The 144179-nt window shown below is 42.2% G+C and overlaps 1 protein-coding gene across 1 annotated transcript; it reads right to left on the minus strand.

Annotated features, from left to right (window-relative positions):
• Window positions 1-27685: 27685 nt before the first annotated feature.
• Window positions 27686-75346, minus strand: LOC137521586 (visinin-like). The gene is made up of 3 exons (XM_068241027.1): window positions 74852-75346; window positions 34881-34992; window positions 27686-31919 (listed from the first exon to the last, which is right to left on the minus strand). The coding sequence occupies exons 1-3, from the start codon at window positions 75230-75232 to the stop codon at window positions 31822-31824; spliced, it is 591 nt and encodes a 196-aa protein (XP_068097128.1). The 5' UTR covers window positions 75233-75346; the 3' UTR covers window positions 27686-31821.
• Window positions 75347-144179: the final 68833 nt, after the last annotated feature.

Raw genomic sequence — 144179 nt, forward strand, 5'->3', positions numbered from 1 at the left:
TATGTGGCAGTAACAGCATGCGATATCACGGTGAAAATTGCGATATCCCATGAACACTTCAGACCCCTGGTGCCTGTGCATTGTAATCTGACTTGTCCAGCTGCCGAGACTCCCGATCTCCTCCACTGTCTCCCCTGAGCACAGCCATGTGGTGGCGCACGGTGTGACGACGGCACTCAGAGGAGAGTGGGAGTGCAGCTGGACAGGTGAGATTTACAATGCACTTGCACCAAAGGGGAGAGGACATTAATATTGGGGGTGGGGCAACCAGGCAAACTCCATTGGCAGCAGCGCTAGGCCTATTCCGGATAGATTTCATGCTGAAATCGACACTAATCAACGCTCATCATCCTTCAAAAGTTGTTCTAGTAATTTATAAATCTCAAACATGAAAATTTACAGTGAAACAAATCAAGAGAAACAGGTAAAACTAAAGATATAAAGGCAAAAAAATGTAAGGCTCAAAAATAGTTTGGATTTTTTTTTTGCTGAAAATGAGTTTGGGGGATTTAATAAAAATTTTTTTCATGGACCCGGCAATCGCCCTGCGGTGTATGGGAAGCTAACAGATCTCTCTCTGATCAGATACAATCAGAGAGATCTGTCTCATGGACGATCTGCCCATACATCTCTGGATGTACTGTATGGGCACCTTTATGCTAGCAGTTATGGTTTTAAGGAGAAAATGTAGAGTAAAGACTTAAAGAGAATCTGTATTGTTAAAATCGCACAAAAGTAAACATACCAGTGCGTTAGGGGACATCTCCTATTCCCCTCTGTCACAATTTCGCCGCTCCCCGCCGCATTAAAAGTGGTTAAAAACAGTTTTAAAAAGTTTGTTTATAAACAAACAAAATGGCCACCAAAACAGGAAGTAGGTTGATGTACAGTATGTCCACACATAGAAAATACATCCATACACACAATCAGGCTGTATACACCCTTCCTTTTGAATCTCAAGAGATCATTTGTGTGTTTCTTTCCCCCTGTTCTCATGCACTGAAGTTTCAGGCTGCTCTTTTCTTCCTGCAAACAGCTTTGCCCTTGTCTGTAATCCTCAGTATGTGAAAGCCCAGCCAGCTCAGAGGACGATTTATCCAGCTTGTAAAAGAGAAGAGAGAAGCTGTCCTAATCTAAATAATACACAGGCAGTGTGCATAGAGGGGCCTGGAAGGGGGAATTCATAGCAGAACCACAACACTGAAGAACTTGGCAGCCTTCCAGACACAGGCCGACAAGTCTGACAGGGGAAAGATACATTGATTTATTACAGAGACTGTCATAGTACAAAGTGCTGCAGTAAGCCAGAACACATTAGAATAGCTTTTGGAACTTGTAGGATGATAAAAAACAGGATGCAATTTTTGTTACGGAGTCTCTTTAAGAGTGATGTGTGGAGAAGGCAAGTTTTGATCACTTCAATTTGTATGGGGAAAAAAATGATATACTTGTAACTCCAGTCACAGCAAAGGGGCAAAATAACGTTGAGTGTCACCAGGCTGAATTCTAATAGTCTGGTATGAAATATAGTTTTTCATTAGATTCTGCAATACTTTTCCAAAACTTGTGGTTTGTGAGACCTCTGTAATGGTCTCTGACCAAAACTTTTTCATATTTTCTGAATAATGGTCAGAGGGATACGTTCCCCCTGTAAAGAACCCAGCTTGCTTACCTCTTGCCTGACCTACCGATGCGCATGAAGTACCAGCAGGTGGGGAAGTGGAATTTTTATACCGCATAGGAGAAGTCAGAATAAGGGGGGCTACATATATGCAGCTTGCTACTACAGTGTGGACATTTTACTAGCAGCCTTATAGAATTATTTTGGAAAGAGGTAGATGGTATTTTGGCTTTAAATTGGTAGAAAATGACAAACCGTATAGCATTAAAGAGTAACTGTCAGGCTGCAGAAGCTAATTTAAACCTCTATTCTCCTGTGTTAAACAGTTTAGACAGAAGCCAAAAGACATTACTAAAGATAAAAATCTCTCTTACATTTAATGTGTGCTTATCACCAAAGCTAAGCTCCTAAGGAGGACGCAAGCCGCATTCCATACTGCAAAGCATTCTGGGGCCCTCCCCTCGGCTGCTAAGGAGAAGACGGGATCAAGTTTCAGCAGCTTCTAAACTCACAGCACAGATCTCCGGGAAGATTACTCTGCAGGAGTCCGCTATTGTTCCTAGCCACATGGCTCATTAATATTCACTGCACACTGTTATTCTGTACGAGCTGTTCTGTGATCAGAAGCAGGCAGGACATGACGACACATTTGGCTTCACAAACATGGAACCTGCCATGAGCTGTCAGGAGCATCATTCTCTGCATATACTATATACAAATTCTGTGAAATCCAAACGTGGACAGTGAAATGCATATGTAATGTAAGTACAGCCAATCTTTAGCTACTGATATATGTGTTTATTTTCTCTGAGACCTTATACCTAACAGCTCCTCTTTAACCTGTTACTGCAATCTGTATGTACTGGTATGTCCAAATTTTGCCTCACAAATACAAACAGGACGTACAGGTATGTCCTGTCAGTAAGCAGGGGGTTTGTGTGTGCGCTGCCGCTGCTTTGTCACGGCATGATTTAACTACCTTTTTTTATTTTATGTTTAAGTCATGAGGGTATATTACTGTTATTTTAGCAACTGAAAACAAATTGAACATAATATTTTTCTAACAAATCTAAACCTTTCTGTAATAAGCGTATATCCTTTCCACTTGTTTCCATGAAGTATGAGCTAACAACCCCTCCGTGACTACTTCATAGATGTGATGGGATAGAGCAGGGGTAGGCAACCCGCGGCTCCAGAGCCGCATGCGGCTCTTTTTCACGTTTGCTGCGGCTCCGGTAGTGTGTGTCGTGTGCTGCCGCTGGCCGGCAGCCTATCAGAGAGGCCTCCAGACCGGTGCAGTGCAGGGCTTCGGGCGGCCATTTTCCCGTAGCCCTGCAGTGTAATGCAGGCAGGACGTGACGTCGGGAAGGAAGAGGATCGTGGGAGTTGCGCGCCACAAGGAGGTCGGGACCGGAGGTCGGGACAGGAGGAGATCGTGACAGGAGGTCTTCTGACTAGGTGAGTAAATGGGTTTTTCTTTTCATATCTGCTGAAGGATTGTGCATATTGGGGTCAGATCTGCTAAAGGATTGTGCATATTGGGGTCAGATCTGCTGAAGGATTGTGCATATTGGGGTCATATCTGCTGAAGGATTGTGCATATTGGGGTCATATCTGCTAACGATTTGTGCATATTGGGGTCATATCTGCTAACGATTTGTGCATATTGGGGTCATATCTGCTAACGATTTGTGCATATTGGGGTCATATCTGCTAGCGATTTGTGCATATTGGGTTCATATCTGCTAACGATGTGTGCATATTGGGGTCATATCTGCTAACGATTTGTGCATATTGGGGTCATATCTGCTAACGATTTGTACATATTGGGGTCATATCTACTAACGATTTGTGCATATTGGGGTCATATCTGCTAACGATTTGTGCATATTGGGGTCATATCTGCTAACGATTTGTGCATATTGGGGTCATATCTGCTAACAATTTGTGCATATTGGGGTCATATCTGCTAACGATGTGTGCATATTGGGGTCATATCTGCTAACGATGTGTGCATATTGGGGTCATATCTGCTAACGATGTGTGCATATTGGGGTCATATCTGCTAACAATTTGTGCATATTGGGGTCATATCTGCTAACGATTTGTGCATATTGGGGTCATATCTGCTAACGATTTGTGCATATTGGGGTCATATCTACTAACGATTTGTGCATATTGGGGTCATATCTGCTAACAATTTGTGCATATTGGGGTCATATCTGCTAACGATGTGTGCATATTGGGGTCATATCTGCTAACGATGTGTGCATATTGGGGTCATATCTGCTAACAATTTGTGCATATTGGGGTCATATCTGCTAACGATGTGTGCATATTGGGGTCATATCTGATCCTGTATATAGCATTAAGGTAAGAAACAATATATGCAGTGTTAGATTTGTTTTATAATGGTTTTGCGGCTCCCAGTTTTTTTCTCTTTTCGGAAACGGGTCCAAGTGGCTCTTTATGTCTTAAAGGTTGCAGACCCCTGGGATAGAGGGAGGTGTTTACACAGCACATGGATTGCCCAGCCAATCCGTGTATAATGTTGGCACAGAAGATGGTACTTGGAATCCTGGCAACCAGCTAATTCAAGAGGAATATATCTAAATGTGTTTTGCAATGCACAAAGCAGCATTTCAACATGCATTAAAATGCCTGAATTAAGGCTTTGAAGAATCAAAAAAATTCAAAATGTCTTAGAGAACCAGCCAAACAACGATTAGTTTCTAGCCTCAGCTGTGTTCTGGGTTCATGATTCCACCCCAAGGAACTTACTATGGCAGAATACTGATGTAAAAACTACTTCTATTCTAAATAAACATTAATTCTGATCTCAAAAAGAACCCTGAATGATCCCCTGCATTTTGGGACAGTAATCTATTGGTAGAAGAGTCAAAAGTGGACGTTTCAGACAACACAGTTCCCACTGTGTGTGTTACTTAGACACTGGCACGTCATGTGCTGTACTGCAAGTAAAAATATTTCATTTGTAGTTTAACAAACTAACTCCTTCAAATATGTTTCATATTAAACTCGTAAATTAACAAAAGAAGTTTGCTGGAGGGGTGGTTGGCAAAGTACCATGGCACGCAAAACTGGATACAATCTACACTGCTTAACAGAGATAATGCTGAGGAAAAGGAGGGTAAAATAGCAAATATTGGGATTTGCGAGAAGAAAATAAAGTTAAGGATGGGACAGGAGAGCCAATAAATGCATTTAATTTGCTGCTGTTTTTATTGTAGAACAACTTTGTTACTTGCGTTGTGCTTTTATTGTCTTAAAGAGAGTCTGAAGCGAGAATAAATCTCGCTTCAGACCTCAGAGTTAGCAGGGTCACGTGTGCCCCTGCTAAACCACCGCTATCCCGCGGCTTAACAGGGGTCCCTGATCACCCAAATCCCCTCCGTAATGCGGGGGAGCGCTTCCTGGTTGGGGCAGGGCTAACCGCCGCAGCCCTGCCCCACGCGCGTCTGTCAGCGCGTATCTCCGCCTCTCCCCCGCCCCTCTCAGTCTTCCTTCACTGAGAGGGGCGGGGGAGAGGCGCCGATGCGCCGCTGATAGACGCGACTGGAGGCAGGGCTGCAGCCGTTAGCCCTGCCTCCAGGAGCGACCAAGTGTCGCAGTGGGGGGTTTGGGGGTCAAGGGACCCCCGTTTAGTGGCGCTATTGCGGCGGTTTAGCAGGGGCACACGTGCCCCTGCTAACTATGAGCTCTGAAGCGAGATTTATTCTCGCTTCAGAGTCTCTTTAAAGACCACCTCCAGCCAAAAAAAGGTCTGAATGGCAATACATATAACTGTGTACAGTTAGATGAACATATAAAGTTTACATCTGGTACATCATAGTGAATAGAACAGACTCACATTTACAGTATATCTGTAAGTAGCACTTCCTTATTCCTCCTGAAGCTGAAGCCTTGCTAAAGTATTGTGTCCTCTTCAGCCAGGTTAACTCCTCTGCCCCTCCCTCCCCTTCTCTTTTCACAGTGTGTAGGAAAAGAAGAGACAGGAAAACTGCTGCAGGCGTCTTTCTGTTTGCTATAATTCTTATTTCAGATGTCAGTCTGTCTGTCTAGAATAGATCACATGGGCATGAGGGGTGGAGTTATGACATCAATCCCCCAGCATCCTTTACACCTATGGTTTAGAAAAAAAAGGCCCGGGCTGAATTTCACACTGAGGGCGGGGATTTCAAGACCATATGTGGAATGGGGAACCTAGGGGTGAGAAAATCACACTTCACCATGTGTGAATTTATATATCTTGGCCAACTTATTAGGTTTAAAGCAAAGTAATTTATAATTTAGGTACTCTAAGCACGGTTTGTATTGTAATGTAGTTAGTGGACAGAAAATCTGGTGCTACCATTATTGTGTTTAATCTTCCACTAGACTTTACATGCTTGCCGAGGATGATGCTTGCATGCCAGGTAGTATGGGCATTTTGCGTGGTGGCACGCTTCTTGCGAGGCTGTTATTGTTTTGGTATTGAACTGAATACGTATAATTGGGTATCATCCTTTTTAAAGTGAAGGATCAAAAACACAAAGTCCTCTTAAGGGCAATCCACCTTGCCCATAAGACCTCAATAATTTTATAGAAAAGGACTTGGGTTCAAAAAACGAGGAAATACAGTGCAATTTTAGCAAAATCTTATAGAAAAACTTTATTGGTACAAAATATCAAAAAATTGTTTAAAAGGCTTCTTCAATTCCTCATGATTTGTCTTCATATAATCAATAATCAACCATAGGACATGGATAATTGAAGCTGATTGGTAGGTATTATATTCTGGCTTGATGCAACTTTGAATAAATATTGTATTTTACAGGCGGCAACGACACATGTTCGTTTCGGGCTCTTTATATCATATGTACGCCCTTCATCAGGCCGTAATGCAAATTTCTGTATGGCACAGTCAATCAGCACAAAGGCCAGAAAACTACATATAGTGGCACAGGCATCCAGGCCTACCAGATGCACAAGAGAATTCTTCCAAGGCGTGAGAGGAAAAGAACGCTGCTAGAGTGGAAGCGTACATATGATATAAAGAGCCCGAAACGAACATGTCGTTGCCGCCTGTAAAATACAATATTTATTCAACGTTGCATCAAGCCAGAATATAATACCTACCAATCAGCTTCAATTATCCATGTCCTATGGTTGATTATTGATTATATGAAGACAAATCATGTGGAATTGAAGAAGCCTTTTAAACAATTTTTTGATATTTTGTACCAATAAAGTTTTTCTATAAGATTTTGCTAAAATTGCACTGTATTTCCTCGTTTTTTGAACCCAAGTCCTTTTCTATAAAATTATTGTTTTGGTATTGTACAGCCCTACTGAAGATGACCCTATATACAGCAAATCAATAATAAATCTAACCTGGATTACTCTAAAGGCACTTGAATTTGACCTGATGAAGCGGTTTGTTACCGCGAAACGTGTTGTCTGATGCGCATAATAAAATGTTATATTTTTATCGAAAACCTTGCATTCATGAATGTGACAACTTTTAAGGTAAGATCCACTGACCTATTTATTAAATTGTTATACCTTGGGTGCCTCCTACATTCCCCTAGAATATATATAGTAACCTCCTGAAGAGGACTGCACTTAGTCTGACCTCACAGCCCTGAGAAGCAAAGACCCCCGTTTTTTTTGGAGCAGCGACCACCTTGACATCTCACAAAGGCCGAGTGAGGATGACGGTACTTCCTCACGCTCTAAATGGTTGCTTTTCTTGCATCCCACCTTTGTCAGTATATTTATACCTTGTATTTATTATCTCTCCTGATCTGACAATAATACACGATATTGGGCTCCCTGTATCTGTCTTTTTCTCGCCTCTACAAGATTGGGGGCACGTCAACGCCGGGGGGAAGTCTAGTAGGAAATGATTTGTGCACATATTATTTGCTGAAGCTAACGCCCTCCATTGCTGTACCTGTTTGAATGCATGTTGTGTAATATGGTCCATTGGAGCTCTGCACTACTCTGCAGCTTAATCAATTCAGGTGCAGCTTTCTGTATTTGGAAGCGCTGCCTACACCTTTTTCTCTATGTAAAATGTTCTAAGTATACTTGTGGTAGCCTGCATCCAATCTGCATTCAAATTTTAGATTAGGGACTAGCACATAAATTAGCACTTACATTTGCATAATTTTGCATCTGATTTGGATTCAAGGCGTGTATTTAGCCCCTGGGGGTCTGTACACGCCCCTTGATGGTTTATAAGCCAGTTGCAGCCTGTGAGCGCTGTCATTTTTGTCTGTCTACAAGATTAGCTGTAGGGAGAGTAGCTGTAATTGACTGTTTGAGCTGCTGTGTGAAGTCTGTTTTTGGGTGTGCAAACGGTTAATCACTTTAGCTGTTAGTCGTCTGACGTGGACCTACAAGTATATATGTGTACAATACACATATACAGTGGAGGAAATAATTATTTGACCCCTCACTGATTTTGTAAGTTTGTCCAATGACAAAGAAATGAAAAGTCTCAGAACAATATCATTTCAATGGTAGATTTATTTTAACAGTGGCAGATAGCACATCAAAAGGAAAATCGAAAAAATAACCTTAAGTAAAAGATAGCAACTGATTTGCATTTCATTGAGTGAAATAAGTTTTTGAACCCTCTAACAATAAAAGACTTAATACTTAGTGGAAAAACCCTTGTTTGCAAGCACAGAGGTCAAACGTTTCTTGTAATTGATGACCAAGTTTGCACACATTTTAGGAGGAATGTTGGTCCACTCCTCTTTGCAGATCATCTCTAAATCCCTAAGGTTTCGAGGCTGTCTCTGTGCAACTCTGAGCTTGAGCTCCCTCCATAGGTTTTCTATTGGATTAAGGTCCGGAGACTGACTAGGCCACTCCATGACCTTAATGTGCTTCTTCTTGAGCCACTCCTTTGTTGCCTTTGCTGTATGTTTTGGGTCATTGTCGTGCTGGAACACCCATCCACGACCCATTTTCAGTTTCCTGGCAGAGGGAAGGAGGTTGTCGTTCAGGATTTCACGATACATGGCTCCGTCCATTTTCCCGTTAATGCGATTAAGTTGTCCTGTGCCCTTAGCAGAAAAACACCCCCAAAGGAAAATGTTTCCACCCCTATGCTTGACGGTGGGGACGGTGTTTTGGGGGTCATAGGCAGCATTTTTCTTCCTCCAAACACAGCGAGTTGAGTTAATGCCAAAGAGCTCTATTTTGGTCTCACCAGACCACAGCACCTTCTCCCAGTCACTCACAGAATCATTCAGGTGTTCATTGGCAAACTTCAGATGGGCCTGCACATGTGCCTTCTTGAGCAGGGGGACCTTGCGAGCCCTGCAGGATTTTAATCCATTGCGGTGCAATGTGTTTCCAATGGTTTTCTTGGTGACTGTGGTCCCTGCTAATTTGAGGTCATTCACTAACTCCTCCCGTGTAGTTCTAGGATGCTTTTTCACCTTTCTCAGAACCATTGACACCCCACGAGGTGAGATCTTGCGTGGAGCCCCAGAGCGAGGTCGATTGATGGTCATTTTGTGCTCCTTCCATTTTCGAACAATCGCACCAACAGTTGTCATCTTCTCTCCCAGCTTCTTGCTAATGGTTTTGTAGCCCATTCCAGCCTTGTGCAGGTCTACAATTTTGTCTCTGACATCCTTGGACAGCTCTTTGGTCTTTCCCATGTTGGAGAGTTTGGAGTCTGCTTGATTGATTGATTCTGTGGACAGGTGTCTTTTATACAGGTGACTAGTTAAGACAGGTGTCCTTAATGAGGGTGACTAATTGAGTAGAAGTGTCTAACCACTCTGTGGGAGCCAGAACTCTTAATGGTTGGTAGGGGTTCAAAAACTTATTTCACTCAATGAAATGCAAATCAGTTGCTATCTTTTATTTAAGGTTATTTTTTCGATTTTCCTTTTGATGTGCTATCTGCCACTGTTAAAATAAATCTACCATTGAAATGATACTGTTCTGAGACTTTTCATTTCTTTGTCATTGGTCAAACTTACAAAATCAGTGAGGGGTCAAATAATTATTTCCTCCACTGTAGATTTAAGGCTAGGGTAATGATAGTAGGAGAAAGTGCTTTCATTTAAAAAAAAAATGGTGCTTGAAATCACAACAACTTGGCTCCGTCACATGGTCTTCTAGTGAAAAATGATGTAGCTGTCTCTGATGTGGTATATGAGATTTCTGCCATGTCTCACCTCTGGTGATCATAAATACTATGAGGAGGTATTGGGGATGAGCTTTTATTCAAAGGGCTGCAACTCGGTCAACAGTTTAATGATTCAAGTAACCAGGAGCAGTGAAGAGCAGATAGCCCTGAAGCAGATACTTATTAATGCAGACTTACACCAGTGGAGAATAAGAGAATACTATCGATAGCCTTGGGGCCAGTTCACACTGAGCGCTTTGGTAGCGGTTTGCTGATCGCCGGCAATCAGCAAAACACTGTTTTTCACTGTACAGGAAAATGATTTTAGAGTGATTGCGTTTTGTGGTTCTTTAACATTGAAATGCAATTTCTCCAAAAATGCTACACACACCATGTTTGAGATTTCAGCAAATCTTTCATCACTGATAATCGCTGCAGTGTGAACATTGACTTTAGCAGCAGCGCTTTGCTGATCACCGGCGATCAGCAAAGCGCTGCCAAAGCTGCCAGTGCGAACTAGCCCTTACTGCGGTTGCAAGTGTGTGCTTTTTTCCTATGGGCAATTTTTCACTTTGCACCCAATGGTTTTCTTTGATGCTGAAGACATACATGAATTTTGCATCATTGTTTTTCTTTTCTTCTTTGTTTTGATAGACCAGACTGGCATGCACATTCTGATCCAATCTATTATATAAAACACAATTGATTAAAAATTTTACTTTAACTTAGTCTTTTAACGCTGTTCCAGTGGAAATCGTTCTTAGGCTCTGTGGTCCAACACTCACCACTTTCTTTGGAATTCCTGTAAACCTGATGTGATCTCTGTGATTTTGAACATGATGTGATAGTTGGTACCAGATCGGCTGGTTAGTGTACACTTTTCTGATTGAGTATGCCTGGTTAAAGGGAAGGTCCGAGGAGTATAAAAATAAAAAAATCCACTTACTTTGGGCTTCCTTCAGCCCCTGGCAGCCGTCCTGTGTCTTCGCCGCAGCTCCAGTGGATCCTGGTCCCCTCTAGTGGAGATACCCTTAAAACCAGCTTGTGTTCCTTTTTAATAATTTTCATTGCAAGCTATAATAAAACAGCACTCTTTCTGTGTAGTTGGAAATAATCAGTGACCGTAAAACCTCTGTGTGGCTGTGCAAACACGATAAAGTTGGAAAGGTCCTAATTTCTCTGTCAGACAGCTGAATGAACAGCAGTCATGTCAGTGTGACATTACACTTGAAATTTAAGAGTTAGGTTTTAATGAGAAAATAAAAATCAGGGACTCCAGGAAGGTTCTATTTACGATTAGTTCTACAGGTGCAATTATATCACATTTGTTTAATTCCACTTCAGGTTTGCTTTAAAGCGGATCCGAGATGAAAAACTATAACAAGTAACTTGTCTATATATCTTATCTAAAGTGTAGATAGTTTACACAGCAAGTCTAGCTGCAAACAGATTCAACAGTTTGATTATTTATTCCTGTGATACAATGAGAGCGGCCATGTTCTGTTTGTCACATTACACACAGGAAAGCTGATCTGTATCTCCAGCCCTCAGCCTGCTCCCTCCTCCCCTCTGCCTCTGAAATCTCTGGCTAGTAACCTCCTCCTCCTCCTGCTGCCCAGACTGAGCTCCCATAAGCCCTTGCTGCATGAGTCTGAGAGTGCCAAGGCCCTCTGGAGAAGCTGTGGGCGAGGTTTGTTTAGTTTATAGGGTATTAAAACAAAAAAAGTATTTAGCTTGAGGAATGCCCTATAAACTATATGAAAAGAACACAATTATGCAATGAGTAAAAGTTTATCTCGGATCCACTTTAATGTCCCTGGCGTTCAATTTCCCCAGTATTTTTGTGCAAAAAGTGATCCAATTTTCATAATCTTTTTTTCTTTAACTTGCCAAAATGTGTCTAGCAAGGCTCTAGTGTACAGTGCAGGAGAGTACTGAAGTCAATACTGTTCACAGCATGTTTTGTATGGATGTGTATAACCGGCTAGGGGGTTTAATTAATAAAATGGCAGAAATCTGTTGTAATTTATATTACGTAGTGCGCACAATAGTATCCTGTCTTGATCATTTTGGTTCCATAATTTGACATTTTAAAATCTGAGGCTCATAGCTTTTGAATTCTAGTTTTGTATTTGTTCAGGCTGTTACGCAGTACTAGACCTGTGACTTTGTAGGTCATTCAATATTAAAGACAAGCTTCTTAAAGCTGTTGTGTTCCTCCCCTTGATAGGAAGATTAAATGCACTAGCTAACAGGATTTTAAAAGCCCAGCTAATTGTGATTTAGAAGCATGTAACCCATTTTAGATCTCAGTCATCCAGTGTCCTAACTGTAATGATTCTCTAAATATGCTCAATTTGTACTTGTCGCAGTGGTACACAATGGGCCTAATTAGCTGAAATATCTCTGGTCCAGAAACTGTACATTATAATTAATTAGGCAAAATTGGTTTGGATTTATTGAAAATTGTCTGTTATAAGATGGCAAAGATTTGCAAGTCTCTTGTAGGTCTTAAGTTTCCAAAAACATCAGTAAATTAGTGCTTATGCTGTTGCACTCTTACATTCACATTACTTTTTGTTTGTTTTACAGTGTATGTTGTATTAGTCTATTTTCTTTACAACCTATATTGCTGTCTATTCTCATATGCTTACAGCAACTACAATTGCACGACTGCTAACTCACTATAGGTGGGCATACACTGGTTGATTTGCCATCAGATCGACCAACAGATAGATCCCTCTCTGACCGAATCTGATCAGAGAGGAATCGTATGGCTGCCTTTACTGCAAACAGATTGTGAATCGATTTCAGCATGAAATCGATTCATTCACCATCTGTGAAGCTGCCACTAACGCCGCCCTCCCAGCCCCCCCCCCCCCCCCCCCCCCCCCCCGCATACATTACCCGATCCGGCCGGCGCGAGTCCCCCGGTCTCCGCTGTTTTTTCTCCACTCTGTGCTACTCCGCTACGCTGTCTTCTTCTCCACGCTCAGCTCCAGCTTCACTTCACTTCCTGTCCGCGGAAGTTTAAACAGTAGAGGGCGCTCTATTGTTTAAACTTCCTGTTGGGACTGGAAGAAGTGAAGCTTGCCGGAACCCCAGTGGAGAAGAAGCAGCGGTTAAAGCGGGGCGGAACAGGTAATGTATTGCTGCTAGCGTCAGTCGTCGGACATTCGAACGCCGCTATCGACGCACTCCCGACCCGCCGGCGATCGAGGGAAATCTTCCGCACGGACGGATCGACGGGAATGATCGATTTCAGATGGAGCGTTTGCGCAACGATTTCACAGCAGATTCAATCATAGTTATCGAATCTGCTGTATATCGGCGGGAAAATTGTTAGGTGTATGGGACCCTTAATGCCTAGTACACACCATATAATTTTCTGTAAGATTTACCTGCCAAATAGATAATTTCCAACATGTTGGAAATTAGCTATCTAACCATCTATCTGCCGGGCAATTAGGGCTCTTTCACATTAGGGCGTTTGCGTTAACCAAGATAAGATGAAAGTCCATAGACTTTCATTTTACCTTTCACACCCGACGCGTTTCGATGCGTTGCGGTTCCGACGCACCCGGGCGCAGTTTTTCGTCCAACGCACCCGCGAGCCGGCGTTTTCTGTCAGGTTTAATTACCAGCTACCGCCGCTGATTGCGTCGCACCGCAGATACCCGACGACACGCCGCAGGCAGACAACGCATGCAGGAGAACGGCTCCTGTACACGTTGTCTAATGTGAAAGAGCCCTAAGGCATTGTTCTACTCAGCAGGAGATAACCAGAAGACAATGCACCAGAGATAATGACCAGTCTCTACCCATACTTTACAGAAAATAATCTAATTCGATTCGGCGTGCGATCTATTAGCCATTCGATTCTCTGCTCGATTCTCTTATCTTCCACTCGTTTTTCTTATCTTTTTTCCATTCACTTCTATGAGAAATCGAGCAGAAAAAGAATCGAGCAGAACATCGGACATGTCGGAATTTTATCATCGAAGGCATCGATCGGAACGATTCTTAGCAAAGAACGTACCGTGTATTCCCAGCATTACAGAAAATCCAACAGATAATTGTATGATGTGTACCTAGCATAAGGGCCATCTCCACTAGATGCAGGAATGCAATAGATGTGACAGCCCTTTTAATCAATGGGCTGGTTCCCATCCAATGCATTTCCACATGTGTAAAACAAAAACAGCTTGCAGCTTGTTTTTTTGTGTGTGCATGCTATGTGTATTTTATTATTATTATTATTTAATATTTATATAGTGCCAACATCTTCCGCAGCGCTGTACAGAGTATATTGCCTTGTCACTTAAAGGAGTCATCAGGCAAACTTAAATACAGCCCATTTACTTACCTGGGGCTTCCTCCAACCCCTCGCAGCTGACTGTCCCACGCAGACAGCTCTGTTCGCAGCCACCAGCCCGGGTCCCCCGCACTGTGCGTCTGCGCAAAGCGCCGCTGTCAATCAAGTCCAAGTCCGCAGTGTACTGCGCAGCTGCCAAAGCTGGGCGCCGTCATAGCAGTAATGCTATGCTGTGCGCCCCCCACGTAATGGTAATTCGGGGCTCTGTAGACAACGTGGGCTTGATTGACTGCAGCGCTTCGCGCAGGCGCAGTAAGGGCGACCTCGAGGTCGTCCTTTGCACAGTGTGGGGGACCCAGGCCGGCGGCTGCTAATGGAGCTGCCTGTGTGGGACAGTCAGCTGCAAGGGGCTGGAGGAAGCCTCAGGTAAGTAAATGGGCTGTATTAAAGTTTGCCTGATGACTCCATTAACTCTCCCTCAGAGGGCTCACAATATAGTCCCTACAATAGTCCATGTGTATGTACAGTATGTATTGTAGTCTAGGGGCAACTTTTAGGTGGTATGCCATTTAACTTATCTGTATGTTTTCAGGATGTGGGTGGAAACCAGAGTACTCGGAGGAAACCCACGCAGAAATGGGTGAACATACAAACTCTGTGCAGATAGTGCCCAGGCTAGTATTTGGACTGGGGACCCAGCGCTGCAAAGCGAGAGTGCTAACCACTACGCCACTGTGCTGTATTTTCTCATGTAAACACAGTGGCCCATATGAAAAAAAATGAATTGCATATGGGCTGATGTTTCTTGAATGATTAGAATATGTGCATGTAGAGTTAAGATGCACATTCAGGTAACTTTATCATTAGAGATTGCATATTGAGAAATAGTATATTTTCTGATTCATACCTTATAAATCCTTTGCTGTTCTTAGAATCAACATACCTAAAATAAATATTTCATGTAATTTGGGTGTCACACGTAACTCAAACTATAACTCATCAAACTCATTTGTAGTCAGGAAGAACCCACTAAAAGTTTGTTGAATTTCATCAGAGACAACTGGGGTTCTATATACAGTATGTTGCAGCAAAGCAGGTTATTTTGGCATGTGGCATTGAGCGCTGAAGCTGAGCGCCGTCATAGCAGCAATGCTATGCTGTGTGCTCTGCATAAGAAGTGAATAAAACGGAGTTAAACAGCTAAAAATGAAAAAATAGAGGTAGCTTACCTCAATAACAACAAATAAAGCAGAGGGATACCAAGAGCCCCAATAGTGTAATGCGTCTTGGGGACAACAAATAAATGAGAAGTTAAAATGATACTTACAAACCAGGGTTACCAATAGGCAACCACTGTATAGGCAGGTGGGGAGAACAATGCTAATTACAACAGAGAGAAAATGTGTGCATCAACCAAGTGAACCTGACAAATCTGGCTTTGCAAATTTGGCCTATTGGCTAATCACGAGACATTGCTCATGCAAATATGCATTTGCTTTCGCATGCCTAAATATGCAGGGTCAAAAACCAAAAACCGCAAAACAATCGCCCTGCGGGAATTAGTTCATGCTACACAGCACTATCCAGGGGCACCACGAGGAGGCTTCCCATTGCTTCCCAAGGGGGCAATGGGAAGCCTCCTCGTGGCGCCCCTGGATAGTGCTATGTAGCATAAACTAATTCCCGCAAGGCAATTGTTTTGCAGTTTTGGTTTTTGACCCTGCATATTTAGGCATGCGAAAGCAAATGCATATTTGCATGAGCAATGTCTCGTGATTAGCCAATAGGCCAAATTTGCAAAGCCAGATTTGTCAGGTTCACTTGGTTGATGCACACATTTCCTCTCTGGTGTAATTAGGTGGGGAGAACAATCCTGACCCCACTCAGGAATAAGAAGTCGCTCTATGTAGACAGGAAAATAGGGTGACAACCCTCCACCCACGGTGGACTCAATATAGTGTACAAGATACAGAGGCGCCAAAAGAATAAAAGGTAATTAAATTAACTTTAAAAAACAACTGGTTAAACAGAGGAGGCAGCGGTGGTCTTACCCCCTCCAAACAGACACAGGCAAGGACTGCGATTCAGACAGTCAACAATTTATTCGGAACTCCAAAAAACAATGCGACGCGTTTAACGGGGCATACATCCCGCTTCCTCAGGCAAAATACAGTAGGAGTCACAGCATCTGTATTATATCAGCGAGCTCGGCGCTGATGAGAAGCAGAAACTCTAAAATGGCTGTCTGAATGTGGCTCTGTAAAATGTATAGGCTACGGACTCACTGTACACTAGTGGTTCTGGATGTGTGCCTGGCTTTTAGGGACATAAACAGATTTGCATGTACAGCAGTGATTATTATTTTGAGTTTAAGTAAAGCTACATTATTTCAAATAGCTTCTGTTTAAGTATGCAAAATTATATTTAGTACTAGCTGATAACCCGGGGTTGCCCGGGCATTTATTTGGCTGCTGCCCACTTTTTGTAACCCTAACACACAAACCCTCAATGACAAACTTTGTGAGCTTTGCAGTCCTTGGTATCAATAATTTGTATTTTCCCATTAAAATGAAACAAATCTGATTGGCTTTTTGTGGCCCGAACCCTTTTCAGAATTTTCCATTAACAGTGTAAGAATGGTAACAATGTATATATTCCCCTTGTAAATCAATAGGTGAATTCTGATTGGCTGTTGTAGGCTCCACCCACATTTCTGAATATTATTCCCAGTCACCCAGAGGCCAACTGTGTCAATTTTGAGAACTCTGCCATTAACAGTGCAAGAATGGTTGCAGTTTATATTTTCCCATGTAAACAATGTAGTTGTTGGCGCTGCCCACTTTTTCTAACCTTGACATACAGTCACTTAATTACCAAATGTATGAGCTTTGGGGCCCTTGGTATCAATCATTTGTATATTCCCATTGAAATTAAACAAATCTGATTGTGGCTCCACCCCCTTTCTGAATTTGAACCCCAGTCACCCGGTGACCAACTGTACCAGGTTTGAGACGTATGCTATTAACAGTGCAATAATGGCAGCAATTTAAATATTCCCCTTAAAAATCAATAGGTGAATTTTGGTGTTTGTAAGCTCCACCCACTATTCTGAATATTTATTACTGTCACCCAGTGACCAACTGTGCAAAGTTTGAGAACCCTGCCATTAACAGTGTAAGAATGGCTGCAGTTTACATTTAGGCCCCGTTCACACTGCACGCGTTTCCAGCCGCGTTTTGGAAACGCGTGCAGGTGGCCGACACGCACGACATCAGACAGTGCATAGAGTGCACTGTCTGATGTTCACACTGCATGCGTTCCGGACCTGTGCGGTCCGGGAACGCATGCTGCACGCATTTTTTGCCAAAAACGCGTGGCTGTCCCATTCACTTTTCAGTGATGGGATCAGCCACGCAACGCACACAAACGTGGATGGCGTGCGTTCGCATGCGTTGCGTTCCGCATGCATGGCCATCCGCGTTTGTGATGTGAATGGGGCCTTACCCACTAAAATTTGTATTTGGCTCCACCCACTGTTTCTAACCTTGACATGCAGTCACTCAATTACCAAGTTTGTGAGTTTTCGGGTTCCTGGCATCAAAATTCTGTAAATGGAAGCAGTTTATCCAGCAAAGAAATCTGATTGGCTGTCTGTAGCTCCACCCCTTTAGTGAATTTGAGCCCCAGTCACTTAATGACCGACTGTAGGAGGTTTGCGGCCTCTGCCATTAACAGTGTAAGAATGGCAGCAGTTTAAATATTCCCCTTGAAAATTAATAGGTGAATTTTGATTGTCTGTTGCAGGCTACACCCACTTTTCTGAATATTAATCCCAGTCACCCAGTGGCCAACTGTGTCAAGTTTGAGAACCCTGCCATTAACAGTGTAAGAATGGCTGCAGTTTATATTTTCCCATATAAAAAGTTAGTAGTTTTTGGCTCCACCAACTGTTTCTAACCTTGACATTCAGTCACTCAATTACCAAGTTTATGAGCCTTGGGGTCCTTGGCATCAATAAGTTGCATTTTTCCACTGAAATTAAACAAATCTGGATGTTTGTAGCTCCATCCCTGTCCAGAATTTGAATCCCAGTCACGCAATGACAGACCGTACCAGGTTTGTGTTCTGCCATTAACAGTGTAAGAATGGCAGCAATGTAAATATTCCCCTTGAAAATCAATAGGTGAATTTTGATTGGCTGTTGTAGGCTCCTAAATATTAATCCTATTCACCCAGTGAACAACTGTCAAGTTTGTGAACCTTGCCATTAACAGTGTAAGAATGGCTGCAGTTTATATTTTTTCATGTAAAAAAATTAGTTGTTGGATCTGCCCACTTTTTCTAACCTTGACATAGTCACTCAATGACCAAGTCTATTAGCATTGGGGTCCTTGGTATCAATAATCTGTATAGTCCAATAAAAATTAAACAAATCTGATTGGCTGTTTGTGGCTCTGCCCCCTTTCCAGAATTTGAACCCCAGTGACCGACTGTACCGGGTTTGAGGCATCTGTTATTAACAGTGTAAAAATGGCAACAATTTGCATATTCCCCTTGAAAATCAACAGGTGAATTTTGATTGGCTGTTGAAGGCTCCACCCATTTTCCTGAATATTAATCTCAATTACTGAGTGAGTAACTGGGCAAAGTTTGAGAACCCTGCCAATAACAGTGTAAGCATGGCTGCAGTTTATATTTACCCAGTACAATTTGTTATTGGCTCTGCCCACTTTTTGTAACCTTGACACACAGTCGCTCAATGACCAAGTTTGTGAGCTTTCAGGTACCTGGCATCAAAAATGTGTGAATGGAAGCAGTTTATCCACCAATCAAATCTGAATGGCTATTTTTGGCTCCGCTCCTTTAGTGATTTTAAACCCTAGTCACCCAATGACCGACTGTAGCAAGTTTGAAGCCTCTGCCATAAACAGTGTAAGAATGGCAGCAGTTTAAATATTCCCCTTGAAAATCAACAGGTTAATTTTGATTGGCTATTAGAGGCTCCACCTATTTCCCTGAATATTAATCTCAGTCACCCAGTGACCAAGTGTGCCAAGTTTGAAAACCCTGTGGTAACAGTGTAAGAATGGCTGCAGTTTACATTTTCCCATTGAAAATGAATGGCTGAAATTTGATTGGCTGTTTAATGCTCCGCCCACTTTTCCTGGATTAGTAACCTCGGTCAGCAAGTGACAAACTGTGCCAAGTGTGGGGACTCTGGCTTGATTACTGTGACAACGGCAGCCTTTTCCATTTTTTCCATTGACATGAATGGGTGAAATGTAATTAGCTGTTTGTAGCTCCGCCCATGTAGTGCAGGGGGGACGCGAGACCCCCAGAACCTATCATCCCAGGTAGTAAGGGATCTGCATACCTAGTTTTGTTCAAATCTCAAATTTTCGAGTGACACGCACGCATGCACGCACACACGCACACACGCACACACACACACACACGCACACACACACACACACTCTTATATATACAGACTAGTAGACTTAAAGTGAACCTACGGACTAAAAATCTACTCAGCAGAACTGAAAAGGCTTGGTGTTTCTTTACAGTTGGAACTGTGTCTCATGCTCCCTGTCACCTCCTTTCAACCAAAAAGATGGCTGCCCTCATGAAATCAAACATTTGCCTGTAGGTCTGTGTTGAAACCCCCTCCCTCTCCTCCCCTTCCTTCCCTCTCATCCTCCCCCGCAGGGCCGCGGCCAAGGCAGAGGGGGCGCATAATTCATTCAGCTGTCATTCCCAATTGTGTTTGAAGCAGAAAGAAATAAGAAAAGGGGATACATGACAGTGACTGCAAGCCAGATAACTAGAGATTAAGGTGTTGGGGGCCCTGGGGCACCTATTAGTCTAATAGCAATCAGTGTGTGAAGGTTGGGGTGGGAGGGATGGAGGGGCGCACTTTGCTGTCTCAGCCTTGGGTGCTGAAGGACCTTGTCCTGCCTCTGCTCCCCCGTGACGACCGCCGCAAAGTCACCGCGTGCGCGCCCACCACGGCACGCCCGCTCCACCTTCTGGCCCCGTCCTACCTCAGCTCTGCTCAGTCTCTGCGTCTCTCCCTGCACATGCGGAGTAGCGCAAAACATGGGACGCACGCACGCACACACACACACACACACACACACACACACAAAGTGCATGCATGGGACACAGAGACAAAGTTTTTACTATAGAGGACTAGCTGACCTAAGCCCGTTTAACAGACTCTAGGTCTGTCACCGCATGTCACTGCGCATGCGCCCCCCCGTGGCGCGCACACCCGCCCGCCCGCCCGTTGGCCCCGTCCACCCCTTGAAGCCGCATGTCACTCCCCCTCAGTGTCTCTGTGCACATGCGCAGTTCGTTATGAGCAGGGACACACGGACGCAGAGACACTTGGATATTATATACTGTAGGATAGCTTTTTTAGAAGGAGAGATTTTGGTCTCTTAAAGGTCCTTATTCTTTCGTAATGGTTCTTGGTCACCATGACGTTTCTTTGTATTCTGCATTATTTATATCAGTGTTAGGGATGTCTCGTGATCCATAGATATGGAAATGGCTGGAGAGGGAAACACATGAGGGTAACTGTAGGGAGGAAATAGCAGGTGCCGGATTGACAAGCTTTAAGTTGTGTAGAGCTACCTTAGTAAATCAACATGCAATGCAGCCTCTGCATCTCTCATCTGTTGGCCAAGTCACCAGCAACTTTATGGCAGATGCCAGCATATGGGTGTCTAATCAGCTGTAGCAAGGGTTTCCTATTTCTGGTTTCCTGGTTTTGTTTGCATAGTTTCCCTGTTCTCTGAGTGTTATCAGATTTTCGCTATCTTGTAGTTTTTTGTGTATGTTGTTGCAGTTTTAAATGCTGTTGATGTGCATGGAAAGCTTTTCCCTTCCTTAGTTATTTTCATGGACGTTTCACATTCACTCACAGGTGACAGGGTGTTTGAATTAGGATGGACTTTCTTTCCTTTCACTGTTCCTTATTGTGAATTATTGTTCTTTATTGTAAATTATCCTCAGAAACTTGTGTTGTGTAGCCAGCACTGCATGTATCTTGTTCTATGTCCCCAACCCAATTATTACACCTCTAAAAGGAGGGAAAATTATATAGAGAAGATCGGAATTTCAGAAATACGTTTGCTTTTGTTTATACACAAAGTAGATGAAACATTCCAATGTTTAAACAGTAATGCCTCCTTCACATGGGAGGCAAAACTGTGCACTTGTCACTTGCACTGACAATTCAGCCTCTCATCCACCAAGTATCTTTAACCACTTGAGGACCATGGGCTTTACCCCCCTTAAAGAAAACCTGAACTGAGAATTAAAACTCAAAATAAGCATACACAAGTCATACTTACCTTCCATGTAGTCTACTCCTCAGTGTCTTTCTCCTGTCCCGCGTCCGGTTTGTTCACTGTGATCAAGGGAATTCTCCGTCCTCCATTTTGAAAATGGCCATTACCCATAACTGCTTTCTGGTCAGCACACAGTTAAACTGTAACATCGCCCACTTGAGCCATAGGGAAACATGGACATTACCTGGTACATCAGTTTTCCTCTCAGCTATAACTGACAGCAACTGATATTTTACTGACAGCAACTGATCTATTTCAGATCTGACAAAATATTGTCAGAACTGGATGGGATTATTGTCAGAAGAAAATGGTGAGCTTCTGAGAGGAACTGATGGCAAGGTAACTATGCAATGTTCATTTGAAGTTACCTCGTGTTTATTTTAAATATTTTTACTCAGTACAGGTTCTCTTTAAGGACCAGAGCCTTTTTCTCCATTCAGACCACTGCAGCTTTCACGGTTTATTGCTCGCTCATACAACCTACCACCTAAATGAATTTTGGCTCCTTTTCTTGTCACTAATAAAGCTTTCTTTTGGTGCTATTTGATTGCTACTGCGATTTTTACTTTTTATTATATTCATCAAAAAAGACATGAATTTTGGCAAAAAAATGATTTTTTTTTAACTTTCTGTGCTGACATTTTTCAAATAAAGTAAAATTTCTGTATACATGCAGCACGAAAAATGTGGCCAAACAACATGTTTTTGATAAAAAAAACTTATTCAGTGTATATTTATTGGTTTGGGTAAAAGTTATAGCGTTTACAAACTATGGTGCAAAAAGTGAATTTTCCCATTTTCCAGCATCTCTGACTTTTCTGACCCCATGTCATGTTTCATGAGGGGCTAGAATTCCAGGATAGTATAAATACCCCCCAAGTGACCCAATTTTGGAAAGAAGACATCCCAAAGTATTCACTGAGAGGCATAGTGAGTTCATAGAATATATTATTTTTTGTCACAAGTAAGCGGAAAATGACACTTTGTGACAAAAAAAAAAAAGTTTCTATTTCTTCTAACTTGCGACAAAAAAAAAATGAAATCTGCCACGGACTCACCATGCCCCTCTCTGAATACCTTGAAGTGTCTACTTTCCAAAATGGGGTCATTTGTGGGGTGTGTTTACTGTCCTGACATTTTGGGGGGTGCTAAATTGTAAGCACCCCTGTAAAGCCTAAAAGTGCTCATTGGACTTTGGGCCCCTTAGCGCAGTTAGGCTGCAAAAAAGTGCCACACATGTGGTATTGCCGTACTCAGGAGAAGTAGTATAGTGTGTTTTGGGGTGTATTTTTACACATACCCATGCTGGGTGGGAGAAATATCTCTGTAAAAGACAATTGTTTGATTTTTTTTTTACACACAATTGTCCATTTACAGAGAGATTTCTCCCACTCAGCATGGGTATGTGTAAAAATACACCCCAAAACACATTATACTACTTCTCCTGAGTACGGCGATACCACATGTGTGGCACTTTTTTGCACCCTAAGTCCAATGAGTACCTTTAGGATTTCACAGGTCATTTTTGTTTCAAGACTACTCCTCACGGTTTAGGGCCCCTGAAATGCCAGGGCAGTATAGGAACCCCACTAATGACCCCATTTTAGAAAGAAGACACCCCAAGGTATTCTGTTAGGAGTATGGTGAGTTCATAGAAGTTTTTATTTTTTTGTCACAAGTTAGCGGAAATTGATTTTAATTGGTTTTTTTCACAAAGTGTCATTTTCCGCTAACTTGTGACAAAAAATAAAATCTTCTATGAACTCACCATACTCCTAACGGAATACCTTGGGGTGTCTTCTTTCTAGAATGGGGTCATTTGTGGGGTTCCTATACTGCCCTGGCATTTTAGGGGCCCTAAACCGTGAGGAGTAGTCTTGAAACCAAATGTCGCAAAATGACCTGTGAAATCCTAAAGGTACTCATTGGACTTTGGGCCCCTTAGCGTACTGAGGGTGTAAAAAAGTGCCACACATGCGGTACCGCCGTACTCAAGAGAAGTAGTATAATGTGTTTGGGGTGTATTTTTACACATACCCATGCTGGGTGGGAGAAATAACTCTGTAAATGATAATTGTTTGATTTTTTTTTACACACAATTGTCCATTTACAGAGAGATTTCTCCCACCCAGCATGGGTATGTGTAAAAATACACCCCAAAACACATTATACTACTTTTCCTGAGTACGGCGGTACCACATGTGTGACACTTTTTTGCAGCCTAGGTGCGCTAAGGGGCCCAACATCCTATTCACAGGTCATTTTGAGGCATTTGTTTTCTAGACTACTCCTCACGGTTCAGGGCCCCTAAAATGCCAGGGCAGTATAGGAAACCCCACAAGTGACCCCATTTTAGAAAGAAGACACCCCAAGGTATTCCGTTAGGTGTATGGCGAGTTCATAGACGATTTTATTTTTTGTCACAAGTTAGTGAAAAATGACACTTTGTGAAAAAAAAACAATAAAAATCAATTTCCGCTAACTTTTGACAAACAATAAAATCTTCTATGAACTCGTCATACACCTAACAGAATACCTTGGGGTGTCTTTTTTCTAAAATGGGGTCACTTGTGGGGTTCCTATACCGCCCTGGCATTTTACGGGCCCAAAACCGTGAGTAGTCTGGAAACCAAATGTCTCAAAATGACTGTTCAGGGGAATAAGCATCTGCAAATTTTGATGACAGGTGGTCTATGAGGGGGCGAATTTTGTGGAACCGGTCATAAGCAGGGTGGCCTTTTAGATGACAGGTTGTATTGGGCCTGATCTGATGGATAGGAGTGCTAGGGGGGTGACAGGAGGTGATTGATGGGTGTCTCAGTGGGTGGTTAGAGGGGAAAATAGATGCAATCAGTGCACTGGGGAGGTGATCAGAAGGGGGTCTGAGGGGTATCTGAGGGTTTGGCCGAGTGATCAGGAGCCCACACGGGGCAAATTAGGGCCTGATCTGATGGGTAAGTGTGCTAGGGGGTGACAGGAGGTGATTGATGGGTGTCTCAAGGTGTGATTAGAGGGGGGAATAGATGAAAGCAATGCACTGGCAAGATGATCAGGGCTGGGGTCTGAGGGTGTGGGCGGGTGATTGAGTGCCCTAGGGGCAGATAGGGGTCTAATCTGATGGGTAGCAGTGACAGGGGGTGAATGATGGGTAATTAGTGGGTGTTTAGGGTAGAGAACAGATGTAAACACGGCACTTGGAAAGTGATCTGACATCGGATCTGTGGACGATCTATTGGTGTGGGTGGGTGATCAGATTGCCCGCAAGGGGCAGGTTAGGGGCTGATTGATGGGTGACAGTGATAGGGGGTGATTGATGGGTGGCAGTGACGGGGTGATTGATATGTGATTGACAAGTGATCAGTGGGTTATTACAGGGAAGCACAGATGTAAATATTGCACTGGCGAATTGATAAGGGGGGGTCTGAGGGCAATCTGAGCGTGTAGGCGGGTGATTGGGTGCCCGCAAGGGGCAGATTAGGGTCTGATCTGATGGGTAACAGTGACAGGTGGTGATAGGGGGTGAATGATGGGTAATTAGTGGGTGTTTAGGGTAGAGAACAGATGTAAACACTGCACTTGGGAGGTGATCTGACGTCGGATCTGCGGTCGATCTATTGGTGTGGGTGGGTGATCAGATTGCCCGCAAGGGGCAGGTTAGGGGCTGATTGATGGGTGGCAGTGACAGGGGGTGATTGATGGGTGATTGACAGGTGATCAGGGGGATAGATGCATACAGTACACAGGGGGGGCGGGTCTGGGGAGAATCTGAGGGGTGGGGGGGGTGATCAGGAGTCCCCAGGGTGCAGTAAGGGACCTAATTAAAAAAATAGCGTTGACAGATAGTGACAGGGAGTGAGTGATGGGTGATTAGGGGGGTGATTGGGTGCAAACAGGGGTCTGGGGGGTGGGCGGGGGGGGGGGGGGGTCTGAGGGGTGCTGTGGGCGATCAAGGGGCAGGGTGGGGAAATCAGTGTGCTTGGGTGCAGACTAGGGTGGCTGCAGCCTTCCCTGGTGGTCCCTCGGACACTGGGACCACCAGGGCAGGAGGCATCCTGTATAATACACTTTGTAAACATTACAAAGTGTATTATACACTTTGTATGCGGCGATCCGGGTGCTAGTAACCCGCCGGCGCTTCCGAACGGCCGGCGGGTTACAGCGCGAGGGGAGCGGAGCCAGTCCCCGGCGACCGATCACGTCACGAATGACGCGATCGCGCCGCCCATGCCCGTAAAAGGACCGCCACCTCTGTGCATGCGGCGGTCCTTGCGGGGTCCACTTCCCGGCCGCCTCTGTGCGTTGGGTGGTCGGGAAGTGGTTAAAGTGTACCAGAGACGAGGGTTGCTAAAAGATTTATACATACCTGGGGCTTCCTCCAGCCCCCTCTGCGCACATCGCTCCCTTGCCGCGGTCTAAAGCTTCCTGGATCATCTGGTATCAGTCCCATTCTCCCCGGGGTATAAATCCTTTAGCAAACCTCATCAAACCTCATCTCTGGTACACTTTAAAGAGGAACTCCAGTGAAAATAATGTAATAAAAAAGTGCTTAATTTTTACAATAATTATGTATAAGTGATTTAGTCAGTGTTTGCCCATTGTAAAAGCTTTCCTCTCCCTGATTTACATTCTGACATTTATCACATGGTGACATTTTTACTGCTGGCAAATGATGTCACTGGAAGAGCTGTAAACAGCTATTTCCCACAATGCAACGAGGTTCACAGACAGGAAACTGCCAGGACCATGGTCCTCACAGTTTCCTGTGGGAGGAGTTTTGCCATAATATCAGCCATACAGATGATCTGTTTGTGAAAAGGAATAGATTTCTCATGTAAAAGGGTGAAGTTCAATTCTTGGTCACGGTTTCTCTTTAAGTTGCAATTTTATGCAGTCAGATGGCAATATTTATAACCCCACTTGTGTCAGCATTTGACATGCGGTGCTGTTACCTAACAGCAAAAAAACCCATAATGTCATGTCTGCTGCTCCAAGATGTGGCCACCTCTTTACGGCCCATGCAGACTGCTAGCAACTGCTAGAATGGTGCATAGGAACAGATGACAGGAAGTGAATTCACCATCCTCGGCCTCCTGTCTAAAAAAAACAAAACCTTAAACGGCCGAGGATGGTGAATTCACTTCCTGTCATCTGTTCCTATGCACCTCCTTCTCCACCAGTTTGCCGGATTCTGTCCCGGCAATATGAAAGGAAGAGAGGGGTTCCTCCAATACATGTAAAATATTTTATATTTGTCATCATGCAGCTGAAAAAAAGGCTGCTATTATTATCATTAGAAAATAGATTTTATTTCTTATATCTTGTATTTTTAATTTGGGTCCACTTTAAGGCAGGGGCCATGATTGCTGAAAATTGTATTTGTGTCAACACGAAAATGCACATAATGCTTCACAATGTTCAGTCGCAGTACAGTGGGAGAAAAGTGTGTTTTCCCGCAGCGGTGATTCCATTGTTCTCCACTAGCTTTCAGCCAACAGTGCAGATTCCAGTTTTAGTGGACTCTACATAGATTGCAGCCTAAGTACCTTTTTAATACTGCAGTTATTCACCAAAAATACACTTTTAGCACTTTTTTTTTCTTAATTGTGCATCCATATTTGGAAAATGGGTAATAGGACAAAACAGAGGAGCCAGGAAGTTTAATATACACTAAAAACTGCTGAAAAATGGGAGGTAGTGGTGGACTTATCTTCCCATTTAAAGAGAATCTGTATTAAAAAAAATATGCCCCTGAGGGTACTCACCTCGGGAGGGAGAAGCCTCCGGATCCTATCGAGGCTTCCCCTGTCCTCCTCTGTCCCGCAGTGGTCTTGCTGCGGGTCCGGGAACGGCGAGCATGTAAATATTTACCTTTAAGACTCCGATTGTCTGTTTCAGGTCGGATATAATTTCCCCACCTGCTTATACAGTGGTTGCTTTAGCGGTAACCCTTCCTTGAGTGAGTAGAGGTGGCAATGCTTAGAAGAACTCGTAGAGAAGCAGCTGATAGATTTGTAAGGCTCTGATTTGCTGGTCATGATCAGGTGTTAAACTAGGAAGTCATCACAGCAAATCAGAACTCTGTGAGTTCTCCTAAGCAATGCCATCCCTACTTGTGAGTAATCATTCACATTGATTTTATTCTCTTTAATGTGACTTTAACATACTACACTATTGTGTACACTATTGTGATTACCTCCTGTTTTGTTTTTACAAATGTTTGAAAAATGACACTGGAGTAGTTTTATAGGTTTTATTTCAAATTCAGAAACACTTGAGTCTTTGAAATATTTGTATACATAAAACATTATTATGTGCCTCTTTTAGCACTGTTTTACCACATGATATCACAGATGTGTTCTAACGGGTTGTCTGAAACATATACATAAGTGTGTGAACATTGCCTAGAAAATGCAAAGTACTGCAGGCATGGAAAATAATTCATAAACAAATGTAAGTTAGTGGTGCTGTTAGCTACATTTATATGTGGAAATATACCTTACAAAGAGCAGACTGGCCAGAAAAACTTTAAAGCGGACCCAAACCAAACATTTTTTTTATTCAAAATATTTAGTTGCACCACTCTGACACATACACATATAAATAAACACTCCTTCAAGCCTATGATCATTTCAGTGCATGCTTTTCACCCTCCTCTTTGCAAAACTAGGGTTATACAGGTGGCAGCCATTAGCAATTCCTCCTTTGCTGGACACCATCTACTCTACCAGTTTGCCGGATTATTTGCCGGCAATATGAAAGGAAGGAAGGGGTTTCTCCAATAAGTGTAAAATATTTTATATTTGTCATCATGCAGCTGAAAAAAGGCTACTATTTATCATTATAATTTAGAAAATAGATTTTATTTCTGAAATCTTGTATTTTTAGTTTGGGTCCACTTTAAGAGAATAAAAATCATTTTTTTATAGACGTTACTCTATTCGTAACTTTACCATTGCACTGTTGTGTTGGATCTTACTATTCATACCTTACTCCTTCCCTTCCTTGTTCTTATATTCCTGAGTGTAACAGCCTTTTCATTGAATGATATTTTGGCTGTGACACCTACAGTATATGCTAGTGTTATAAGCAGATAGTGGTGTCATCTCACCTGACTGTTGTGTGCCTTTGCAGTGTGTGTGGAATATGGAGGATCATATCAGTACAGTTTAACCACTGCAGCTGCCTAACACAGATTGGCGGCTGCAGAGTGGCTCTGTTGTTCCGCGGTCACGCTATATGGCGTCATCTTGCGAGGAGCGAGATTATACGGGTAATTCTCCTCCTGTCAGTTAACAAAGCCGGCGGCAGTGATCAGCCTGCCAGCCCGCGATTGGAGCTGGCAGACTTATTTTTTTATTTACATAAGAAAATATATTTAGCGCTACGATCTCCCGCTGCGCTGTACAGAGGATATCCTTGTCGTTTAACTATCCCTCTTAGGGGCTCACAATCCCTGCCCTAGACCTATGTCTATGTATGTATAGTGTAGTGTATGTAATGTAGTCTAGGGCTAATTTAGGGGGAGGGAGGGAAATTTAAAAAAAAAAAAAGTTTTTTTATAAAAAGGTCTTTCTTGTTCAATTAAAAAAAAAATGCAGCAGCAATCAAACACCAACAAAAGGAAGCAGTATTTGTGAGAAGAAAATGGGGTAAAATTCATTTGGGGGCTAAGTTGTATGACCGAGCAGTAAACCGTTAAAGTTATGAAGTGACGAATTGTAAAAAGTCGCCTGGTCACTAGGGGGTATAAACCTCTGGTCCTCAAGTGGTTAAGTATGCGCTCGTTTCCTAATTAGACTTTCAAAAAAATTAGCTAGTAAAAAATAAATAATATAATCAGATGGTTCTCTAAATCCACTTACATAGTGTGTAAAATTGTCGCCCAAAACAACCATTAGGGATAATCTGGCTGACGGTTTTGAATACGTACTGTAAAAGCCTGCTGCCTTTTTTGTCCTGTAGAGATGGGAGGCAGGAGGATGACCGAGCAGAGCTCCAAAGGTCTCGCCCCAACAATAGAGGTTGTGTTTCACCCTTGTGCACTTTTGAGGAGTGTTTTGGCGCTTTACTGATTACTGGCAATCAGCAAAGCGCTGTGAACAATATATCCTTATGGGACCATTCTTATTGCAGCATTTGCAATTGGTATAAATTGCAAATGCCCTGCATGCAGAATTTTGGCATTGATTGCAATGCAATTCTCATTCAGTTAAATGATAGTCACAAAGCGCAAATGTCAAGAATTCAAACTGCAAAATTGCTTTTTTTGTGTTCCAAGTGTGGACTAAGCCTTATGCATCTAACAACCAGATCACTGCAGGGGAGGATAATGACATCTTAAGACAACTGTACTCTGGATCTTTTCTTGAGATGATCATGAATGATCTTTTTGACCAAATACAAACTAAAGTGTGTATGAACCAACATCTTGAGGTTTTCATTGCGTGGTGAACTAACATTCAGCCTGTCTGGTTTAACAGGATTCACAATGATGTCCATCCATTGCAGAGACAGCCAAGAAGTGCTGCTGGTGAATTGTGACTGTCATTATGTGATAAGCTTTCCACTGAGGTCTTTATGTTGATCAGGACAATGTTTTTCAGTGCCCATACGCAACATTTAAGAAAAAAGGCAAATGTTATATGTTAACCATGAGCATCACTTTGCTTGGAACAGAAGACTTTCACCATCTCAGCGGTCTAAGGTCAATACCTACACTGTCCATGGCAAGAGAATATTATGTGATAGAAATAATATTTGCCATATGGACATAGCAAACTCCATAGACAAATACATTCAACAGCATATTCTTCTACTTATCTTCATATGGAGCTGAAAGCCTAATATGGCAATCTCTGCAGAGGTCATGAGTGTGCAAGCAGGGGCATTTGGAACTACAACAACAAATATGGAAGGTAGAATGTATGGCAAATGCTCTATCGGAGCAGAAGACCATTCATGGAATGCTTTATATCCATGGTAACCTTCATATACTTGGTAAATCATCAAAAATAATTTGTAGTGGGCTTAAGAACACGAGCTGTTCTGTAAACTAGTAAAAATATGTATGGTCCTAGATAAAAGCGAACTCCACAATAACAGACCAGTGATAGACATAGTGAACCACAACAGCTTTGGAATCATTGGAAGCTCTATCCATCAATCTTCTAAAGTTAAATGATGTATTGATGTACTATGGGGGTGGAGGCACCCAAAAATAGGTAATGCAGTGAAACAATAAGATGTAAGAACCCAAAACTCAGGGTAAATGTAAAAAGATTAAATGATTTATTCAGCACGATTAAAAGGGCAATGCATTTCATGGGTCTCAGTCTGCTTTTTCAGGTCAATACATGTGCCGTTTAAATATGGCCACAAGCATGGACACCACCTGGTGTATTGATGAATGTGTCGTTACCATTGATAATGGGATTTTACATAACTCTTCTGTTGTATTGATGCAGTTGTCACAGCTGCTATCCGAACTTGTGTAGGCTGATTATATGAGACAGTAAGTAAGGAATATGCATGTCAGTGTTCTTAGCCACTGAGTGTTAATAACAGTGATCATAAATAGACATGTTATATTGCAATTCAGACTGTTTTCAACTTGCTGAAACCTGCAATTCATTTTCCCTAAAGCTTCGACAATGCCTGCTGCACTTTGTTCACAGGAGTGCTAAGACCACAGTTATTTCTGTAAACATTACAATAGCTAATAATGAATTACAGGGCCACAAATGAGAAATGCATAGCCATGGTCAGCTGGAACCAGCATTCTAGTGCATTCCAATAGAGTATTTCCTTGTTGTTGCATGCTATGTTCTACTTGTTGCTGGCATTCGGGGTTGTCAACCTACATTTTCTATTTTCACAGTCATAAAAGTCTAAATAATTCAGGAGGTGTTAAAACATTCTGGAGACATGGGGAGATGGCACTGGTGATTTTTTATGTAACAGTATCCATTATCCCTCCGTCCTTATAGTGTCCCCATTACACAGCCCTCTCCATTCCACTTACACTATTCTCTACACCAATCTCTGAAGAAAGATACACTTACAGACAGTATTTTTTTTCCTGCCATGGATGGAGCAGGAAGGGACCATTTTTACGTACTGTCTATGGAATGTTGGCCAGCCTGCACAAAAATGAGGAGTATATGGTGGCTGCTATGTTAGGTCCAAGTAACTGATGTGTTTTAATAGCTGAGTGAAAGTGGGAGCATCTTTGTTTTATAGGATAACTGTATAGTCATTTTATTCAGATTGTAAAACATCACCTGATAACTCACAAACACATATAATATATATACAGCACAATATATACATCACAGGCAATCATTTTTGGCATCATGTATGCCTTCATATTCCTTCAGGACTTGCTAGTCGGTTTTGGGTCATATTGAATAAGCCGCATGATTTCATCATTCATCATTACTCCTTGAATAAATTCCCCTTCAGCAATTTTATCTGGATAAAAAGACAAATAAGAGAGTGTTCCATGAAATTAATAAACATAGAGCTATGTACTCTGAAGATGTTTTTCATGTTTACATTTCTCTTAAACCTTGCCATAGAGCTAGTGAAAGAAAAACTTGAGTTGATGATGCTAACTGCCAGTATTGAAAACCGATATGAAAGTATCTGGGAGGAATGGATTGTCTTCTAATGGTTTTGATCTACTTGCCACAGCTACCGTATTTTTTGGACTATAAATGGCTTATATGAATGCGAACGTCAAAAGGGGATACAAAGTTTGTCCAAGACAAGTGGAATGGATGCAGTATTTGTCTACAGTCCTGGCCAAAAGTTTTAAGACTGTCAAAAATATTAGTTTTCACAAAGTTTGCTGCTAAACTGCTTTTAGATCTTTTTTTTCAGTTGTTTATGTGATGTACAGAAATATAATTATAAGCACTTCATATGTTTCAAAGGCTTTTATTGACAATTACATGAGATTTATGCAAAGAGTCAGTATTTGCAGTGTTGGCCCTTCTTTTTCAGGACCTCTGCAATTCGACTGGGCACGTTCTCAATCAACTTCTGGGCCAAATCCTGACTGATAGCAACCCATTCTTTCATAAACACTTCTTTGAGTTTCTCCGAATTTGTTGGTTTTTATTTGTCCACCCGAAGCTTGAGGAATAACCACAAGTTCTCAATGGGATTAAGATCTGGGGAGTTTCCAGGCCATGGACACAAAATGTCAATGTTTTGTTCCCCGAGCCACTCAGTTATTACTTTTGCCTTATGACACGGTGCTCCATCATGCTGGAAAATGCATTGTTCTTCACCAAACTGTTGTTGGATTATTGGAAGAAGTTGCTGTTGGAGGGCGTTTTGGTACCATTCTTTATTCATGGCTGCGTTTTTGGGCAAAATTGTGAGTGAGCCCACTCCCTTGGATGAGAAGCAACCCCACACATGAATGGTCTCAGGATGCTTTACTGTTGTCATGACACAGGACTGATGGTAGCGCTCACTTTTTCTTCTGACATGTCTTTTTCCAGACGCCCAAAACAATCGGAAAAGGGCTTCATCTGAGAATATGACTTTGCCCCAGTCCTCAGCAGTCCATTTACCATACTTACAGCAGAAGATCAATCTGTCCCTAATTTTTTTTTGGGAGAGAAGTGGCTTCTTTGCTGCCCTTTTTGACACCAAGCCACCTTCCAAAAGTCTTCGCCTCACTGTGCATGCAGATGCGCTCACACCTGCCTGCTGCCATTCCTGAGCAACCTCTGCACTGGTTGCACTCCTATCCCGCAGCCGAATCCTCTTTAAGAGACGATCCTGGCACTTGCTGGACTTTCTTGGATGCCCTGAAGCCTTCTTAACAAGAATTGAACCTCTTTCCTAGAAGTTCTTGATGTTATTTAGGTGCAATCTTAGTAGCAATATCCTTGCCTGTGAAACCATTTTTATGCAACACAATGATGCCTGCACGCATTTCTATGCTGGTCACCATGGTTAACAATGGAAGATCAATGATTTCAAGCATCACCCTTCTTTTAACATTTCAAGTCTGCCATTCTAACCCAATTAGCTTGACAGCTTGACAGCCTTGTGCTCGTCAACATTCTCACTTGAGTTAACAAGATGATTACTGAAATGATCTCAGCAGGTCCTTTAATGACAGCAATGGAATGCAGTGGAAAGGTTTTTTTGGGATTCAGTTAATTTTCATGGCAAAGAAGGACTATGCAATTCATCTGAACACTCTTCATAACATTCTGGAGTATATGCAAATTGCTATTATAAAAACATAAGCACCAACTTTTCTAATTTCCAATATTTTTGACAGTCTCAAAACTTTGGGCCAGGACTGTAGGCTGAAAAAGAAACGTAGCATTAAATACTATCAAGGACAGCAATTTCTTATACTGGTATGAGGTTGATGTTATTTAATGCCACATTTAATCTTTAGCCTAGGCAAATGTTGCATCCATTCTACTTGTAAGGTAACTTTTGAATTTGAAATTTACAATCACTCTGTGCCAGCCTGAGTCTGTTATCTGAGGATTTAGTTAAAGGAACACTATTAAACCAAATGTTCTAAAATGACAATGTACAAATAATTTCTAAGTAGCAGTGTAAACTTTTTCCTACTTTTCGTGTTAAATATCAGAAGCAAAAGCTTTAATTTATAGAGTGTATGACTTATTTGGAACAAATCAATTGCAGAAGGGGTGTCTGCTTCAATGCACAGCCAATGTTGCTCAGACTACAGAGTATTTTTCTCTGAAAGCAAAAAAAGTATGAAACGCTATAATGTCACAGACAATTGCAAGTTACATTTCCTCTGCTCTCTTCAGACACTTCAGTCAGAGACACAGGACACAGCAGCTTCTGAGAGCTTTCTCTCTCACACACACAGGGTTAACAGATGAAGTGTGAGAGGAATTCCCCCTCCCCTCGTGGCTCATTCTCCCATCAGTTTTGGCATCAGTAATTTTGATAACAGTAAACAGAGAGGTTACCAGTGAAATGTATACACCAGTACTTAGCAGCACTTCCCAAACAATTCCTATCTCAACTGAAAAAAACATGCTTTCTAGCCGCATCTCATCACTTCTGCTGGCGCCCATGTCACTTCCTCATCTCCCAATTCGTAAGTCAGTTTAAGAGATGGGACGTGGCTGTGGGCGGATGCGGTCATGGGAGAATCTGCAGCACGCTGCAGATTCTCAGATTGCTCCGCACCACTCGGCACAACATGCACTCAGTGGAAACTATTGCATTGCCGTGCACGTGTTTCAGGACACCCACGGTGCGATGCGGCTATGTAGCCGCATCGCACCTCTTCAAGTGGAAATGGGCCCTTAGGGTTATTGATACCTGGGCACAGATGCAATTCGCTTTTTCACTTGAGTTTTCTCCTGGGTGATATTTACTTAACTTGCATAACGATACAGTAATGTACAAAATTACCATGGTCTTTCTTCTTGAAATAGGTCCATAGCTTGTCCGCTCTCTTCTGTGGTGTATTTTCATCGTCTGGGAGTTTACTCTGTTCTGAGGGAGGGATCATCTTGAATATAGCCTAAAAAAACAATTGTTTACATTTATTTGTAAGCCATACCAGTCAAAATAGTGCTGAACAGTTCAACATTCAACAGTGCCCTGCAGTGCTGATACCTCATCATAACCATTTTGTGTAGCTAGTGGGGTATATGCCTAATGCCAGCCACCCCTGTTTTGGGGCAAGGACTGTGAAGCTGTTACCTAGTTCTGTTGGTCTGGTCTCCGATTAGGTAACACTAAAATGAATACAGTATTAATATAATCTCCGTTTGAACTTATCTCCTTTTGTCACACAATAAACTCAATGGCGGTGTTTCTCAAACCTACCCTTACGGCCCACCAGAAGTGTATATTTAGCAGGTAACCTGACATAGTAATAGGGGATGCCGAGGTTGCAATTGCTGCTAAAGAGGGGCCCACTAGTGGCCTTTATTCATACACAGCAGTGGCGCTGCTAGCCCCAAAGATCAGTGGCACATGCCCCTTACCTATTCTGGGATGCCCCAGATGTCCCCCAGGCAGAGTAGAGGCACCACAACCCCCAGCATGGCACCAGAAAGTACCCAGCATGTCCCATAGAGGCACCATAGCATCCAGCCTGGCATTACATAGCACCCAGCTTAGCATTATAGCACCCAGCGTGCCCCATAGAGACACCATAGCACCCAACAAGACACCATAGCACCCAACATGGCACCACAGCACACAGCAATGGGGGGGGATGCTGGGTGCTATGGTGCCTCTATGTGAGCATAGTGGGTGCTGTGATGCCATGCTAGGTGATATTATGCCTTTATGGGGAGTTGTGGTTCTTCTATGGAGAATGGGATGTTGTGGTGCCTCAGTCCGTGGGAGCCCGGGAGGGGGTCCACTAAAAGGTCAGAGAATAATATAGGGGTGGGGCGGGGGGGGGGGGGGGGGCTGGCAGCAGGCCAGCTCACCCAGCAGAAATCCAGACCAGCCAGCACAGAAGCTAGGTGAGGCCTCTTGCCACTGTAAATTGCGATTCCGATTTGCAATTCCGATTTTCCCTGGATGCTATCAACAAAAGAAGAAAAACTCAGAAAAAACATAGCATGCAGTACCGATTAAAAATCGTAAATCTGAATCGCATGTAAAATTGCAAATCGGAATCGCATGTAATGTGCAAGGGGCCTAACTCTGCCTAGTTATGCTTAGGTGACACTGCCAATTTTAGTGATATGCTGCATTTTTTTAAATTATTAATAGAGATGGGAGGCTTCATCCAACATTTTGCTGAGAAGTCCTACTTAGACCGCAGTTAAGTTCATGAAATTTTGGTTCCACCCATGACCACACCCACATGGTATATGGCCACACCCATTGTTTGACTGGAGTGCCCAAAAGTGCTCCAGATCTGTCTGGATCCTAGCAACGCCCCTGATACACAGTATTATCTCTTCACTGCTGCTATGCCATTAATGATCACCTCCATATGGGATTTAAATAATGTCTCTAATTAACATACTATTCTCCTCCCTGCTTACGCCCCCTGGCAGGTTTTGGTGCTCCATATCTGTTGTTATGCCTACAGTGTTTGAGGGGGCCTAAATGAAAAAAAAAAAAGTGCACTTGAGCTCATTGCTTAGTCATTGACATCACATATGCACAAGTGAGGTGAAGTAATTAGCATCTTAGCTATGTGAAATTCAAATAGCTTAGCTACTTATTACACCACCTTTGTACAGTATATGTGAAGTTACCTTTAAACAAGCACTGTTGGTGGGCTGTGGGGACAAATCTAGCAAGTGGGTAAAATTGCTTTATGGAACCTGATACACTGTAAAGCTGGCCATACACTGGCCCGATTTCCCGCCGTTTCGACAGCAGATTCGATCACTGGGATCGAATCTGCTGCCAATCGTTCGTGCTACACGCCGAATTTCGATCCATTTTGTCCGATCCCGTCGATCGCTCCGTGCGGAAAATTACCGTCGATCGCCTGCGGGTGGGAAGCGTGTCGCTAGCGGCATTCGAGTGCCCGACGACCGACGCAATAGAGCCGCATACATTACCTGCTCTGCCGGCACGACTACCCCCGGTCACCGCTGCTCCGTGTCCGCGCTGGTCTCCGGCATGCTTCAGTTCCTCCTGCCCGGCAGGAAGTTTAAACAGTAGAGGGCGCTCTACTGTTTAAACTTCCTGCCGGGCAGGAAGAAGTAAAGCATGCTGGACCTGGAGACCAGAGCGGAGAAGACAGCGGAGACCTGGGGACTGGAGTCGCGCCGGCGGAGCAGGTAATGTATGCGGGCATGCGGGCGGGGGGAGCGGCGGCAGCACCACCACCACCATAACAGATTGTGAACGGTTTCAGGCTGAAATCGGTTCACAATCTGTTTGCAGTAAAGGTAGCCATACGATCCCTCTCTGATCAGATTCGATTAGAGAGGGATCTATCTGTTGGTCGAATCTGATGGCAAATCGACCAGTGTATGGCTACCTTTACTGACTGGGACTGTTAGGTGTGTATTTACTCCAAAATCTCAGGTGTTCTCTTAGGAAGTACTTAAATAAATAAGGTAAACAAACCCTGTGTTTTTTTTCACCACCACTCACACCATTTGCACAGTATCGTTTGTTAAATCAATGCAAACTCTGTCTACAATACATTGTTACCTTTAGATGGGCTGCCCCATTACAATTTCTCCCTTACCTAAGTCACCCAGGAAAACAGCAGGATCAGTGAAAATATTGTTTAACCAATACCCACATGAGATCACACCCACTACTTAAAGGGAACCTGAACTGAATAAAATCAGTAAAATTAAGTGGGATTACCGGCTGTTGTCATGATGACAGCCGGCGATCTCACCGGGAGGAAGAGGAAAGGCAGCCGACGTCGGGATCCCTGGGAAGTACGTAGAAACGCTCGCTGCGCGCCTTGCTCTGCACACAGCCTCCGCCGTCTACCCCGAGCACAGACCGGGATTACCGCTCTGAGCTGCCGTTTTCCGCCCCGACCCTAGCTTGGGATTACCACCAAGGAGGTTAATAAAATGTCCAATTATTCTACTTATTAACTACTCTTCCTCATTTTAATAACATAGTGTTTTTTTAATATTGTTACAGTTCAAGGCAAACAAGTAAAATTTTCAGCAAAATTATATCACTATTTCAAAATAAAATATAATCACCTTACACTTTACCAGCAACATAATAGACCTTTTGTGATAAACTGGATAAATGGCCAAATACAATTTGTGGCTTTTATCTACAGTAGCACATTTGTTTTTTTTTCTAAAATGATAATAGGTGTAAACTGAGATATAGTAAAATTGTATATTTATTTGCATTTTTTCACACAAAAAATGCCTAGTAAATAAAATACTTTCTGCGAGAAAACACCTAATGAAATTCCCAAAAAAGGGGTTAGTGCTGAAGCCATAGGGACAGCTAAAATGTTAGAACTGCTCTAGTGCATAAAGGTGAAAGCAACCTCTACTTATGAAATGGTTAAAGTCTCCACTGAACTTGACAGAAATGAATAGAAAACAAGCAGATTATCAATCACCATGATATTATGAATCATTACATAACACATTTTATAACCCCATGTTTTATTCTCATTGGATCTCAACTATTATGGGGCCTCTTTTACATGTTCCCATTCCAGGTGTCTCCCAATTAGTTACCCCCATTAACCCCTAAAGAGCAGGCCATTTTTTTACAAAATGGGCCACTACAGCTTTAAGGCCAAGCTGCAGGGCCGCATAACACAGCACACAAGTGATTCCCTCCCACCCTTTTTTTCTCCCCACCAACAGAGCTCTCTGTTGGTGGGGTCTGATCACCCACCCACCCCCAGTGTTTATTTTTTTTTCTTTCCAAATATTTTCTTTTTTTTTTTTAATAAATGTGCCAATTTTTTAATTTTTTTTCCCTTCTCTCCCTCCCTCTACCCAGCAGGCCAATCACGGCGATCGGCTGTCATAGGCTTCAGCCTATGAGAGCCGATTACTCTCTAGTGCCCCAGGAGGGCAGCCGTGTCACACGGCTGTCCCCAGTACAGCGCTGCTGAAGACCATAGCGCTGTACAATGTAATTAGACGCAGGTTTCGCCATCTAACAGTCTCCCAAGCGGTGATCGTTCTGCTCCACCCACCAACAGGAAATGCGTGCATAGCCTGCACTACGAGCCCCAAGGACCTTACGCCTTAGGCGGTCCTGGGGCTGCTGCCGTGGCCACGCCCATCAGTGTGACGCGGTCAGCAAGCAGTTAAAGTTTTCCTCATTATAGTACCCCTATATTGTCCCCGTTATATTACGTTCATATATTCCGACCCCTATGCTTACTTTTAATAGTGTTGTGTGACCCTTGTACAGCTCCCTCATTATAGTGGCCTTGGTGATGTACTTCTATATAGTGGCCCCTGTGCCCCATTATACTGACCCCCTATGAGGTGTCCATTGTTGTTTTTCCAGTTAGTTTGAAAGTGGTCACCCCTCCCCACCTTTTTTTTTTTGCTGATCTAGTGATCCTCCTCCTTCCCAATTTCCCAATTTGTCTAGTTTTGTAAATAAATAAATGTAAAATATTTGCTTCTTTGAAAACACCAGGTACAGGTTTGTTTCTATGAAACTAATTTACAGAGACATGAACATTTCACTTGTATGTTTAAATTAAAGTACATTTCTTTATACTGTAAGAAGCTTGACCTTCTGCTTGTTGGAGTCACTTTTAGCTCTGCACCTGCTGAGGGTGTGTCTCTCTCAGCTGTAGTCAGTCACATGTAGCTGTGTACAGGGAATTCGCCATTCATTGGCTAGTGACCCTGCTCTGCCATCCAACCACTGCCCAATTTCTCTCCTCCCTTTTGCCTCAAAAATTCGCTTGGCCCACAAACGCCTTGTCAGAATTCTAGCGGTTTTATTTATGCAGGAAAAACTGTCATATGTGTATGTATATATAAATATTAATAATCAATACAGTCCTTCCAAAGAAATAAATAGTTATTGTTAAACCCTATATAATATACTTTAATACTGTGAAATATATTTAAAAGCTAGTGATAATTTGAGACAGTAAAACACTCTTGTGGGATTGTTTTGGTTCTCGACAATTTTGTTTACATGTTCCTTGGTTAAAGGCCAAGGCCAGCAAAACATTTCCCAGACAGAGAAAGTCAAAATATGAGAGATATAAAATATAAAACAAGGGTTTTTCCCAATTAGTTAAACATGATTCAATGATGCCACAACATTATTAATACTGTTTGTTATTTGTTATGAAATGCTGACCTCTGCCGGTGGACATTATATTTATTTTATAAGAAAGACAAAAATATAGACATTGATTTTATATTATTAAGATTTAATATGTAATTATTCCTTATATGATTCATTGTTTTAAGAAGAATTATATAATAAGCTTTATATTTAAATAAGTATATTAGAAGCCCTGTATGTTTTAATAAGCCTTAAATTGCTGAAGGCTCTTGCAGGTCTGTGTTAGTGTCAATCTGACCTGGGAAAGTACCAAGACATTCCAACATAATTAACAGGGAACACTTTATCAGAAATGCGTCATGAATGACATTGTTTAGTCTCCATGTCTGGGTCAGCCAACAGACAAGATGGCTGTTGACGTCCATTTTTAATTACGTGCGTCAGAAATGACCTAAACAAAATGTCAAGCACTCCAATTGACGTAAATTCCCACAAGATAAGGTAATTAAGAATTTATAAACAATAATATTATGACTTAGGTAATCAAAACATGATAAAGCATTGACGCACGCAGTTTTAGCCAATCAGAGTCTGGGATTCAGGGAAAGTCCAGATTAGGCAGCCATATTGCTTCCTACCCCTATAAAGGTAGGGGCTGAGAGCTCATAATTTGCAGAAGCCCAACAATCTCCTGAGAAGACACATGAGGCAGAAGCTACCTTCCCACACGTGGTTCTAGATGCTAAAGAGATGACAGAGAAGGGGTAATATGCTTAATATTCTGGTGATTTACTTTATTAATTTTTCAGCATTAAGTTTTATTAAGATGTTAGCAAGAAGTTTTTAGAAGCTATTTTTTATGCTATTTCTTTAAGAAGATTACTACAAGTTTTACACAGCTACTAGATACACAGCTATTGATACAGATGAGACTACTTTTTATCTTATTCTACATAACACAACCGTTATATTACTTTTTGAATGTACTTAGAAGATTGATAAATTGCTTGGCTCTAAAGCCTTGATAAGATGGAATACTGTTAATAAGGAAATACTACTTGGAACTGTTCATATTTTGTATATATGCTGTATAATTAAGCAAATACAATTTTTTTATATAAAATCACATACTGAGTGCTCTGATTCATTTCAAGGTATACCGTCAATCTATAATTACTGTTATAGAGGGTACAGACCCCACTATGCCGGATTTATATGATAGCAACGCTTTAAGGGCTGGTCCTTTACTGAGTTGGCAATCATGAAAAAGGCAAAAACCGCTCAGGTTTTTGACAGCCTGACCAACATCTTCAATTCCAACTCCCTTCTCGATCCTCTGCAATCTGGTTTTCGCACAGCCCATTCTACAGAAACAGCCCTCACCAAAGTGGTCAATGACCTTGCCAAAGCCGAAGGTAAATACTCCATCCTGCTCCTCCTGGACCTCTCCTCGGCATTTGACACCGTCGACCACTCCCTCCTCCTCCTCCACTCCTGCAGTTAATGGGCATTCAGGACCTAGCCTTAGCCTGGATCTCCTCCTACCTCTCCAATCGCTCCTTCACAACATTTTTTAATGGCTCCTCATACACTCCTACACCCCTCTCAGTTGGTGTTCCTCAAGGTTCCGTCCTAGGACCACTACTGTTCTCATTCTATACTGCCTCAATTGGCAAAATCATCTCCTCAATGGGTTTCAATTACCACCTGTATACCGATGACACCCAGATATACCTCCACACCACAAATCTCTCCTCCTCTACCATGGACAAAGTCTCCGCCTGCCTCACATCCATTTCCTCCTGGATGGCCGACAGGTACCTGAAGCTTAATTTGGACAAGACTGAGCTTCTAATATTCCCACCCCGCCAGGGGAGGACTGGGGCCTTTTGGCCTGGAGGGAAAACACAAACTAGAGGCCAGTTTTCACGGCACCCCCAGCCCAAATGATGTCGCACATGCGCCCCACGTGCTATATGCCAACGGTCATGTGGGGCGCCAATGCAGAAATACAGCAAGGACACTTGAGGGACAGCGTGACAGGTAAAGTATAATGCACAGGCATCGGGGGGCACATAATATATTTTGAGGGACAATGGCCCGGGTTTCCGTCACATTCATCGTTACTGATTGCTGCACTTAATCGACCACATCAACCTGAGATTTCCCAGCATCTCAGATCAATACATTCAACTAATTTCCACCCAAAATCAGTCAAATCGTTGATTGGGCATGCTTGTGGCAGCACAGGTTTTCATCTGATTCAATAATAATTTTGGAAAAGATTGGTGGATCGGCCAGCCCTAAATCATTAAATGAGAGGCAGCCTGGGGGGAAATCTCCCCCCTTCCCCCCTGGCCAGTCCTCCCCTGCACCCCGCACAGCTGCACCCCTCCCAGATCTGCACATCACTATCGAAAATACTACTATCCGCCCTACCTCCCAAGCCCGCTGTCTAGGCGTTACCCTGGACTCTGAACTTTCCTTTATACCCCACATCCAAGGTATTGTCAGATCCTGCAACTTCCACCTCCGCAACATCTCCAAGAACCACTAAACTCCTTATCCACGCCCTTGTCATCTCCTGCCTAGACTACTGCAATTATTTTTTCTCTGGTCTCCCCTCTAACCGTACTGCCCCACTTCAATTGGTAATGAATGCGGCAGCCAGATTGATGCATTCTTCTCAGCGCAGCGCCTCTACAACTCCGCCCTGTAAAGCCTTACACTGGCTCCTCATCAGCTTTAGGATCAATTTCAAAATCCTGTGCTTGGCCTACAAATCAGTGCACAAGACCTGCCCGACCTACATCTCTGATCTGGTCCACAGACAAATACCAGCCCGCCCCCTCTGATCCTCCAATGACCTGCTCCTAGTCGCACCACGCATATCTCAGTCAAATGCATGATTGCAGGACTTCACCAGGGCTGCCCCTTCTCTCTGGAACTCGCTCCCACTAGCCATCAGACTTGCCCCCACCTTTAATACCTTCAAACAAGCTCTCAAGACTCACCTTTTCATGCTCGCATACCCCCCTACACCAGCACTATGTTCTGTAATGCTGGGAATACACGTTTCGTTTTTGCCTTCGTTTTAGCCTTCGTTTCGATTGTGCCTTTTGTGCTTTTCGTTCCCGAAATAATCAAACGTACGGTTAATATCACCACCCACGGTTTCGTTTTTTTTGCCGATTCTGATGGTTTCGTTTTTCCAATAATCGAAGGCTGCAAAGAAACGAAACGAAAATCCCTTTTTACAGGGACGGACTAACATAAACGAACATATAATCGATCTGAACAGCCATCAAGCCTACCAATGGCTCGATTAGATGGATAAAGAGAGATAATATCAAACATGTTCGATCACTAGTCGTTCGTTTTTGGGGTCTATTAATCGAAACTATAATGAGATTATGACTATTTTCACATACGTTTTCAACACTCGATTCGTTTGCTGAACGAATCGAAGGCTAAAACGAACCGTGTATTCCCAGCATAAGACACCCTCTCAACAGATACACCTATTGTCTCCACCCCCACCCTTTAGATTGTAAGCCTCTGGCAGGGCCCTCCTCCCTGGTGTTTCCAGCTTGATTATGCAATCTTACTGACAATCACCCCTCTCATGGACTAGAACAGTCTCTATTTTGACTTTCCTGTATGTTCTACCTTGTATGTTAACCCATTTATCTATTGTGCAGCGCTGCGTAATATGTTGCCGCTTTATAAATACAATAAATAATAATAATAATAGTGTCTATTTAACAATTCTTTAGAAATAATCTACAGATTTGACATAATGTGGAAAAATAATTTAGGGTGGCACACAGGGTGACCATACATAATATGATATTGTTGTACAATATTTGCCTAATATTGCCTAATATTATCTCCACCAATGTAATGTGAGGAGCAGAGATGGTCATTAAGATGCAACATTCTCAGTTTGCATGCAAATTTTTATACTGTTTGAATTGGGCCAATCAAAATTGACAGGACGAACATAGGAAAAGTGGCACTGTGATTTCAATTATTTTACTAAAATCACCAAATCGTGTGTAGATCATGTATATAGCCAGGTGCTACCTGGGAGTCAGCACACGCCATTCTTTGTGTTTTGCATATTGGGTAGGTGTGGGTGGGTGCTTGGAGAGCTACTTGCTCCTCCTTGGGGGGCAGCGCGAGGGTAGGGGGTTCCAGGCAGTGTGAGCGCTTGGGACTCCACTTGTACTTCTCACCTCTGTTTTATAATTATCATTTAGTCTTTATATAGCGCTGACATCTTCCACAGTGCTGTACAGAGAATATTGTCTTGTCCCTCAGAGGGGCTCACAGTCTAATCCTTACCGTAATCATATGTCTGTATTGTGAAGTGTATGTATCGTAGTCTAGGGGCAATTTTAGAGGAAAGCCAATTAACTTATCTGTATGTTTGGGGATGTGGGAGGAAACTGGAGTGCCCAGAGGAAACCCACGCAGACACGGAGAACATACAAACTCCTTGCAGATGTTGACCTGGCTGGTATTCAAACTGGGGACCCAGAGCTGCAAGGCAAGAGCGCTAACCACTACGCCACCATGCTGCCCCTCTTCACCACTGTGCTGTACACGCCGTGGCATTATAATCATGCTAAACAAGTACAGTATCAAATCAGAAAATGTTACATTTATAGTTTTTTTTCCTAGGTTTACTTAATTAGTATATTTTACCTTGCTATTTGATACAGGTGTAACATTAGTGGCATTTAACACCGAATACTCGAATTTCTGAGATGATTAGAAACCTTTATCTGATTATTCACGTAGACATGTATTACGTAGACATGTATCGCCTTATTAGGCGGCCTCCATACAGACAGACGTAAATGTGAATGGATTATTCTCTTCGGCTCAGCGATTTCTTCCCTGAACAGTGTGTTCCTGCTTGGATTATGTGACAGCTGTGACTTGGTATTAATGTTCTCATTTAACCTATTAGTAAGACCCTGAGCAGAATGCGCAATGTTTAGCACACACCCTGCTTGTAAGACTTTTCTCCATGGGTTTTCTGTGTGTCCCGTTCCAAGCCTGGCCCACGCTGTAACCCCTTCTGCTCTGCAGTGAGCTAATACCATCACGGCAGGTTGGGCTTTGGCGTCTGCAACTTTTTAATAGCAAATTGACTTAAAGAGGAACTCCAGTGAAAATATTGTAATAAAAAAAGTGCTTCAGTTTTACAATAATTATGTATAAATGATTTAGTCAGTGTTTGCCCATTGTAAAATCTTTTAAATCCCTGAATTACATTCTAACATTTATCACATGGTGACATTTTTATTGCTGTCAGGTGATGTAGCTGCTGCTTGCTTTTTTGGCAGTTGGAAACAGCTGTAAAAAGCTATTTCCCACAATGCAACAAGGTTCACAGACAGGAAACTGCCAGGACGATGTTCCTCAGAGTTTCCTGTTGGAGGGGTTTCACTACAATATCAGCCATACAGAGCCCCCTGATGATCCGTTTGTGAAAAGGAATAGATTTCTCATGTAAAAGGGGGTATCAGCTACTGATTGGTATGAAGTTCAATTCTTGGTCATGGTTTCTCTTTAACATGTAAGTTTCAATCTTATCAGACTGAATGACAGTTTTTTAAGATTTCTGTACTTGCCTATGGATTTTTTCTTTGTAATATAGCTAAGTTGTCTTTGCAAGTCGGTGGCTTTTTGGAGGCATCTTCTGTAATATATTATTTTTCTCCACCTTAAAATTTAAAGGACATCCAAGCTGGGGGAAAGGGAGATCATATTTACTTACCTGTGGCTTATTCTAGCCCCCTGTAGTCTATCAGGACCCTCTCTGTTGTTCTGCTGCCCTCCAGGGTGGTGCTGTCCCCTCTGAAACATCCCCAACCGCAGCTGTGGTCGTGGGCTACCGCATGGGTGCATATGCATGCCTCTCTCGCTCACACTCTATGACTGGTATTTGTGCACTGAATTCTGCTGGCCCAGTTTACCTACAAAATCTGCTCTTAGCATTGAATGTCTATTGACCCGCATACTACATGGGGGTGGCAAATTGGTCTGTCATTGGCCAAACATAATCAAAAGTGTGTATCAGGCTTTAAGCCTGGTACACACCTTGAATTTTGATTGGCCAATCACTGACCATTTCTATTACCTCCCTGTAGTATGAGAGTTTACCCACACAATCTATTCATAGTATTTAAAATCTGCTGACTTTAATACTGCATGATGGTGGTAAAATTGACCAATCGTTGGCCAATTCAAATTGAAGTATTTGGATTATTCACACTACAAGAGCTGATTCACACTACAAGAGCTTTTTAAGCGCTACAGATTTGAAAAGCTCTTCGTAATGCAATGCTGTGGGGGATTTTTACAAAATCACATTGCTCCAGTGTGAACAAACACAGGATAACACTAGCAAGAGCTTTTAAAATCACAAAGTGATTCGAAAAGCTCTTATAGTGTGAATGAGCCCTAAAGGTGAGAACAAAAGTACAATTTTGATTGGCCAATGACAGGCCAAGGTTACCACTTCCTTGTGGGATGAGGGGCAATAGATTTTGAATACTATGAACAGATCGTGTAGGTAAGTTTTTTTTACTACATGTAGGTGGTAAAATTGGTCAGTGATTGACCCTTCAAATTGGATGTGTGCATGAACCCTTAAGCCTGGTACACACTTTCAATTATGATTGGCCAATCACTGACCAATTTTACCACCTCTGTGTAGTATGAGGGTCAACAAATTTTATATTCTATGAGCATATTATATAGGTAAACCCTCATACTACATGGAAGTGGCAAACTTGGGCGGTGGTTGGCCAATCATAACTGAAAGTGTGTACCAGGCTTAAAGGGCCACTGTTGCGAAAATCATAAAATTTAAAATATCTATAAACTTATACATGTAAGAAGTATGTTTCTTCCAGAGTAAAATGAGTCATAAATTACTTTTCTCCTATGTTGCTGTCACATACAGTAAGTAGTAGAAATCTGACAGAACCCGACAAATTTTGGAGTAGCCCATCTCCTCATGGGGGGTTCTCTGGGTTTTCTTTATTTTCAAAAGCATTCTGTGAATGGCAGTTTCTCTGTCCAACTACCAAAAAAGTGTATGGTGAGCAGGGAGGCTGGCCACCATCTTTGTATAAATCTTTTTCAGGGAGTATCTTTATAAAGAATAAAGGCCATGCTGAGAATCCCACATGAGGAGATGGGCTAGTCCAATATCTGTCGGTAATGTCAGATTTCTACTACCTGCTGTACGTGACAGCAAGACAGGAGAGAAATAATCTATGACTCCTCTTACTTAGGAAGAATATGTACTTCTTAGGGCCCGTTTCCACGTGTGCCGCATGCGGCTGCGAGACGCGCGGCGGCACTTCCGGGTCTGCGGGTACGCAGATGAATCCCATCGGCCGTGCCATGCATGGCTATGTGATCCGCAGCCTTCCCGCACGGAAACAGATGGCAATGTCGGCCGAATCGATAGGGCAAGTGATTCGGCTGGCGACGCCATTGTTTCCTATGGCAGAGTTTCCCCGCACGAAACTCTGCAGATTTGGCACAGAAATGGGCCCTTATTGTATGTTTACATATATTTTAAATTTTAAGATTTACACGCAGTGGTCCTTTAAGAAGTAAACTCTGAAGGTTTGTTAGCCGAAAGCTAAAGCCTGGTACGAACTTTCAATTATAATTGGCCAATCACTGACCAATTTTATCACTTCCATGTAGTATGATGGTTTACCTACACAATCTGCTTATAGTATTAAACATCTATTGGCCCTCATACTACATGAAGGAGGCTAAATTGGACAGTGATTGGCCAATTATAATTTAAAGTGTGTACTAGGCTTTACTCTTTTTCTTTTAAGTTAGCCCTGATTTAAAAAATCCTGCTTCTACTGATGGCTAACATGGTACATAGAAATGTTCAGCATTTTCAGCTCTCAAATGCTCCAGTGGCAAAGCATTGGGGGAAGGGAGAGGGTAGAAAATTTAGGTAAATGTAGTCGCAAAGTAATTCAAAAGGGGGAAACACAAGTAGACAATGGTACTTAATGCTTTACTGTACGCCTTACTGTATGCTTCACAGTATGCATTGCAGTGAGTCACATACCATTTGTAAAGTCTTTTAAATCCTGTAGCTAGCCTAGTGCTAGCTACATGATGCCCCCCTCCCTGTGGCGTCCGCCCGTACCTTACGATCGCCACCGGCGCGTACCCTCATGAGGAAATCCCGTTCTGAACGGGATTTCCTTTAGGGCTTCCCCCGTCGCCATGACGACGATCGCAATGATGCCATTGACATCGTGACGTCAGATGGAGTCCCGATCCACCCCTCAGCGCTGCCTGACACTTATTGGCTGAGCTGAGCTGAGCTCATCCATACCGCCAAGGAGGTTAGTGCCTAACTAAAGGTTAAAGCGGACTCAAACCAAACATTTTTTTAATTCAAAATATTTAGTTGCACCACTCTGACACATACAAAGATAAATAAACACTCCTTCAAGCCTATGAGCATTTCAGTGCATGCTTTTCACCCTCCTCTTTGCATAACTAGGGATATACTGGGGGCAGCCATTAGCAATTCCTCCATTGCCAGACACCATCTACTCCAGCAATTTGCTGGATTTTTTGCCGGCAATATGAAAGGAAGGAAGGGGTTTCTCCAATAAATGTAAAATATTTTATATTTGTCATCATGCAGCTGAAAAAAGGCTGCTATTTATTATTATAATTTAGAAAATAGATTTTATTTTCGAAATCTTGTATTTTTAGTTTGGGTCCACTTTAAAATAATAATAAAAAAAGCAAGAGTAGTCCCGATAGTACAGCATTGGCCTGCATGCCTTACATTTCAGAGCTGCTATTTTCTATGTAGGTGGTTTGCAGCATCTTCTTCTTTCACGTACTTGTGTGTGACACCACAGCTCAGACTGTTGCTCTTTTGCTGTTTCTGGTATTTCAGAGCACCACATAGATTAACACTGGGCGGTCCATGTATGTGCATGTGCTGCTTAGCTTTAGTAGGCTTGAGTAAAGGTGCCACAATCAGAGCTCTGATATGAGAGACAGGTAGCTGGGAGGGGAGGAGACCACTCACACCACTGCTCTATGGAAAAAAGCATGTCTGACAGGTGCGATATGCTTAAGCTTTAAATAGTAAAATATTTTCAATTATCAAAATATGAATCTCTAGTGATTAACCACTTCAGCTTACAGGCCATTTTACCTTAAAGGGAACCTAAACTGAGAAGGCTATGGATTTTTCCTTTTAAAATAATACCAGTTGCCTGACTCTTCTGCTGAACCTGTGTTTCTAATGCTTTCAGTCACAGCCCCTGAACAAGCATACAGACCAGGTGCTCTGACTGAAGTCAGACTGGATTAGCTGCATGCTTGTTTCAGGTGTGTGACTCAGCCACTACTACAGCACAGAGATCAGCAGGACTGCCAGGCAACTGGTATTGTTTAAAAGGAAACATTAATATCCCTCTCAGTTAAGGTTCCCTTTAATGTCAAAAGCCATTTTTATCTGTCATCGCTCCTCACATTCATTTGGCCATAACTTTATCACTGCTTCTCACACTTAAATTATCTATATCTTGTTTTTTTTGCCACAAATTAGGCTTTTCATGGGTAATACCTGTTTTAATTAGTTACTTAATTTTCTATACTGTACATTGTATAGGCAAATACAAGAAATTAAAATAAGCAATGTTACTATAAATAAAACCCACCCATTTTATTTGCCCATTAATCCCAGCTATCACAACATTTAAATTATGTTCCTAGTACAATGTATGATGACAATATATTATTTGGAAATAAAGGTGTATGTTCTGTTTTGGGGTTTTTCTGTGTCCCATCAGTTGCAAGCCCTCATGTACTAAAATAACAGTAATATACCCTCATGACATACATATTAAAAAAAAGCTGAGTCCCTAAGGCAATTATTTATGGATTTTTTTTGTTACTTTTTTTTTGTATTTTTTTTAATATGTGTTTGCTTGGTAACTGGGGTGGGGCTTTGGAAGGGATTAATTTTATTATTTCTTTTTTTAGAAGTGTGTGGTGTCTGCAATTTAACTTTTTGACACAAGGTGGTGCTATAAACACAATCCTGAATTACCAGGAAGTGTTTAATATTTTTTTTTTACATTACTTTTGTTACGTTCTTATGAATGTACTTGGCCCCTGGTCAGAGTCATGTCCATTTATTACAAGTGCTGCGATTAGTTCGGGGAAGCCTTGCTTCCCTTCCCCAATCGCCGACATGGAAATTCTGCCGGGTAAGAGCAGGGGGTCGTGAGCGCATGCGTGCGCACCTGCCACTTAAACACTGGACGCCTATCTGGACGACTATAGTGTAACTCTAGTCTTTGGTTTTTAGGACTGGGGCTTATCGAAGCGTAATTATAAGCATAAGAATTTCCAAACATACAAAATTATACTGAACCAGGAAGGCAAACTGTGCCAGTCAAAGCCAACCGCCACCGATCAATTATCTGGAAGCTTGTCATTAGGAGGGGAAAGCTTTACTGCCTCAACATAATCAATACAACCTTAGTCTTGATGGACTGATGGACAGCTTAGATCTCAACGTCATGGTCCTTAAAAGATACGTTCAGACACACACAAAAAAAATAAAATCCACTTACCTGGGGCTTCCTCCAGCTCCTGGCAGCCGTCCTGTGCCCTCGCCGCAGCTCCGGTGGCTCCCGGTCTTGACGTCAGCAGTGTAGCGGTGGAATGCAGAAGAAGCCGACCTAGGGAGGTCGGCTCTTGCAGCGTAGGATACCGGGAGCCACCGGAGCTGCGGCGAGGGCACAGGACAGCTGCCAGGGAGGAAACCCAAGGTAAGTTGATTTTAATTTTTTTTTGTGCCTTGACGTATCCTTTAAAAATAACCACTATGCATCATCTGCTTTTGACATCATCGCACCATTACACATCAAGTATCTTACACCAATACATCATGCGTGCTGGCTTGATAAGTTGTCAAAAGAGCTAAAGAGAGAAGTGCGCAGGCTGGAAAGACAATGGCACATATGTCAGACCTAAAAATACAAACATGCACTAATCTTTCATCTGAAAAACTTCTAAGAAGTGATCGCCAAGACATGATCGTCAAGTCCTCATTTTTATCACAGGGGACTGCAAAGGCAACCAACAAGCTAGAACAACTATACTACACAGTCTCTAAAACCTATCCTGCCCCACACTCAGTAACACATCCTCATAGGACCTGTGTGAGACATTTGCCATGTTCTACTCAAAGTTTCCTCTATCTGGTGTAACATTAAGTGTCAACAAAACAGAGTTCTGATTATTTGGTGATCTGCAGTATCACCAAATAATGCAGATACTATATCTGATTATACGGCGATCTGCAGAATCACCAATAATACAAATATAGCGATGCAAAAGAATAACGTGACCTAAGTCACACTTTATTGCACAGAGTGTGGTGATTGGTGCAAACAGTAAGTACTGACAGGTCTATCAACGCCTCACCAGAGGAGCTGGTGGGCACTAGCAGCACAGAGACCCTCACCAGAGACAAGGGCTCCCTGGTGAGAGTAGAGTAGTCAGACTAAATGGGTCGGCAACAGACGAGCATATACAGTACAGAATCAGAAGGCAGAGAGTAAACGGTAAGCAGGCAGAGTCGGCAGCAAGATCAGATGGGCTAAAGTACAGAATCACAGAGCAGGAGGATTGTCAGAACAGAGCCAAAAGTCGTAGACACAGATAATCACAATACAATGAAACTAACTATAGATAGATGTATATTGCAAACGCTGCATATACATCTATCATCAGCCGGAACCTGACTAGGTCTGAGTGCTCACACGAAGTATTCGCAACGGCAGACAAGCTGCGAGTGACTCCTTAGCCCTTTTGAAGCTGAGGAGTCCCTGAGGCACGCCCCCGCCACCCAGTCAATCGGCAGCTAGGCTGGAGTCAGCTGACCGGCAAGTCAGCTGACTCCCCATCTATGACAATAAAGGTCCTGCCGCTGGGCGCGCGCACGCATAGCCCTTGCCCGATGTGCGGCCGAAGGACCTGGCAGAGAGAGTGCGGTGGGGACCGCCGCCAGCTGAGATGCGGAGGCGGCTGACACGCCGCTCTCCGCCGTGTTGCATCTGGTCTCTTATTCAGTCTACAGCACCTAAACCCTGTGCAAAGCCTTTTAGTTGATGTAAGAACAAACTAACACAATGGTCTGACACCATGGTCCATCTCACTTCATGTTGAAATGCCCTGACCTATTTGAATCAGCACTTCACAAAATAGTCAACTGTTCTTTGCAAGCAGATTTGCTAACTCTCTAAAGGAAGGTATCATCAGCCCCCTGCTCAAAAAGCCTTTGATAGTGGACCATGAAATCTTGCTTTACAGGTTGCAGGAGTAGAGGTATTGATGGCTTAGTATTGCAGAGGTTCAAATCCTTTTTGTTTGGAAGAGCACTAAGAGTATGATTAGGGCCTTTCCTGACCCACTCTGTACCTCTAAAATATGAGGTGCCACAGGGCTCAATCCCATCCCTTTTGCTATTCATTATTTACTTGCTACCACTTGTAAAAATAATCCAACAAGATGGCCTAATATACCACTGCTATGGTGATAACATCCAGCTATACTTATCATTCAAACCTGGTAGGGCAGAATCTACTTCAAAAGTAAATGCCTGCAAAAGCAAGGCTGTTGTCATTGGAGGTCAGTGCTTGGAATCAAAACAGTTCCACTCTTAGTCAGCACTACTAAGGAAGGATAGACAGCTCAGATATAAATAGCTCTGACCTTGTGTGCAGTCTGGGTGCACAGTTCAATGGGGAATTACACTTCAGAAAACAAATCTTGGCTGCTTCCAAATATTCCTGCTTTCAACAAAATAACATTGCAAAAATTAAACACCTTATACTGACAGAGGATCTTCCAATCCTGGTTCACGCTTTCATCACATTGCAGCTAAACTATTGCAATGCCTATATATGTGTTCTAAATAAGGCCCTGCACCAACTGCAGTTAGTACAGAATGCTGCTGCCAGATTGCTAAAAAACCAACACTGCCACTGTCACATAAATTTTTACTTGCTCCACTGGATAACTATAGAATGGAGAATAGACATGTTGCCCCTACTCTTTAGGACTCCCTACCACACTCACTAAATAGGATTACAGGAACTCAACCTAACAATATATCCGTCTCACCTATTCAAATTAACAGTAGTCTATATACAAAAAGGGGGCACTAGGAATAAAGATGAGTACAAAAAAAATTCAAGTTACAAAATACACATACACACCCCTTAAAAACAACTAACAAAATGTTCCTATGCCCTAACTGGTACTGACAGTTCAGAAGGGCAGTTCTATTTATAACAATTGTGGTACTAAGTTTTCTTCCAGCTCCGTGAGATAGGAGACATTTAGCCAAAATGTCACTTCGCCTTCACATGTAATACACATACATATACTGTATTGTTGGTAACCCTGTGTGCAGAGATCTGCACGCTTCTCATAACCACAGCATGGTATGTTCCTCATTACGTGCACCTCCTCCATGCAGAGCCCAACACTACAGCTAATGGAGACGCCAAGGACACCAGACAGAGCTGGCAATTCTGTTCCGACTGGTGATTGGCATCTCCATTAGCTGGAGTGTTTGGTTAGGGCCTGTTTCAACTACACGCGGATGCTGGATGCAGAAAAACTGACTCCAATTAATGTCTATGGGCCTGTTTCCACTAAACGTGATTTTTCTGATGCAGATTTCCCATAGGCATTCATTGGAGTCAGTTTTCTGCATCCAGAATCTGTGTGTAGTGGAAATAGGCCCTTAGATTATGCAGTTTGGCTAACCTGGAAAATAAGTAGAAGCCAAAACACTTCTATATGGCAGAGAAAATACTGCTGATAACAAAATAGAGCTGTAAACAGCTATTGTTTATTTTTGATTTTCAGCTGAATGAAGCAGAGTTTATATCATGCTAACATGGCTGCTGTTAAGAAATAATTCTTAAAAATCCAGCTCTTATACTCAAAATAAAAATACAAGTCTCTAGGAATGTTCTGTATATCCTTAGTACTACACATTCATTTAGTTATTTCTTTTACTTTGTTTTATTGCTCATGAAAGTTAACACACTCATCCAGACATCAATAGCATACATGGTAGACAAAAAGGCAAATACAACTGAGTCAAGAAAAAGTCCACCATTTTCACATTAAGTGCATATGGCCGATAAGAACATGGCAGAACTGTAGTCAAGAGTCCCATGTGGCTTCAGGCCTCTTTCACAGTGGGACATTACGTTTGATGCGACGTTAAAGTCGCACAACGTGCCCCTAACGCAGTGCATGTAGGTTATGAAATTGGATGTTATTTTGCACTGCGTTATGTGTCTCTTGGTGCGCCGTTTTCGTTGCATACTGATGGAACGAAAATGGCGCATGTGTTACATTTAAAAAAAAAAAAAACATTACTGAGCATGTGCAACACACATAACACAGCAAATGTATTGCTAAATGCACAGCATGCAGCACTTTCAAAATATTGCTACACATTACACACAACGCAACGTGTGCACTGTGAATGTCGCACAGACTTTATATTGCTGTGCGTTAGTCTGCGTTATAATTTTTTATAACGTGCGACTTTAACGTCCCACTGTGACAGAGGCCTCAAAGAATGTTCAATGAAAGGGAAGAGAAAAAAGCAAAATAAATATTGCACAAAAACTTCAAATTGACTATAAACAATGAACAATCAATCCAATGCCATTTATGTATCAGGACTAGCAAGTGCCTGTGCCCAACCATCCCAGTGTACATGATATTTTTCCAACAAATCAAGCATGGTGTTGAAAATACTGTAGAATCAGTAAGCTTAATGCTGTCCACCCTTGCCAGAGTTTAATCAAAATGAAGGGTCATTTTTTTATCCAAGAAAAGGCTATGACACAAAGGATAGCGCATAGCATTGCATAGTACACTCTTCTCCAATCCTTGGGGATTCGATTATTTGGAGCCAGAAACAATGCCTGAGTCTCAGACATTGTTTACCTGTTTGGAATATAGACCCCCAAAATAGTCTTGGCTTGAGTCCAAATGGCCACCACCACTTGGCACTCCCAAAATATATGGGACATGGTGCCGTCCAATTGGAACTGAAACACTGTGAGGAAATTTGAGAGAAAAATGTATGCAGCCTAGCCAGTGTTCTGTACCATCTAAGGGCTACTTTCAGGACTGCGTCCCTTACAGAAGCAGTCTTGGTCACATACTTTATAAATTATTATTATTTTTTTATTTATATAGCACCAACATCTTCCGTTGTGCTGTACATAGTACACAATAAATATTGGGGAACAGATATACATGAGAAATTTAAGACACTGTACAGTCATGACATTCAATATTAGAAGTACAAATACATACATAGCTAATGTGTAGTTCAAGATATAGGTAGTCCCCGGTTTACGCACGCCCGACTTACGAACGACCCACCGATACGAACGCTGCGACCATAGCTCCGCCCCGTCGCAATGACGTCACGCCGCCGGGGACTACCTTTTCTGCGCCGTTTTTAATGCAGAGCAAGTCGCAGTGGATGGTAGATAGAACACATCTCACCTGATCCTCGGCAGTAGAAGGTCCCATCGTGGTCCGCGGAAGCTGCGCAGCCCATCCTCTCGCTCCGTCCACTGTTCCCGGTGTCGGCTTCTTATGCGTCGCATAATGACGCAATCAGGAAGAGCCCCCTAGTGGCGACGCTTCCTATTTGCGTCATTATGCGACGCATGTGAAGCCGCCGGGGGGACAGTAGATGGAGCGAGAGGATGGGCTGCGCAGCTTCCGGGGACCACGATGGGACCTTCTACCGCCGAGGATCAGGTGAGATGTGCTCTATCTACCATCCACTGCGGCTTGCTCTGCATTAAAAACAGGGGGTCCCGACTTAAGGACAGATTCAGGTTAAGAATGAGGCGACAGTCCCTAACTCGTTCGTTAACCGAGGACTACCTGTATCTCTAAAGTTGGTACATGTGCATATGGTAAATTACAGCAGTATGAGAAACACTAGGAGGAGGTACCTGCCCTTGCGAATTTACAATCTAGAGGGTGGTGGGGAGAAAACAATGGGGAAGGAGACACAGGGATTAATGGGTGAGTCCTTTAATGTTACCTATAGCAAATTATAGGCTTATCTGAACAGGTGTGTTTTCAGAGTACGTTTGAAGCTTTCCAGGCTCAGAGCATGACGAACAGGCTGTGGGAGAGAGTGCCAAAGGAGAGGGATAGCATGTGAGAAGTCCTGGATGCGAGAGTGAGAGGAGGTGGCCAGGCTAGAGGACAAATGGGTCTCCTGTGAGGAATGGAGGACCCGGGTGGGGAGGTATCTGGATACTAAAGAGGAAATGTATGGAGGAGACAGGTTGTGTAGAGCTTTAAATGATGAAGGAACAACTTATGCCACTGAATAAGGTCTAGGTCTATCTGGTATTCCGATTCCCAGTCAGTCATACATTTTGTATTGGATTCAGTTGGAGTACCCAGTAATGTGCGTATAGAGTGAGGAAATTGTCCCTTAAAGGGGTTGCTCAGAAAGGTGCAAATTCTCAAAAAATCTAGTATTATGCAAACTGCCATGTGTGGAGTTCCAGGCAAAAACATGTCTGAGTTGACAGTAACGAAAGTGTTCTTTCCATGGAATAGATTTGTTAAACCTCAAAAGAGGAAAGGGGTAAAATTTATTCTGAATCCAGAATCTATCAATTTGGTATAGCAATTATCTATCCACTATTGGAAACCTGAGCAATCCGAAAAAGCTGGATGAAACTCTGAATGACCAATGAAGGACAACTTAGGGTCCAGTGCAGATTTGAGCTTATATTTAGCATGATGCCTTTGCCATAACCGTAAGGTATCAGCCACAATGAGGTTTGATATAATGAGTTGCCAGATAAGGAAAATTGTGAGTAACTCCCCGTCCCCTCCACCTGGGGTCACGTGTGGCATACCGCTTTTGTGGTCACTACAGCATTCCATTAAGACCGAATAACTGCCTCAACTGTCACTCCCTTGAGTACTACTGACCATTGCAGCAACACAGGTCAAATTATTGCTACAAATACCAGTTATCACAGAAAATCTGCAACTTTACAAATATTACATCAGTGACCATATCATTTTCACCTACATTAAAGGGGAACTGAAGTAAGAGGTATACAGAGGCTGCCATATTTATTTCCTTTTAATCAATACCAGTTGCCTGGCAGCCCTGCTGATCTATTTCTCTGCAGTAGTATCTGAATAACACCAGAAACAAGCATGCAGCTAGTCTTGTCAGATCTGACTTTAAAGTCTGAAACACCTGATCTGCTGCATGCTTGTTCAGGGGCTATGGCTAATAGTATTAGAGGCAGAGGATCAGCAGGACAGCCAGGCAACTGGTATTGATTAAAAGGAAATAAATATGGCAGCCTCCGTATACCTCTTACTTCAGTTCCCCTTTAAACCTACATGACTGATATGGGACCTGGACCCATTTTATGAGACATACCTCTGTGAATGATATTGAACACCTGCTGGCTGATGCAGATTTATACACGATTTCCCTACTATGACCCAGTCATATACCCCCACTTCTTTAGCATTAATACTACTTCCCCTTAGTAACCCAGATATATACCTCCCATGAAAAAATACTATTTCCCCTACATGACTCAGTTCTCACCCCCATTCCCCTAAAAGTTTAAGATTATTTCGCCTTCCATATCCCAGCTATATCCCCTAATATATAATATGTATCCTCCTCCATGACCTAAGCAATCCCCCTATGATAATAAGGAACCCTGAGCAGAGGTAAAAAAAAAAGCAAATCTGAACTTACCTGGGGTTTCTTCCAGTCCCTTGTAGCCCATGAGGTCCTTAGGCGTCCTCTGGGTCCCCTGCTTGGTTCCGCTGGCCGCTCCATAAATTGGTGACTTCGGCTGAAGTCAGACATGAGTGGCCCATCCACACACCAAGAGCAATTACACGCCCATCGCGGTAAGGGTTCTGCACATGTGCGGTACTCAAAAGACTGAACCAGACATGCACAGGACCCTTACAGCGACAAGTGTGATGATACGCCGGGTGCCTGGACTTCAGCTGAAGTAGCTAGGTTTACCCAACCGCCAGCGGGACCACGGAGGGGACCAAGAGGACCCTGAATGACCTTGCGAGCTACAGGGGGCTGGAAGAAGCCCTAGGTAAATTCAGATTTGCTTTTTCATTTACAGTCACTCTGGTTCCCTTTAAACACTATTTTTCGTTTATAACTTAGGTATACTCCTCCCAACACACATACTATTCCTCCTTCCATTACCTAGCCTTATCCCTTCCCTTAGCATAAATGATCACTAGCTGTTTCCATCGCTACTCAATATTTGCAATAGTGCTGCTAACGATTGCAGAGGGAGGGTAAGAAACAATTTACAGCGAAGGAAAGGAGAAGAAACACTTCAGAAGCAGTATCTCAGAAGCATGGATCAGCAAGCACTGCAGAATGATTATACTGTTTATAAAAAATGCCAGGATTATAAACTACAGGGTGGGAAATTTATATGGATACACCTTAATAAAATGGGAATGGTTGGTGATATTAACTTACTGTTTGTGGCACATTAGTATATGTGAGGGGGGAAAACTTTTCAAGATGGTTGGTGACCATGGCAGCCATTTTGAAGTCGGACATTTTGAATCCAACTTTTGTTTTTTCAGTAGCAAGAGGGTCATGTGACACATCAAACTGATTGGGAATTTCACAAGAAAAACAATGCTGTGCTTGGTTTTAACTTAACTTTATTCTTTCATGAGTTATTTACAAGTTTCTGACCACTTATAAAATGTGTTCAATGTGCTGCCCATTGTGTTGGATTGTCAATGCAACCCTCTTCTCCCACTCTTCACACACTGATAGCAACATCACAGGAGAAATGCTAGCACAGGCTTCCAGTATCCGTAGTTTCAGGTGCTGCACATCTCCTATCTTCACAGCATAGACAATTGCCTTCAGATGACCCCAAAGATAAAAGTCTAAGGGGGTCAGATCGGAAGACCTTGGGCGCCATTCGACTGGCCCACGACGACCAATCCACTTTTCAGGAAACTGTTCATCTAGGAATGCTCGGACCTGACACCCATAATATGATGTATCGAGATGTGCAGCACCTGAAACTACAGATACTGGAAGCCTCTGCTAGCATTTCTCCTGCGGTGTTGCTATCAGTGTGTGAAGAGTGGGAGAAGAGGGTTGCATTGACAACCCAACACAATGGGCAGCACATTGAACACATTTTATAAGTGGTCAGAAACTTGTAAATAATTCATGAAAGAATAAAGTTACGTTAAAACCAAGCACACCATTGTTTTTTCTTGTGAAATTCCCAATAAGTTTGATGTGTCACATGACCCTCTTCCTATTGAAAAAACAAAAGTTGGATTTAAAATGTCCGACTTCAAAATGGCCGCCATGGTCACCACCCATCTTGAAAAATTCCCCCCCTCACATATACTAATGTGCCACAAACAGGAAGTTAATATCACCAACCATTCCCATTTTATTAAGGTGTTTCCATATAAATGGCCCACCCTGTATATTGCAATATTGTTCAAGCATCAGGGATGAGTGTTTAAATTCAAACAGTGTTTCCGAATGTTTCGGATCAGATCCTGAATCATTACATATGCAGACCACAGCAGGGGGTTAGCTTACCAGTCGCTGTCTCTGGCCGCTGCGCTCCACCTCTTCGATACCTCTTTCACAGCCAGAAGGAGGAAGTATCAAAGAGCTGGAATGTGTTGTCAATCGCAGTGGCCAGAGGCAGTGACAGGAGTGAGTTAACCCCCCTCCTCTGCCATGGTCTGCATATGTAATGATTTGGGTTCTGATCCAAAGCATTCCTCTGAAAATAAAGCTCACTAAAGTACATAATAAAATGATGTGTTTCTGTACATACTTCAGGTTGCTCTTTTTTAGTTATTTGCTCATTTACAAACAAAAACAACAAGGTACAAAGAGTAACATATAAACACCATCTTCCTAACTTAGGCAATCCAAACAGTATAAAACTGTGATGGGATTACATTTCCACAGGTCTTGTCCACTAAAATGCTTACCTTAAAGGGATACTGTAGGGGGGTCGGGGGAACATGAGCTGAACTTACCCGGGGCTTCTAATGGTCCCCCGCAGACATCCTGTGTCCGTGCAGCCACTCCCCAATGCTCCGGCCCCGCCTCCGGTTCACTACTGGAATTTCTGACATTAAAGTCAGAAAACCGCCGTGTCCTCGCTCCCGCTGATGTCACCAGGAGTGTACTGCGCAGACACAGACCATACTGGGCCTGCGCTGTGCGCTCTTGATGACATCAGCGGGATCGAGGACACGTTTTGTATGTGTTTACCTGGTTGCCATTCCAGTCATTATTTTGTAACAATTTGTTTCAATGAAGTCATGCCATAATATCCAGTGGGCCAGTTCTGTTTTTCCACGCCATTTATTGCCTGAGTGAGTGCTTCCCTTTTTTGTTACCTAGTAATCTATAAATCAATCAGATATAGTTGGGAAATGTGTGGATTTCCAGTGTCTGGTCACTAAAATCTGCAGTAGTAATTACGGTAGGCGTTCATTGAGAGAGTATTTATACTTCACTATCACTACCCTCAATGTGTTATGTGCTTAGTTAGAGAAGGCCTTACTGTCAGATTTGATGCTTCCAACATATAATTAATTTAATAAGAATTATTTATGAGGTTGAATTCCGGTTTGTATTTTGTATAATTTATTCCACTTGTGCTCTTGTTTCAGTAATGGTGCACTTGATTAATATGTTTTGCTGTACCTGTGCTATGCTTATACACAAACCTGAATTTTACTGCATGATTAGGTGGTGTGACATAAAATGTATATCAAATATGAATGAAATGTGCATTATTGGTAAACAGAAGAACAAACTCTGTTACAGCAAAAATGTACATACAGACTAGAGTTGGCTAAAGACAGCAATAAAAAAACTGGTATGAATGAAATATAGATTCTGATTTTGATGTGCCACTTCTGCTCCTGGTTTTCCTACTGATCTTGATAAATCTTGATAAATCAACCCCACTGATCTTGATAAATCAACCCCACTGTATACAAATTAGAATAACGTCTGAAACACAGCAATGGCCGTTCTCTGCTATCCTCTATAGATACATTTTCTCCACCCATCTCTGACATCTCTGTTACAATTACTAACATGTGTTTCTTCACTTTTATATTAGCTGAATTACATGCTTAACCATAGATCATCATAAGGAGTACAATCAGAGCCGGGACAAGGTCCTCCAGCACCCAAGGCTGAGACACCAAAGTGCGCCCCTCCACCCCTCCCACCCCAGCTGTCACACACTGATTGCTATTAGACTAAGAGGGCCACAGGGCCCACAACCTCCCCAACACCTTAATATCTAGTTATCTGGCTTGCAGTCACTGCTATGTATCCCCTTTTCTTATTTCTTTCTGCTTCATACACAATTAGGAATAGGATATAAACCTGACGAAGGCTGCAAGGCCGAAAGCTTGTTTATTCTTATTCATTTGTAGTTAGCCAATAAATGGTATCATCCTGATTTAAAACTTCTTACAATTAGGAATGACAGCTGAATGAATTGTGCGCCCCCTCCTACACTGCGCCCTGAGGCTGGAGCCTCTCCAGCCTATGCCTCGGCCCGGCCCTGAGTACAATTCATTGATCATTTTTAAGGGTTGATAAACCAAAATAGCCACTGGCAAACAAAAACTCAACATACATGACAAATCCACAGACACTGAAACACAACAGATGCACCCTCAATATATGCAGGCTCATGAGGAGTGGTTTGAGATCTGTGATTTGTCTACCAAAACAAACCCAATACAATGCAATTGTTTGACAACCAGAAACGATCTCTGTTGAATTCTTAAAAAAAAGAAAATATTTAAAACATTGCTAATTGCGATGAAAAAAAAGTTGAGGATAATTAAACTTTTCTAATCAAATGCAATACTTCATATGTAAACTGATCTTTAAAAATTATCAGTTACCCCAGTTTTCAGATGAACACAACAGTAATTAATACACAAAAGCCAGATTACATAGAGGCAGACACAAAGCATTTTCCTCCTTCCACAAAACAAGATTTCCTCCCCAGCAACACAGCAGCTTGTTATACAGTAAGATCCTTATGTTCAGGCATGCTATGGAACTACACTACATACAATAAAGGAAATCCAACTAAAATGATATTATATAAATGAAATACCAATGATTATTTTTTTTCAATTAATTTTGTATCTTCACCTTTTGTTATTTGTCCACTATTAACTGCAAACTTAATGGTTAGGTTTATGATGCTGAAAATATAAAATATTATACAGTTTATGCTACAGCAAACACCAAGTTTGGTATAAACATAACTGCCAAATACACATTGTTAACTACCTGCAGACCGCCACAGTTTGAATCTACGGCGGGTGGCGCTGCGGTTCTGCCCGGACGTAAACTCTACGTCCCATTCACCATGCACCCCCGCCCGTCCCCGCCGGTCATGTTGCTGCCCTGCCGTCTCTATGACGGCAGAGCACTGTGAGCCGGGCAGCAGCCGTTTTCATTGGCTGCTGGCCCTGTCATTCCTGTAAGCCGTTCCCATTGGCTTACATTGAGTGACAGGGTCAAGAGCCAATGAAAGCGCTCCTGACCGGCGCACAGCGCTCTGCCGTCATAGCGACGGCAGAGAGAGCAGCCTGCGGCGGGGACAGAGAGACGTGACCGGCAGGAGCGGCCGATTTTAGCGGCGATTCGTCGGAAAGCGGCGGTTTACTGTACCAGCACCCTCTGGTCCTTAAGGGGGCAGAGGGTGCTGGTACTGAAGTGGTTAAGGACAACACACTTATGTATAGCTATTCTGGCTCAACTTCCAGAAGTTGCTAATATGGAGATTTTGTGATCTTGTAGACCAGTAATTGTTTCATTAGATTGTTCTGCTTTAAAGGGAACCTAAACTCAGAAGAATATGGATTTTTCCTTTTAAAATAATACCAGTTGCCTGACTCTCCCGCTGATCCTGTGTCTCTAATACTTTCAGCCACAGCCCCTGAACAAGCATGCAGATCAGGTGCCCTGACTGAAGTCAGACTGGATTAGCTGCATGCTTGTTTCAGATTTGTGATTCAGCCACTGCTGTAGCCAAAGAGATCAGCAGGACTGCCAAGCAACTGGTATTGTTTAAAAGGAAACATTCAGATCCCTCTTAGTTAAGGTTCTCTATAAGGTGATCCCACACCATACAATTTTTATATATTTTCTCAATTCGAGAATATTTTAGATTGATTGTAATATTTGAAAACTCTGACACACACAAGTTTATGACACACATGTGCTCAATTTTTCCCTAACTATGAAAAAAATTATTGAAAATCAAAAAGACAATCTATCCTACATCATTCAATTAAAAATAATAATAATCAGAAATATCAGGCACTCCCAGTCGACCTATTTAGAAAAAGAATTAGAAAATTGGATCAGATTTATAGAATATTTAAATTTTTCAGATCAACCATTCTTATCAAAAACTAAAAAAAAAACGAATCTTTTTATTGTATTGTGTGTGAACAGCTTCAAGGTACACCCAAGTCAACTTGTTTCCAACACACCTGCATCATATGTTCTTCTCACTTCCTCCTCTCTGCTGCTCCCATTGGCCAACTCTGTCACTAGACTCTACCCTGATCACCACTATCACATGACTGAAATGGAGACAGGTGGCCAATAGGAGGAGCTTAGTGAGGCAGGCAGAGGTGGGCAGAATTTTTAACTCATTCCCATAAGCAGTTGGTTCTCTTTCAAGTAAGTGGTGAATGAAAGACACGCAAGTGTTTTCGCCTTCCCTGTAGGAGAAACAACTGTGATTAGCTTAAAGGAAGAGGTCCATACAGTTTCTAAGATTTTATATAAGTTGTAGCAGTTGAAGAGTAATATTCTGGTAAAAGTGATTGATCGTGTTGTGTATATACATCCCAGATTTCTCTCATCTGCATTGCCACTGTAATCCACTTTGGGATTTTGTGTTCTCCCTGACATAGGTGTTTAGGTAAGGGAAATAGGTCTAAACAATGAACTGCTGTTCTTCCTGAGTTATGTAATAGGGTGGGAAATAAAAGGTTAATTATTTCAGCCTGCAGTCAGCCTGATCTGGGACAGCACAGGATCTGTGCTGGGCTGACAAACAATGGTAAATTTCCAAGTTTGTGCTATTACTGCTGATTGCTGACCACTGTTTATTTGAGGTGTTACATGTGGACCAAACATTAGATTTAAATTTTTTAAAAAGGAATTCTCAACTACCTCTCCTTCTGTGTAACAAGGTATAACCATTAGATATCTAATGGGATCCTGCTACCAATTTACATGCTGGTATTGCTCAGCAATGTTATGTCATTGCATAGATAATACGGAAGTAAATTAGAACTCTTCTCAGGAACTTGAAGCTGCAAGTATCTGTGCTCCCAATTACATACCCCATTCAGTCATTTTAAGGAAAATTTCAGCAATTTTTAAGCAAAGACTGCAAGTTAGGCTTGATCTTGTCAATCATACATATCTCCATGGCAGCCAATTAGAATTTTACACTTTGAAATATAGCTTTTCCTTTTGGACTAAATTGACTTGTAATTTTTGTGCACCAGTGTGCTTTGCAATAGTAGTTGTAAGATCTCCACAGAGGTCTGTGAGTACAGAGATCTTGAGTACTCACCGCAGACCACTGCAAAGAAACTGAAAGCATAATGGAATTAGCATCACCCAGAATTATGATGTATAAAGTCTTATAATGCAGGTCATGGTAGTGAAACTGCATTGTACTTAACTCAGAAAATCCATCCTCAGAAAACCACTTTTTGCTTTTAATACATGTACTGACTTAACAGGTGAATGCCTTTATGTTGTGCTTATAGTTTTTGAAATACTGTGAGTGTCTAAAAACATTTTTTTGTGATTACTTACCTTGCCTGAACTAATCTCCTGTTATTTGCTTGGCTCAAAAACGACCTGCTTCCTGACTGATCATCTATAGCTTCCAGTCCTCTGGTGACTAGAAGGTGGAGATGGATGCTTGGTTCTGTGTTACAGTGACTAACATGACTTCTTCTATCTGTCTGTGACCTCTAGCTGCCAGCCCAAAAGCATAGACGGCCAGGATTACAGGCACTCCAAGCCATGTGATACTTGCCCTAAGACACTATTTACTGACCTGAGGAAGCAGGTTGACTTCTGTGAAATGCGTTGTCCACTGTTTTTTTTTTGTACTCTAAACTATGTGTTACCCTGAGGTCAGTTTCTCTTACTTTTTCTCTTACTTTTTACATTGTTTTTAAGTGTTTTATACTTTTGGGGGCACCTTCTTACCTCCCAAGTTACTTTACAACCTCCTACGATGGTGGTTATCAATTTTTGCCGGTAATGGTTTCCCTCTTTGGTGACTCTTAACTACACTTTTTCTTAACTACACTTTTTCTGGAGAGTGATCTAACCAATTCAAGACGTGTACATCTGCAAATGAGATTGGTTATATCACACCTGAAGCTTATGTACCATGGTTGCTGTTCTACAAGTACCACTTTTATTGGTCTTATTTGTACAATTTGCATAGCATACTACACCTAAGTAGCTCTTGGTCTTTCCTGTTCTTTTTTTTCCTTTTTCTCCAGATTCCAGGATTTCCAAACCCCCGCCCTGCCCATGATTACTTCAAGCCCCAATATACATTTTTTTTTCATTTTAGTTTTGAATCATGTGAAAAAAGGACTGTAACCATTTATTGTATCCGTTGCTGTTGGAGTTATTTCCGCTTGCTTCCTGTACTTGGGGTCTTCCTGTACTTGGGACCTTCATAAAACTAGTGGTGGATTCAAATTTTTTTCCCATTCTACAATTTTTTTTTATTTGTTGCTATTTCTGCCATTGTTGGAGAGATTTCCCATGCTCTTCCTACACAGTGAGTGGAGGAATGTCTCTAGGATAAGGACACAGAACAACCAAGAATCCAAAAGATCCAATTCATTGCCACACTATTAAATATTAAAATAAATATTTTTTCTGGAATTAAAATTTTTACATTTCCTTATTGGAAAAAAAAATTCCAGAGTTTTGCCTTCTGCCTTTCTTGCAGAGAATCAGGACAATATGAAAAGAAAAGGCACACATTTTTCTATAGAAGGCCTCATAGCTGACATATCAGAGCAAAAAATAAACCATGAGGTCAAATGAATTTTCTGCAAAGCTCACTGACAGGATTGTTGTGAAGCACAGATCTGGGGAAGGCTACAAAGAATTTCTGCTGCACTGAAGGTTAACAAAAGCACAGTGTCCACAATATTTCTAAAGTGGAAAAAGTTTGGCAACCAGGACTCTAACAGGATTTGGTCAACTGGCTAATCTAAGCAATTGAGGGAGAAGGGCGCTGTGAGAGAGGTGACCAAGAACCAATGGTTTGTCTGGTAATGGGTAGGATAGAGGCGCCCAATGTGTGTTCTATTTTGGTATTTTTAAATAAAAATGTATATAATAAAAAGAGTGGTAATTGCCTCTAATATCTATATCTATATATCTATTAGAGGCGCCTACACTCTATCCCCTATGCTATCAGGGCATTTTGTGTTGACCTGAGGAAGCAGGCCATGGCCCGCAAAACGCATTGTCCGATTTCTTCTTGAATAAAACATTTTTCCCAGTTGAACTGGTGTCTATATCTTCTGGAGAGGTAAGCAATTACCTCTCTTTTTATTATATACATTTTTATTTAAAAATACTAAAATAGAACACACATTGAGCACCTCTATCCTACCCAATACCAGTCAGACCTCCTTTGGAGGTAATAGCGTATAGCGTTGCAGTTTTTCTGGAAAGTCTATCGTACTACAGGAGAGTGACCATCTAGTATCCAGCAGGACCTGGAGTATCCAGCAGGGACGGTTAATTCCCTGCAGGCCTATATGGTGTTTGCAGGAACTGCAATTCACCATTGTGAGTATATATTTATATAACTTTATCCTCCCTATACCTGACGACACTGCACCATTGGGCTTCCGGTCTCTCCCTACTTCTCACCTAGGTATTCTTGGCCCTTAAAAGAATCACCAAAGAAAAAACCCTATCAATGGTTTCTCTGACTGAGCTTAAGAGATCCCGTGTGGAGATGGGTCCAAGTTCCAGAAAGAAATACATAATTGCAGCCTTCCAGTGATCTGAACTTTGCGCCAGAATATCAAGATGGAAACTTCTCATCGAAAACATAAAAGCTTACTTTGATTTTACAAAAAAGCACCTGAAGGATGCTCAAAAAATTATCTGGTCTGATGAAACAAGGATTGTACTATTTGGCTTCAGTTCAAAACATTATGCATGGAGGAAGCAAGGCACTGTTCATCACTTGCCCAGTTCCATCCTAACAGTGAAGCATGGTGGTTACAGCATCATGTTGTTGGGTGTTTTTCAGCAGAAAGGACTGAGAGACTGGAGACTGGTCAGGATTGAAGTAAAACTGAATGGAGCAATGTACAGAGATATCCTCAATGAAAAACAGTTCCACAGTGCTCAGGATCACAGACTAGGCCAAAGTTTCCAGCATGATAATGACCCAAAGCACACATGGAATACAACACAAAAGTGGTTTAGGAATATCTCTGTGAATGTTCCAGCATTTTCATGCTTTTGCTAGAGTTTTGTTAAGATAGCTACCAAATAGGCTTCCGGAAATCACGTTTAACCATTTCAGCCCGCGGGGATTTTTCACCTTATGCATCGGAGCAATTTTCACCTCCCATTCATTCGCTGATAACTTTATCACTACTTATCACAATTTATTGATCTATATCTTGTTTTTTCCGCCACTAATTGGGCTTTCTGTGGGTGGTACATTTTGCTAAGAGCCACTTTACTGTAAATGCATTTTAACAGAATTAATAAGAAAAAAATGGAAAAAAATCATTATTTCTCAGGTTTCGGCCATTATAGCTTTAAAATAATCCATGCTACCATAATTAAAACCTATGTATTTTATTTGCCCGTATGTCTCGGTTATTATACCATTTAAATTTTGTCCCTATCACACTGTATGGCGCCAATATTTTATTTGGAAATAAAGGTGCATTGTTTCCGTTTTGCGCCCATCACTATTTACAAGCTTATAATTTCAAAAATGTTTGTAGTATACCCCCTTCAAATGCATATTTAAAAAGTTCAGACCCTTAGGTAACTATTTGTCTTTTTTTTTTTTTTTTTAATTGTAATTTTTTTTTTCTATTAAAAATTTTATTTGGGGAATATTTTGGTGTGGGACATAAACAGTAAATTTTTAATGTTGCTATATGTGTAAATTGTAGTGTAAAAAATGTGTAGATGTAGTTTTACTATTTGGCCACAAGATGGCCACCTTCATTTTTGTTTTCCCTCCTTGTACTTCTCGCTAAGCGGAAGTACAAGGGGGATGCTGAAATTTTTCCGGGCAGAAGAGCCGAAGCCTCACGGGTGAGCGCTTCGTTTTTTCTGCGGGGGACAGGGATCGGTAATCGGGAACCATGTTCCCTTTCACTGATCCCAGGGCTACCGGGGGACACCGCGGGGACACGGGGGCGCGCCCGCGATCGCGCACAGAATCGCGCAGGAGCGCAGCAGAGCAGCCGCCCGGACGTGAGCTTCACGTCTGGGCGGCTGAAATGGTTAATAGAAGAACCAAGGGCCCATTCCTGCTATTGTGTGTTATGTATCTTTATGAATGTCCCCTAAAGCTCATGAAGAGTTCAGTGTCATTTTCAATTTATAAGATATGCAATATGTGTGTAAGCGAAAAAGTGCATTCAAAACTTTATACTTTTTTAAATGCAGAGGTGTAGAGGGATCTATTTTTAATTTTGTGCACTTCAAGCTCTGAATAATTTTGGTAAAAAGCATTATTTTGGTACAAAACATATTAACAACCAGGCTGATTTACTTGCTTTATTTTGCTGCCTGAAAAAGTTAATTTCTAGACATGGAAGCGACAGCTTCTGTCTTGTCGGTAAGTTGTTGGGATTTTAAACATCACTGATAAGCAGATTACAGCCATAAAAGTTTTCCTGGCAGAATTCAACTTCTGAGAGCAGAAGGAGATAAAATACATGAACTATTGAGCTTTTTCTAACTCTGGGAAACTTTTTAGGCTGGCACTGAGCAGATGCAACAAAACATTCAATCTAGTTTGTAAATGTTCATCTATAAAATAAAACCATGGGATACCTAAAAAAAGGGTCATTTTTAGGAGTAGGAACATAAATACAATTGTTTATCTCATCATTTCACATCGGGTTCACTTACATATTTCCAGTAATTATGAGCGATGATTAATTTGAAAATAACTTTTTCCTTTATCATCTCTAAATATACTTTGATAAAAGTGTTAATATAGCTTTGCCTAAATGTGTTTCACATATTTAAAATGGTGTTATAACCATTGACATTATACAGGTAAATTGACATAGTGACAGCTACAGTATTACATTTATAGAATACTGAAATATAGATGACATTTTAATTGTATTTTTTTTATAGGAGCACACTCCCAATTTTGTCCTTATTTTCAACTTTGTTCCGACAATCAGATTATGTTACATTTTGTCACAAACACATGCCAGTGAATGCTTATATGTAAGGAAATAGACTAGTGGCATTCAAATGATTGTGCATGCACAGGAAAAGGCCTACTCCCCATCCACAATTGCCTATTCATATCAATATACTCATGCGGACTGTCTGGTACTTAATGTTATTAGCTTCTGAAAAACGAGACAGGAAGTCAAAACTGGATATGTTTACAATGTAATTTAAAATGAATAACATTTATATATTAACTTCAAAGCATCATAGTCATTATTCACATTCATGTTTAGAAAGAATATATGAATGCCCTGATCTCCAGTTTAGAATTTTATTCACCTTTTTTTTCAGAGTTGCGGAGTAGCCATACCTAATGATGAGCACAAACTTTGCATAATTGTAATTTTGCATCGTAATTTGCAATTAAGATGCAAAATCGTAATGAGAAATTTTGGGGGAAATGTAAATTAGTTTGTAAATGTAATCAGGAACCGTAATTTCGCAATTTTGCATAATTTTTGCACAATTTCATGCTTCTTTAACAGTCAATAACACACATGCTATCGTCATCAAAGTTGCTTTGTATGTTAAGGGGAATCGAGGGAATAAGTAAAAAAGATTTTAGCAAAAAAATGCAAAGGAAAAATGATTTGATGAGTTTAAAAAACATTTTTCCTTTGCATTATTAATATCCATGTTGTCAAAAACTACAAGATCTTTTTGAAAAATTGTATGTATGGGACTTTGCCATGAAACGCTTAATTGGCACAGAATTAGGTGGAATATTGCATAATTTCGAGAAATTACAAATGGATTACACAAAATCAATTGAATGTCTAATTGGCAATTATGTTTGGCTGTCATTGCAAAAAAAGTCAAATTTTGCATAATCATAACTAGACATAGCAATGGATTCTGAAGAGGAGGGCACACCACTACCATATTGCTCTGTGCGGCTTATTCCAAACATCATTAGTGATAATGCACAGTATCTTCATAGAGAATGTCACAAGGAATTTCCTTGTGTGCTTCCAACTGATCTAATAATCCATTGGATAAAAAACTACCCCTTTGAAAAAAAGAAAACAGTAAATAACAGATAACACATTAACAGCGCCAATCTTACCCCAGCTATATGGCACCCAGCTTCTTACCCCAGCTATATGGCACCCAGCTTCTTACCCCAGCTATATGGCACCCAGCTTCTTACCCCAGCTATATGGCACCCAGCTTCTTACCCCAGCTATATGGCACCCAGCCGCTTACCCCAGCTATATGGTACCCAGCTTCTTACCCCAGTTATATGGCACCCAGCTTCTTACCCCAGCTATATGGCACCCAGCTTCTTACCCCAGCTATATGGCACCCAGCTTCTTACCCCAGCTATATAGCACCCAGCTTCTTACCCCAGCTATGTGGCACCCAGCTTCTTACCCCAGCTATGTGGCACCCAACTTCTTACCCCAGCTATATGGCACCCAGCTTCTTACCCCAGCTATATGGCACCCAGCTTCTAACCCCAGCTATATGGCACCCAGCTTCTTACCCCAGCTATATGGCACCCAGCTTCTTACCCTAGCTATATGGCACCCAGCTTCTTACCCCAGCTATATGGCACCCAGCCGCTTACCCCAGCTATATGGTACCCAGCTTCTTACCCCAGCTATATGGCACCCAGCTTCTTACCCCAGCTATATGGCACCCAGCTTCTTACCCCAGCTATGTGGCACCCAGCTTCTTACCCCAGCTATGTGGCACCCAACTTCTTACCCCAACTATATGGCACCCAGCTTCTTACCCCAGCTATATGGCACCCAGCTTCTTACCCCAGCTATATGGCACCCAGCTTCTTACCCCAGCTGTATGGCACCCAGCTTCTTACCCCAGCTATACGGCACCCAGCTTCTTACCCCAGCTATATGGTACCCAGCTTCTTACCCCAGCTATATGGCACCCAGCTTCTTACCCCAGCTATGTGGCACCCAGCTTCTTACTCCAGCTATGTGGCACCCCGCTTCTTACCCCAGCTATATGGTACCCAGCTTCTTACCCTAGCTATATGGCACCCAGCAACTTACCCCAGCTATATGGCACCCAGCTTCTTACCCCAGCTATATGGCACCCAGCTTCTTACCCCAGCTGTATGGCACCCAGCTTCTTACCCCAGCTATATGACACCCATCTTCTTACCCCAGCTATATGGTACCCAGCTTTTTACCCCAGCTATATGGCACCCAGCTTCTTACCCCAGCTATATGGCACCCAGCTTCTTACCCCAGCTATATGGCACCCAGCTTCTTACCCCAGCTATATGGCACCCAGCTTCTTACCCCAGCTATATGGCACCCAGCTTCTTACCCCAGCTATATGGCACCCAGCTTCTTACCCCAGCTATTTGACACTTTTTTGTAGGTTCTATTGACCTGAGGACCTGGGCAACACCAGCAAAAAGCATTATCTAACCCTATTTTCTGTGCAATAAACCTTATGAGGTTACTTTGAGTGGTACTGGCTACTTTGTGAATAGGAAAGGTAAGCCAGCTGCTGCATTTTTAATATATATTTTTTTCTATTATTTAATATTTTATTATTTTTGGGCGCCTCTACCTACCAGTATTTCTGTTTTACACCTCTGTTGGGAGGTTGCTCTTTTAGCCTAGTCCCCATAATCATAAGGAAGGCGACCAGTGAGAACCCTTATGATCCCGAGCAGTGGCAGGTATTCCTCCACAGGCCTTATTGGTGGTTGCACTTGTCTTGCAACTCAAAAAGTGTGAGTCATTTTTTTAATCCAGGAATCTCTTGGTACAGTGGCATACTACACTATTAGCATCTTGGTGTTTGTTCCCTTTGTGTGTTTTTGGTCCTAGCATTCTCCAGGTCCGTCCATCCCCAAATTTTATTCTGATACGCTCCTCAATATTAAACCCCACCATATGGCTCTTATAACAGGCCTTGTTTTGTTTGCTAGAAATGAGACATGCTTTATTACTATATTTGGAAACGTCCTCACCCGCCACACCACGCCGGCCCTCCACTCTGGGCACAGTATGCAGTGTCAGACTCCTGCAGGTACACAACTCCTGCATATACTGTTTAAAACAACAAACTTAGAGATGGCACACCATTGGCTTAGCAAATAGCTTGTATTGGAGCAAGCCAAGTGATATACTTTAGGTGTAGGCAGCATGGTGGTTTAGCGGTTAGAACTTTTGCCTTGCAGCGCTGGGTCCCCAGTTCGAATTGCATCCAGGGCACTATCACCATGGAGTTTGTATGGTCTCCCCATTTCTGTGTGGGTTTCCCTCGGGTGCTCCGGTTTCCTCCCACATCCCCCCAAAAAAACATATAAGTTAATTGGGTTTCCCTAAATTGGCCCTAGACTATGATACATACACTACATGATACATACATAGACATATGACTATGGTAGGGATTAGATTGTGAGCCCCTCTGAGGGACAGTTACGGTAAGTGACAAGACAATATACTCTGTACAGCGCTGTGGAAGATGTCGGCGCTATATAAATACTAAATAACAATTAGGTGGGACTTCATTTCTCTATTTTTGCACAAATCGTTTTATAAATGTGCCTACATTCATTTTCAGTTTATTGTGGAGGTATATTTTTTTTGTCCATTTTGTAACCTAAGGCTAATTTTGGGGAAACCAATTAATTTGTCAGTATGTTTTTTTTTTTAAATGAGAATGCCTGAAGGAAACTCACACACATATGAACTCCATGCAGATAGTGTCTTGTCAGAAGTTTTGAATTGGTAACCCAGTGCTGCAAGGAAAGAGCGCTAACACCATGCTGAGCATAAAAAATATAATAAACTTTTTCAAGTGAGGCGCGTGATTTGAGACATTGAGACATTTGAGACATTGCACTTAGTGAGTGTAGCATTTGTTCAGTTTTTTTAACTCGTTTGTAACAGGCATCACTTTGTTTGCGACAACACTGAGAAACATACTTTTATTGGGGATACATTTCTCTGTTTTTACACAGTTAAAACTGCAGCATAGCATACATATTAATTACAATATGGCAAGGAGTGTCAGCCACTTTATTTTCAATGGTTTTTAAATATATTTGTGAATATTTCCTGTTATGTTATAAATATTTTTTTCCCCCTAAAGGTTAATTGTCCCAAGGTTCGAAAGTTTGCTTTAGGGTGCAGGAGAGAAAGATACTGAATGTTTATTTATTTCGTTTTTAATTTAATTTTTTTTTATTAATATGGTGGCTGGACTTGATAAACGGATGTCTTTTTCTCAACCAAACTATGTAATTATATACTGATTGTGAATCAAAGATGGTTCTTTTTATGGATTATTCTGTGTATAGTGGCAGTTAGGTTTTCAAACGTCTGCACACTTAGCCCAGGGAGTGCTTATGTTCCAATCATGCAAATAAAAAAAAGAATAAATTAAATATAAATAACCTTGAAGAAGCATGTTTTGTCAATTGAAATAATTAAGAGGTGCTTGAATTTTTTTTTAAATTACAGTTATTGTGTATTCCCAACAAATATATAAGGGGCAAGGAATAGTTGAGAGGATGTCACCCACAGTATAGAGAAGAAGGCAGACGCTGTCTTTCATTTGGTGCACATAGAATAAGAATGTTAAGACACACTAGTCGGTACAAGGGGACATTAACCTTGATTGTTAAAGGATATATCCCTTTTCACAAAGTTTCTCTGCCATGTTAAGTCCTATAATATAAATGGCCCACCTACGTTTGTTTTTTTGCGACTGAGAGCTCAGAACCTCAGCTAGCAGATGTAACTGAATGAGGACTATACATGTAGTTGGAATAGGCATCTCTACATGATTTAGAAAATCACTTTTATGGTTATTTGTACATAACATCCATTCAGCAAGTTCTTGGGCCAAGATTCCTGATGTGGAAAAATATGGTCAACTTTAGTTAGCAGTATCTGTTGTGGAGTGGCGAAATCTAGGCTGTACTTACTGTGATAATTTCAAGTACTTCACATTTGCTGATTTCACCGTTCCTGTCCACATCGAACAAAGAAAATGCCCATTCCAGCTTGAGACTAGTTTTCCCAGAAGAGGTAAGGTGAAGTGCAATGATGTACTCTCGGAAGTCCAAGGTGCCATCGTCATTCGTATCAAAACTGCGGAAAACATGCCTGGCGTATGTTTTTGGATCTGAATTTGGGAAGAAATTGGCGTAGATCTTTTCAAAGTCTGTGCGCGTTATCTTGCCGTCCGGACATTGCTTTGTGAAACTCTCATACCACTTGCAGAGTTCGTCCTCTGTGTATCTTGTGTTCAGTTTTAAATCATCAAGTATCTCTTTAGAAAGAGCTCCACTTTTGCTATTCCCCATGCCTGCTGTGACACCCTACCCTTTATCTCACCTAGAATAACAATATAAGATAAATGGCTTCAGACTGCTACTGTGTCTGCTGCACTCAATCTAAGCAGAGGGATTTCAGGCATGGTTGTGTCCTCTTTTATAGACTCTTAAGTGATTTATTACATCAGAGAGTAGAAGTTCAGCCCCTTTGTCTGTACATTTCAGGAGTGCCTAGGTAAAGGGCTTAGTCATACCTATATCTTTTTAATGAAGAGAGATTTCAGCCCTGAGCAGATTTAGCTAGGTCTTTCGTATCCACCAGATGTACTCTGCCTTTATCCCTTCCTCTAGGAGTATTGCACTGTACGTTTTAACAATAGACAGTATGGACTCGGCATTGCTAGGCTTGGACCTTTAGTTTGCTTTGCAGTTAGTCTATATAAATCAGTTCACTGATTTATTTATTGCAAACCTGTATAACCCTGGTATCTGTAAGCAATTGCTGTGGCTCCATACTACACATCATAACCAACTCATCAGCATTAGCTGCTGTCATTAAAGCGGATCCAAACGCGTGCACAGCACACACTGAAAAGTCTTTATTCTACATGTAGTTGCTGAAGAAATTCACTTCTCTGTGTTCGGTCCAATTAGTTCTTATCAGCAACTGTGAATAGACTGCTGAAGAGCTCTGCCTAGGCAGCTCTACATTTTGTAAACACAGAGGCTTAACCCTTTCAGTTCCTCCCTCAAAAGTAAAACCATATAAATCTTCAGGTTTTTTTTTTAGGATTTGCAGGATAGATTGGAATGAAGGTTTTTTTTACATAAAGGTTATCATGCTGTGGCTACTCTTTTACAGCAGAAATGAAGTTCTGAGTTTAGTTCCACTTTAACAGGACATTGCTGGGCTTCAGGGAGTGGAGTGAATAGAACTTTGGACAGCCTTAAAGTGGTTTGGAACTCAGACATAACTTTCAATAAAAATGTGTTTTCCTACTTTTTATTACTCATATTTGCTTTTGTGCTCGAGTAATATTGTCCATTTACAAATTACACGTTTCCAAAGTGTAGTTTATCGTGCCCTAAATGCTATCATTGCATTTTATTCAACCTGCTTTTTATTATATATTAACATGTTCTAATGAGCTATTCTGAACTCTGTGTGTGTCTGAAGCACAGAGAGCTTCACAGAGAGCTCCTTTTCACTTGTTACACTGTGTTTGTTTACATTCCAATGTTTTACTATGTGTGTAAAGGACTGTTATCTTAAGTTTGGATGCGGATTTGAAGCTGAAAAACAGGACAAAGTGCTTTGTTTAACCATTTCAGTGATGTTCTGCTTAAAAAAAATCTGGGATAGTAGCTTTCAAGCTGTGAGGAATCTTTTAGAGCAAAGTAGAAATGTTAGAAATGTTGGCTTTCAGACCATTTTAATTCTTTATAATGTTAAAGTGCAGAAGTTTGTTTTGAAGTTGAGCATTTTTCCTAGACTATCCGTGGTTTATATATACAGAGAAAAATAAGGCACATTTGCTTGCAATCCTAAGGTCTTATATTTATGGAAATACACAAATTATCTTGTTGTAGGGGATAAATAGTCTTGTTAAAACGTAACTTTTAATTAATACACTTCTCAAAAAAAAAATGAAGGGAACAATTAAACAACACAATGTAACTCCAAGCCCTGTGCTCTTCACAGATGAAAGCAGGTTCACACTGAGCACATGTGACAGACGTGACAAAGTCTGGAGATGCCGTGGAGAACATTCTGCTGCCTGCAACATCCTCTAGCATGACCGGTTTGGCAGTGGGTCAGCAATGATGTGGGGTGGCATTTATTTGGGGGCTGCACAGCCCTACATGTGCTCACCAGAGGTAGCCTAACTGTCATTAGGTACCGAGATGATATCCTCAGACCCCTTGTGAGACCATATGCTGGTGCGGTTGGCCCTGGGATCCTCCTAATGCAAGACATTGCTAGACTTCATGGAGTGTGTCAGCAGTTCCTGCAAGACGAAGGCATTGATACTATGGACTGGCCCGTCCGTTCACCAGACCTGAGTACAATTAAGCCAGAGTGACCAGATTTTTGTGGGTCCAACCTGGGACAGGGAGGGTGGGGGGCGAAAAGTGGGGAGGACTGAGGAGCGCACAGCGATGAAGACCGGGGGGGGAGGGGCTGCGCGCCGCGGCAAAAAATGGGCGTGGCCATGACATTGTATGGGCGGAGCTAACGTAATGATGTAACAGCGAGGCATAAGAAAGCAATGTTTATGCCATGATGTGGACAAACGAGACTTTGCATCATGGGTGTTCAGAAACTGTGTGATGCTAATAGTATACCGTAACCACAAAGCAGCAAACATAGCCATCTATGACCATTAAATAATAAATGCAGTAACAGTTACCCCGAACACCAGAAACTAAATGCAATGGGCAACATGTCAGCACAAAATAAACGCAATGCGGGCAACATGTCAGTATAAAATAAATGCAATGCGGGCAACATATCAGTACACAATAAATGCAATGCGGGCAAAAATGTCAGTACAAAATAAACGCAATGCGGGCAAAAATGTCAGTACAAAATAAACGCAATGCGGGCAACCATGTCAGTACAAAATAAACGCAATGCAGGCAAACATGTCAGTACAAAATAAACACAATGCGGGCAACCATGTCAGTACTCAGTACAAAATAAAAATGCAATGCGGGCAAACATGTCAGTACAAAATAAACGCAATGCGGGCAACATGTCAGTACAAAATAAACGCAATGCGGGCAAACATTTCACCAGAAAATTACTGCAATGTGGGCAAACATTTCACCAGAAAATTACTGCAATGCGGGCAAACATTTCACCAGAAAATTACTGCAATGCGGGCAAACATTTCACCAGAAAATTAATGCAATGCGGGCAAACATTTCACCAGAAAATTAACGCAATGCGGGCAAACATTTCCCCAGAAAAGAAACGCAATGCGGGCAAACATTTCCCCAGAAAAGAAACGCAATGCGGGCAAACATTTCACTAGAAAGTAAACGCAATGCGGGCAAACATTTCACCAGAAAGTAAACGCAATGCGGGCAAACATTTCACCAGAAAAGAAACGCAATGCGAGCAAACATTTCACCAGAAAAGAAACACAATGCGGGCAAACATTTCACCAGAAAAGAAACGCAATGCGGGCAAACATTTCCCCAGAAAAGAAACGCAATGCGGGCAAACATTTCACTAGAAAGTAAACGCAATGCGGGCAAACATTTCACCAGAAAATAAACGCAATGCGGGCAAACATTTCACCAGAAAAGAAACGCAATGCAGGCAAACATTTCACCTGGAAAAGAAACGCAATGCGGGCAAACATTTCACCTGGAAAAGAAACGCAATGCGGGCAAACATTTCACCTGAAAAAGAAACGCAATGCGGGCAAACATTTCACCTGAAAAAGAAACGCAATGCGGGCAAACATTTCACCTGGAAAAGAAACGCAATGCGGGCAAACATTTCACCTGAAAAAGAAACGCAATGCGGGCAAACATTTCACCTGAAAAAGAAACGCAATGCGGGCAAACATTTCACCTGGAAAAGAAACGCAATGCAGGCAAACATTTCACCTGAAAAAGAAACGCAATGCGGGCAAACATTTCACCTGAAAAAGAAACGCAATGTGGGCAAACATTTCACCTGGAAAAGAAACACAATGCGGGCATACATTTCACCAGAAAAGAAACGCAATGCGGGTAAACATTTCACCAGAAAAGAATAGCAATGCGGGCAAACATTTCACCAGAAACGAAACGCAATGCGGGCAAACATTTCACCTGGAAAAGAAACGCAATGCGGGCAAACATTTCATCTGGAAAAGAAACGCAATGCGGGCAAACATTTCACCTGGAAAAGAAACGCAATGCGGGCAAACATTTCACCTGGAAAAGAAACGCAATGCGGGCAAACATTTCACCTGGAAAAGAAACGCAATGTGGGCAATCATTTCACCTGGAAAAGAAACGCAATGCGGGCAAACATTTCACCTGGAAAAGAAACACAATGCGGGCAAACATTTCACCTGGAAAAGAAACGCAATGCGGGCAAACATTTCACCTGGAAAAGAAACGCAATGCGGGCAAACATTTCACCTGGAAAAGAAAGCATTTACTCACCTGGCAGAAGTCTCCGGCCCCTGGCGCGCTGCTTCCGGGACCACCTTACTCCTGCTCGTCTCCCGCGCTGACAGGGCTACGGCAAGATGGCGCCCGAAGCCCTGTACTGGAGACACAAATAGTCTCCAGTACAGGGCTTCGGCAGCCATCTTGCCGTAGCCCTGCTCGCCTGCCGATGTCGGAACAGACACCGGAAGAGGAGGCTGGAGCGGGGCTGCGGGCAATGAACTGGCACGACATCTATAGACGCCGCTGCCAGTTCATGAGGAGAGTGGCCAGAGTCCCGAGGCCAGGACGTCCCGCTGCTGAAAGCGGGACGTTTCCCGGGACCTCATTAAGCCTGGGACAGCGGACCCCGAATCCGGGACGTGTCCCGGGCAATCCGGGACGTCTGGTTACTCTAATTAAGCACATCTGGGACATCATGTCTTACTCCATCCACCAATGCCACATTGCACCACAGTCTGTCCAGGAGTTGTTGGATGCTTTATTCCAGGTTGTGTACAAGATCCCTCAGAAAACCATCCACCACTTCATCAGGAGCATGCCCAGGTGTTGTAGGGAGGTCATACAGGCACGTGGAGGCCACACACACTAATGAGCCACATTTTTACTTGTTTCAAGGACATTCAAAGTTGGATCAGGCTGTAGTGTTTTCTTCACTTTAATTTTGAGAGTGTCTCCAAAACCAGACCTCCAAATTTGATTTCCATTGATCATTTTTGTGTTATTTCGTCAGCACATTCAACTATGAAAAGAACAACGTATTTAATAAGAATATTAAATTCATTCAGATCTAGGATGTCTTATTTTTCTGTTCCCTTTATTTTTTTGAGCGGTGTATTTTGAAACATGCATCAGAAACCTGAATCCAGAACCTTTACTAAAGCCTCTTCCTACAATGCTAAGTGGAGAGAGGCCAGGTAGTATTAAACATTGAGGCCTAGTGCACACCGGAGCGTTTCCGCTGCGGTTTGCGATCTGCTTGCGGGTGCGGATCTGCTAGGGTAATGTATTTCAATGGGCTGGTGCACACCAGAGCGGGAGGCGTTTTGCAGAAACGCATACTCCCGGGCTGCAGCAGATTTTGGATTGCAGATGCGTTTCTGCCTCAATGTTAAGTATAGGAAAACCGCAAACCGCTCTGAAAAACGGCACTTCAGAGCGGTTTGCCAGGCGGTTTTTGTTACAGTAGCTGTTCAGTAACAGCTTTACTGTAACAATACATGAAATCTACTACACCAAAACCGCTACACAAAACCGCAAAACGCTAGCTGAAACGCTGCAGAAAAAGAAGAAAAAGCGTTTCAAAATCTGCTAGCATTTTGCGGATCTGCTAGCGGTTTTTGGTGTGCACCAGGCCTGAGTGCGTACACTGCTTCCTGCAGAGACAATGGATATGCTTGTAAAGAGGTCGCAGACAGATTCTGTTCACAACATCTTTTTCTTCTGTCCATTTTGCTTGCTGGCCATCTTCTGAAGATATTTATAAACTGGAACTAGACCGGATATATAGAAGACAAAATCAGAGAAAAGGATTCTGTACAACCAGCTAAAAACATCCAGAATGAAAAAGGTAAAAAAAAAACATACAGATTACAAGAAATAACTTTTCATACATATAACTGCACATGATGCATCCACAGCATTGTTCTAACCTAACCGATAAACATTTGCTATTAGCTACTACTCGCATCGGGTGCCCAATTACCGACAGTTAACACCGTCATCTATGAGATCGCTTCCAATTGCGGTGGTGAGTTGACCTGATCCAGCTAACAGGGCCATTTACACAGAAAGGGAGCATCACGGGAGTAATCAGGAGGAACGGTAAACACGCCTGTTCTTTAAGTGGCTGGATAGTATGGTTAAGGGGACTGCCTCTGACATAGGTGACCAGGATTCGAATCTCCGCTCTTCCTGTTCAATAAGCCAGCACCTATTGAGTAAGGAGCAAGACTACAATAATTATGTGCAAATTATTTAGTCAGTGTTTTCCCATTGTAAAATCTTTCCTCTCCCTGATTTACATTCTGACATTTACCACGTGGTGACATTTTTACTGCTGGCAGGTGATGTCACTGGAAAGAGAAGCTGCTATCTTTTTTGGCAGTTGGACCCAGCTGTAAACCGCTATTTCCCACAATGCAATGAGGTTCACAGACAGGAAACTGTCAGGACCAGGTCCTGACATCCCACTGTAGGAGGGGTTTCACCACAATATCAGCCATACAGAGCCCCCTGATGATCCGTTTGTGAAGAGGAAAAGATTTCTCATGGGAAAGGGGGTATCAGCTACTGATTGGGATGAAGTTCAATTCTCACGGTTTCTCTTTAAGGAGGGTAGAGTGGAGGCCTGGCTCAAAGCGGAACTGCGCCGTCGGACCTAACAGACTTCTAGGGGCTGGAAGAAGCCCCAGGTGAATGAAACATTTATTTGTCAGATTCCTGGATGTATCCTTTAAAGATCTACTGAAGCAAGAGGGATATGGAGGCTGCCATATTTATTTCCTTATAAGCAGTACCAGTTGCCTGGCTATCCTGCTGATCCTGTCCATCTAATACTTTTAGCCATAGACCCTGAACAAGCATGCAGCAGATCAGGTGTTTGACATTATTGTCAGATCTGACAAGATTAGCTGCATGCTTGTTTCTGGTTTGATTCAGACACTACTGCAGCCAAATAGATCAGCAGGACTGCCAAGCAACTGGTATTGTTAAAGAGGAAATAAATGTGGCAGCCTCCAAATTATTCTCACTAAAGTTGTCCTTTATCACTGCTACTGCCTACAGTACTGCTACTGCAGCTCTCTGGAGCTTTGAGCTCAACAGGAGAAAAGCGCTATACAACACTTGGCATTTTAGTTGTATGATGCAGGCTTGGCATTCACTGAAATGTGGGCCCAGACAGCATACAGTTAAAGTGTACCCCGAGGCGACATGTGACATGTTGAGATAGACATGTGTATGTACAGTACAAAACATATTAATAACCACGCTGTTTTACTTGTTTTATTTTGCTGCCTGAAATAGTTAATTTTTAGGTATGGAAGTGACAACTTCTGTCTTGTCTGTACCTTATCGGGGATATAGTAAACATCACTGATAAGCAAAGTACAGCCATAAAAGTATTCCTGGCAGAATACAACTTCTGAGGGCGGGGAGACATAAAACACCAGATCTATTGATCTTTTTAGTTTAGTTTTTCTGATCAGTGACAGTAAAACACTTAAACCTACTTTGTAAATGTTTAACTATAAAAGAAAACCCTGGAATACTTAGAAAAGTCATTTTTAGGAGTAGGAGGATAAATATAATTGTGTATCTCATCAGTTTATGGTTCACTTCAAGCCTAAACAGTCCTACTTGTCCAGCCCGAGATTGGCAGAGAGAATGGGTGAGCGACTGTTTTCCAGAAACACTCAAATGCTTTTGATTGTATGTGTGTTGTACTTTTTCTCCCACTGGAGACTGCATGTGTTCAACAACCTAGGACACTGTTTCCATTTTTTGTGCAATCACAATTAAAGCGACACTGAAGCAAAAAAAATAAAAAATGATATAATGAATTGGTTGTGTAATACGGATAATTACTAGAATTTTAGTAGCAAAGAAAATATTCTAATATTTTTATTTTCAGTTATATAGTGTTTTTTATAACATTGCATCATTCTCTAATATTTGCAGTTTAGACACTACTCAGCATTCTAAATGGGTTCAAAAGTTCACTAGCCTGCTCTGGAAAATCTTCCCTGCAGAGGGAAAAAAAGATACATTGCCTTTTAAAGCTTATTATCTCAAGTGTCTGGCAGAGTTTTCTGCGACTTTGAAAGTCGTGGAGCTCAATGGCTAATTTGCATAGATAACAACTGGAGTTTCTTAGCTCTTACTTTACTGGAAACAATATTAAGGTGGCCCTACACTGGTCGATTTGCCATCAGATCGACCAACAGATAGATCCCTCTCTGATCGAATCTGATCAGAGAGGGATCGTATGGCTGCCTTTACTGCAAACAGATTGTGAATTGATTTCAGCCTGAAACGATCACAATCTGTGGAGCTGCCACCGCCCCCCCCCTGCATACATTACCTGATCCGGCCGGCGCAAGTCCCCCGGTCTCCTCTGTCTTCTTCTCCGCTCTGGGCTCCAGGGCTGCAGCTTCACTGAACTTCATGCCAGGGGAAGTTTAAACTGTAGAGGGCGCTCTACTGTTTAAACTTCCTGCCGGGACAGGAAGAAGTGAAGCCCGCTGGACTCGGAGCCCAGCACGGAGAAGAAGCAGCGGGGACAGCGGGGACATGCACCAGCCGGAGCAGGTAATGTATTGCCGCTGTATTGCATCGGTCGTCAGGCATTCGAACGCTGCTATCGAAGCACTCCCCACCCGCCGGCAATCGAGCGAAATCTTCCGCACGGACAGATCGACGGGAATCGACAGGTATGATTGATTTTGGACGGAAATCGATCGTTTGGTCAGCGTTTGCGCAACGATTTCACAGCCGATTCGATCACAGTGATCAAATCGGATGTATATCGGCGAGGAAATCGGTAAGTGTATGGGCCCCTTTAGACTTGTGTCTCTGCTGCTAATATTTTTTTTTTCTTAGCTGTACTACACATACAAATCATTAGATCATACATTTTTTTCACTGCAGTGTCTCTAAGTAACCAAGAGCACTATACACAGTATTTTCACAAGAGGCATATTTGTTAACTACGGTTTGCAAAAAACGTTTCTTATTATTCTGGAAAATCTAATACAAATTATTGAAAACAAGAAGAATACACAAAATCTTACTTTAAATTGTAAAATCAGTAATGCACCTGCTGTCTGTGTGACTTCATATTGCCTGGTGGTAAACAGATGCAAGGTAGTAAGCTTCTAGTGGCAACAGGCTATATTAGGCTATGGGGTTGGACACGCATAGGAGATGCACATGTATTACCAGCTTGTGCTGAGGCTGGAGGAGGAGGCTTACCCAACATAACCTTATGATGTCAGCTCTACATACACCAAAGGCTTACGATGATGGACATGCAAATGCATATGAGATGATGCATTTAAGAAATACCTTCAATAGCAGATAAAATCAGTTGTATTCACTTGGCATTGGTTAATTTCTTTTAGCCAGTGTACTGGAACATGCTGTATCTTTCTGCTTATACCTTTTTTTTTATTAAACAATTCATTGTAGCAATCATTCCTTCCTTTAAACATATTTTTTATTTGAGATTTTAAGAATAACATCATATTTTGTATTATTATTCCTAGCAGAGATCAATGAGATGTGAATTTTCTGAGCTTTGGTGCAAATTGCATGGAACTGGGCCAGTCAAATACAGTTGTTGTTGTTGATTAGGATTGTTCTAATTTTAGGTTGAAATTTGCAAAAAAGAAAAAAAAATTGAATCAGCAGTTTGCATCTCATCTTCATCTAGTGAAAAGCAGGTAATCTGTGGACAAGAGAAAACTCACTTTTGCCAAATGCGAAAAAGTCTTGTGCAGCTGTTCACATGGTTCTTCTTCGCTGTTCTTCTGATCTCTGTTCAGACATTTCGGCACCATCTTTGCTGCAAGCTTGCACATGTCTAGGTTAGGGCTGGTTCACACTACAAGAGCTTTTTCTAAGCCCTTGTGATTTGAAAAGCTCTTGCTAATGCTATCCTATGTGTGTGTTCTCACTTGAAAGCAATGCATTAGCAAGAGCTTTTCAAATCACTAGGGCTTAAAAAGCTTTTGTAGTGTGAATCGGCCTTTAGTGGTGATAACAAACTCAACACACTCCCATGAGATGTACGGTATCTGGGATAGTCGCTGGTTGCTGGTCCTCAATAATCAGCTCCTGGACAGCATTGCATGTTGCCTGGTCATTTGAGGTTGAGGGGTGCCCACTTCGGGGCTCATTTTCAACGATAAAAAGGCCCAGTCTTGAAACAAGGTATCCAGGTTCTGAGAGTGCTGTAGGAAGGACATTTCTCGCCCATTGGTTGTGACATCTCAGTGTGAATGTCCTTCTCTGATTTCCCTGGAGAAACTAAAAATTAATGACGGCGCATAACTTCAAGGACATAAAAACTTGCTTGTGGTTCTGTTGTGACAGCTTCTCACTAAAAGAAAAAACAGTTTTAAGAATCACAAACACCTGATATGTGCACAGTTACATGCTAAGATATTGGGCTTTCTTAAACCCCAACGCTTGTTTTTCATCTGGAAGTGGGCTAAGCCAGGAACTTTTCAGCATCCCTTTGTACAGAAAGTGCAAGCTGTTGCACTGTTTTATATTCCTGAGGTTGTGCTCCACTCCTACTGCAGCTGTTCATGGCCCTACTGAAATGAATAGGAAAACAGTTCTTGTAAAGATATATTTAGAAGTACTTTGCAAAGGAGGGGTTTGGGGGCACGCCCCCCTTTGCAGAACACTACAGACCAATGTTATTGACAACGGCCTCTTCCCCACCTTCAGTACCTAGGAGGAGGTGGGTATCAAAGTATGGGGCTACCTATGGCCAAATCTGAAAATAATTTTGTATGAATAAGTAACAAAAAAATGAACAAACTTTTTAAAATTTGAAATAAAAACTATTTGGCTGCCAGCTGCTGCTCCCTTATTGCTTAGGCAACCAGAGTAATGAGTTTCAGTCGTTCACATACAAACCAACAAACTTCTGAATTATATTTTTTAATATCTTTGTAGTTAAGCAAAATAGGAAATGTCTGGAGTCAGTACAGCAGACTTGGGAAATTAATCTACTTGACTGGGTGACATTTCTCTGTCACAGAGAAAGATAAATCTATCCAGTTACTTATCCCCTTAATCTCACACGAAAAACCCTAAAACCTTATACACACATGCAAAGACTGTCACTCACAGGGTATTGGGACTTGATCCCTTGAGCCACAGTTTGGAGATGAGTTCTGTAAAAATAAGTCTCAAGCCAACAGGCTAGTAAAGTGTTGTGTTGCATTAGAGGGGAAGGAGGGCTGATGGCTCGTCATGTGACAAAGTGGCACAGACCAGGCAGGGTGAGTAGGATAATCTCTCGCCAACAAATCAAAGGGGATGGGGAGCGACTCACTTTAGATTAATGGCAGATGTGGCCCAACCATTATCTAGCATGTGTACAAGGCTCAAGGATCTTATGCTGGGTACACACGATGCGTTTTTTTCACTCGATTTTCCACCGGATTGTTTTTTTCTGCACGATTCTGCACTTGATTCTCTTATCTTCCACTAATTTTTCTTATCTTTTTCCATTCACTTCTATGAGAAATCGAGCGCAGAATCGATTGGAAGGAATATCGGACATGACAGGAATTATCTATCGGATCCATCTATCGAGTGGAAAAATGTAACATGTGTAACCAGCATTAGGGCCCAGGTAAACAAAATAATCCTTTACTACCCTGACTCACCATCTGCCCATTGTCCATTGTGTTGAGGGTCCTTTTGAACAAGAAGGGAAGATGGCCCTGGAAAATAGGTTTACAAACTAAGGTGTGCATTATGTGAAAATAGTACAGAACATAACTGAGCAAAGCCCACTTAAATAATGTTATTAAGTCTCTGATCAAGAAAGAATGTACCTCTCTGTCTTATTTTTCCCATCCTTCCCCCCTCTATCTCTTTCTTCCCTTCATTCTTACTCTGGATACTAGCTGCTGGGTACTGAGATGCTCAAATGCACCACATATGGACTTTCAAATTAATTACATGCCTGGAAATGTATTAAAGAGAAACTGAGGTGAGTATATGGAGGCTGCCATATTTATTTTCTTGTATTTTCTTGTAAACAATGCCAGTTGCCTGGCAGTCCTGTTGATTTTCTGGCATATGTAGTGTTGGAGTCAAAACCCTGGAACAAGCATATGGGTAATCCAGTAAAACCTGAGTCAGCTAAGTCAGAGTACCTGTTCTGCAAATTCTTGTTCAGGGTCTATGGCTAACAGTATTAGAGACACAGGATCACAAGAACTGCCAGGCAACTGGTATTGTTAAAAAGGAAATAAATATGGCAGCCTGTCCATCTCTGGTTGAATGTTATTTTGTTGTCTCAAAACAATAAAATGATTTGTTAAAAAAATAATAATGTACCAGGAACTCCAAGGCCAAATTAAATTAACCAACATGAAGGACATCCTTGCATAGCAGATGATTTTCAACATACAGTATGTATAAATTAAATATTGATCATAATTTAGGAAACAGCTAGTTTTGTAATATGAGACTTTGACAGGGGTGTAACTACAAGAGAGCAGCCCCTGCGACTGCAGGGGGGCCCAGAGCTGTAAGGCAGCCCCAACTATTACTTCACTACCCAAAAAAATGGGTCCATCCTTCAGATCAGGTGTTTTTGTGGCTACTCTGGTTATGGGTGTGAAGACTATGATGTCCACACTTGTTTTATGAACCTTGTGAGATGGGCCCCCAGGCTGTGAGGCTCCCTATGCTGGATTGATTTATTTCATTTGGCACTGTTACTGGCCTGAGGAAGCGGGCTAAGACCCGTGAAACGCGTTGCCTGTGCTAAATAAAAAATCTTTTGTATTATTACAGAGATTTCGTCATTGAGGTAAGCCACCTCATAATACTTATCGTTTTTAAGCTGTTTTTAGACTTTTTAGCTTTTATTACACCAGGGCGCCTCTTTCCCCCGTTGTCCCAGGCTGTGAGGGTCACCAAGGGGAGGCAAGGGAAAGGGTGTAAACATTGGAGGGGGGGGGGGGGGCCCATCCAAGTTTTGCTGGGCAGCCCCAGGATTTGTAGCTACGCACTTAGACTTCAAGACTAGATATTGACAGGAAACATAACATCACTGTAAATTTACTCCAGAATAACACATAAGGTGATACATTTGCATACATAAAAGAAACAAATACAACTCTGTTCAAAGCAAACATACGTATTCTAAGCAATACGCAGCCTCACATCCTTCTAAATGCAATTAGAAAAGTCCTGCTTTAGCTTTAATTTCCCCCACCACAATCTTAATCTTCTTGTCCCTGTTGATCTGTCACTAAAGAGGAATTAATGTCACTCCTCATCTATCGGTCACAGTAAGGTGAGGAGTTCACTTCTCCTCCACTATCCTTTAAGATTTAAGCGTGTTATAGGACTAGGAATTAACCATTGCATGATGAGGGGGGGATATTCTATGATGTGGTCTTATCTTATCAGTGAATAGTAGAGTTGCAGCTTAGCACAATGGAAATCACTTTAAAAGATGGTCAATAGGATGCACTCTTCTCTTTCGGCTTAAGTTCAGTAACAGGTTTATTCAATAAGGCAGAGGGCACTGGGCGTAACTCACATGCTACAAATCAATATTCACCTTTCCCTAATCCGACTTTGTAGGTTGTTGCTGGGATACCGTACTTTGCAAATCATGGTTGTGCTTACATGGTGTGAAACATACAGATGGTGCATGACTCACACAAAGGTTATGCTCTTTAACGTTGACTTAAACCAGGTTTTAGGCACGTTAAGCTCTTCAACTATAGATGCAAACCCATTAGTCATGACGTGGGAGAGACAAACATCACCCCTGTGGAGGATGGGTCCATTTTTATGGTTTTACACCCACTGGCTGAATACATATCTACCACTGATTATCTGCAGGATGAAAAGTTTTACATTAAAAAAGGTAAATGATCGGGAATCAGGAATTCAATTTTAAATGGACATGGGATACTCTAAATAAAGAATGACACAGAGAGCCCGATATGTACTGTACTGGTAAGGATGAATTGATGATAGAGTAAGTATCTTTATACTCACAAGCCAGGGTTACCACTCAGGCAACCACTATAGATGCAGGTGCAGGAGATTAAGCCTGTCCTCACTCAGGTCTTAAGAAGTCACTCTCCATAGAAGAAGGGGTAACACTCCTCCACCAGGGGTGGACTCGTATAGTACAAGGTGAACAGAGGCGCCAAAAGAATATAAATAAAACTTTTATAACATGGGGAGGCAGAGTGGACTTACCTCCTTCAAGCAGACACAAAAAAAACCCACAGAGGCGCTGGGCCAGACTGAGACCTGCATTTGCCATATACTCCCACCCCATTGCCTAATGAAGCAGGGTCATACCTGCGAAATGCGTTGTAAAGAACCTTGGAGTGTATCAATACATTTTTTATGTTTCAAAAGTTAATACTTTTTTGTGTCTGCTTGGAGGCGGTAAGTTCACCACTGCCTCTCCATGTTTTAAAAGTTTTATTGATTGTTATTCTTTTGGCGCCTCTCTTCACCTTGTACTATGGGATACTCTAAGTTTTCCTAATCATTAGATATAAATATATGAAAAGTGAATAAGCTGTCAAATGAATGTTTATAAAAGCAAGGCAGTTTCTAGGCAAATAGCTTCCAGGACAAGGGTGTAAAAATTGCGCCCCCCTCATGTGGCCTCGAGATCATTATTTGCGGTTTCGTATTTAGCCCCCCAGTATAGGTAGCCAGGAATAGGTGCCCCCAATATAGGTATCTAGGTATAGGTGCCCCAATATAAGTAGCCGGGTATAGGTGCCTCGTGTATAGGCAGCCTGGAATAGGTGCCCCCAATATAGGTAGCCTGGTATAGTTTCCCCCTAGTATAGATAGCCAGGTATAGGTGCCCCCAGTATAGGTAGCCAGGTATAGGTGCTCCCAGTATAGGTAGCCAGGTATAGGTGCCTCCAGTATAGGTAGCCAGGTATAGGTGCTCCCAGTATAGGTAGCCAGGTATAAGTGCTCCCAGTATAGGTAGCCAGGTATAGGTGCTCCCAGTATAGGTAGACTGGTATTGGTGTCCCTCAGTAGAGGTGCCCAGCTATAGGTGGCCCCAATATAGGTAGCCTGGTATAGTTTCCCCCTAGTATAGATAGCCAGGTATAGGTGCCTCCAGTATAAGTAGCCAGGTATAGGTGCCCCCAGTATAGGTAGCCAGGTATAGGTGCCCCAGTATAGGTGCCTCCTGTATAGGCAGCCTGGTATAGTTGCCCCCAGTATAGGTAGCCAGGTATAGCTGTCCCCAGTATAGGTAGCCTGGTATAGGTGCCTCCAGTATAGGTAGCCAGGTATAGGTGACCTAAGCCAGGTATAGGTGCCCCCAGTATAGGTAGCCTGGTATAGATGCCCCCAGTATGGGTAGCCAGGTATAGGTGCTCCCAGTATAGGTAGACTGGTTATTGGTGTCCCTCAGTAGAGGTGCCCAGCTCTAGGTGGTCCCAATATAGGTGGGCTGTTATAGCTGCCCCCTGTATTGGTAGCCTGTTAATAAGTTCTATAAAATGTTTAAAACAGATTAAAAGCATGTTGAAAACAACCAAAAAACCAACCAAAGAAAGTAAATCATTTATCCCCCTTTCCCTTTGTATAACACATGGCTCAACTTACAAACAAACTCAAAGAACCTAACCTGTTTTTAAGTAAGGGACCACCTGTATTCTGTAAGGAGCTGCAGAAAATGGCAGCACTGTATAAATAAATCATCATCAAATTGTTCCTGCTCTCACTAGGCTAACAGTTTTTTCTTTTTTGCACTGCTAGAGACCTAGAAGACCCTGGGAATCATTGGACATCACTGAACGTATTACTAGCAGGGCACAACTCCAGGAAGTTTTCATGGGGTCAAGATACTATAATTTGGCTCCCAGTCCGATTTACTGTAGTTAAAGGTCATGTTGACTTATTAATTATGGTGGGCTCTGGCACTGGTTTAGATGCCTCCTGCTATGAATCTGCTCACTGAAAAGATAAACTTTCACTCAGGTGGGCATGTCATATGCTTGCTGGAATTTCTCAAATTTATATCTAACCAGTGCATAGCCGCCAGCCGCCAGCCTGTACTCACAAAGTGATCACCTACTCTCAACTTCCATTCCAGCCCACCATCCAGCACCCTCTAATCCATTGTACCGCTTCCCCTTTATCTCTACTTCTTTCTTCTTATCCTGTTCAACTTTCTCTCTGGTTTGCCATGTATACCCTGCTGGCATATATTGCTCCCCTTTTCAAATGTAACTACTGTTTGCTGTCTGTATTATATGCTGTCATTTTCATCTAACCTTTGGCATCCTTATGAATACTGCCTATGACCCCTTCCCTTCCTACTGTCCTCATCTAATGTACAATTCTGTCTTATAGTGTCTGTGCTCCATGATATCATCATCCTCCCTACCAACTCTTCCTGTGCCCATCTGCTGTCCTTCACATCCGTCTCAATGACCCACTCCTATGTGACAGTAGGTGTCTTCCTCCTATGATGTCCCATTTTGTTTTCCTCTTACTTCCCTTGTTGTATTTCTTCGCCCCTAATTCAGCTCCTTCTGTATGTCCTCTGATGTCCTCGTCATTCAGGGCAGTCTTTCATGTCACAAACTACCAAAACTGTAAAAGAGCACCAAAGGTGCTTCTTCTATTGCAGAGGTATAGATACTGGTTGAAGCTGCCTGTAATCTCTAATACAAATTTCCCAGCTTCCACATATAGGTATAAACATGGCGATAGTTTTTTTTTTTATCAAGGAAAAAGGTCAAGAAAATATCAGAATAAAATTGGGGCAGCAACTTGTGCTGCTGTACTACTGATGTGTGCAAATATAGATTCACTTTTGTTCACACATACAAAACACAAAAAGGCAAGGCAAGGTGTAGAAAAATAAAAATAATGATGAAGTATTTCAGAGCAGTGGGAAGGTTTTTGAAAGCATAAAAGTGCTTTAAAATCTTTTCCCAGTGCTGTGTGAGGCATGTTACGTGTGACCAAGCCTAAAATGATTGGCATTATTAACTGTGTAAACATACTCTTAAGGTGGCCATACACTGGTAATTTTTTTCCACCAATATCTGGCTGATTCAATTCTGTTCTAAATTGATGGCAAGAACAATGACCAGTAAATTTTCAGCTGAAATTGATGGAGTCAGTCGATTACGCTGGACAGAAGTTATCGCCTGGTTAGGTTTGGAGTGCTGCAGTAGTGGCATTTCATTTTGGGATGAGCAATGCGCAGTGTAGGCAATGGAGCTTAAACTCCTGCGTGTGTTCTCTCCATGTCCGCTGGGCACTCTTCATGTTTCTTCTCTCCCAGAGTGCCTGTGTCATGTGACACAGACACTGAACACTAGAGGCCTCCAATGGTCAAGTAAGGTACATGCCACGGTGCCTCTAGTGTTCTGCCTCTAGCATTTGTCATGTGACACAGGCGCCCTGGGAGAGAAGACACAGGTGCTGAAATCAATATTTGTGTACAGTGTGTGGAGGGATTCAATGAGGTAGATCCCTCTCTTATCAGATTATGATCTGAGAAGGATCTATCTGTTGGGCTGTTGGCCTCATCGACCAATGTATGACCAGCTTGAGGCTATGGTTAGAGATAGTGTTATTTTTCAACAGTACGGAAGAGGTTACAACCTCTTTCTGATAATCATTGCTGTTTCATTCCTAATATAAAGAAAATTACTTTCAGTGACCGTTATCTCTAACAGGGGCTGAAACAGCCCCCCCCCCCCCAAAAAAGAAAGAAACCTAAACAAAAAAAAAAGTTGTGATTGCTTCTTCTAATTTCTAGGGACTACAAGGCTTTATCTAAAGTCAGTGAAGCCCACAGAGTTCTCAGGAAAATTAAGTTAGGGGAGATCTCACCAATGGGAAAAATCAGCAATTAAAAGGCAAAAAAAGCAAAAACTAAATCATTTTCTGAAGTTGGAACTGGAACATGAATACTTGATCATTTAATTCACTGGGATTACTAAACATCTAAATCTACATGTGAACATTTAAAATTCACTGTACAGTATAATAGTGCAATTTATATCAATGCATTACAAATAAAATTAATATGAAACCTTTGTAATAATGAGTTAATTCAGTTGAGTTTATGGCAATGTTTACTGGCATAGAGGAGCTGCCCCATCAGCCACTACAGTGCGACCTAATTCTATTCAACTAAGAGCCCTTGAAAGACCTTTGCCAATGCTAAGCACCTCTGCTTTCATGCACACATACTAACGTAACTGCCTCTTCCGTAAATCCCAGCAAAGCCTCTTTGTAGATCTCAACCTATGCCAGCAAAGAGCACTAACATAATCAAACCTACGTAAAGGATGTACAAGTCAAATCCATTAGACAACAGGATAAGAATACAGCCAAGAAGACAAACTAATTCTCCAAACAGACATCCGAAAGAATCTGAGCAAGCTTAGCTCTCTGTTTTCATTCTTCTTTTTGATATCAGTGCCACTGTCCTGTTATAATCTATTTATAACAACTACACAGTTCCCAAGCTTATTTTGTTATATGTAATATTAGAGTGCATTAATTAAATGTAAGATTAAAAATAATCGTTTTCTATCTTCATGTTGTTTTATACAAGCAGTATTCTGCATCTAAGCTTTATCCATGGGTAAGCATGTCCTGCGTACAATGTGGTAAGCTGTTAAAGGAGTGATATGATGGCTGGCACGTTATAGGGTTATGGGAAACAGGGACACACTATGAGGGCGGGAGAGTGAAGGGGGTTTAAGTATGGTAGACCTTTTGGAAAGCTGTAGAAATGTAGGACTCACCACGGGGCACTGGGAATATTTAATATATTTTGGTGGACTCTAGAGATTTGGTACACACTTAAAGGGAACCTGAAGTGAGCAGTACATGGAGGCTGCCATATTTATTTCTTTTTTAACAATACCAGTTGCCTGGCAGCTCTTCTGATCTATTTGGCAGCAGTAGTGGCTGAATAACACCAGAAACAAGCATGCAGCTAATGTTGTCAGAAACATCTAATCTGCTGCATGCTTGTTCAGGGTCTATGGCTAAAAGTATTAGAGGTAGATGATCAGGAGGATAGCCAGACAACTGGTATTGCTTAAAAGGAAATAAATATAGCAGCCTCTATGTACCTCTTGCTTCAGGTTCCCTTTAAGTGGATGCTGGAAAGCTAGAATATAATATAGGAAGCACTAGAAGTATTTAGGCAGGGGACACACTTGTCTTTCAATTTTTTTGCACGTGTTTTTCTGCATGCATTTTCTGCACACCATGGGCTGGATTCACAAAGCGGTGCTAACTGTTAGCACGCCTGTGAAAACCCCCTTAGCACGTCTAAACAAGCTTTTCGTGCGTAAAACTTTATGCGCGTAACACTTTACGCGCGTAAAACTTTACACGCGCACTGCACAGAGCGCAGGGCGCTCCGCGCGAAGTGCCCATTAAAGCCTATAGGACTTAGCATGCGCATGGGACTTTGTGCGCGATCTGATTGAGAAATCTGGTGCTAACCTACTTAGCACCCTGGTTAGCACGTCTAATGACTTTAGACGTGCTAAGTAGGTTAGCACCGCTTTGTGAATCAAGCCCCATGTGTGTTTGTATGCAGAACACCACACCCTTTTTTTCATAGCAGCTAACGTAATTGATAGAGAAAACGGACAAAATGTGCAGAATTATCCTGCAGGACGTCAGTTTTTTTTTCTGCATATTGAGTGGGAACTAGCTCATTGATTAATGTGAGTTCTCAGTTTAAATCAGTTTTTCTGTGCAGAAAACGTGAACGAAAACTGTCAAGTGAGTACCCTGCCTGAATGGAAGTGTTTTACAGAAACAATGTGGGTGTGTGGTGTGGGTGAGGTGTGGGTGAGGTGTGGGTGTGTGTGTGTGTGTGTGTGTGCGTGCGTGCGTGCGTGCATGCGTGCGTGCGTGCGTGGTGTATGTGTGTGTGGGGTGTGTGTGTGTGTGTGTGTGGGTGTGTGTGTGTGTGCGTGGTGTGCGTGCGTGCGTGTGTGTGTGCGTGCGTGTGTGTGGTGTATGTGTGTGTGGGGGTGTGTGTGGTGTGTGTGTGGGTGGGTGTGTGTGGTGTGTGTTGCATATATTCTGAAATATTTAGTCATCCATAACCATCCGCAGAGTGAATTAATATAGGAGGAGAGGCAACTGTATTGGTTTAAAATGAAATAAATATAGTTGCCTCAATATCCCTCTCACTACAGGGTTCCTCCATGTACACAATACAGGTTTCCTTTTGACTCACCTGACCAGAGCAAGTACACAAGTCAGATGCTCTAACTTCCCTGATCTGCCTGCCTTTACCAGGAAGTGACTTAGGAGGCATAAATGTAGAGGGTGAACACTGAAGCCAGGAAACCTACACAGAATAACCGACAGATGGAGAAATTAGAATTAAAAGGAGGTAGCAGCATGTATAGCTCCATAATGCAATTGCTCTTTAATCCTAGACCCAGACTGTCTGGGATTAGTGGATTCATGCTTGGGGCACCATGTAATACCAGTAGCCATTTGCAGGCCCAGATTTGCGTCACAGGAGCCTGTAGGCACAAATGTCCTGACATCCTAGACTTCGCCCTTCATGAGCCTACAAACCCCCACCACACCGCACCACAAGTGTGCTGGCAGGCCCAGCTGTCACTTCTCCTTTACTTCCCTTGCCTGGCATAGGTAGCTACAGGTGCTCCTTAGTCTTAGGTAGCCAGAGGTACCCTCAGTATTAAGTTGCATAAGGAAGGAGGGAGGAAGATGCTCAAGGAGCAGAGTGAGCTGCCTTTCTATCATCAGGCGCCTGTAGGCACAGGCCTACAGTGCCTTATGGTAAATCCGGCCCTGGCCATGTGGGTAAAATACCTGTGAACACGTGGTAGAGCCCAGATACCATCTTTCCCAAAACAGGCAGCCTTTACCAACTGAGAAAAAGGGGGTGGTGATGAATAGGATGATGGAGATCACCTACCTATTTCTCATGTTATAAAACTTTTGTTGTAGTGCTCTGCAGCATCATTGTATTAACATTATAAAGACAGACATCTGGTCATTGTGATCAACTAAGAATGCAAGATATAAAAACCCTCCTATTCTTTGTCTGCTGAAGCCAATCTTTTAGAATTAGGTCCTGCTCAAACCACTGATCTACATTTAGAATAAGACCTGCACAAAGTGTTCTAATTGGGCTCTTTCAAAAACAGAAGTAATTTGCAACAGCAAAACACATTTTGGATATAATTCAGAGTTGAGGAAATGTTGTTGGTACTTTTATACGAATTTATGAAGTTTGAAAAAAGACCAATTAGATGCAGCGCCAGTCAATTTTCAAGCTGCATAACATTACCATAAATTTGCATCAACTGAAAATTATTTACATCTCATTGACCATCCCTAGTGGGCACTCCTATTTACTCAGTGTGTGCTGAAGTGCAAACAAGAGCTGCAAAGAGGTGATAAACAGTGGAGTAAAGAAGCAAGACTGAAAGGGTTACATCTGCCCTAGTAAAAATAACTTCTGATTAAATTAAGGAATAGAAAAAAAAGAGTAGCTGAGTTATTAATGATGATAATGCTGATAACCCCCTCACAATACGACTAATGATAATCACAATAATCACGCTGATTATAAAGATAATAATTATAATTATCCCTAGTTTACAAAGGTCACTCCTGCCCAGCGTGACCTTTGTAAACTAGGGAACCGGAACCGGAAGTCGTCGCTGGCGGGTCCAGAGGCATCGGACCAGAGCTGCGAGGGCACCGATCGGCTGCAGGGGGCTGAGGGAAGCCCCAGGTGAGTTCATCTCATTTTTTTATTTTGACTTTAGGTTCACTTTAAAACAATATTCACTTATATATTTAAAGGAAACTAGAGCTTTAGGTATAATTAGAAGCGATACTTACCCACTGCTTCCTCCTGCAGCATAAACACGTAGTGGTCTGCCGCGATCAACCCCGGGAATAGGCTCAGTCGCTTCAGTCTGGGTCTACTGTGCATGCACAGTAGTGCAGAAGACACAGACTGATCCCGATTGAGCCAATTACCAGGGCTGATCGCGGCTGAACGGGAGACCGCGGGAGGACAGCAAGGGACTTGCACGTGTTTATGCTGCAGGAGGAAGCAGCGGGTAAGTATTGGTTCATCTTATAGCTTGAGGTCTGGTACATTAATAAAGTGGGATGCAAAAGTTTGGGCAACCTTGTTAATCGTCATGATTTTCCTGTATAAATCGTTGGTTGTTACGATAAAAAAATGTCAGTTAAATATATCATATAGGAGACATACACAGTGATATTTGAGAAGTGAAATTAAGTTTAATGGGTTTACAGAAAGTGTGCAATAATTGTTTAAATAAAAATAGGCAGGTGCATAAGTTTGGGCATTTTATTGATTCCAAAACCTTTAGAACTAATTATTGGAACTCAAATTGGCTTGGTAAGCTCAGTGTCACCTGACCTACATACACAGGTGAATTCAATTATGAGAAAGTCTATTTAAGGGGGTCAACTGTAAGTTTCCTTTCTCTTTTAATTTTCTCTGATCCCAGGATCAGGATGGAGGTTCACTTTAACCACTTGTGTAATTTGAGACGGATTATCTACGTCCTGCAGGACTTCAGTTCCTGCCCAGGGACTTAAATAATTGTCTATTGATTCAGTCAGCCAACGTGCACTCCCACATTCGCTCCTGTGCGCATTCTCGCCTCCATCCGTTAGAGGGGAGATCAATGAATGGGAATGCTGTTCCCATTCATTGATCTGAGTCCCCATGTCAATGATCGCCAACATCAATGAGATGCCTGCTGTCAAGTAACACCTCCAAGCATTACTTCCTGTTTGCGTACTTATAGTATGCTAACAGGAAATAAAGTTCGAGGCCATCTTGTGGCCAAATAGTAAAATTACATCTACATACATGTATTTTAATAAAAAGTCCCACACATACATTTAAAATTAACACCTTACCTCCCACATTATCCCATAGCTACCCAAATAAAAATTTTGCATAAAAAAATAAAAATGAAAAAAAATTACATAAATAGTTACCTTAGGGACTGAACTTTTTTTAATATGTATGTCATAAGGTTATATTACTGTTAATTATGAAAATATGGGCTTGTAAATAGTGATGGACGCAAAACTGAAAAAATGCACCTTTATTTCCAAATAAAATATTGGCACCATAAGTTGTACTCGGGAAATGTTTTAAACTTTGCAATAACTGGGACAAATAGGCAAATAAAATTTAATTATGGTAGCATGTATTATTTTAAAACTATAATGCCCGAAAACTGAGAAATAATGAATTTTTTCCATTCTCGCATCCAGGAACTAAAAGAAGAAGGTGATGTTTCCTGGGGGCAGAAATACCGCGCTCTTTGATGAGAAAGCGTCGGTATTTCTGCCGGGACTTAGATCAGTGAATGGGAATTATATTCCCATTCACTGATCGGGGGGGGGCAGCGGGAGCGCACCACACGGCTGCAGCAGCAGTGCCTATCTGGACGGATATATCCGTCCAGATATGGCGAAGTGGTTAAAGGGCAACAACAAATATTAAAGGGACTCCGAGCTCAAGTAAAAAATGAAAATTGTACTCAATCGGGGCTTTCTCCAGCCCAGTGCTGGTCGGGAGGTCCCACGACGGCGTCCTGGCTCCTCTCCTAGTCCCCGCTCCGGAATGGCTGCCCGGCGGTAACCCGGCAACACTCGGCCGAGTGTCGGGCTCCTTCTTCTGCGTATGACGCGGCTGACGTCACCACGCCGGCCGCCTAGCGTCATCACACCGGCCGGCGTGAAAGTACGGCGCATGCGCGCTTTAATCGTATATGTTATACGCTATAGCAGCATAGAGGGTGATATAGCGGCTGGGAACGTGGAGAATCACCCGCGTTCCTAGCCTGTTGGCGGCTGTCGCCGAACCCGGAAGTAGCCACCGGCGGGGACAGGATGATCGGAGCGGGGCTGCGAGGGCACCATCCAGCTTCAGGGGGCTGAGGGATGCCCGGGTGAGTAAATATCATTTTTGTTTTTAGACTTAAGTATTCCTTTAAGGACTGCTAGTGGTTTTTGCACTGTACGGACTTCTTTTTTGTGGCCTTGTATTGCTGTAGGACCATTGTCATAAGTGTAGTACAGTTCTAGTTTGTACTAATCTTGCAATTTATATATTGAATACACACCACCTGAATTTATATACTGTACGTGGAGTATATTAATCTTGCATATCAGCGCAGTGTACCGAACATACGTTTGTAAGATATGTGTGCTTGCTGATAAAGATAAATATGGTGATAGTGATTTGATCCACATATTTGGGAGCCACAATTTAGTTTATTAGTCAGCAACATATAAGCAAACAGTCTATATGTTCCCATTAAACTTGCAATTTAAAAGGGAACCTTAAGTAAATAAAAAAAAAAGGCCAGGTTAACTTACCTGGGGCTTCCACCAGCCCCCTGCAGCCACCCTGGCCTGTCCCTGAGCAATGTTCCAGGCCCCCGCAGTGCCCCTCTTTTCTCCGAACGACTCAGCTAGTCGATGACCACTGCGCCGGCGCAGCCCCATCCTTGATCACGTTCCCGTCGCTGGGAGCCTCTTGCCCATGCGCATTATGTCCATGGGAGCACGATCAGGAGGCTTACGAACCGGGGACACGCATTCAGAAGAGAGAGAGGCGCTGCAGGTGACAGTTACATCGCGGAGTGACGACGCAGGCACAGGGCAGCTGCAGGGGGCTGGTAGAAGCCTCAGGTTTGTTAAACTGGCTTTTTTTTAATTTACTTTAGTTCCATATACATTAGGTTAAATTACAATAAGAGGGCACTACACCACACAACAGTGCACTGGTGCAGATGACTACAATTGTTGGAAGTTCAGCATACAATCACTGACTCCCAGAGCCACTCTCCCAGATTTCCCCACATTATTATTTATTTTCTTTCCTTCAGCCTGATGAGAGGTCTTTCTTTCAGCTCTGGCTGGTGAGGAAAAGCTGTGAAAGCCCAAGCAGCTCAAATAACTGTCTAAAAGCAGCCAGAGGAACTGGCTAATTTGTTCTTTTATCATTTCTGATCTCGAAGTCTGGACTGTAATTGAAATGGGAGGGAACCGGTACTGAGTGATGCGCAGGGGGAAAAAACAGTGCTGAAACTTTTAAAGCTGAGAAAATAGAGAGAGAAACACAGATTCCTTTTAGAAGGAGAAACATAAACAGGACATCACTGGTAGGCGATGTGATTGTCAGTGTTTAAATAAAAAGACGACATTTACAGCAAGATCTGCATTTAATTGAAGGCCACACATTTTTATGTGACTTGAAAGAAATCTGTTCCAATTGGAGCATTGATGGAAGTGTAGAGGGAAGAAGCAGACTGCTGTGGCTGCCACTGGAATAATCATACCTTCAGCATAACACCAGGTATTGGACATTGTTACTTTTGTACATCTGTGTGTGCCTGTGTGCACATCTGTGTGATGTGTCTGTACCTGTCTGTATGTGTGAACAGGTGTGTGATGTGTTTGTGTGTATCTGTGTGTGTACACATGTGTATGTGTGTCATGTGTATTTAACCAATGTATGTGAATTGCATCGATGATCTTATCAGGTAGGTGCTGCTGAGTACGTCACATTTACAAATAGTCATATTGAGGCTGCAGTACTTGTATGAGTAGTTATATTTAAAGTGACAATGGGGTTGTTTCATTAAACATTGTTAATATTACCATGCTGCACTGAGCTTGACAATAATATCGTTACTTCCGTACTTACAGTAAGTGCCGCAAGATATGCTAGTATCGTAACCCATGGTACTCTAGTAGCGCATTCCGCTACTATGGTAACGTGCGCATGACTGTACTAATGGTTGCGCCACTGGAGTACTGTAGTTCACGCTTCTAGCATATCTGGCGGTACTTACGCTTGGCAGTAACAGTAATGCGCGTGCACTGTAATATTACTGATGTTTAATGAATTAACACCAATGACAGTTACCTGGTTGTCCTGCTGATCTTTTGGCTGCAGTACTGTCTAAATCCACACCTGAAAAATGAAATAATTTAAATCACTGACTTATAATGCAGACCCCCAAAGGTGACTTTGTATCAAAGCAAACCTGTGATTCTCTTAAAAGGAAAAGTGACATGCTTATCTTTGGAGAGGGAAGCCTCTGGATCCCTTAGAGACTTCCTACGTCCTCCTCGAGACCACAGCTGGATGCCGGGAACCTCTGGAAGTACGTGGGCGGCCTCCTGTCCTTGAATGAGCACAGGCACTGGACACTTCGTGCCTGCACAGTAGCTCAGAGCCACTTATAGTCAGTGGAAAAAACTAAGCTTGAGCGGCTCCATGCTTCTGCACAGAGGCAAGCAGTCTTGTGCCTGGGCATAGGTAAGAGAGGGGTATGAGGAAAGGGGGATGACAAAGAGGTTGTGGTAGAATAGTGGTTTATGTCTGTTGTTAAATTTATATCTTCCTACTTTGATTTTAGGATGACAGTGAGATTAAATATCCTCAGCCATTGCTCTTTTATCTGCTTTCATTTTTGTATTTTTTTATTGGTATGTGGGGTCGTTCAGTTGTTTCATAGACAAAGAAGTCTGGCATAGCTGTTAGTCAGTTACTGGAGATAGGTGGTGTTCTTTGATGCCATTTAGCTGTGGTGATCATATTTTGTTTTCTAATGTTAACTAGGGTACCATGTGATCCATATATTTTTACAAATACTCATCCATGTTTCTTCACCCATTACTTCTCCCAGTTCCTTCTCCCATTTTTTGATTATGGGTGTATTTATTTTCAAATTTTAGTTCTAATGAACTGGTGTACTTAGGAGAGTGTCTTTTTGGGCAATGCTTTTTTTTAAAAAAAAACTTTTAGTAGTTTGAGAGGGTTCGTCTCGTATTTCCATAGAGTCTTGTATTTTTTTTAAATAGTTCCCCAAATGAGGTCTTGCAAATTATGTGGTGTTGTTTTTTTGTATCTAAAATATTTGTTAGATTAGTTTTGGGATTTGAAATGATTATGTTTAATCCAACTTTTGTCTGTACCTGGGGAAAGTTCGGGTTATTTGCTGAGCGGCAGTGGTGTTCCATTATGGGTAAGCGTGTTTATGAGCATTGAGAATGCTTCTAGAGTATCCTTTATTATTGGGTGCTGACAGTCATGTGTAAGGGTTCTAATGGTAGAAGAATGCCACGAAAGAGCCTGTTCCATATCAACAGAAACCCTTTCCATAGTTACCCAGATTTTTTTATTTTGGTATTTTCCTGCCCGCTGAGACTTCTGACGAACTGTATACTATCATAATAATAGTAAAGATTGGAGACTTCAAGTCCCCACTTATTTTACTGCTCAATTAATTTTTGGGATGCACTTCTAGAATTGTTGCCTCTCCGTATGAATATTTGAAATTATCTATTGATCTGATGAAACCATTTTTTTTTGGGATTGCTGTAGGAACACATGTAGGAAGAATAATATTCTGGGTAATATTTTCATTTGGATTAATTTTACTCTCCCAATAATATTATAATTCTTTTTACTATAGGATGCCAGTTGGAGGTTAACACTTTGGGCCACATCTACAAAGTTGGTCTCGAACATTTCCTGCATGTTACTACACAATTTATTTCCAAGATGATCAATAAACTTGCTTTCCCATCTCAAATTACAGGCGTTTAGTACGAATTATTTTGTTTTTTTGTAGATCCTAAATCCAACAAAATAGACTTAGTATAGATTATTTGGAAATTCGACACTGAACTGAATTGCGTTAATATAATTCCCAATTTTTGTATCAAGCTTGCAGTTTCTGTGAATAGAAGCACAAATGTGGGAAAGAGGTGCCCTGATGTAGATAAAACTATTAAAAACAGATAAAATTAAGAAAATGAGTTGGCTTACCTCAGTAACGAGATCTTTGTGTAAACAAAGACATTTTATTAGCACAGGCAACGCGTTTCGTGGGTCTGAGCCTGCTTCATCAGGCCAATAACAGTGCCAAATAGAAAGAAACGGTCTGGCAATATCAGTTGCTACTAGGTAACTGGTATTGTTTAAAGGGAAATAAATATGGCAACCACCATATCTCTCAGTTCACTGTACTTTGATTGTCTTACTTTTCATATAATCATAGTGTTGGTAACATTCTGCAATGCATTTAGCATTTTATGAAATTCTTCTCGTATCTCCTGTAATTGCTAACTAACTGCTGAAGTGTTATTTTTGCATGGTTGAACTTGACAGGCGGATGTCTATTCTTCACCCAAATTGGCAGTAAAGCTATGTAACTATCTGCTTTAAAGTGAACCCGAGGTGAAAATAAACTGATGAGATAAACCATTGGACCTGTCCTCCTACTCCTAAAAAGAATTTTTTTTAGATATCCCATGGTTTTATTTTATATTTATATATTTTATATTTAAACATTTACAAAATGAATTTAATGTTTTGTTGTTGTCTCTGCTCAATGGCAGTCTGTTAAGAGTCCCAGAGTTAATACATGGACTATTGACCTTTTTTCTATCCCTCCCCTGCCTTCAGAAGTTGTATTCTGTCAGGAAAACGGTTATGGCTGTAATTTGCTTATCAGTGAGGTTTACTATATTCCCAACAAGGCACTGTCAAGACAGAAGCTGTCATTTGAATGCCTGAAAATGAACTCTTTCTGGCAGCAAAATAAAAAAAGATAAACAGCTTAGTTATTAATATGTTTTGCACTGTGCATATTCACGTTCATCTCATCATGTCAAATGTCAGCTGGGGTACAGGTTTATATTTTATACGATTCTGAAACTTATCTGAGATAATAAAAAATGGATAACTCAGGTAACAACTTAGTGTGTGCACATAGCTTTAGTGATCTGTCACACTACATGCTCACACATACATAGAGCTTATTGTCGCCAAAACATTCAGCTGTTACCATTTCTGGTGAAACTCTAGTATAACTACATGTGCCCCATGAACAATTGGGTCCAGATGTCTGTTGAGTTCGATCTTTATTTAACCACTATTACAGCTCTCACTGTGGGCTGCGTCAAGATACCTTCTCCCTCACTAATCTCCCCAGAACATGACTGGCTGCTCAACACAGAGCAGTGCAACTGATAACACTTTATTCAAAGCAAAAAGGAAAGGTAATTTCAGTCAACAATTAGCCTCTCCCTGTAAACAACTTACATCTAAAGATGCATAGTAGTTTGTTATTAGAAGCCCTTTTGACAATTTATTAGCTAGCTCAGTGATCTGCAAACTTGGCTCTCCAGCTGCTAAGGAACTACAAGTCCCACAATGCATTGTGGGAGTCTGACAGCCACAGTCATGATCCATAAAGGCAAATGCATTGTGGGACTTTTAGTTCCTTATCAGCTGGAAAGTCTGCAAATCACTGGGTTAGCTTAAAAGAAAAAGAGAAAGCTTTTGGCTAATCAGACTTCTTCAGACTTAAAGGGACTCCGAGCAGTGCATAAACTATGGAAAGATGCATACCATTTTGAGGCTCTCTTTCTCCTCTTTCCAACCATATATAAACCGCCGCCTCTACGCCTTTTAGTTTTCGCTATTTTCGCGATCAAAATGGCAGCCGAAAATAGTGAAAACTAAAAGGCGTAGGGCGCCCATTTATATATTGTTGGAAAGAGGAGAAAGAGAGCTTCAAAATGGTATGCATCTTTCCATAGTTACTGCACTGCTCGGAGTCCCTTTAAAGTGAACCTCTGGACTAAAAATCGACTCAGCAGCACTGAAAAGGCCTGGTGTTTCTTTAACAGTTTCACAGCATCAGAACTTTGTTTCTCTTATACAAGCCCCATTTTTAGCTGCACAGAAGAAAACTGCCCGGGCTTTTTTCCCCTGATGCTGTGCAAAGCATGATGGGATTTCTGATGTCGTTCTCGTTCTGCTGTTTTGGTGCAATTTTTTTTTTTTACATTTTGAATTTGACATTTGAAGCCTAGCACGTGCAGCTGGGAGGGGTGATCAGGACACAGGACAGTTGAAACTGTGTCTCCTGCTCCCTGTCACCTCCTTTCAACCAAAAAGATGACTGCCCCCATGACAAAGATGGCTGCCCCCATTGATCACAAACATTTGCCTGTTCTTTTAAAACAGGGTGGGTAAAAGATTATATTACCTATCTATTCTAATCTATTTTAATTAACATAACTAATGTAACTCGATGACAGTATGTTTGTTTAGGCTGAAGTTCCCCTTTAATTCCTGTATGCTGAAAATATGGTAGAGCAGACAGCTAATACATATAGCAACCAAAAGAAGTTTGGGTAAGCACCATCAGCAAATAGGAATACATAAAGCCCAGTCAATTGTGATGTATACTCATCGGAAAGTGTGCAGAAAGGACCAATATACAGTATACCACCAGTAAAGAAAAGAGCAAGTAGGTCCTATATAAACCTGCACCACTACAACCAATTCACAATGTATAAACATTATTGATACAAATTTAGGCAAGGTAAATATTAAAACATATAACAGGCAGGGACACATAATAATGAACCACAATGTGCAAAAAAATAATGATAATGATGCACAGCACAACTCCTAATAAATACTGCAAGCAATGCTGCAGAATATGAGTTTTTCATTTTTATCTTCTCAGATGAAAATCTAGAATAAGTGCAGGTGTCCCCCAATGCCACTGAGCTTCCATTTAGTTGCGTAATTGGGCGAAGCGCTCCAGGCACTTAACACTTTAAAGAGGCCGAAGCCTTAAAAAATCCTCTTTTTATTTGACATTTATGTTAAGAAGTATGAGCATAGCTAAAACGCTGCATTCCTGCGGCAGAACGATGTAATGAAACCCCCCAAATCCCTGAGAAAAATTCCACGACTTTCCAGGTTGTGGATTTTGCTACTGTGCAAAGCTCTGCTTCCAGCCGCGTCAATCTCTGTGGATCTCCAGCCCTCTCAGTGAAAGAAGACTGAGAGGGGCGGGATGAGGCGGAGATCCGCGGAGATTGACGCGACTGGAGGCAGAGCTACAGTGCAAAGCTCTGCCTCTCCCGGGCAGCAAAATCCACAACCTGGAAAGTCATTGAATTTTGCCCCAGGATTTGGGGGGTTTAATTACATCGTTCTGCCTCGGGAATGCAGCGTTTTAGCTATGCTCATACTGCTTAACATAAATGTCAAATAAAAAGAGGATTTTTTACGGCTTCAGCCTCTCTTTAACACTAAGTGGTTTTGGCTTTTCTATTTACACATCTTATTTTTTCCTTTTCATCACCGAATTGTCACATCTGTTCTCTGGCTGTCCTTCACCATCGATCAGCACTAGCTCCTTACTTCAACCAAGGCAGCAAAGGTTCATTATACACACTTTCTGCAGCATTGCTTGCAGTATTTATTAGGGGTTGAGTTATGCATCATTATTATTATTATTATCTTTTTGCATATTATGGTTCATTATTATGTGACCCTGGTTGTAGTGACAAAACATCCAAATAGAACATTAGTCAAAAGCTTACGCTGTCTAAGTTAGCCAATACATGGGATCATCCTGATTCAAAACTTTTTGCTTTTACTGATGGCTAACACGGTACAACACTCTACTGCTACAATTTATGGATAACTCAGAAAAGTTTCAGAAACAGTAATAACCGAGACTATAAAAAAAATAAATTGAGATTGTCCTGGTGATTTGTAGCTAGGATGTAAACGGCAAGAAATCATATCAGCATTATTATCCAGGTGACACAGCACTAACCTCCATGAGATCACTGTAGCAAAGTGCGTGATTTATTGACGGCATTTTACAAATAAAATCCACTGTATTTGTGTGGACAATTGAGTACATTGAGAACATTGAGCACATATATTTGTATACTGTTTTACTATAACTGAAACCATGCAACACACTATCAGCCTTTCCCACTGAATGCTGATGCCGCTGTGTAATTGATTTTCCCCAATGCAAATGCTATCCTTGCGCATTTTTCAGCAATTTTGTTTGCATTAAGGCTCCTTTCAGGCTAGAGGCTGAACTGAGAGATTGTTGGGCAGTACACCTTCCATGGATCCAGCTCGGGGTTTCCGTCCTGAGCTGTGGATTTCCAGCCCAAACCTGACTCGGGATTACCACTAAGGAGGCTAAAATGCAACAGAATGTCATGTCATGTAACACCATGTATGTTGGTGCTTGGCACACGGTGGCGTTACCCATAAGCAGAGAATCCAGACTCTATGGGGGCCAACTAGCTACCACCGATACTGAGTGCTAACAAGCACCTAGCCGGTGCAAGAGAGCTGCCCATATGAGAGATCCCTAAGTCAAAAGGAGTGCAAAGGAATTGCATATATGGCGCTATGCAATTTCCTGTAAATTTCTGTCAAATTCTGTTCATTTGTTTTTGCTAGTAAAAGCAAATCGAAAAAAAAGCAAATACAGTCACCTCAACAAATTCCCTACTAGCTGCCCGTTCCTTGCAAGTGAATGTGGTGCACATGCAGCCAGTGTGCATGATTATTTTCTCATGAATGGTCATCTGGAAATGGAGCTGATCAAAGAAAAAAACAAAAAACAAATCTGAGATTCCAGCAGAAAAACTGAGAAAAAAGTTTGAATAAAAGAATACGTTTAGGAACAAAGCTAACCTATACTACTGCTTTTATTATTTTGTATATCTGATGGTAAAACTCAGCAACAATGAAATATATACACAGTATTATTTTTGTGTTAAAGCGACTGTATACTTTATATTTTAACATAAAATGATTACATACGTTCTCACTGTAGGGATGTGTACATAGCATAATCAGTGACTCTTATATAATCTAATATGATCCAGGTAAATGCTGGGTACTAAAGATGGTGGTGGTGTAGCAACAGGGGATGCAGAGGTTGCAATCACACTGGACCAGAGGGGCCTGCATAGGGCCCTTCTTCAGTCACTGCATTAGCTCTTTATTGGTGCTGTAGTGGTAATGATTACCTCTGGTAGGTCCTTATTTAATTCACTTTTTCTCCTAGGTTTTCTCCTAGGTGACATTTCCACACCTTATCAATAAAATGCTTTTTAAACCACCAACAAGCAAGAAAATATCCAGAATAATTTAGACAGTTCTTTTCACATACTTCTTGGTACTTTCTCTTTACAGAGAGTGAATTGAATAAGGTCCTATGTGTTTGAATAGTGGAGAATAGTAGTAATCAATAACGTTTGTGGAGGGAATAGCACTTAGTGCTCAGACACACTATAAGCACTTTTCTGAGTGCTTTTTGACCTCCAGAGCTTTCCGAGAGCTTTTTAAAAATTGCTCCCATTGACTTACATTGAAATCACGCAATTTTAACGGGATCACGATTTTACTGCAATTTGACCGTGATTTTACCGCGATTTTAATTTAAGTAAATGAAAGCGATTTTTAAAAAGCTCTCAGAAATCTCTGGAGAGCAAAAACCACTCAGAAAAGCGCTTATAGTGTGTCTGAGCCCTTAAAGTGACTCTGAGGCAGATTTTTTAAAAAAAGAGAGATACTTACCTAAGGAGAGGAAAGTCTCTGGGTTCTATAGAGCTTTCCTGTTCTCCTCCTGGTGTCCTCGTTCCCCCACAGGCACCTCCCTTTGAATCTTCTGCGGCGAGAGACTTTGGCAGTCTTCGCAAGCACTCAAGCTTCCAAGAACCAGCGGTTTTGTACTGCGCATGCATGAGCATGCAGGAGAGGGCGCTCACGCATGCGCAGTATGGAAAGGCCTGTCTTTAGAAGCCCAAGTGCTTCCAAAGACTCCCGAAGCCAGCAGAACCGGGGAGAGAGCAGTCTACGACCAATCAGGGGAGCTTGCAGAGGAATGAGGACACCGGGAGGAGAATGGGAAGGCCCTATAGGACCCAGAGCCTTCCCTTTCCGTAGGTGAGTATCTGTTTTTTTTTTTTTTTTTTTTTTTTTTTAAAATCTGCTTCAGACTCTCTTTAATAGTAATTTACTGTTTACTTCTCTGAGGATGGCTGGTGTGGTTGAAATAAAAAAACACTTTTTTTAATTTTGATTTTAAAATACAAATTTACTTGTTTACTCAGCAGTTATTTTACTACAAGCTCAATGGCATCAACGCTTCTGCCACAAGAAATATCGGTGGAGTTGAATGAACCAGACGCCAACACCGATGCTAACAAACAGCCCAATAAAAGCACAGAAGACCCTCATCTGATCAGCACCACGACCGGCGGGATGGAGAACTCCTGCCACAGCTGCTTGCTGGGCTTCGGGATGGTGACCATTTTGATGGGGATATCAACCAGCTGTGTGTCCTATGTCAACCACTTGTCTGACACCACCCTCGCTGTTTTGGGACATTCAATTCTCTTGCTGGGCATTGCCTTCATTGTATTCAGCTGTGTCTGGAGGAACTACAGGAGGAAAAGGAAAGGAAAGATAATGGATGACATGGCAGAATTAGTTCATGAAGACAAACAGAAAAAAATAAGAATATAAGTTAATGTACATATGGCTGTATCACAATGTAATCTGTATAGTATAAAGCCCATATAAACTCCAACAGCAGAATTCCCCAGGATGTTAAGCATAGTAAAGCAAATCAGGGCCCCTGTTCACAGTGCTCAGTTGTGTTGCTGAATAATTCTGCAAGTCAACTCACTGCCTATACAAGTCTATGGGGCTGTTCACAGTACTGCATTGTAACTGATCGCATTATTCAAACTTGCTGCATGCAGGCTTTGTATTAAAATCTATGTCTAGTCTCCATTGCAGTTATTATAATGCGTGTTATGCAACTGACCAGTGTGAACCTAGCTTTACCTGGTAAATGCCCCTGATATGCCTTAAAGTGCACCCGAGGCAACATGTGACATGATGGGATAAACATGTGTATGTACAGTACAAAACATATCCACAATAACCAGGTTGTTTTATTTTGCTGTTGAAAGAGTTAACTTTTAGATATGGAAGTGACAGCTTCTGTCTTGTCGGTACCTCGTCGGTAATATAGTAGACCTCACTGATAAGCTAATTACAGCCATAAAAGTTTTCCCAGCAGAATACAACTTCTGAGAGCAGAGGGAGATAGAAAAAGGTCAATAGTTCATGTATTTTCATTTTGGGACACTTAATAGGCTGCCACTGAGCAGAGACAACAAAAAATTCTATCTACTTTGTAAATGTTTAACATAAAATAAAACCATGGAATATTAAAAAAATAATAACTTTTAGGAGTAGGAGGATAAATACAATTGTTTATCTCATCAATTTATTTTCACCTCAGGCTCACTTTAAAAATAATCAGATTGCATTCGGTGGAGGTGGCTGCGAAGTCTCGAGGCTGCAATAAGGGCTGTTTTTACTCTCGTTACAGCAGATAAGGTCCTAGTGATTTTGGGCCCTTACTGCAGAGGGTCCGCCATACATGTTATCATGTTAAGGATTACCATTATGTGTTTAATGCTGCATAGAATTTGCATTAAGCATACATGGAACCTGGAATTATTAGCATCTCATTAACCATTTCTAGTTCCGCAGCTAAAGTAGCTACTGGGCTTAATTGGCTCAGTATCAAGTCAGTGGAGTTTTGAATTAAAAGTCAGAACTGAAGCTCCTCTCTAAGGCACATAGGGCCTGATTCACAAAGGTCTGGTAAAATTGCTGTGCACAGGGAGCAGACAACAATTTTACCAGTACCAACACCGGTAAGCAGGATCCACCACAAGGCAACCTAAGCATGTTCCTGGGGCCCAGTAGGTGTCAGGGGGGCCATCTGCCACCTCCTATGACCCCTCTCCGCCTCAAATTACTAAAAGGACCATAAAGGGGAGCCATAGCTACTACCTTGCCTAGGGCCCCATTTCATCTTAATTCATCCCTGCCTGTAACACTATTACTGCAATCCGTGTTACCATGGTAACACACACTCTATTTCTACAGAATTTGGTCTGAGATAGCGCGGGTTACGCTTATAGTTGAAATCGCGCTGCTTCCCTGGTATTGGTACCATTGAACTAGGCCCCTAGTAACACAAAGCGCAAACCAAAATATGGAATTACTGCTTTTCCTGCAAGGGCTGCATACAGACATATTCAAACAACTGTATATAATTTTATAATTATTGCTAAATCTTGTCTATCTACCTGTATTTGTTTTCTTGCAAGAAATTACACCTGTCACAAGAGAACTATAGAAGCTGTATTTGCTGACACTTTCTGACAATGCTAGTTTTCTGGGGGCGTTGCTGATCCTGGATACAATATTTCCTGGGTCCCTTTTAAAGAGTATTTATATTTTCCCTAAAAATTGTTTTGTGCGTGCTCAGTGCAGAGCAAAGTGGCCGTGAACTGATGTAAAGGATTCCTCCTAAGTCTTCTTAACCAGGCCAGGATGTGGGTATTCTCCAGAGCGGTTCAATCGTGTGTGGGATTAGGTGTGTAACTAAAACAAAGGGGTAGAGAAAGAGTCCCTCTATGGTGCAATACCATTTATTTCAGTAGCAAATCACAAAAAAATGCACTTATGAGAAATCTATTGACATTAGGTATATCTCACATGACCAGCGTCATATCTCCCATGGCCAGTGTCACACTATGCTCAGACAAGTGCCGTGAGCAGCGGGGGATGTCGTGCGAGGTGTAGAAGGGAAGGTCACTTTGCGAGTAAGCTCTATCCGCGTAATGCACAATGCGACTTTCCCCTTTCTTGCAATCCAGTTTTTTTCAGGATGTGCAAAGCAATGCTCCAGTGCGAAACTAGCCTGTTTATTAACATTTTTATTTTATTCTTGGTCCATGTATACAGTCGTGGCCGAAATTGTTGGTACCTCAGAGATGTTTCCAGAAAATCAAGTATTTCTCACAGAAAAGTGTTTCAGTAACACCTATTTTGCCGTTCCAGTTCTCTTCTCCTCTTTCGGTTGTCCATGCTTAGTGTGGCACACACAGAAACACAATGCAAAGGATTATGCTAGGTACACACTAGGAGATTTTCTGGCAGATTTACTGTCAGATCGATTATTTCCAACATGTCCAATCTGATTTCTGATCGTTTTCCTATTGAAGTGAACGTAAAACAGTCGGAAAGAGATCGGAAAGTGAACGTCTCTCCTTTTTATATGTTTTCGGGTGTTATTTTTAATTTGCCCACACCTGTTACTTGCCACAGGAGAGTTTAACCATTTCCGCCGCCCGGACGTGAAGCTCACGTCCGGGCGGCAGCTCTGTAGCGCTCCCGCGCTTGGGCGCGCCCCCGCATCCCCGCTGTGCCGCCCGGTAGCCCTGGGATCAGTGAAAGGGAACATGGTTCCCGATCACCGATCCCTTCCCCCGCAGAAAAACCGAAGCGCTCACCTGTGAGGCTTCAGTTCTTCTGCCCGGAGAGAGTTCCGCATCGCCCTTGTACTTCCGCTTAGCAGGAAGTACAAGGATGGAGAAAAAAAATGAAGGTGGCCATCTTGTGGCCAAATAGCAAAACTACAGCTACACATTTTTAACATTACAATTTACATAGACAACAACATTAAAAATTAACTGTTTATGCCCCACACCAAAATATTCCCCAAATAAAAATTTTAATGGAAAAAAAAAAAATTACAATAAAAAAAAAAAAAAAGACATAAATAGTTACCAAAGGGTCTGAATTTTTTAAATATGCATTTGAAGGGGGTATACTACAAACATTTTTTAAATTATAGGCTTGTAAATAGCGATGAACGCAAAACGGAAACAATGCACCTTTATTTCCAAATAAAATATTGTCGCCATACATTGTGATAGAGACAAAATTTAAATGGTATAATAACCGAGACATATGTGCAAATAAAATACATAGGTTTTAATTATGGTAGCGTGGATTATTTTAAAGCTATAAAGGCCGAAAACTGAGAAATAATGAATTTTTTCCATTTTTTTCTTATTAACCCTGTTAAAATGCATTTACGGTAAAGTGGCTCTTAGCAAAATTTACCACCCACAGAAAGCCTAATTAGTGGCGGAAAAAACAAGATATAGATCAATAAATTGTGATAAGTAGTGATAAAGTTATTAGCGAATGAATGGGAGGTGAAAATTGCTCCGATGCATAAGGTGGAAAATCCCCACGGGCTGAAATGGTTAAATGAGCCTCACATGCAAGAAACAATCTTATTTATCCACAATTTTGAGGTGCCAATAATTTTGTCCAGCCCACTTTTGGAGTTTTGTGTGACAATGGCCTCAATACTTTAAGCTTAACTCCTGTTTTTAATAACGTTTCTGGAGTTATCACCATGGTGATAAGGGCATGTAGTATTCAGGAAACATTTTGCCTCAGGTAAACCTAAAGTTAACTCTTTTGTCTTTAGGTTAAGGAGAGATCTCTAAAGTTAACTCTTCAATCCTAAAAATAACTCCAGAAAAGTAAAAAAGACAGGCTGTTAATTACCTGCATGTGAAAATAACTACAGAGGAGGTAACTTAAGGACTGAAGTGATAAGATAACTCTCTCACTGTGAAAACTTATCTCTACACCTTAATAAGGCAAGATCGATGGGAGGTGGTAAGTTTTATCTTGCCTTATCATCTCCAGCATGATGTTAGTGAATTGAGGCCATTATGTCCCATTTGCTTTTTTTGCTATTTTAATTTTTGTTGTTATTTATTGTTCCAATACACACAAAGGAAATCAACAACATGTGTACAGTAAAACATGTGTTACTGCAAAACTTTTCTGTGAAAAATACTTGATTTTCTGGAAACATTTCTGGGGTGCCAATAATTTCAGCCATAACTGTATACCACTTTACTGGAAATGAGGCAGAGATAAATGGTCAGACTCCTTTGCACAAGAATCAATGACTCCTTTTCTTTGATGCATATGCATGTTTATAACTTCTTTCCATAGCAAGGCGGTCCCTGAAGACACACATATTAAATGCATATATTGTGAAATTAATGATTCAAAAGTATCAACAACCTTAGTACAGGAAAAAAGCCTGGCACCCACTTGCAATTACAATTCATAAACGCTCAGCATTTTTTGCCAGCATTTTGTAAAGCGATTTCAGCAAGGATTCACAGCTTTTTTGTAGCAAATTTATTTTTTGAGGGGGGAGGGGAAAAGAGGAAAAGGGATGGTTCAGGTTGTAAAATCGCTGCAAAATCGCTTTTATACAGTGATTGCAAAATCACAAAAACACTGCAAACACTGGTGATTCATAGAAAGCATAAATCACTGCTGAAATCGCTCTAATGGGTCCCAGGCCTAAGTGTGCAGTATGCCATCCTGCGCGTGTGATCGTCCACAAACCACGCCCGAATGACCTTCCGCCGATCCTGGGACTGACGCCGCACCCGCGTCTATGGATCGGAGTGACGCGGTCGGCAGGTGGTTGAAAGAAGGAATAGCTCATGTCATCACAGCGTGCACCTTGAAAATGAGGTAATTAAAGACCTCATGTTTGAACCTATCAATAGAAAATATGTTTGGCTATGCATTAGAGCCCTTTCTTTGGGGCCTGGTGTTTTGCTTTAAAACTGATTATTCAGGGCTTTTCTATTGGTAGTGAGGCCTAAATGACCTGCACTGGGATAGACACTTCCTTTTTCATCCGACTTCACAAGTAATGCAAATATGGCTTCTCTTGTTCGACAACCATCTACACAAAGGGTGTACCCTCTTTTTAAAGACAAAATATTCCATTCACCTTATTTTGTATTGTCTTCTTCTCACAGTAAACTTACATGCATGGTTATCTAGGTTTTAATAAAGACATGCATCTAACAAATTCAACCTCTTGTATGTATTTTCTGCCTTGAATGAATCTGCTGAAGTCATAAGCTATAATGTAAATAGAAATATCTGTAGACTTATTGTTATAATGACTGTACATTATGATGCACTAAGAACATTAAAGGAATTTTTGTAATCATGTTAGAGTAATGTGGATTTGTTATTGACCACCCTTTTTTAAGTAATAGGTAGGATGGAGGTGCCCAAAGTGTGTTCTATTTAAGTGTTTTAAAATATATATATAAAAAGAGAGGTAATCATTTACCTCTTCGGAAGATATAGACACCAGTTCAATTGGAAAAATGTTTATTCAAAAAGCAATCTGACATACTGTAGAGGATAGAGTGTAGGTGCCTCTAATTAGAGGTGCCTACATGCTATCTTCTATACTATCAAGGCATTTTGTATTGACCTGAGGATGCAGGCCATGACCTGTGAAACGCTTTGACAGATTGCTTTTTTAAACCAGTGAATCCTAAATCCTGGCAAATTGAAGTGCCGTCTTCATCTGAGCAATTTCTAAGCGAGAAGAGCCACATTGAGGCAAATAACAGTCATTCACCTGAGCGTTGCTCGTTTTTTTGTATTTCATAGCTGTCTTTCAGAACCACAACAATGCTACCTCGATACCTTGCGATCCACCACATCTGCCACTACCTTGCTAGGCACCGCAACACATTCCCAGTGTCTCCGCAGTACACTCCTGACATCCGCCACACTTCTGACATCTGCCAGGATGCCCAGCACTGTGGTGGTGGTGGAAAGCGGCGGTAGTTCCGATGGGTAGCGCTGGCCAGGGTATTTAACACCAGGGAGCCAATCAGTCCACACCTGGATCCACCAAAAGTGTAAGGATACACAGCAATAGGAAAGAATGACTGGGTCTCTACCTGGATTTATGCAATTGTAGCAATTTAATTATACCATAGTGACAGAAAACATAACGTTTCGGCCAACAGTCCTTTCTCAAGAGATATAATGATATTGCTACATTTGTATAAACAGCAGCCGGGAATCAACATTGCAAGCAGATTAAAGGAGAAGAAAGAAGAGAGAAGAAAAGAAAACAGAAGACAGAAGTGTCAGGTGAAAAAAAGGAGTATAAAAAAGTTTTTTTGTTCTTTTCTAGTTAATAAAAATGGATCTTTATTTACATTAAATAGGTAGGAGTTTATAGATAACTCCCTTTACCTACTTAAAAGATGTACACCTGGGTCGGCTGAGATAATGAGACTCCCAGATGCCAACAGAAGATGAATGATAGGTAAATCTTGAGTACATGGCGTTTCAGCGCCGCTCATTTCGGAGCAGGGAGAGCCAAACGACGGCTCTCCCTGCTGCCGCTAAACTCCGGGGTGGCATTAAATATTGTCGCAACTCGGAGGGAGATGAAATTCGGGGTCCAGCAGCCGCCAAGGCTGGTATTACCGCGGGGTTCACATCATAGCATTGCTGCTATGACGGCAGGCTATTTTGGCACGCGGCTCAGAGCGCCGAAATAACCTGCTTCGGGATATCTTGATGAGATTAATTGACAGTGAGAATTAATGAAGTAGGTTCTCGTACAAGAGATGACATTTTGCACCAGTTGTACATTTACTGTTTAATTTACAAAGCAGTGAAAACAGAGGGAGTGAACAGATTGGGGATTCCCATTACTAATTTACTGTAGCCACAAGAACAAAGAGGTACAATTTAACCACATGAACAAATAATGTGGATATTAGTTAGAAATAATTGTCAAAAGACAATATCATTACACTGTGAAAATAAGCAAACCACCAATCCAAAAACACAAGGTCAAACAGTGTTTAGTTATGTTAAAACAGAACTATGGCTTCACAGAAAACAATAACACTAAAGAGTCTGTAATAGTAAGTCTTATGCAGATACTGTTGTGCAGACGTGTATTATAAAAATAAATGACACTCCAGAGAACTCCCAGATAGATCAAAAACAATTCCACTGCTGTACACATCTCACACTGTTCCACCCTTCTGCAGATGTTACAAGTGCTGAAATCATCACACAGGTGTTCGTTGGTTTATAGTTGTTATTGTTTGCAGGCCTGTTCTCTAACCACTGCAAATGTCTGTAGGTATGCTGCTGCATATGCCGGAATGTGTGTTAAACCTCTACCAGTATGCTTCATTACCCTGTGAGAAAGGGTCCCCTTTCTTGGCTATATATTATCATGTGTCAATCTTCTGTAGGAATTAAAGCAAACATGAACAGAAAATAAACTGATGAGATAAGCAATTGTATCTTCAGTCCGCATACATGTAACAAGGGCGCTATGGTATGTGGGTGCCAAAGATTGCTGCTAGTAGAATATTGATAAAATTACAGATTTTCTTTTATTAGGCTCTATGAAATTACAATAGTAAAATATCTTACTATTGCCTAACCTGACCCCATTCTCACTTGAGCTCCCCTAACTGATGGCTAACCCTAACCAACCCCCCCAGTCGATCCCTAACAAATAATCAACCCCTCAATCGATACGTAACCCTGACTAACTCCACTAACCAATGCCTAACCCTAACCCACCCCCTCCTCCAATGCCTAACTCTAGCTGTTTCTCCTCCACAATTCTTCTTGATATCCGTGGCGCATTCACCTCTAAATAACCGCAGCTTGTATAGCGGGCAGACATAGGCGCCCATGTTAATAGCTTTGATTAGGTCCTGGAGGCCGCTATACAAACTGCGCCTACCAATAGTAGTGGCATGCCTCCGGTGACCAAATTTCCAGTTATAGCTGCTAATCGTGGCTGTTCACATAGGAGCCTATGGTGGCACCCTGCTTCGCTTCAGTCCTACTCCTAACACTAACTTCCTTCCATATATGTCTAACACTAACCTCCCACTACGTATTCCTAACACCAACCTCCCCCCACCTACTTCTAACACTAACCTTCCCATGATTTAGGCCTAATATTAACCTCCCCCACCTACTCCTAACACAAAACCTACACTCACCTACTCCTAACACTAACCTTCCCATGATATATGCCTAACACTAACCTCCCCACCTACTCCTAACATTAACCTACCCTCACCTACTCCTAACACTAACCTTCCCATGATATATGCCTAACACTAACCTCCCCACCTACTCCTAACCCTAACCTACACTGACCTACTCCTAACACTAACCTCCCCCACCTACTCCTAACACTAACCTTCCCATGATTTAGGCCTAATACTAACCTCCCCCACCTACTCCTAACATTTACCTATCCCCACCTACGCCTAACACTAGCCTTCCCATGATATATGCCTAACACTAACCTCCCCACCTACTCATAACACTAACCTACCCCCACCTACTCCTAACACTAACCTACACTCAACTACTCCTAACCCTAACCTCCCCACTTACTCCTAACACTAACCTCCCCATGATATATGCCTAACACTAACCTCCCCACCTACTCTTAACATTAACCTACCCTTACCTACTCCTAACACTAACCTCCTCCTATATATGCCTAACACTAACCTTCCCTATCTTCTCCTAACACTAACCTCCCACTATGTATTCCTAACACTAACCTCCCCCACCTAATCCTACCACTAACCTACCCCCACCTACTCCTTACAATAACCTCCTCCTATATATTTCTAACACTAACCTCCCCCACCTACGCCTAACACTAACCTCCCACTATGTATTCCTAACACTAACTTACCCCCACATACTCCTATCACTAACCTTCCCCCTACATATGCTAGCATTAACTTTTCCCTTCCACACATAGAGTTTTTTTAGGTGGAATTCCACACAGAGGTATATGAAGATCCTAATATGCTCCTACAATGGTACAAGGCCCATGCCTGCAATATTAAAGGATACATCCAGCGATGTGCATCTTCTGAGCATGTGCGCATGCTGCGCACCTCTCTTGCTCACACTCCCATCTCCAAGAGTGCACTGCACTTGCACAGTTCAATTCTCTCTGAATTGCGCAAGCAAAGAGCGATTCTGGCTGCGATGTAAATAATTTTTTACCCTGTAATCTCCAGACTCATTCAAACTAATAGTAAATATTGAGCTGGCTATTGAGAGTGCTAAAACCTGAGCAGCTGATTCAAAAGGTTTAAAGTTGAAATATTAATTCTATTGCAAGCACAATCCAATGACCCTACATGAAGCCCTCCTTTAAGGCTTTCACTTGTTATGCTTACAAGTAGCAAGGGCTGTGAAATTTCGAGGCCTCATTGCTGAAATCTTGGAGTGGAGAACGATTTGTAGGATTAATGGCTTGGCAGCATCAGGGCATAACACAAAATCTGACACTCGCTGAAGCAGGTTCATTGGTTGAATAACATGGCACAGACTCCCAGAAGGCTTGGCACAGGGCTCCTCATGTTTTTATTTCACAAAACAAACACCAAGAGCCCCTTTGTTATGCCAGTCTTGGGTATGCTTATCAGTGGAGGATTGATGGTGCCATGAAGGGGTCAGCGCATTGTTACACTGTCTCTGGAAATGGCAAACAAACATATTTTGAAGTGATCAAAAGAATACACAGGATGTCTACAGCAGTACCAGACTGGATGGCTGTACAAAGGGAATGCTGCATGTAGCCTGCTTCCAGTCCGTAATTATTCAGAATAAAACCTTCTGGATTGTGTACACAGGGAAGATTCCCCAAACAATCAGAAAATAAACATCATATGCAGGAGCTAGATACGTACACTTGCAAGTTAGACAATTTAACCACTTCACCACTGAGGGGTTTTACCCCCTGAGCACCAGAGCAATTTTCACCTTTCAGCGCTCCTTCCATTCATTCGTCTATAACTTTATTATTACTTATCGCAATGAAATGAACTATATCTTGTTTTTTTCGCCACCAATTAGGCTTTCTTTAGGTGGGACATTATGCCAAGAATTATTTTTTTCTAAATGTGTTTTAATGGGAAAATAGGAAAAATGTGGGGAAAAAAATAATTATTTTTCAGTTTTCGGCCATTATAGTTTTTAAATAATGCATGCTACTGTAATTAAAACCCATGAAACATATTTGCCCTTTTGTCCCGGTTATAAAACCATTTAAATTATGTCCCTATCACAATGTTTGGCGCCAATATTTTATTTGGAAATAAAGGTGCATTTTTTTCAGTTTTGCGTCCATCCCTAATTACAAGCCCAAAGTTTATAAAGTAACAGTGTTATACCCTCTTGACATAAATATTTAAAAAGTTCAGTCCCTAAGGTAACTATTTATGTATTTTTTTTAATTGAGCGCTTATCATTTGTCTGTTTTGCTTGTCTTATGAAATGTGTATACCATTTATGAATAGCAGCACGAGGAATTATGTTTTTATTGCTAGGTTAGAGGTAGGTCTTCCCCAAGGGGGTACGTCACCGCCGTGGGGAAGTCTATTAGGTCATAATTTGTGCACTAATTATCACTGAAGCTAACACCCCCCCTTGGTCTATAGTGATGCAGGGTGTGTAATATAGTCCAGCTTCTGGAGCTCTGCCCACCGATGCAGCTTAATCACTAATTCCCCCTTCCCTCTCTTTGCCTGCAGTGTATGCTGGGTGTGTAATTTAGTCCAGTTTCTGGAGCTCTGCTCACCATTGCAGTTAAATCATTCAGGTATGAGGTTGTTTGAAAGCGCTGCCATGTCTCCCACTGTGCAAACTTAAATGTAAGTATACTAGTGGCTAGCTGCCTTCACTGTTTTAAATTCACTCTCAAACTTTTAGATTAGAGTTAGCACATAATTTTGCATCTGTTTTGCATTAGAGGCATGTATTCAGCCCTAGGGGGCTCTGCATTGCCGCTGATGGCTTACAATTCAGGTGCATCCTTGAGCGCTTATCATTTGTCTGTTTTGCTTGTCTTATGAAATGTGTATACCATTTATGAATAGCAGCACGAGGAATTATGTTTTTATTGCTAGGTTAGAGGTAGGTCTTCCCCAAGGGGGTACGTCACCGCCGTGGGGAAGTCTATTAGGTCATAATTTGTGCACTAATTATCACTGAAGCTAACACCCCCCCTTGGTCTATAGTGATGCAGGGTGTGTAATATAGTCCAGCTTCTGGAGCTCTGCCCACCGATGCAGCTTAATCACTAATTCCCCCTTCCCTCTCTTTGCCTGCAGTGTATGCTGGGTGTGTAATTTAGTCCAGTTTCTGGAGCTCTGCTCACCATTGCAGTTAAATCATTCAGGTATGAGGTTGTTTGAAAGCGCTGCCATGTCTCCCACTGTGCAAACTTAAATGTAAGTATACTAGTGGCTAGCTGCCTTCACTGTTTTAAATTCACTCTCAAACTTTTAGATTAGAGTTAGCACATAATTTTGCATCTGTTTTGCATTAGAGGCATGTATTCAGCCCTAGGGGGCTCTGCATTGCCGCTGATGGCTTACAATTCAGGTGCATCCTTGAGCGCTTATCATTTGTCTGTTTTGCTTGTCTTATGAAATGTGTATACCATTTATGAATAGCAGCACGAGGAATTATGTTTTTATTGCTAGGTTAGAGGTAGGTCTTCCCCAAGGGGGTACGTCACCGCCGTGGGGAAGTCTATTAGGTCATAATTTGTGCACTAATTATCACTGAAGCTAACACCCCCCCTTGGTCTATAGTGATGCAGGGTGTGTAATATAGTCCAGCTTCTGGAGCTCTGCCCACCGATGCAGCTTAATCACTAATTCCCCCTTCCCTCTCTTTGCCTGCAGTGTATGCTGGGTGTGTAATTTAGTCCAGTTTCTGGAGCTCTGCTCACCATTGCAGTTAAATCATTCAGGTATGAGGTTGTTTGAAAGCGCTGCCATGTCTCCCACTGTGCAAACTTAAATGTAAGTATACTAGTGGCTAGCTGCCTTCACTGTTTTAAATTCACTCTCAAACTTTTAGATTAGAGTTAGCACATAATTTTGCATCTGTTTTGCATTAGAGGCATGTATTCAGCCCTAGGGGGCTCTGCATTGCCGCTGATGGCTTACAATTCAGGTGCATCCTTGAGCGCTTATCATTTGTCTGTTTTGCTTGTCTTATGAAATGTGTATACCATTTATGAATAGCAGCACGAGGAATTATGTTTTTATTGCTAGGTTAGAGGTAGGTCTTCCCCAAGGGGGTACGTCACCGCCGTGGGGAAGTCTATTAGGTCATAATTTGTGCACTAATTATCACTGAAGCTAACACCCCCCCTTGGTCTATAGTGATGCAGGGTGTGTAATATAGTCCAGCTTCTGGAGCTCTGCCCACCGATGCAGCTTAATCACTAATTCCCCCTTCCCTCTCTTTGCCTGCAGTGTATGCTGGGTGTGTAATTTAGTCCAGTTTCTGGAGCTCTGCTCACCATTGCAGTTAAATCATTCAGGTATGAGGTTGTTTGAAAGCGCTGCCATGTCTCCCACTGTGCAAACTTAAATGTAAGTATACTAGTGGCTAGCTGCCTTCACTGTTTTAAATTCACTCTCAAACTTTTAGATTAGAGTTAGCACATAATTTTGCATCTGTTTTGCATTAGAGGCATGTATTCAGCCCTAGGGGGCTCTGCATTGCCGCTGATGGCTTACAATTCAGGTGCATCCTTGAGCGCTTATCATTTGTCTGTTTTGCTTGTCTTATGAAATGTGTATACCATTTATGAATAGCAGCACGAGGAATTATGTTTTTATTGCTAGGTTAGAGGTAGGTCTTCCCCAAGGGGGTACGTCACTGCCGTGGGGAAGTCTATTAGGTCATAATTTGTGCACTAATTATCACTGAAGCTAACACCCCCCCTTGGTCTATAGTGATGCAGGGTGTGTAATATAGTCCAGCTTCTGGAGCTCTGCCCACCGATGCAGCTTAATCACTAATTCCCCCTTCCCTCTCTTTGCCTGCAGTGTATGCTGGGTGTGTAATTTAGTCCAGTTTCTGGAGCTCTGCTCACCATTGCAGTTAAATCATTCAGGTATGAGGTTGTTTGAAAGCGCTGCCATGTCTCCCACTGTGCAAACTTAAATGTAAGTATACTAGTGGCTAGCTGCCTTCACTGTTTTAAATTCACTCTCAAACTTTTAGATTAGAGTTAGCACATAATTTTGCATCTGTTTTGCATTAGAGGCATGTATTCAGCCCTAGGGGGCTCTGCATTGCCGCTGATGGCTTACAATTCAGGTGCATCCTTGAGCGCTTATCATTTGTCTGTTTTGCTTGTCTTATGAAATGTGTATACCATTTATGAATAGCAGCACGAGGAATTATGTTTTTATTGCTAGGTTAGAGGTAGGTCTTCCCCAAGGGGGTACGTCACCGCCGTGGGGAAGTCTATTAGGTCATAATTTGTGCACTAATTATCACTGAAGCTAACACCCCCCCTTGGTCTATAGTGATGCAGGGTGTGTAATATAGTCCAGCTTCTGGAGCTCTGCCCACCGATGCAGCTTAATCACTAATTCCCCCTTCCCTCTCTTTGCCTGCAGTGTATGCTGGGTGTGTAATTTAGTCCAGTTTCTGGAGCTCTGCTCACCATTGCAGTTAAATCATTCAGGTATGAGGTTGTTTGAAAGCGCTGCCATGTCTCCCACTGTGCAAACTTAAATGTAAGTATACTAGTGGCTAGCTGCCTTCACTGTTTTAAATTCACTCTCAAACTTTTAGATTAGAGTTAGCACATAATTTTGCATCTGTTTTGCATTAGAGGCATGTATTCAGCCCTAGGGGGCTCTGCATTGCCGCTGATGGCTTACAATTCAGGTGCATCCTTGAGCGCTTATCATTTGTCTGTTTTGCTTGTCTTATGAAATGTGTATACCATTTATGAATAGCAGCACGAGGAATTATGTTTTTATTGCTAGGTTAGAGGTAGGTCTTCCCCAAGGGGGTACGTCACCGCCGTGGGGAAGTCTATTAGGTCATAATTTGTGCACTAATTATCACTGAAGCTAACACCCCCCCTTGGTCTATAGTGATGCAGGGTGTGTAATATAGTCCAGCTTCTGGAGCTCTGCCCACCGATGCAGCTTAATCACTAATTCCCCCTTCCCTCTCTTTGCCTGCAGTGTATGCTGGGTGTGTAATTTAGTCCAGTTTCTGGAGCTCTGCTCACCATTGCAGTTAAATCATTCAGGTATGAGGTTGTTTGAAAGCGCTGCCATGTCTCCCACTGTGCAAACTTAAATGTAAGTATACTAGTGGCTAGCTGCCTTCACTGTTTTAAATTCACTCTCAAACTTTTAGATTAGAGTTAGCACATAATTTTGCATCTGTTTTGCATTAGAGGCATGTATTCAGCCCTAGGGGGCTCTGCATTGCCGCTGATGGCTTACAATTCAGGTGCATCCTTGAGCGCTTATCATTTGTCTGTTTTGCTTGTCTTATGAAATGTGTATACCATTTATGAATAGCAGCACGAGGAATTATGTTTTTATTGCTAGGTTAGAGGTAGGTCTTCCCCAAGGGGGTACGTCACCGCCGTGGGGAAGTCTATTAGGTCATAATTTGTGCACTAATTATCACTGAAGCTAACACCCCCCCTTGGTCTATAGTGATGCAGGGTGTGTAATATAGTCCAGCTTCTGGAGCTCTGCCCACCGATGCAGCTTAATCACTAATTCCCCCTTCCCTCTCTTTGCCTGCAGTGTATGCTGGGTGTGTAATTTAGTCCAGTTTCTGGAGCTCTGCTCACCATTGCAGTTAAATCATTCAGGTATGAGGTTGTTTGAAAGCGCTGCCATGTCTCCCACTGTGCAAACTTAAATGTAAGTATACTAGTGGCTAGCTGCCTTCACTGTTTTAAATTCACTCTCAAACTTTTAGATTAGAGTTAGCACATAATTTTGCATCTGTTTTGCATTAGAGGCATGTATTCAGCCCTAGGGGGCTCTGCATTGCCGCTGATGGCTTACAATTCAGGTGCATCCTTGAGCGCTTATCATTTGTCTGTTTTGCTTGTCTTATGAAATGTGTATACCATTTATGAATAGCAGCACGAGGAATTATGTTTTTATTGCTAGGTTAGAGGTAGGTCTTCCCCAAGGGGGTACGTCACCGCCGTGGGGAAGTCTATTAGGTCATAATTTGTGCACTAATTATCACTGAAGCTAACACCCCCCCTTGGTCTATAGTGATGCAGGGTGTGTAATATAGTCCAGCTTCTGGAGCTCTGCCCACCGATGCAGCTTAATCACTAATTCCCCCTTCCCTCTCTTTGCCTGCAGTGTATGCTGGGTGTGTAATTTAGTCCAGTTTCTGGAGCTCTGCTCACCATTGCAGTTAAATCATTCAGGTATGAGGTTGTTTGAAAGCGCTGCCATGTCTCCCACTGTGCAAACTTAAATGTAAGTATACTAGTGGCTAGCTGCCTTCACTGTTTTAAATTCACTCTCAAACTTTTAGATTAGAGTTAGCACATAATTTTGCATCTGTTTTGCATTAGAGGCATGTATTCAGCCCTAGGGGGCTCTGCATTGCCGCTGATGGCTTACAATTCAGGTGCATCCTTGAGCGCTTATCATTTGTCTGTTTTGCTTGTCTTATGAAATGTGTATACCATTTATGAATAGCAGCACGAGGAATTATGTTTTTATTGCTAGGTTAGAGGTAGGTCTTCCCCAAGGGGGTACGTCACCGCCGTGGGGAAGTCTATTAGGTCATAATTTGTGCACTAATTATCACTGAAGCTAACACCCCCCCTTGGTCTATAGTGATGCAGGGTGTGTAATATAGTCCAGCTTCTGGAGCTCTGCCCACCGATGCAGCTTAATCACTAATTCCCCCTTCCCTCTCTTTGCCTGCAGTGTATGCTGGGTGTGTAATTTAGTCCAGTTTCTGGAGCTCTGCTCACCATTGCAGTTAAATCATTCAGGTATGAGGTTGTTTGAAAGCGCTGCCATGTCTCCCACTGTGCAAACTTAAATGTAAGTATACTAGTGGCTAGCTGCCTTCACTGTTTTAAATTCACTCTCAAACTTTTAGATTAGAGTTAGCACATAATTTTGCATCTGTTTTGCATTAGAGGCATGTATTCAGCCCTAGGGGGCTCTGCATTGCCGCTGATGGCTTACAATTCAGGTGCATCCTTGAGCGCTTATCATTTGTCTGTTTTGCTTGTCTTATGAAATGTGTATACCATTTATGAATAGCAGCACGAGGAATTATGTTTTTATTGCTAGGTTAGAGGTAGGTCTTCCCCAAGGGGGTACGTCACCGCCGTGGGGAAGTCTATTAGGTCATAATTTGTGCACTAATTATCACTGAAGCTAACACCCCCCCTTGGTCTATAGTGATGCAGGGTGTGTAATATAGTCCAGCTTCTGGAGCTCTGCCCACCGATGCAGCTTAATCACTAATTCCCCCTTCCCTCTCTTTGCCTGCAGTGTATGCTGGGTGTGTAATTTAGTCCAGTTTCTGGAGCTCTGCTCACCATTGCAGTTAAATCATTCAGGTATGAGGTTGTTTGAAAGCGCTGCCATGTCTCCCACTGTGCAAACTTAAATGTAAGTATACTAGTGGCTAGCTGCCTTCACTGTTTTAAATTCACTCTCAAACTTTTAGATTAGAGTTAGCACATAATTTTGCATCTGTTTTGCATTAGAGGCATGTATTCAGCCCTAGGGGGCTCTGCATTGCCGCTGATGGCTTACAATTCAGGTGCATCCTTGAGCGCTTATCATTTGTCTGTTTTGCTTGTCTTATGAAATGTGTATACCATTTATGAATAGCAGCACGAGGAATTATGTTTTTATTGCTAGGTTAGAGGTAGGTCTTCCCCAAGGGGGTACGTCACCGCCGTGGGGAAGTCTATTAGGTCATAATTTGTGCACTAATTATCACTGAAGCTAACACCCCCCCTTGGTCTATAGTGATGCAGGGTGTGTAATATAGTCCAGCTTCTGGAGCTCTGCCCACCGATGCAGCTTAATCACTAATTCCCCCTTCCCTCTCTTTGCCTGCAGTGTATGCTGGGTGTGTAATTTAGTCCAGTTTCTGGAGCTCTGCTCACCATTGCAGTTAAATCATTCAGGTATGAGGTTGTTTGAAAGCGCTGCCATGTCTCCCACTGTGCAAACTTAAATGTAAGTATACTAGTGGCTAGCTGCCTTCACTGTTTTAAATTCACTCTCAAACTTTTAGATTAGAGTTAGCACATAATTTTGCATCTGTTTTGCATTAGAGGCATGTATTCAGCCCTAGGGGGCTCTGCATTGCCGCTGATGGCTTACAATTCAGGTGCATCCTTGAGCGCTTATCATTTGTCTGTTTTGCTTGTCTTATGAAATGTGTTTACCATTTATGAATAGCAGCACGAGGAATTATGTTTTTATTGCTAGGTTAGAGGTAGGTCTTCCCCAAGGGGGTACGTCACCGCCGTGGGGAAGTCTATTAGGTCATAATTTGTGCACTAATTATCACTGAAGCTAACACCCCCCCTTGGTCTATAGTGATGCAGGGTGTGTAATATAGTCCAGCTTCTGGAGCTCTGCCCACCGATGCAGCTTAATCACTAATTCCCCCTTCCCTCTCTTTGCCTGCAGTGTATGCTGGGTGTGTAATTTAGTCCAGTTTCTGGAGCTCTGCTCACCATTGCAGTTAAATCATTCAGGTATGAGGTTGTTTGAAAGCGCTGCCATGTCTCCCACTGTGCAAACTTAAATGTAAGTATACTAGTGGCTAGCTGCCTTCACTGTTTTAAATTCACTCTCAAACTTTTAGATTAGAGTTAGCACATAATTTTGCATCTGTTTTGCATTAGAGGCATGTATTCAGCCCTAGGGGGCTCTGCATTGCCGCTGATGGCTTACAATTCAGGTGCATCCTTGAGCGCTTATCATTTGTCTGTTTTGCTTGTCTTATGAAATGTGTATACCATTTATGAATAGCAGCACGAGGAATTATGTTTTTATTGCTAGGTTAGAGGTAGGTCTTCCCCAAGGGGGTACGTCACCGCCGTGGGGAAGTCTATTAGGTCATAATTTGTGCACTAATTATCACTGAAGCTAACACCCCCCCTTGGTCTATAGTGATGCAGGGTGTGTAATATAGTCCAGCTTCTGGAGCTCTGCCCACCGATGCAGCTTAATCACTAATTCCCCCTTCCCTCTCTTTGCCTGCAGTGTATGCTGGGTGTGTAATTTAGTCCAGTTTCTGGAGCTCTGCTCACCATTGCAGTTAAATCATTCAGGTATGAGGTTGTTTGAAAGCGCTGCCATGTCTCCCACTGTGCAAACTTAAATGTAAGTATACTAGTGGCTAGCTGCCTTCACTGTTTTAAATTCACTCTCAAACTTTTAGATTAGAGTTAGCACATAATTTTGCATCTGTTTTGCATTAGAGGCATGTATTCAGCCCTAGGGGGCTCTGCATTGCCGCTGATGGCTTACAATTCAGGTGCATCCTTGAGCGCTTATCATTTGTCTGTTTTGCTTGTCTTATGAAATGTGTATACCATTTATGAATAGCAGCACGAGGAATTATGTTTTTATTGCTAGGTTAGAGGTAGGTCTTCCCCAAGGGGGTACGTCACCGCCGTGGGGAAGTCTATTAGGTCATAATTTGTGCACTAATTATCACTGAAGCTAACACCCCCCCTTGGTCTATAGTGATGCAGGGTGTGTAATATAGTCCAGCTTCTGGAGCTCTGCCCACCGATGCAGCTTAATCACTAATTCCCCCTTCCCTCTCTTTGCCTGCAGTGTATGCTGGGTGTGTAATTTAGTCCAGTTTCTGGAGCTCTGCTCACCATTGCAGTTAAATCATTCAGGTATGAGGTTGTTTGAAAGCGCTGCCATGTCTCCCACTGTGCAAACTTAAATGTAAGTATACTAGTGGCTAGCTGCCTTCACTGTTTTAAATTCACTCTCAAACTTTTAGATTAGAGTTAGCACATAATTTTGCATCTGTTTTGCATTAGAGGCATGTATTCAGCCCTAGGGGGCTCTGCATTGCCGCTGATGGCTTACAATTCAGGTGCATCCTTGAGCGCTTATCATTTGTCTGTTTTGCTCATAAATATTTAAAAAGTTCAGTCCCTAAGGTAACTATTTATGTATTTTTTTTAATTGTAAATTTTTTAATTTTTTTTTAATTACAAAAAAAAAAAAAATGGGGAGTGTGGGAGGTAATGAGTTAATTTTATGTGTAAAAGTCATTTATTTGTATGTGAAAAATGTGTAGGGTGTAGTTTACTATTTGGCCACAAGATGGCCACAGTAACTTTTTGTTTTAATGCGACCTCCAAGCTTCCTTCCGGAAGCTTGGAGGAAGAATAAGGAGGCTGGACACGTGAGTTTTTTCTCACAATGATCGCGCTGCCCATAGGAGAGCAGCTGATCATTGCGGGGCTTAGATCAACGAACGGGAATGGATTTTCCCGTTCATTGATCTCTGGGCGAGCGGGCGGCGGCGGTTTTACTAGCGGCGGGCGGCGTGTTTACGAGCGGGAGCGCTGGCAGCGTCGGGAACGCGGAAAGTACGTGTTTCTCCGTCCCTGGTTTTTAAAGGATGGAAAAAGGGGCGGAGAAATACGTACGCGCGGGGGTAAAGTGGTTAAAGTGAACCTGTAACTTCACAAAATAAGACAACTCAATAATGCGACCAAAATCTCAAAAAACAACGTGTGCTATGACCGAAGAACTAGAATAGTAGCAAAAAAAAGAAAAAAAAAAAAAAGGTCACTGAACAACACCTTCTGTAGTATGTATTACAATACTGATTTTATTATAACAAAAGCCAAGTAACCATAAAACCATTTAAAAACATAATAGCCACATTATCACAGTGGCCTAATGGATAAGGCACTGGCCTTCAAAGCCAGGGATTGTGGGTTTGAGTCCTATTTTACAGTGGCTGGATAGTGCAAGGGCTCTGCCTCTCACACAGGAGACCTGGGTTTGAATCTCAACTCTTCCAGTCAAGCCAGCACCTATTCAGTGAGGAGATTTTGGGCAAGATTCCATAAAACTGCCTATAGAGTGCACCCTAGTGGCTGCGCTTTGAGTTTGCCACAAGAAAAACGCAATACAAATGATCTGTGTCTGTGTCTTATCACATGATCAAACTGGACTGATCGGAATCAATACACATTAGCGCCACATGGTCAAGGCACATCCATGCTGATCTCAGTAAAATGCAAAAAAAAAGTGCTATATAATGTCTATAATGTGAAGTATACAATATTGCAATAAATCCACATACAATGATAAGTAAAATAACAAGGTGAATCTTGGAAAAACCTCTCATACGTAACCTGTGTAAACAATGTAAATGTGGCCTCCCTCACCCCCACTGTTCACCCCGATGTGTGTTCCCACCGTGGATTAAAGGTATTTCATTTTTGCAACCACAGTGCCTCGCTTTCTCTTTCCTACTATATACAGTGTCTGCTTATGAGTTGCACGTGCATGCATTGAATACGGAATCCGGTGCATCAGACCAATGTCTTCTGCTGACATCTAGTGCCAGTCTTTTTCTTTCCTACCGTGCGTAAATGTAAATGACTGTAATAGACAGATCATAGTAATCAGAGAAATCCTATGGACTGGGAGATGCACTGTGGTTCGGCATTCCCAGAGAGCCGGCGCTACCATAGAGGCAAAGGGGGCAATTGCCACAGAGCCTTTAGGGGCCCCCAAGGTATCTCCCCACCAACTTAACTGTTGGCCTCTGCAGAGTCCTTGGCAGAGTAATGCTGTGCATACATGGCTGGATTTTGCCGCTCTATTCTCCCGCCCGATCGATTCCGCAGGCGACTCTCTTATCTTCAGCTCGTTTTTCTTATCTTTTTCCATTGCGTTCAATGCCGAATCGAGCGCGGAAACGATCGGGCGGGAGATCGGACATGTCGGAAATTATCTATCGAGCCATCTAAATGGCTCAGAATCTAGCCATGTATTCCCAGCATAACATCTCATCTATGCTGGTGGGCAGGTAAGACACTACACTCCCAAAGACTCTGCAGGGGCCACGGGGAGCACTACTAAGTTGGGAGGTGATTGGGGGGAGGGACAGCAGCCGGCTCAAGGACCCAGGAGGGAAATTTGGCTGCAACAATGGGCCCCTAATGCTGCTTTTTGGTCGGGGCATGGGGTCTGTTCGGGGCCCCGAGGATAATTTTGCCCTGGGGCCCCATTGTTACTAGAACCGTCCCTGCCCATAGTATAAATAAAGCCATCCAGGATCTGTCATGACTTGGCAGGGATCAAGGCCTCGATTCATAGACAGGTGTTCGATAATTTATCCTGTTTCGGTATATTGCCGCATGCGCAGTTTAACGAGTTTGTGAAGCATTCATCAAAAATGTACCGTTTCACATCCGCCTGCGCTATTATTTCGCAACCATTCGCTAACCCTTCGGTATTTGCTGTGCTATGAGATATTTTACCGAAGTGAAGGGTGGAACGTGGTGCAGTCTGGGTAATAAAGGCGGGCTTAAAGGGAACCAGAGACGTTGGGGGAAAGCTTTTATACATACCTGGGGCTTCCTCCAGCCCCATACGCACGGATCGCTCCAACGCCGCCGTCTTGCGCTGCCTGTATCCCCCGGGTCTCGTCATTACCGCCAGTCGGCCGGCGGACGCGGACAACAGGGGCTCCCTCCATATACGTAAGCGTGCCGCTGCATACTGAGCAGCCGCATGCGTAAGGGTATGGAGGGAGCCCCTGTGATGCGGACAATTGGGCGCGTCCGCCGGAAATGACGGGACCCGGGGCCGGCGGTAGAGGAAGCAGAGGATGGCGGCGTGGAAGTGATCCAGGCTTATGGGGCTGGAAGAAGCCCCAGGTATGTATAAAAGCTTTTTCTATTTTTAATCATCGTTCCTCTCTGGTTCCCTTTAAAGCAGCACGTTACATGTTTTTGGCGCCACTCGCAATCCGGACTTTGATGAGAGGAGGAGAAGACGAGTGAGCAGAAGACGAGTGAGGAGAAGACCGAGGAGGAGACCACCACTATAATGGCCACGGGAAGGAAATCCAGAGTGTTCCGGCTGCTTCAATCTTGTGTAATTTTTTTAAAGCAGTGTAGTCATTCATCGCTCATCCTCCCGCAGTTTCAATCCACCCGCCCTTCATGCAGTTTTTTAACCTGGGGATATTCCACTTTCCCCTCCATTCTTAATATGTTCATCCAGAAATCACCCGCCCTCGGCTCCCTTAGTGCAGCGTTACAAAGTTCCTTGCATGCCACGAACTCCCTTTTTCCGCGTTCACCTCTCCCACCCTGTTCACAGTCGCTTACATTGATAGAGAATTACCGTCCAGCTCTTCAGCGGCAGCCGCAGAGTCCCCTCCACCACGTGCAGCACAGTCAGAGTACAGTACCGGGGCACGGCTACGTGGAGTGCAGTGGCTGCCGCTGAAGAGCTGGACAGTAATTCTCTATCAATGTAAGCGACTGTGAACAGGGTGGGAGAGGTGGACGCGGAGAAAGGGAGTTCGTCGCATGCGAGGAACTTTGTAACGCTGCATTAAGGGAGCCGAGGGCGGGTGATTTCGGGGTGAACATATACAGAACGGAGGGAAAAGTGGAATATCCCCAGGGGGGGCTGGGGCTTGAGTGTATGCGCGCGGGGTCGGTGTTGGAAGCATAAGGGGCTTTCCATGCTGCATTGTGTGATGGGAATGGGGGAGGGGGAGTTGGTGTTTGAAGCATGCGTGGGGCTTTCTATGGTGCATTAAGAGCGATGAGGGCTCAGGTGAAAGGGGGAGTGTGCAGGGGTTTGGTGTTTGAAGCATGCGAGGGGCTTTGTATGCTGTATTAAGGGGGAAGGCTACGTTCGCAGCATGTGAAGATCCTTTCTATCTTCTATCGCTGCAATAAGGGAGAGGGAGGCATGTGATTTCAGGGGGATGGCAGCAGGAATGGAGGGTAGCATGTTTACACTTGGTGGAAATTACTGTGGCACCTGTACACTGGGTGAAATGTACTGTGGCACCTATACACTGGCTCAAATGTACTGTGGCACCTATGCACTGGCTCAAATGTACTGTGGCACCTATGCACTGGCTCAAATGTACTGTGGCACCTATGCACTGGCTCAAATGTACTGTGGCACCTATGCACTGGCAAACCTGTCCTGTGGTACCTACACACTGGCAAACCTGTCCTGTGGCACCTACACACTGGCTAACATATCCTGTGGCACCTACACACTGGCTAACATATCCTGTGGCACCTACACACTGGCTAACCTGTCCTGTGGCACCTACACACTGGCTAACCTGCCCTGTGGCACCTATACACTGGCTAATCTGCCCTGTGGCACCTACACACTGGCTAACCTGTCCTGTGGCACCTACACCCTGGCTAACCTGCCCTGTGGCACCTACACACTGGCTAACCTGCCCTGTGGCACCTACACACTGGCTAACCTGCCCTGTGGCACCTACACACTGGCTAACTTGCCCTGTGGCACCTACACACTGGCTAACTTGCCCTGTGGCACCTACACACTGGCTAACCTGTCCTGTGGCACCTAAACACTGGCTAACCTGTCCTGTGGCACCTAAACACTGGCTAACCTGTCCTGTGGCACCTATACACTTGCAGACATGTACTGAGGCACCTATACACTGGCAGACATGTACTGTGGCACCCATACACTGGCAGACATGTACTGTGGCACTGATACACTGGCTGACCTGTATTGTGGCATAAATACACTGGCTCAAATGTAATGTGGCACCTATGTACTGGCTGAAATGTACTGTGGCACCTATGTACTGGCTGAAATGTACTGTGGCACCTATACACTGGATGACTATTCTTTTGGCACCTATGCAATGGTTACCTATACTGGGGGAACTCATACTTCACATCAGTGTGCTTATCCATCGTGTAATTACATTTTTTCCTAAAATCGTTCATGTCTACTGTCAACTTATACTACAGCACCTATACCTAGCTATATAGCAGCATCTATACCTGTGTAGCTATACTGCAGCACATATAAGCGATCTATTTATACTGCAGAGCCTATACTTACCTACAGTATTACTGCATCAATTATACTTGTCTTTTTAGAATGCAGCACCTATACCTAGCTATACTGCAGCACTTATACCTGTCTACTTATAATTCAGTACTTATACCTGCTTATACCTATCTACTTATACTGCAACTATACCTAGCTATTCTGCAGCACCTACACCTGTCTACTTATATTGTAGCACCTATACCTTTCTAGCTATACTGCAGCATTTACACCTAGCTATACTGTTAGTTGTACATATATATATATATGTACAGAGGTTGGACAAAATAATGGAAACACCTAACATTTTTGATTCATATTCTTCATACATGTTTTATGCAATCAAAAGATGACATTTGTTAAATTGGTTTTGTATATTATTTTTATTTGATGTGATTAATTAAAGTGTTTTTACAGATATTTAAACAAAAGTTGGTTATAATTTATAAAAATGGCAGATATCTCAGACTTTCAAAGAAGACAAATTGTTGGTGCTTGTATGGCAGGCGCTACTGTAACAGGAACTGCCTGAATGCTTGGCATTTCCAGAGGTACTGTGTAATGACTGCCTTTGAAAGTGAAGGAAAAATGTCCCCAGCAAAGCACAGTTGTGGCAGAAAGATGAAGTTGTCAGAGTGATACAATCAGACTCTAAATCGAATTGTTAGAAAAGCTTGGTTAGTTTTTGTTGGTATTTTATTTGTTCAAAAACCTAATTATTTTGTAGTAAATACATTTAATGATATATTGCAGAATAATGTTGCTTTTATGAAATTACACTTTTAAGCAAGTGGGTTGTACATAGCATATGTTTTCCTATTAAACATGAGAATGTGGATACATTTTTTACACACACTGTACATTAAATTTTTATTGTATTTTTAAGGATGGTTTATATATTTTTAATTGTAATTATTACAATATGTATCCTTGTTTTTGCAAAGTAATATTACCACTCTAAGGCCCGGTTCACACTTGCGGTTGTTTGCCAAACGGACCGGATGACCTGACCGGATCCGGACCGGATCCGATCCGGATCCGGTCAGGTTGCATCAGGTGTCCATCAGGATGCGATCCGGATCCGTTTGGCAAAAAAACGTTAAAAACAAAAAAAAAGTTGGGGGTCTGGGAGGTCAGCAGAAGGGGGACCTGTGGAATTAGGCCCTCTGCTGTTTAGCACTCACCTCCACCTGCGACATGCTGCCAACATCTCCGGATCCGGATCCAGCTGTGCTGCTCCACTCCAAAATGCTTGCCCATGTGTCCCCATCCAATATCGCCGCAACAATCCCCATAGGAAGTGGGGTAGAACATCCGGATTTCTCAGCCTGTGTGTTGTGCGCTCTCCGGTTCCCATTGGTTTGTATTGGCCGGATGGTGCAGTCCGGCTCCGCCCCGGATACGGCTGCCGGAGGAGCCGGATGAAAAAATAGCGCATGTTGGAACGGAGGCCGGAGTCCGGATCCGGCCCGGATCCGGTCCGGCTCCGGTTCGGCAGAACGGACGCATGTGAACGGACGCATAGGCTTTCATTGCTATGCCGTGCGTCCGTTCCGTCCATTCTGCAAGCGGTGCGGCTCCGGCACGGCGATTCCGGAGGGCCACCGCAAGTGTGAACCGGGCCTTAAGGATTGATGGAGAAATGTGGCTGCTACAAAAAGGCACTAATGTAGAATTGTGTGGTTGATGCTGGTACTTAAGTCTGGTACACAAGTTCATTTTTGATTGACCAATTAATGAACAAAGTTACTACCTCCATGGTGTATGAGCGTTTCCCCTTACAATTTATCAACAGTATTCACAATCTGTTTGCACTCCTACTACACGTAGATGTTAAAATTGGCTAATCATTGGCCAATTACAAATGAAGGTGTGTATTAGGCTTTACATTGACTGTGGGACCTCAGCAAAATAGCGTAAACATAGAGTATGTAGGACACTTTTTTTTAAATATCATAATAGGGGCTTCTAGGGTGAGTTGATTGATATATTAAGATGTTTGGTCAAATTTACGGCCTATAACATAAAATCATGAGGTCTCTGGGATTGTATGAGGGTAATGATATTGAGGGTTAGTGGTTTGTATCGTTGTTAAATTATAAGTGGTATAGTTTATACATTTTATTTGAAGCTACTACTTGGCAATTTTTTTTTCTTTTAATGTATACTTGAAGTGGTCAAATTTTTTGCTTCTTAAATAGATTTACAATATTCTTTAATCACTTGAGGACAGAGCTGGGACAAGGTTCTTCAGCACCCAAGGCTAAGACACCAAAGTGCGCCCCTCCATCCCTCCCCCCAGCCATCACACACTGATTGCTACTAGACTAAGAGGCGCCCCAGGGCCCCCAACCTCCCTAATATCTTAATCTCTAGTTATCTGACTTGCAGTCACTGCCATGTATCCCCTTTTCCTATTTCTTTCTGCTTCAAACACAATTGGAAATGACAACTGAATGAATTGTGCGCCCCCTCCTACACTGCACCGAGGCTGGAGCCTCTCCAGCCTCTGCCTCGGCCCGGCTTGAGGATAGCAGTGTTAAATCCGCCTAAAGACCAGGCCATTTTCAAACTAATAGGCCACTGCAGCTTTAAGACCTCGTTGCAGGGCTGCACAACTCGGCACACAAGTGATTCCTGACACCCCCCACCCCCCTTTTCTCCTCACCAACAGAAATTTCTGTTGGTGGGGTCTGATCACTCTTCAAATTTATTTATTTATATTTTTAAACAAATATTTTTGTTCTTTATTTTTAAATAAATGTAGGCATCTTATTTTTTTTTTTCCTCCCCCCATCAGCCTATCATAGCAGATCACTGTTGTGCATCTGGAGAGGACAGCTGAGTGATATGGCTGTCCCCCGTACAGCACTGCCTTAGATCGCAGCACTGTACATAATAAATAGACATCGGTTATGCCGTCTAACAGTCTCCTAGCGGTGATCGCCGCTAGGAGACTGAAAGCGGAGCTCCGCCTCTGAAGTTAAGATCTCTTGCAATAAAGCCCCGAGGATTTTATGCTGAAGGGGTTATGCGATCCTAGGGTTCCTGACGCGGTCACGCCCCTCGGTGTGACGTGGTCGGCTAAGAGTTAATTTGAAATATCAAAATTGATAGGAGATGGAAAAACTCACTATAACAAGTAACTTGTTTATCTTCTCTAAAGTTTAGATAGTTCACACAACAAATCTAGCTGCAAACAGCCTCCACAGTTTATGATTACTTTAATCCGGTGATACAATGAGATTGGCCATGTTCTGTTTGTCACATTAAACGCAGGCAAGCTGATCTATATCTCCAGCCCCTCAGCCTGTGAAAACTTTGCTCCCCTCTCCTCCCCTCTGCCACTGAAATCTCTGGCTAGTAACCTCCTCCTCATCCTCTTGTCCAGACTGAGCTCCTATAAGCCCTTGCTGCTAAGGCTCAGAGTGCCAAGGCACTCTGGATAAGCTGTGGGCGAGCCTGTAGTGTAAAGGGAATTGGAGTATTAAAAAAAAACCAATGAAATATTTTGTTTGAGGAATGCCCTGTAAACTAAAGGACACAATTATGCAATGAGTACAAGTTTTTCGCAAACATTTTTATTTAAATAAAAAAGTAGGGTTACAATGTATGTCCTTAAATTGTTTTTTTTAGGTTACTGATGGGCCTTCCAAAAGCAACAATAAATGTGTGCGTCCTAACAAGAAGAGAATTAGATTACAAAATAGCGACTTATATGAGAACAATGTCATTGGTGATGATGATGATGAGGGATCCCAGGTATTATTATTAGTATTATCATTTTTTTTTCCCAGAATCCAAAAAGACAATTTTTTTTCTTACTGCTTTTTATTGATGGTAACTATCAAAACAAATTAGCCAACTGTAGTAACAGTGAGGTATATAGTAACAGTGTAATTGACAGTACAGCATATGAGTAGGGTATGAGGGCGATTCATTTACTTATGTGTACCTAATGCAATGTTCTAAGAAAAGTATTTTTAAACCCCCTCCCACCCCTCAAAATTAACACTCAAATACATTTATTGGAAAACATGGGCTGAGTTGGGCACTGGGAGAGCTGAACTGCGACTCTACCTCTTGCCACAAAACTCCCCAACAGCATTGAAGGGAACATGAACAGTAGTTAAAAATGAATTTGTTACATACCAGGAACTTTATCTAATCCACTGTACGCAGCAAAGTCACTGGCATCCTCCTGTCCCGGTCCCACTGGCGGCTCCATTACGGGCTACTTTTAAGCTGAAAGTCGTCCGTATCATTTCTGATTGGCCATACTCCGCAGCATCACGACAGGTGGTGTGACAGTCCTGCGTATGTTATTTTCAGAATTAAAAAAGCACGCATACACAGTAATGTCGCCACCCGGAGTCATGACACGCTGCATGACCATCCAGGAAGTGTACAGATGACTTTATACTCGAAAGTCACCTGTAACGGAGCTGCCAGCAGGACTGGAAGAGGAGCCAGGAGAATGTGGGGGGACCTTGCGGTCTATGTTTGGCTTGTTCAAGCCCTAGGTTCATTTGTAATGACTACTCAGGGTCCATTCTAATGAGTATTTCAACTCCAGATTATAGCAACTTTGAGGGAGGAGTAATTCAGGGTCTGGTGATTGCCAAAAATAAATTTTGCAAGCACTGTGAGATTGACAGTAGTGGGATGTGTTAGGTGGCCTTGTGATAAGTTAAACTTTGTTTTCTACACAACCATGCCACCCATTCATCTTAGTAGGTCTGATAAGACACAACTGTTCTTTAAGTGTTAAAAGACAAAACATTTATTTTCTCCCTTTTGATAATTTGAATTACACAACATCTACTAAAATGTATTAAAACCTTTCCCTTTTAGGAAAACAGAGTAAACAGTAAGCTCCTGGTGAATCAAAATTCATTTGAGTGTGTAAGGGGGTTTCTTTGATTCAAAAAGCCCTCATGGGCTTCCTCAGAGCATCTGTTGTGGGTTGAGTGTGAGGAGCAATCCGTTCTTTTGTTTCCCTGTTTTTTTTTTTTTTTCCTTTTGTTTTGTTTAAAGGATACCAGAGTCCAAAGATAGATGAGAAACGACGGTAGCAGGCATGTATGGTGAGCTTTCCTTATGTTCACCATTCCAACTGCCCTGTTTCCTCCATTTTTCATCTGTTTGGCCTTTGAGATCTTTTAAAGCATGTATTGCCATAAAAAATTTGATTGATCTTCGTTTAAAAATGTTTTTCTACCATGGTGAAAACAGTTGATCCTTGGTATGGTTCCTCGGAATTCGAATGTAAACACTACGGTGGTGGAAAAAAAATGATAAAGGGGAGGAACAAGAAGTAAAGAACCTTAAAAGGAACATCAAAGAGTAAAAGTAAAAAAAATTCATCACAATCAAACTCCGGCGAAGAATCAGATGAAAAAGATCAGAGAATCAGGTTGTGGATAACTCAGAAACCTCTACTAAAAGGACAAGAAATATGAAAATATAGCATTATTAGAAAATATAATGCCAGTGTATAACAAGCTTTTTGGAAAATACTTGAACAATACTGATTCAGGTTGGAGAATGAAAACCTGGGCTAAAGTTACTGAAGCTGTCAATAGTGTGAGTTTACTGCCACGCACGGTGGCCAACGTAAGGAAACGCTACCAAGACATAAAAGCGAATGTGAGGGAGAAAATTAGCCAAGAGGTTCAAGAAAGGCAAGTATATTTGTTTATAGACGTAACTCTATTTAGGATGAGAATTTTATATTTTGTTTTTATATTTATTAAATAGCAAATAAAAACGGTAGATTGGGAAGAGACATATTCTTCAAACCATATGAAAGACTTTTGAAAGACATGATCGATAAGGACTCCATCGTGGGTATAAAAAATTCATTTGATCCATCACGCCATGGTAAAAGGAAGTGGTGTTTTTTTGGTTTTTTTCCTATGAAAATATGAGGTATATTTATATAAAGCAATTAAAAAAAAGATTAATGTATACTTTACAAAGTTAAGCACCACTGCGCTCAGTTGGGAAGATCTCCACACACAACCAATAATGTCACCAATATGTGCTGCTCCTCCGTTGCTTTGGGATACAAGCAAAAGAACTGTAGTAAACAAGTAAAAAAGAGAGAGAGAGAGGAGCGCTCTCTGGTGCATTAACTTTTTTAATATTGCTGTATTGCGCAAGGTTTAAAAAGTAAAACTTACAAGATTACATTAAAATCAAGCTCATCATAAGTTTCTATGTATCACCATGTCCTGTGGATGGAATCTCCAGTCTGGTCGCTCCCACACCATGGCCAGTAGTAATGGTGGTCCAAAAGGTCCAATAACGCCAGCGGAGTCAGGAACTCGGGAAAGTTGGTGGCAGCTGCCCTGCGCCTAATATGATCCCACTTTGTGCTGTTAGCAGGGAGTCAGCTCGCTGCCTGGCATGCAGTAAGGAGTGAGCACAGCTGTGTCACTCCTTACTGCATGCCAGGCAGCGAGCTGATTTTTGTTCTTTATTTTTAAATAAATGTAGGCATCTTATTTTTGTTTTTTTTCCCCTCCCCCCCATCAGCCTATCACAGCAGATCACTGTTGTGCATCAGGAGGGGACAGCCGAGTGATCCGGCTGTCCCCCGTACAGCATTGCCTTAGATCGCAGCGCTGTACGTAATAAACAGAGAGCGGTTACGCCGTCTAACAGTCTCCTAGCAGCGATCACCGCTAGGAGACTGAAAGCGGAGCTCCGCCTCCGAAGTTAAGATCTCTTGCAATAAAGCCCCGAGGATTATCAAAATTTATAGGAGATGGAAAAACTCACTATAACAAGTAACTTGTCTATCTTATCTAAAGTTTAGATAGTTCACACAACAAATCTAGCTGCAAACAGCCTCCACAGTTTATGATTACTTTATTCCGGGTGATGCAATGAGAGTGGCCATGTTCTGTTTGTCACATTAAACGCAGGAAAGCTGATCTATATCTCCAGCCCCTCAGCCTGTGAAAACTTTACTCCCCTCTCCGCCACTGAAATCTCTGGCTAGTAACCTCCTCCTCATCCTCCTGTCCAGACTGAGCTCCTATAAGCCCTTGCTGCTAAGGCTCAGAGTGCCAAGGCACTCTGGATAAGCTGTGGGCGAGCCTGTAGGGTAAAGGGAATTATAGAATTAAAACAAAACAATGAAATATTTTGTTTGAGGAATGCCCTATAAACTAAAGGACACAATTATGCAATGAGTACAAGTTTTTCGCAACCATTTTTATTTAAATAAAAAAGTAGGGTTACAATGTATGTCCTTAAATTGTTTTTTTTTGTTAGGTTACTGATGGGTCTTCCAAAAGCAACAATAAATGTGTGCATCCTAACAAGAAGAGAATTGGATTACAAAATAGCGACTTATATGAGAACAAAGTCATTGGTGATGATGATGATGAGGGATCCCAGGTATTATTATTAGTATTATCATTATTTTTTTTTCCCAGAAACCAAAAAGACACATTTTTTTCTTACTGCTTTTTATTGATGGTAACTATCAAAACAAATTAGCCAACTGTAGTAACAGTGAGGTGTATAGGAATAGTGTAATTGACAGTACAGCATATGAGTAAGGTATGGAGGCGATTCATTTACTAATGTGTACCTAATGCAATGTTCTAAGAAAAGTATTTTTAAACCCCCTCCCACCCCTCAAAATTAACGCTCAAATACATTTATTCGAAAACATGGGCGGATGTATTGTAAGTCCACCGGTTAAGTAGGGCACTGGGAGAGCTGAAGGGAGAGCTCTTGCCACAAAACTCCCCAACAGCATTGAAGGCAATATGAACAGTAGTTAAAAATGAATTTGTTACATACCAGGAACTTTATCTAATCCACTCTACGCAGCAAAGTCACTGGCATCCTCCTGTCCCGGTCCCGCTGGCAGGTCCATTACAGGCGACATTTAAGCTGAAAGTCGTCCGTATCATTTCTGATTGGCCATACTCCGCAGCATCACGACAGGTGGTGTGACAGTCCTGCGTATGTTATTTTCAGAATTAAAAAAGCCTGCATACACAGTAATGTCGCCACCCGGAGTCATGACACGGTGCATGGCCATCCAGGAAGTATACGGATGACTTTATACTCGAAAGTCACCTGTAACGGAGCCGCCAGCAGGACTGGAAGAGGAGCCAGGAGGATGTGGGGGGACCTTGCGGTCTATGTTTGGCTTGTTGAAGCCCTAGGTAAGTACCAATTTCATTTGTAATGACTACTCAGGGTCCCTTCTAATGAGTATTTAAACTCCAAATTATAGCAACTTTGAGGGAGGAGTAATTCAGGGTCTGGTGATTGCCAAAAATAAATTTTGCAAGCACTGTGAGATTGACAGTAGTAGGATGTGTTAGGTGGCCTTGTGATAAGTTAAACTTTGTTTTCTACACAACCATGCCACCCATTCATCTTAGTAGGTCTGATAAGAACACAACTGTTCTTTAAGTGTTAAAACATAAAACATGTATTTTCTCCCTTTTGATAATTTGAATTATTATTATTATTTTTTTATAATTATTATTACACAACATCTACTAAAATGTATTAAAACCTTTCCCTTTTAGGAAAACAGAGTAAACAGTAAGCTCCTGGTGAATCAAAATTCATTTGAGTGTGTAAGGGGGTTTCTTTGATTCAAAAAGCCCTCATGGGCTTCCTCAGAGCATCTGTTGTGGGTTGAGTGCGAAGAGCATTCCATTCCTTTGTTTCCCTTTTTGTTTTGTTTTGTTTTGTTTAAAGGATACCAGAGTCCAAAGATAGATAAAAAACGAGGGTAGCAGGCAGGGGCGGCGCCAGGGGGGTGCAAGGGGGTGCTCGAGCACCCCCTAGAATTGTCCAAGCACCCCCAAAGCACCCCCTGGAGTGAACTGACTTCAGGCGTCTAAAAGACGCCAAGTCAGTTCACACAGCGGCAGCACGGAGCAGCAGGCAGGGCTACGGTAAGATGGCCGCCGGGAGCCCTGTTCTGCAGACTTCGAGTCTGCAGTGCATGGCTTCGGGCGGCCATTTTCCCGTAGCCCTGCTCTCTGCATGCAGGCAGGAAGTCTCGTCGTGACGTCGGGAAGGAAGAGGATCGTGGGCGCGCGGGCGCTGCGCGCCACAATGAGGTCGGGACTCGGGACAGGAGGTCGGGAAAGAAGGTCTTCTGGCTGTAGGTGAGTAAATGGGTTTTTCTTTTCTTTTTCAGGTGATGCTGATTGTGCATATTGGGGTCATATCTGCTACGGATTGTGCATATTGGGGTCATATCTGCTACGGATTGTGCATATTGGGGTCATATCTGCTACGGATTGTGCATATTGGGGTCATATCTGCTACGGATTGTGCATATTGGGGTCATATCTGCTACGGATTGTGCATATTGGGGTCATATCTGCTACGGATTGTGCATATTGGGGTCATATCTGCTACGGATTGTGCATATTGGGGTCATATCTGCTACGGATTGTGCATATTGGGGTCATTTCTGCTACCGATTGTGCATATTGGGGTCATTTCTGCTACCGATTGTGCATATTGGGGTCATTTCTGCTACCGATTGTGCATATTGGGGTCATTTCTGCTACCGATTGTGCATATTGGGGTCATATCTGCTACGGATTGTGCATATTGGAGTCATATCTGCTACCGATTGTGCATATTGGGGTCATATCTGCTACCGATTGTGCATATTGGGGTCATATCTGCTACCGATTGTGCATATTGGGGTCATATCTGCTACCGATTGTGCATATTGGGGTCATATCTGCTACCGATTGTGCATATTGGGGTCATATCTGCTACCGATTGTGCATATTGGGGCCATATCTGCTACCGATTGTGCATATTGGGGCCATATCTGATAACGATTGTGCATATTGGGACCATATCTGCCACCGATTGTGCATATTGGGACCATATCTGCCACCGATTGTGCATATTGGGACCATATCTGCCACCGATTGTGCATATTGGGACCATATCTGCCACCGATTGTGCATATTGGGACCATATCTGCCACCGATTGTGCATATTGGGACCATATCTGCCACCGATTGTGCATATTGGGACCATATCTGCCACCGATTGTGCATATTGGGACCATATCTGCCACCGATTGTGCATATTGGGACCATATCTGCTACCGATTGTGCATATTGGGACCATATCTGCTACCGATTGTGCATATTGGGACCATATCTGCTACCGATTGTGCATATTGGGGCCATATCTGCTACCGATTGTGCATATTGGGGTCATATCTGCTACCGATTGTGCATATTGGGGTCATATCTGCTACCGATTGTGCATATTGGGGTCATATCTGCTACCGATTGTGCATATTGGGGTCATATCTGCTACCGATTGTGCATATTGGGGTCATATCTGCTACCGATTGTGCATATTGGGGTCATATCTGATAACG

The sequence above is a fragment of the Hyperolius riggenbachi genome, chromosome 6, assembly GCF_040937935.1.
Source record: "Hyperolius riggenbachi isolate aHypRig1 chromosome 6, aHypRig1.pri, whole genome shotgun sequence".
Classification (NCBI taxonomy): Eukaryota; Metazoa; Chordata; class Amphibia; order Anura; family Hyperoliidae; genus Hyperolius; species Hyperolius riggenbachi.

Coding starts and splice junctions, on each gene's coding strand:
- LOC137521586 (XM_068241027.1), bottom strand. CDS start 75,232: ATGGGGAATAGCAAAAGTGGAGCTCTTTCTAAAGAGATACTTGATGAT. Junction 34,993..74,851: donor AAGTACTTGAAATTATCACA/GTAAGTACAGCC, acceptor TTGTTTTTTTAG/GCTATATTCAAGATGATCCC. Junction 31,920..34,880: donor TTTCAAGAAGAAAGACCATG/GTAATTTTGTAC, acceptor CTTTTTATCCAG/ATAAAATTGCTGAAGGGGAA.